General features: G+C 39.3%; 7 protein-coding genes across 10 annotated transcripts; 4 read left to right on the top strand and 3 right to left on the bottom strand.

Moving 5' to 3' along the window:
* Window positions 1–7,876: 7,876 nt before the first annotated feature.
* znf366 (zinc finger protein 366) lies at window positions 7,877–34,047 on the bottom strand. Its single transcript, XM_057833062.1, has 7 exons — window positions 33,937–34,047; window positions 31,473–32,414; window positions 25,448–25,615; window positions 25,105–25,255; window positions 21,886–22,077; window positions 12,040–12,214; window positions 7,877–9,148 (listed from the first exon to the last, which is right to left on the bottom strand). The coding sequence occupies exons 2-7, from the start codon at window positions 32,405–32,407 to the stop codon at window positions 8,694–8,696; spliced, it is 2,076 nt and encodes a 691-aa protein (XP_057689045.1). The 5' UTR covers window positions 32,408–32,414; window positions 33,937–34,047; the 3' UTR covers window positions 7,877–8,693.
* A 5,099-nt stretch (window positions 34,048–39,146) lies between these two features.
* LOC130914019 (isotocin-neurophysin IT 1-like) lies at window positions 39,147–41,039 on the top strand. The gene is made up of 4 exons (XM_057833063.1): window positions 39,147–39,226; window positions 39,321–39,445; window positions 40,025–40,229; window positions 40,755–41,039. Exons 2-4 carry the CDS (start codon window positions 39,326–39,328, stop codon window positions 40,898–40,900), a joined length of 471 nt encoding a protein of 156 aa, XP_057689046.1. The 5' UTR covers window positions 39,147–39,226; window positions 39,321–39,325; the 3' UTR covers window positions 40,901–41,039.
* Window positions 41,040–49,378: 8,339 nt separating this feature from the next.
* LOC130913443 (fatty acid-binding protein, liver-type-like) lies at window positions 49,379–50,406 on the top strand. Its single transcript, XM_057832065.1, has 4 exons — window positions 49,379–49,543; window positions 49,645–49,817; window positions 50,147–50,236; window positions 50,318–50,406. Exons 1-4 carry the CDS (start codon window positions 49,402–49,404, stop codon window positions 50,366–50,368), a joined length of 456 nt encoding a protein of 151 aa, XP_057688048.1. The 5' UTR covers window positions 49,379–49,401; the 3' UTR covers window positions 50,369–50,406.
* A 6,272-nt stretch (window positions 50,407–56,678) lies between these two features.
* Window positions 56,679–76,478, bottom strand: smyd1b (SET and MYND domain containing 1b). Of its 2 annotated transcripts, XM_057832061.1 has the most exons (10): window positions 76,338–76,478; window positions 75,163–75,339; window positions 74,852–75,065; window positions 73,517–73,647; window positions 73,354–73,392; window positions 70,007–70,202; window positions 62,582–62,674; window positions 62,336–62,499; window positions 61,403–61,571; window positions 56,679–57,267 (listed from the first exon to the last, which is right to left on the bottom strand). In XM_057832061.1, the coding sequence occupies exons 1-10, from the start codon at window positions 76,457–76,459 to the stop codon at window positions 57,103–57,105; spliced, it is 1,470 nt and encodes a 489-aa protein (XP_057688044.1). In that variant the 5' UTR covers window positions 76,460–76,478; the 3' UTR covers window positions 56,679–57,102. The 2 variants fall into 2 exon arrangements, with proteins under 2 accessions (XP_057688044.1, XP_057688045.1); XM_057832062.1 differs by lacking the exon at window positions 73,354–73,392 and having other exon boundaries at window positions 57,004–57,267.
* Window positions 76,479–79,175: 2,697 nt separating this feature from the next.
* sprb (sepiapterin reductase b) lies at window positions 79,176–104,562 on the bottom strand. Its single transcript, XM_057832064.1, has 6 exons — window positions 104,056–104,562; window positions 96,570–96,747; window positions 83,696–83,837; window positions 83,403–83,634; window positions 82,367–82,654; window positions 79,176–79,332 (listed from the first exon to the last, which is right to left on the bottom strand). Exons 3-6 carry the CDS (start codon window positions 83,792–83,794, stop codon window positions 79,178–79,180), a joined length of 774 nt encoding a protein of 257 aa, XP_057688047.1. The 5' UTR covers window positions 83,795–83,837; window positions 96,570–96,747; window positions 104,056–104,562; the 3' UTR covers window positions 79,176–79,177.
* On the top strand, window positions 92,124–106,705 carry lzts3b (leucine zipper, putative tumor suppressor family member 3b). 2 transcript variants are annotated; one of them, XM_057832057.1, is made up of 8 exons: window positions 92,124–92,325; window positions 94,283–95,081; window positions 96,069–96,539; window positions 96,613–96,780; window positions 98,368–98,496; window positions 98,785–98,976; window positions 101,094–101,324; window positions 104,077–106,705. In XM_057832057.1, the coding sequence occupies exons 2-8, from the start codon at window positions 94,320–94,322 to the stop codon at window positions 104,995–104,997; spliced, it is 2,874 nt and encodes a 957-aa protein (XP_057688040.1). In that variant the 5' UTR covers window positions 92,124–92,325; window positions 94,283–94,319; the 3' UTR covers window positions 104,998–106,705. The 2 variants fall into 2 exon arrangements, with proteins under 2 accessions (XP_057688040.1, XP_057688039.1); XM_057832056.1 differs by having other exon boundaries at window positions 94,158–95,081; window positions 104,077–106,704.
* Window positions 106,706–110,144: 3,439 nt separating this feature from the next.
* Window positions 110,145–138,138, top strand: ubox5 (U-box domain containing 5). 2 transcript variants are annotated; one of them, XM_057832059.1, is made up of 8 exons: window positions 110,145–110,341; window positions 110,502–110,557; window positions 114,423–114,486; window positions 124,774–124,875; window positions 126,842–127,497; window positions 129,685–130,229; window positions 135,208–135,390; window positions 137,041–138,138. In XM_057832059.1, the coding sequence occupies exons 1-8, from the start codon at window positions 110,339–110,341 to the stop codon at window positions 137,265–137,267; spliced, it is 1,836 nt and encodes a 611-aa protein (XP_057688042.1). In that variant the 5' UTR covers window positions 110,145–110,338; the 3' UTR covers window positions 137,268–138,138. The 2 variants fall into 2 exon arrangements, with proteins under 2 accessions (XP_057688042.1, XP_057688043.1); XM_057832060.1 differs by lacking the exon at window positions 110,502–110,557.
* Window positions 138,139–144,179: the final 6,041 nt, after the last annotated feature.

Raw genomic sequence — 144,179 nt, 5'->3', positions numbered from 1 at the left:
CTCCTCTTCCAGCCGATAACCGATAATATCAAGCTGATTATTCAATTAAAAGATACTGTATATGTAAAATTTTAAAGTATACACAAACATTATTGTGCAAAAATAGAAATTATTGCTCTTCTTTCCAAAGCAAATGTGAACAAATAGTAAATTCCAACATCTAAACAATGACAAATTGTCTGACATTGTGTAATAGTAAACTTTTGGCAATAATTACTTACAGAGTAAATACCTAAGTTGCACAAAAATGCCTTTAAAAGTAAGCCATTCCTCACACATATAACATTACTACACTGCAAAAATACAGCTCCTTAAAACTAGTTAAATTCCCTTGTTTTCAGTGTAAATCTATTGGAAATAAGTGAAATTATCTGCCAGTGCTTCAAGTAAATTTCACTCTTAGATTTCTTGAAATAAGAAAAATAGCTAGCTGAAATAAGCTTAACAGCCTTATTTTAAGCAATAAATTATTAAATTTGATTAAAAAAAAAAACTTTTCAGAAATGACCTTTATTCAAAAATAGATGTGGCTCAAAACATTATTTGAAAACATTTTGTATTTCTTGATTTAGGTGAAAAATGATAGAAACCAATAGTAATATGTACTTCAAGTAAGTGGAATAATCTGGCGCATTCGTCTGTTAACTAGTCTTTAACATTCAAAACAAGAAAAATCTGATTAAGACGTTATAAATATGCAATATACTGAATGCATTACTGACTGACTGAGTTGTAACGGAGCTGCCATGATATCAAGCATTTCGTGTGACGTCGCTCATACATCAGAGGGAGGAGGGGTTTTGGCGGCGGTGCAGAATTGGACAAAATTGCGTCAATCGCGCACATTTGAAGGATTTGATTATCGGGTTGCATTATCGGTTGAATTTTTTAAAGTCTGGATTATCTGTGTGACGTGATAATTGCCATTATCTGCCGATAATTATCAGTAACCGATATTATCGTGCATCTTTAATTATTATTTAATTTATTATTTATTATTGATTTTATTAATATTATTTAACATTGTTTTTATTACTGCTGTTGTTATTATTATCAGTAGTAGTAGTAAGAGTTGTTGTTGTAGTCGTAGTATCATTGTAGTTGTAATTGTATTCGATGGTAGCTCATCACTGTATGTGTTCGGTGACCACAGGTGGGTAAAGTAGCCAAAAATTTTATTCAAATAAGAGTTGCGTTACTTCAAAAAAATATTACCCAAGTAATAGTAAAGGTAGTCTTTCAAAAAATGTATCCAAGTACAAGTAAAAAAAAATATTCAGTGAAAGGAATACTCAAAAATCTTTGATTTATGACAAGAATCTCCAGGGATAAAACATCACCTGTCCAAAGAGTATTAAGTAGTAAGAGTAAAGTGCCCTCTAGTGGAGAAAACATACTTCCCACCATGTAATCAAAATGATCGTATCTCTGGTTTTTCGTGGTCTATCAGTGTCAAATCTCTTACACCCAGTCCTAGGTGTAGTCTGCCTATTGCCTGATGCTGGCTTGTATGAAAACCTGCACCAGGTTTGACTTTAGCCAATAAATGAAATGATGAAAGTGGATGGCTGGAGGGAGGCATATCGGGAGAGGCATTTGTATAACTGCACACTTAGATGAAACGCTTCAATACTTTCCAGGAGAGAGAAGGAAATGTGTGTAGGGAGAACTGCTTATATGAAGAAGAGACTACACTACAAGACGCAGAGTAAAAACTCACTGTTGGGACGTTTTCTTGAATACTTTGAGGACATAAGAATTCTCTGTCCTGTGACTTTCTACCTTCTTTTATCATGTGTCTGTCTTGTTTTTTTCAAGCTTTTTTTGCATTGAGGGGCCGCTAATTTAGTGAGCCATAAAACGCTGAAAGCTGGCTTGTCCCTCGACTCTAAATATACTGTACAATGAAGCAGCTTCTTGGCTGCGTGTCAATGGGGGTGACAGGTTGAATCAGGGGTGGGGACGCTTTAGTCAAACAAAACATGGAAGAATTTTAGCACCCTCTTGCTCGCATGCCAATTGCTGAAAACAGGAAGCTCTTACCTGCACAGGACACAAGTCAAGGAAATCAGTGTTTGGAGGCACACAACTTTGAGGTACACATTTATAGCATTTAGTCAACTTTGTAAATACATTGATAAGATACAGTGCCTTGCAAAAGTATTCAGCCCCCTTGAATCTTGCAACCTTTTGCCACATTTCAGGCTTCAAACATAAAGATATGAAATTTAATTTTTTTGTCAAGAATCAACAACAAGTGGGACACAATCGTGAAGTGGAACAACATTTATTGGATAATTTAAACTTTTTTAACAAATAAAAAACTGAAAAGTGGGGCGTGCAATATTATTCGGCCCCCTTGCGGTAATACTTTGTAGCGCCACCTTTTGCTCCAATTACAGCTGCAAGTCGCTTGGGGTATGTTTCTATCAGTTTTGCACATCGAGAGACTGACATTCTTGCCCGTTCTTCCTTGCAAAACAGCTCGAGCTCAGTGAGGTTGGATGGAGAGTGTTTGTGAACAGCAGTCTTCAGCTCTTTCCACAGATTCTCGATTGATTCAGGTCTGGACTTTGACTTGGCCATTCTAACACCTGGATACGTTTATTTTTGAACCATTCCATTGTAGATTTGGCTTTATGTTTTGGATCATTGTCCTGTTGGAAGATAATTCTCCGTCCCAGTCCCAGGTCTTGTGCAGATACCAACAGGTTTTCTTCCAGAATGTTCCTGTATTTGGCTGCATCCATCTTCCCGTCAATTTTAACGATCTTCCCTGTCCCTGCTGAAGAAAATCAGGCCCAAACCATGATGCTGCCACCACCATGTTTGACAGTGGGGATGGTGTGTTCAGGGTGATGAGCTGTGTTGCTTTTACGCCAAACATATCGTTTTGCATTGTGGCCAAAAAGTTCAATTTTGGTTTCATCTGACCAGAGCACCTTCTTCCACATGTTTAGTGTGTCTCCCAGGTGGCTTGTGGCAAACTTTAAATGAGACTTTTTATGGATATCTTTGAGAAATGGCTTTCTTCTTGCCACTCTTCCATAAAGGCCAGATTTGTGCAGTGTACGACTGATTGTTGTCCTATGGACAGACTCTCCCACCTCAGCTGTAGATCTCTGCAGTTCATCCAGAGTGATCATGGGCCTCTTGGCTGCATCTCTGATCATTTTTCTCCTTGTTTGAGAAGAAAGTTTGGAAGGACGGCCGGGTCTTGGTAGATTTGCAGTGGTCTGATGCTCCTTCCATTTCAATATGATGGCTTGCGCAGTGCTCCTTGAGATGTTTAAAGCTTGGGAAATCTTTTTGTATCCAAATCCGGCTTTGAACTTCTCCACAACAGTATCTCGGACCTGCCTGGTGTGTTCCTTGGTTTTCATAATGCTCTCTGCACTTTAAACAGAACCCTGAGACTATCACAGAGCAGGTGTATTTATACGGAGACTTGATTACACACAGGTGGATTCTATTTATCATCATCGGTCATTTAGGACAACATTGGATCATTCAGAGATCCTCACTGAACTTCTGGAGTGAGTTTGCTGCACTGAAAGTAAAGGGGCCGAATAATATTGCACGCCCCACTTTTCAGTTTTTTATTTGTTAAAAAAGTTTAAATTATCCAATAAATGTTGTTCCACTTCACGATTGTGTCCCACTTGTTGTTGATTCTTGACAAAAAAATTAAATTTCATATCTTTATGTTTGAAGCCTGAAATGTGGCGAAAGGTTGCAAGATTCAAGGGGGCCGAATACTTTTGCAAGGCACTGTATTGCATTGTGCATTGCAAAGTATTAAGGAGCAAAACAATAGAAGAAAATAAAGGTGTTCCACTCTGTGGTTTCTCGCCGAGCCAGCGGTTGGGATTGAAACGCATAGGTAAGGAAAGGAAAGGCGGATGTGAGAACTTCCTTAAACTGTTTGCAGTTTCACCGTGTGAGGCACAGTGGTCGACAGTGTGCGGAAAAGAGAAGCTGCTCTTCTGCATTTCATCTCATGACAAATTACAATTACCTAGAATGTACTGTATGTTGACAGCAGGCGGGATGGAACAATTGGTGACATTATCGTTTGACATTAATAATGAACAGTGCATTTACAAGGCATGTAAATTACTAATTGGTATGATACAATATCAATTCTTTAGACGATTCAAGGACTTTGAGTCGATTCAAGGCGCTTCGATTGATTTAACCCTTTCAGGGACAGTCGTCACTATCGTGGATCAGTGTTGTTAATCTTACTTTTAAACAGTAATTAATTACAGTTGCAAATTACTTCTCTCGGTTACCACAATGTAAGAGTAATTAGTTACTCGGCAAACTAACTGACATTACTTTTACACGTTATTACACAATCCATTCTATAATGTCTTTCACATCAAATAATGTTTATATTAACCGATTCAACTGTCTTTTTCATTTTAAAAAAAACACAGGTCACACTTTTCACATTTTTTAAAATTTTGCTTATGATTTTGCCTATATTAGAGTGTAATGGTATACAAACTTTAACATTCAAATGCTGTTAGGAAAAAAGCCTTTTTGTTTTTCCTGTTGTACTGAGCCTGCACCAAACCGTGACCCCTGTACCGAGGTACGTACTGAACCGTGACTTGTGTGTACCATCACATCCCTAAAATAAATATTTTGAATATGCAGGTGAGGCTCTGAATCTCTTCCCTCTCCAATCTTTGCTCTAGTTGTTTTGATTTTTTAAAAAATTTAAAAATCACAAAAGAAACATTCGGGCAAGTGACTATTTTGGTAATTAAAAAAAACAACTAATTCTTATTAGATTGTGGCATCTACAAGAACAACACCCACTTGGTGGTGATAATGCATACTTAACAGGAAAACAGTCCATTATTTTCGAATAATTGTACCCACCACAACACCACGAACTGTATGTAAAAAAAAAAAAAAAAAAAAAAAAGCTCAGTTGCGAAAGAGTTTAAGATGACACTCGCCACACTAAATGCTACTGCTAGCGAGAAAGCAAATGCTATGCTAACACTTCAAGCAACCTAGTATCGCGTTTGCAACAGCATCACAACCCCTTTCCCTCCTCCCCCCTCCCGCTCTGCTCTCTCCGTGTCTCCCGCGTCATTCGACCAAATTATTCTAACGAGTGGTTTCACATCCTCGGTAATGGAAATGGCGTTGCAAAGATAGGAAAAGTAATTAATTACATTACTCACTACTCACAAAAATAACGCCGTTAGTAATGCCGTTATACTCTATTATTAGTAACACTGCTGTGGACATATATTCATTATTCACTGCAAGCTTAGGTCACAGAATATCTGTTTTGGTATTTAGTAAATAAAGGAAATTTATATTGAAAATACGTACTGACTCTTAAAATAGATTGGATGTTTATTGCCGTCATTGGCAACCAAAGAGTTAAGATATGTGCGGTTACAAACAAAATAAATATAAATTCTTCAACAAAATACCACGGCCACACTTGTTTATTTCTCATGTTTTCTAACATTTATTTTTTCTATTTATTTGTAGCACATTTTTTTTCTTTCTTCTTCTTTTATTCAATGTATTACAGTTTGTTATACTTTATTTTTTATGTTGTTTTAATTTTAGTTGAAATTATATAACACAGACAAGACTGAAAAAGCAGTTTCTGCTCTTGCACCCCTCTTTAAAATAAACTGAAGTAGTTTAAGCTAAAAGAATTGTTGTGTTTGATAGAACAATATGTCTATATGCTGCCATAGCAGATTCATGGGGCACTAAGCACTCAGAAATACTTTTAATTTGTCCGTTTTACCCTGAAAACCACCATTTACAGACGTCGCGCAACCGCTTTTGTTTCAACCTAGCCATAAAAAGAAGGTAAGTAATGATATATTTTATTCAAAATGTCTGTCATTTTTAGCTTTGAATCATTAATTGATGTCTAATATTTAGTTTAAAAAAAAAACGTCTTAAAAAAATTATTCACTCGCATATTTTAAACTTTTAAACGAATTACGTCAGAATGAAAAATTTGGCGTCTGTAAAAAAAGTCACAGATATCTACCTCATAACTATCGCTTAATTGTATTTTTTTGTCACTGTTGTATTTTCCCCGATATGTTAGATGATATATAATTGATCCAAACAAAAAAATTTGAAAAATAACATTTAAAAGGGTAACAATATGGAAAAGAAAATCTCAACCACTCCTTGTTGTGTTGTCTGCGATTTCTGAATCACGACCCTTGTTATATCACCATGTTTCACCCATAAAATAACAAAAAAAATCCTACTGTGGCCATTCACAGCTGTGTCTTGACGCTCAGTTATAGATGCTACATGGAGTTTTTTGGATCGAAACGAGGTAAGTACGCGATAATATCTCGTTAAAATCGTGGCGTCTTTAATTCTGCTCTCGCCTCCAATTAGGGTTTTGCTGTTCTTTTTTTTTCTTTCTCTTTTTTTTTTTCTTTTTTTTTTTAAATGCCCTCCAGTTCAAAATTTTTGTTGCCCCAGAAAATTGAGATTTTAAGCTTTCCAATGATGTATCACACATGTACTGTATTTAGGACAATTTTGAAATTTGGCCAAATTGGGGGTCTCAGAGCGGAACTTCAAGTCACCAGAGTGTTTTCCGCCATACATTATTTTATCATTCACAGCTTTTTAATTTGAGGTTTTTTTTTTATTAGGATTTGATATTAATTGCTATTTAAACCATTTCCCCCAAAAAATATATCCATGAATGAATTCATTAAATTTATTCAGATTTTTAAATTATTATGATTACGATTATGACTTCTTTTTTTTTTTTTGCCCTCTACTACATACATGTGGGAAGCAATAAACATACAATTGGATGTGAAGTGAGGGCTGCAAAATGTCTTTTTTCTGCGAGGGCCGTTTTCAGAAAAATCAAAGGATGCAAGGGCCAAATTGAAATCCATCCACACGGCTCTGTATTGAATATAAAAGATTTTGGTGAGTATGCGCGTGTAGGTGTGTGTGCAGTATTATACTATCTATAAAGTATGTATTCATATTTACACTCGTGAAGCAAATTTTGCAGAACAAAGAGAAAATGTCCAGCGACAGCAAAAAGTCAAGAAAATCACAACTAAAGCAGCTAATTTAATCACATTGGATGATTTTTTAAAATTATATACAATTATACTGAAATTATACACAGTATTGCTACTGCATTTGGGCTTACATATTAATCCACTCGTCATCAGCGGTGGTGGTATTGAGTCGGACGGTAATGCTCCTGCAATTACTACAGTCATTGCTCCATGTAGCCTGGGTTGATCTAGAGGTTTTCTGTTGAGTCTGTCACCAAATGCTTTATCATGTGGGGTAATTTGTGCGTGGGTGGGAGTGTTACAAACCAACAAATATGGGATTCCACCACTATTGTCTTTATTTATTTGCTGAGCACAATGAATGCTTATGTTGTGACTCATGCTCACACATAAGTCTTTGTGTAGGACACCCACTGCTTGTTTGATCATGAGTAAAAAGACTGAAGGGCAAAAAGGTGTTTTCTCTTCCTCTTCCTTTGCTTTGAAAGGGAAGCAGCCAGTGGAGAAAAGGCACAGAACTGAAGTTTATAATACATGTAGATGTATTCAGCCTTCAGGCCTGCTCGTACGCTAATGTCGTCAACTGCATTTCTGATTTTAATTGAAAAAAATCATGCTTGGATCTGCCTGCTCGCTGCCGTCCATTACAAACACTAATCAGCTCTAAAATGACACAATGGGCAAAATGAGATAGAGTGCAAAAATCACAGTTTATTTTACCATGTTTTCAGTAGCTCAAATGCTGCCAAATCACTCACACAAAAATGAATGATTGAAATACCAGTTATCCTTGTGGCAAATGGCATTTATTTACACAAATGCAGAGTCCATTTGCAAAACTTTCTAATTTGTAAAATAAAATATTTTAAAGTTGTATTTAACTAAATAAATATGTGATATATTACGTTATGCCGACCACAACTCACCTTAGGTTAGAGATTCCACAATTTTCTGATGCAATATTCCATACAATATGCAACTCAATACTTTCTTTTCATGTTGAATAACGGCTTTACGAAGCGATGTCTGTTCAACGTGTCATGTGTGTTTTAATAAAGATGATAGTATGACACATGAAGGTAGTATTTATCTGAAAACAAAGTTGTTTATTTTGAAGGAAGTGAAGAAAGTAAGCAATGAAGTGGCTAGCATGTCTACCTTACATTTAAGAGTTCCTAGCGGTTTGGCTTTAAAAAAAACACACACAAAAAACATTTGTTGATGTTAATCAGAGCTAGACCACAATTTGAGGAAATGAGAAAAGGTGATTTTTACCTTTTTTTTTTTTTTTTTTGTCAAAAAGTAATGTACATTTTCTAGTCGAATGTTCTATCATCTATGCTGTAAACAACTGAGAGCTATTCTTACATGTTATGAACAAAATGCATTCTTCACAGCTTTTGCAGTCACCTGAGATAATGCACGATTTCCTACTTCCTCACACAATCTGTATACTACTCAATAAAGTCAAAAATATTGGCCTTTGAGGGGGACTGGACTAGTCAAATAAAACTTTGAGTGTTCCTCCTTTTATTTCACCAGAAAACTGCATATTCCTAACTTTTTGTGTGTAGTTAAATACCCCTGCACATCTTTTAGCTGTCAGATATACGGAAATCCTGCATCCTCTTTTCACTCATACTCTTTTTCTCCTTCGTCTTTTGGCTCAGTTGGTTCTCTGACATTATCTGTCTTTAAGCTGTTTGATACAATGTCAAGCTCCTCATCCTGCTCAGACTCAGCAGCACCGTCCTCCAACTCTCTGTGACTTCTCTCAGCCTCCTCATAACAAGCGCGTGACTCAAGCCGTCCCCATGATGCATTCAAGTGTCCGTCTGTAGCCGGAGTCATTCGCCCTCTTGACTCCTGTTGATATTCGTCAGGGCTGTACTGACTTTGTCTGTACAAACTGTCCTCATCCTCCTCCTGGCAAGAACTACCGGGAACACTTTCGCCGTCAGACTGGGGGAGATGAAGACCCGACGGGCCCGAGGGCTTCTGAGAAAGATCAAACGGCTCTTTTTGGTTGAAACGCCCCAGAATGCTCATCGGAGAGGAGAGGCAGAAGCGTCCCCGCTGATGAAATACTAAAATGACAAAATTAAATCATTGAAATGACTTTTTACAGGAGGTATTTTATGATCATTTACTTCTTAATTGCTTGAGTTGATTCTCTGGGGTGCTGTATCTCAAACTTTTTTTCAACCGACAACTGTCATAAGTGATTTCCATGTGAAAGACAGTTGCTAAAATATACCAATCACAAATTTCTTAGACTTCCAATAAAAATTGACACTGCTTATGAGCTCAGCCATTTTGTGATGTCAGTTATAGCCAAGTACATACAGTGTATCACAAAAGTGAGTACACCCCTCACATTTCTGTAGATATTTACGTAAGTATATCTTTTCATGGGACAATACTGACAAAATGACACCTTGACACAATGAAAAGTAGTCTGTGTGCAGCGTATATAATAGACACAGGAAAGCCCGTCCGTCTCATCAGACCATATGACATGATTCCAGTAATCCATGTGCTTTGTTGACATGTCTTCAGCAAACTGTTTGTGGGCTTTCTTGTGTACCGTCTTCAGAAGAGGCTTCCTCCTGGGGTGACAGCCATGCACACCAATTTGATGTAGAGTGCGGCTGAGCACAAACAGGCTGACCCCCCACCTCTTCAATCTCTGCAGCAATGCTGACAGCACTCCTGTAACGAGTCACATGACATTTTGGAGGGAAAATGACAAGCAGCACTCAATTTGGACATTTAGGGATGCACGTAGTTTCTAAGGGGTGTACTCCCTTTTGTTGCAAGGGTGTTTGATATTAATGGCTATATTTTGAGTTATTTTGTGGGAAAATTTAAATTAACTATTATATAAGCTGCATACAGACTACTTTTCATTGTGTCAAAATGTCATTTTGTCAGTGTTGTCCCATGAAAAGATATACTTACAGTGAGGCAAATAAGTATTTAGTCAACCACTAATTGTGCTAGCTTCCCACTTGAAAATATTAGAGAGGCCTGTAAACGTCAACATAGTTAAACCTCAACCATGAGAGACAGAATGTGGGAAAAAAACAGAAAATCACATTGTTTGATTTTTAAAGAATTTATTTGCAAATCACGGTGAAAAATAAGTATTTGGTCAATACCAAAAGTTAATCTCAATACTTTGTTATACACCCTTTGTCGGCAATAACGGAGGCCAAACGTTTTCTGTAACTCTTCACAAGCTTTTCACACACTGTTGCTGGTATTTTGGCCCATTCCTCCATGCAGATCTCCTCTAGAGCAGTGATGTTTTGGGGCTGTCGTTGGGCAACACGGACTTTCAACTCCCTCTGCAGATTTTCTATGGGGTTGAGATCTGGAGACTGGCTAGGCCACTCCAGGACCTTGAAATGCTTCTTACGAAGCCACTCCTTTGTTACCCTGGCTGTGTGTTTGGGATCATTGTCATGCTGAAAGACCCATCCACGTCTCATCTTCAATGCCCTTGCTGATGGAAAGAGATTTTCACTCAAAATCTCTCGATAATGGCACCATTCATTCTTTCCTTTACACAGATCAGTCGTGTTGGTCCCTTTGCAGAAAAACAGCCCCAAAGCATGATGTTTCCACCCCCATGCTTCACAGTGGGTATGGTGCATTTTAGTATTCGTTTTCCTCCAAACAAGAGAACCTGTGTTTCTACCAAAAAGTTTTATTTTGGTTTCATCTGACCATAACACATTCTCCCAGTCCTCTTCTGGGTCATGCAAATGCTCTCTAGTGAACCGCAGACGGGCCTGGACGTGTACTTTCTTCAGCAGGGGGACACGTCTGGTAGTGCAGGATTTGAGTCCCTGGTGGCGCATTGTGTTACTGATAAGTAGCCTTTGTTACTGTGGTCCCAGCTCTCTGTAGGTCATTCACTAGGTCCCCCCGTGTGGTTCTGGGATTTTTGCTCCCCGTTCTTGTTATCATTTTGACGCCACGGGGTGAGGACGGAGTTGAAAGTCCGTGTTGCCCAACGACAGCCCCAAAACATCACTGCTCTAGAGGAGATCTGCATGGAGTAATGGGCCATAATACCAGCAACAGTGTGTGAAAAGCTTGTGAAGAGTTACAGAAAACGTTTGGCCTCCGTTATTGCCAACAAAGGGTACATAACAAAGTATTGAGATGAACTTTTGGTATAGACCAAATACTTATTTTCCACAATGATTTGCAAATAAATTCTTTAAAAATCAAACAATGTGATGTTCTGTTTTTTTTTTTTTTTCCCCACATTCTGTCTCTCATGGTTGAGGTTTACCCATGTTGACAATTACAGGCCTCTCTAATATTTTCAAGTGGGAGAACTTGCACAATTAGTGGTTGACTAAATACTTATTTGCCCCACTGTAAATATTTGCAGAACAGCGAGGAGTGTACTCACTATTGTGATACACTGTAAAGCTGACAGACTTGAACATGGTACAATGGGTGATTGTGATGTCATCAATATTCATATTTGATTGGTTAAAATAGTATAAGCATTGATAAACATGTATTCCAGCATGGGTGCAGACATTTCCTGGAAATACTGGTTTATTTTTACATTCTTCTCCACTATTTGACATTAGAAAATTTAATTCCTCGAGTTTCAAGCAACACAACAACAACAAAAAATCAATATTTTTGTGTGTGTGTGTGTGTGTGTGTCCATAATTTACCAACTCCATGAAGGCTTGCTTTTATTCCACCCAGTGTTGTAATAGTAACCAAAACATTTATTGACAATGGCACAAGAGCGCGACATGATTTGTCTTATTTAAAATAATGCCTCAAAAACTTTTCTTTTTTTTTTAAGATAGCTCATTCACAGCCATTGAGGGGAATGCAGAGCCAGTCCATTTTGAATAGGACACCGATCCCTGTCAATGGCAGCCAGCAAGTTAAATTTAAATGCACAGAATCTCGCTCTACTAAGCGCATTGGTGCTTACATCTTTCATCCAGTCCTCTGTCCAAGATGCCGTGCTTCACCTTCATGTGTCTGGTGAGGTTTCCCTTCAGTGTGAACTTGCTGGAACAGTAGAGGCACTTGAAGGGTTTACTGTCTGAGTGGAGGTGCATGTGGCCCATGAGGTTGTGCATCCTGTTGAACTCTTTGCCACAGAGCTGAAAGGTAGACCGAAGAAACAATTTCAATTATTCATGCGTTCATTCTTTATTGCGCGTGTCTTCATTTTGTGTCAATCAAACTGTCTGACAGGATGCGGAAAAAGGGATCATGAAGAAGATACAGCAACCGCTAACATATTTCAGTAACATTTTGGCTTAGTACCAAGTAAAGCGATAAAGTGGACTTCCAATTTTTCTGAAAAGGGGTGATATGGTTTTACTCTCTCTAACACGCATGCAAAATGAATAACGTATTATTCAAAGCAAACTTTTTGTTTCTTGTTTGTTTTTTTAAGCTGAGGATCGAGGTGATGTTTTATAATCAGTCAGATGAATCCAAACCAGTGTTGTCCAAACTACGGCCCGCAGGCCATAAGCAAACTTCTGCCTAGGTTTTATTGGCATGCAGCAAATTATGAAAATATATTTAACTAGAAGCTTAAATTCAGCCTAAATTGTTTTCCACTTATCAGCTTTAACACTAGATGAAACAATGAACTCTTAATAGTGCCTCTCTATTAGCTCAGGTGTAAAAACCTAATATGTTGAAACCATATAGGAACCTTGAATTTCTGTATTTTGTTTTACATAAATACAATTGTATAAAATCCAATGTGATAATTAAGCTATCTTGGTTGTAATTTTTTGTTTACTCTTTAACAGTTTTGCTGTCACTGGACATTTTCTCTTATTTCGGTTGTATAAATATATGTACTGTGAGGTATGTGAGCAGTGGCGATTGCTCTAAGACTGCAAGGCAAGTTCAGCTTCCCCCAGAATGTCAAAAATAAGTGTTCGAATGTATACTGTTGTGTGTATATGTCATTGACCAAATATGCGCAACAACGCACTCGACCTTTGTTCAGAATTAGCTTCTTTTCACTGGTTACGATGATAACCAATGCTTTTCATTCCTTCGCGCAGCTTCACAGTCCTTTAAACTGTGTGAATGCTGCACATCTCCAGAATTGAGAGTACATTGTTCCACTACAGCGAAACGAAATGAGTCATTGGCTAAAGCCTGGGTTTATCCTGCCCATCGGAAGCTGTGCGTCTCCGAGGCTCGATGGGCAGTAGGCGGGGCTCGGCTGACCCAGACGCTCTGCATCTCTGCATTATGATTGAATGATCTGTCTGAGGCTGAATCCCTTTTGTATTGACAGCATAATGAGAAAATCAGTGATCTTGTCGTATTAGCACCCACAGGAGGTATTTTTCAATTTTCATTCCATTGTTCTGAGTTGACACAGAGACTTTCCTAATCTCAGTACTTTGTTATGTACCCTTTGTTGGCAATAACGGAGGCCAAATGTTTTCTGCAACTCTTGACAAGCTTTTCACACACTGTTGCTGGTATTTTGGCCCATTCCTCCATGCAGATCTCCTCTAGAGCAATGATGTTTTGGGGCTGTCGTTGGGCAACACGGACTTTCAACTCCCTCCACTTATTTTGTATGGGGTTGAGATCTGGAGACTGGCTAGGCCACTCCAGGACCTTGAAACGCTTCTTACGAAGCCACTCCTTTGATGCCCTGGCTGTGTGTTTGGGATCATTGTCATTCTGAAAGACCCAGCCACGTCTCATCTTCAATGCCCTTGCTGATGGAAGGAGATTTTCACTCAAAATCTCTTGATACATGGCCCCATTCATTCTTTCCTTTACACAGATCAGTCGTCCTGGTCCCTTGGCAGAAAAACAGCCCCAAAGCATGATGTTTCCACCCTCATGCTTCACAGTGGGTATGGTGTTCTTCGGATGCAATCTTTCTCCTCCAAACATGAGAACCTGTGTTTCTACCAAAAAGTTCTATTCCAAATGATCTCTAGCGAACCACAAACAGGCCTGGACGTGTACTTTCTTCAGCAGGAGGACACGTCTGGCAGTGCAGGATTTAAGTCCCTGGCGGCGCATTGTTTTACTGATAGTAGCCTTTGTTACTGTGGTCCCAGCTCTCTGCAGGTCATTCACTAGGTCCCCCCCGTGTGGTTCTGGGATTTTTGCTCACCGTTCTTGTTATCATTTTGACGCCACGAGGTGAGATCTTGCATGGAGCCCCTAGATCGAGGGAGATTATCAGTGGTCTTGTATCTCTTCCATTTTCTAATAATTGCTCCCACAGTTGATTTCTTTACACCAATCGTTTACCTATTGCAGATTCAGTCTTCCCATTCTGGCACAGGTCTACAATTTTGTCTCTGATGTCTTTCGACAGCTCTTTGGTCTTGGCCACAGTGGAGTTTGGAGAGTGACTGACTGAGCTTGTGGACAGGTGTCTTTTATACCGATAATGAGTTAAAACAGGTGCCATTAATACTGGTAACGAGTGGAGCCTCGTTAGACCTCGTTAGAAGAAGTTAGACCTCTTTGACAGCCAGAAATCTTGCTTGTTTGTAGGTGACCAAATACTTATTTTCCACCATGATTTGCTAATAAAATCTTTAAAAATCAAACAATGTGATTTTCAGTTTTTTTTCTTCCACATTTGGTCTCTCATGTTTGATGTTTACCCATGTTGACAATTACAGTCCTCTCAAATATTCTCAAGTAGGAGAACTTGCACAATTGGTGGTTGACTAAATACTTATTTGCCCCACTGTATGTGGTTTTAGTGTGAAAGTGTGCTGTCAAAGATGACACCGAAACCTTTACATAGCGATCAAGTAAATTTTCAGGTGACATTTTCTGGGACCCCTAAAATGGATACAATTAATTGATGATTTTCGGGACATGTTGAGGCCAGGCTGTGCAAAGACAGTGTCCTAATAATAAACATATTGTTTCTTGTTTTGGTTCTAATATTGTCACATATTGTAGGTGTACCTAAGGAACTGTCCATATACAAAGCATTACATTATGACATTTTGCTCTGTCAAATCTCTTTTGAATGACTGCACGTAATCGTGAATGAATGTGCAGGCATTTCCCCTCTGATACCCCAAATGCAACACCCCGCCATCCTTGATTTCCTCGTTTCCTCTGTCTTCTCTCGCTCATCAGCACACGCAGACACACACACAAACAGAAGAAAAACAGAGGGACCGAGCCAGAGGAAGCAACAGAACAGGGAAGGGCAACTCCTCCGTTGTCCTTCCTTTCCATTCTTTTTTATTAGGGTGGTCCTTTCCTTCAGGAGGAGAGAGGGACTCGAGACTGTCCGAGAGGACCGTGAGAAAACAGGAAGCCCCCCCCCCCACTCTGAGCAGCAGAGAAAGCGAGATGAAATCTATTTACGGGCCTCGTTCTCCGGGGAGGCGGGAGGCCATTGTTAGAGAGGCGGTTTTGTGCGCCGATATCCTTCCTATGCGCGAGGAGGCCACCATTGCCAAAAAGCCTCCCTGCTATCTGGTCATGCTCTCATGCAGGCCTTCTTCAAAACACCAAGGTCAAATTGCTGAATGTGAGTTGAGCTCACTGGCTTCACGTAGCACTTATCAGTTGAGTTTACACCAGGGGTGTGCAAACGTTTGGTACTTAAGAAGATGACTATGTTAAAACAGAGAAATGAGTCTGGTATTCAGAATTGAGGTTAAAAGAACAAAGTTACAAAAAGAAGATGGATGTAAACTTGTTTATCTTAATTCATCTCAATTTAAATGATATACATTTTTGATTAACACTTAAGTAACCAATTATTCTAGACAATAAAGTACAATGGCTAAACAATTTTAAAACTGCCATAGACAAAAGATGGATAATGAATGAATAATAACTCATTCTCATTATTGGTATTGTTTATAAATAAGAATTACATGAATGACATGAATTATAGATGCACCGGAAATTTGGTGACAGAACATTTTCGGGCAAAATATGACAAAAAAATGGGGTTTTGGTCTAAAATATTTAATTTTTAATTCACTGTAATAAGATTACTGAAACTGGTAGTTGTTTTGGCACAAGCAAAAAGCTTGGTAGTGCGCACTTCTCCTGCTACGAGAAGCTACACATTTGCAAAACAAATGTGAACAGGGCCCGGGTGCGATGAGCATAAACGGGACCCCCTTAGTGTATCGTCCGATGGGGGGTGGGGTGCTATTATTCGTGGGCGACAACCACCTGTTTTAACACTTAAAGCTAGTGATGCACGATAATAGATTTTTCAACCGATCATTTCCTCCTCATCCCAACCGATAACCGATAATGTCAAGCCGATAATTCTATTAAAAGATTTATGTAAAATTTCAAAGTATAAACAAGAGAAAATATTACTGGGCAAAAATATAATCAGTTGCTCTTTTTTTCAACATGAAATGTGAACAAGTAATAAATTCCAACATCTAAATAATGACAGATTGTCTGACATTGTGTGATGGTAAACTTTCGGCAACAATTACTTAGAGAGTAAATACCTAAGTTGCACAAAAATGCCTTTAAAGTAAGCCATTCCTAACATATAAACATTACTACACTGCAAAAACACACCTCCATAAAACTAACCAGTTTAAGTGTAAATCTATTGGAAATTATCTGCCAGCGCTTCAAGTGTATTTCATTCAGATTTCGTGGAAGAAAAATGGCTAGCTGAAAATAAGCTTAACAGCCTTATTTTAAGCAATAAATTATTATACTTAATCGTAAAAAAACGTGTTTGTCAAAAATGTTCTTTATTCAAGAATAGGTATGGTTCAAAAACATTATTTGAAAGCGATTTTTTCTTGATTTAGGTGAAAAATTACCTTTTTTTTTTTCTTTTTTTTTTTTAATGTATGGGCTTAATAAGAACAAATGGCAATATTTACGTACTTCAAGTAAGTGGAATAATCTGGCGCATTCGTCTGTTAACTCGTCTTTAACACTCAAAAAAGATGCGGAAAATTATTTGACTAGATTTAAGAAGATTATCTGATTAAGAGGTCATAAATTTACAGCATACTGTATCATGTATCCATTGTGCAGCACTTTGTACATTTCCAAAAAAAAAAAAAAAAAAAAAAAGGGAAATGTGAATTTTGAAATGTTTTTTCATCTGTGTTGCCCTATAATGTTTATTACTGGTTATTGCACTTGGAAGAAAGAAGGAAAGATTTTGAATAATATTTGTGGCTACAGAATATTATTGTTATTTCATTACAACAGGAATGTGTATATTTAAATTGAGAAGTGTTAATAAGTGCCAATAAGTTATGATTATCTACTGTGACTGTAACTGAGCAGACAAATAAGTTAAATAATTTGAAAAGTGATTGCTAATGTTGTATGCTTTGTTGCACACTGTGAAAATGATTAACTCAAAAGAGGGAGATGTCATGTGTCCATTGTGCAGCGCTTTGTTTACATTTGCGGCACTCACAACACTTGCTTTACAGCAGCTCAGCTGATACACGGCAGTATTATTAGGCCGGATTTGGAGCTCGCATCCCCGTGCGTGTTGTGCCTGAGTTTTGTTAAACCGAAAATAAAGGCAGCGTTACAAAGTCATCTGACCGCTTGTCCTGACTGGCTGACTTCTTGTGTGGTTTTGTGAATGTTTAAATTATCATGTAACTGCTGTGCCATCATGATAAGCATGCTTACTTGAAATCACTTTTCCAAATGTCCGTGGTGAAACTTATGTGATTGGCATGTTTTTCACGAAGAATGGTGGTCATATAAACTGCATTATTTTTTTATCCGGAGCTTTGGCTGTTGGGGCATTTTGGGAAAAAAAAAACAAAAAAAAACATCTCTCGTCTGGCATTTCCTCCTGTCTGCTCCCTTCAGTCAGTCCGGCCACCAAATTAGCACCTGCGCCAGGCCTCTGTCTGGCCGTGGTGCTCGATGAGTTGAACCGGAGTGACAGCGGTAGCTACGTTCGTACCGGATATCCGCCCGCCCCAGCCGGCTCGCCGCAGCGTATTCAGGGCCTGGCTCTGCTCCGGACGGGGGCGTACGCCTCGCATCCCGCACGCCGTGGGGGAACGCTCGAGAAACCGGAGTGTTCGCCGGAGGTCCCGCCGCCGGGGAACCGGGCTTGGCCTGCCTGCCCGCCCCGCCAACGGAGAGGCGGCAGCGGCCTGCAGGGACCGGCCAAAGCGGCGGGCTCCGTCAGAAGACGGCTACTTGTCGACTATTGTTCTCGTGCCGGTGATTACACTTGCTTTGGGCTGAATGAGGACGCTTTTTTTCTGCCTCGTGGAACTTCTAAAGTGCATGTTTTGCAGATGGCGTGAGTGTCGTTTTTTTTTCACACACGGATAAATCCAGCCGCTGGTAACAGCCGGCATGTTTTCTAACTGCTTCTGTTGTGTAACTCCGCCTTCTCAACCCCTCCTCCGTCAGGGGCTTCAGAGAGAGGAGGGGTTGATGAGGCGGCGGTGCTAAATTGGTTGCGCACATTCCGAGGCTAAATCAAGTATATAATTGTCGGATTGCATTATCGGTTGAAATTTTTTTTATCTGGATTATCTGCGTGACGTCATAATGGCCATCATTGGCCGATAATTATCGGTAACCGATATTATTGTGCATTTTTACTTAAAACACTATATTAAAGCTCCGCGCACCATCTTACCTTTCTATTTCACCCTCCCCTACTCAACCATGCCCACTTTATGCCCACAAACCAGAACTGGTGCGGTCACACCCCCCTAAGTTAATGAGGATTTGCTCGTCAAAACTAGTTGTGCTTATAGTGGAACAGCACGTATTACATGCTCTCACAAGAGAATCCATCACATTTACTTCCCAGCAAAAGCTTTTCTCTCTTCTTGCCCTCTATGAGCAGCTAACTGAGGGCGCTTTCACACAAGACCAACAGGACCAGGGTCTGGTTGGAGAGCTACCTCGTAACAACATATGCAAATGAGTTGTTGAAAAGGTTCAGCGCCAACTTTTCGAGTACAATGACGTGGATGAAAGGCGCACTTACTGATTGGACAAATAGAAAAAGGAAATACTTTCCTCCTGGGAGGGGAGGAAGCGTGGTGCGTCACAGCGTGATGCTGCATGTAATGTTAAACTGGATATAGCTTTTTTCTTTTTTATCACTGTCTTTTATTTTGCAATTATAATATAACTGTGCGTCTCTTTGTGTCTTTTTTTGTCAACTGACTGTTTTGTACAGCAGATGTTTGTTTGCATGTAAGTTCAAATAACCCTAATGTAGAACAGCATAGCAAGTCACCACTTGGCTCGCGGGGGGTCGTTCCCTTCTGACTCGAGTGAACTGGCAAAAAATTGCATTGGAGTAAATTAAACAACGAAAGAACACAATTCACACAGGAGCTTGATCGATCACTCTCACTTGCATGACTTTTTGGACTATCAAATTGTCGCCACTTCTAGGAGAGAGAGACTCAAACAGCTTCGAACAGTTTCTGTCACTCTCGCACAGTACGTTCAGCAACAGCATCGAAAACACATCCGCCACATTAGAACCCGATTATGTGTATCAAATGTACAGTGCGGCAAATAAGTATTTAGTCAACCACTAATTGTGCAAGTTCTCCCACTTGAAAATATTAGAGAGGCCTTTAATTGTCAACATGGGTAAACCTCAACCATGAGAGACAGAATGTGGAAAAAAAACCAAAAAATCACATTGTTTGATTTTTAAAGAATTTATTTGCAAATCATGGTGGAAAATAAGTATTTGGTCAATACCAAAAGTTCATCTTAATACTTTGTTATGTACCCTTTGTTGGCAATAACGGAGGCCAAATGTTTTCTGTAACTCTTCACAAGCTTTTCACACACTGTTGCTGGTATTTTGGCCCATTCGTCCATGCAGATCTCCTCTAGAAAAGTGATGTTTTGGGGCAGTCGTTGGGCAACACAGACTTGGCGTCAAAATGATAACAAGAACGGTGGGCAAAAATCCCAGAACCACACGGGGGGACCTAGCGAATGACCTACAGAGAGCTGGGACCACAGTAACAAATACTACTATCAGTAACACAATGCGCCGCCAGGGACTCAAATCCTGCACTGCCAGACGTGTCCCCCTGCTGAAGAAAGTACACGTCCAGGCCCGTCTGCGGTTCGCTAGAGGGCATTTTTGGTAGAAACAAAGGTTCTCGTGTTTGGAGGAAAAATATTACTGAATTGCACCATACCGACTGCGAAGCATGGGGCTGGAAACATCATGCTTTGGAGCTGTTTTTCTGCAAAGGGACCAGGACGACTGATCTGTGTAAAGGAAAGAATGAATGGGGCCATATATCGAGAGATTTTGAGTGAAAATCTCCTTCCATCAGCAAGGGCATTGAAGATGAGATGTGGCTGGGTCTTTCAGCATGACAATGATCTCAAACACACAGCCAGAGCAACAAAGGAGTGGCTTTGTAAGAAGCTTTTCAAGGTCCTGGAGTGGCCTAGCCAGTCTTCAGATCTCAACCCCATAGAAAATCTGTGGAGGGAGTTGAAAGTCCGTGTTGCCCAACGACAGCCCCAAAACATCACTGCTCTGGAGGAGATCTGCATGGAGGAATGGGCCAAAATACCAGCAACAGTGTGTGAAAAGCTTGTGAAGAGTTACAGAAAACGTTTGGCCTCCGTTATTGCCAACAAAGGGTATATAACGAAGTATTGAGATGAACTTTGGGTATTGACCAAATACTTATTGTCCACCATGATTTGCAAATAAATTCTTTTAAAATCAAACAATGTGATTTTTTTTTTTTTTTCCGCATTGTGTATCTCGTGGTTGTGGTTCACCCATGTTGACAATTGCAGGGCTCTCTAGTATTTTCAAGTGGGAGAACTTGCATAATTAGTGGTTGACTAAATAGTTCTTTGCCCCACTGTAACTGCATAGCGCAGCACAACAACATTTGACTATGGTTCGTCTGTCATCTTGCCATTGTTGATTTTGAATAGCGTGCACGCTGTACTTCTGCTTCCAAGGATGCCCTGCGTGTGCCGTCACAGTTTGGAGCATCACAGTTCCACACTGTAACCCTGCACATAAAGTAGCAAAAGTGTACCCTGCCCCAGTTGCATTCACGATTGAAGCAGTGTCCACTTAAAGCGGACCAAAACCCATGATTTTGAGCGGACCAGAGTTCGTTTTTTTTTTTTGTTTTGTTTTGTTTTGTTTTTTTAAACGATGCAGACTTTTTTTTGTTTGTTTGTTTGTTTTGTTTTTTTAAACGATGCAGACTATCTGAGCGAAAGAACTCTGGTCCATTTAAAACAGGCCAAACAGTGCTAATGTGAAAGCAACCCCAATTCATCTCTAATCACAACACTCACACGTCATCTTCCAAGCAAATAAAATGAGAGGCTATGGATTGAAAACAATTAATACAAAATTATTGGAGTCTTTCAGCGCATGTTTCACCGAGGTCTGCTTTATAACAAATGCTACTTAGATGAAGGAATAAAGAAGCAGCCTTACCATTGAACAGTGCTGCAGTTTGTGTTCTTGATGACAGGAACTAGTTTTCATTAACAACCCCCCTATCATTCTACCTCAAAAGGTAGAATTTACTTTGCTGGCACATTTACATTTACATTATATAATGTACAGTAGGTCAGGTTAAATGTACAGTAGGTCAAGTTAAACGTTCAGTCTTTAATTTTATGTTGTGCATTGTTGAAAAGCCTGTACAAAATCATTGAAGTCTTTTGAGACAACCAGAACAGTTCACTTGTCATCAATTTTAAATGCGTAGGATGGATTAAAGAAAGGAACAGGCTGTTTCTACATGTCTAAACCATCTTTTGCCCATCGCTGGTTTACACTCACCTTGCACTTGTAAGGCTTGATGTCAGAGTGGACGATCATGTGGGCCTTGAGTGTCTGCTTCTGTACAAAGCTTTTGAAGCACTTGTGGCACTGGTAGGCCCTCACGTTGGTGTGGATGAGCACGTGGCGCTTCATGTTTGCCAGCAGCGTGAACTCTCGGCCGCAGATGCGACACTTGTGCTCCTTCACGCCCTGTTAGCAGAGTGAAAACGTTAAAACTCTTCACTCAGCTGGAACTATAGCATTAACAAATACGTAAAAGAAAGAAAGGAGGTTCCACATACGTGTAGTTGTACCTAACAAGTGCTAAATGCTGGCAGTGTACTTCACAGTAACGCTGTCTGAACATTTCTTAAATAAATGATGCTAACAATATTTGCTTCCTTTTCTTTTCCCCAGCATCTTAATACCAGTGCATCATCATCATACAGTAGCGTCTTGACAACCTCAAGTGTCCAACAACTTTGCGGCCATCTGATGACCGTGCCAATCAGAAGAAAGAGCCGTGTGCTGCAGACATGACCAGGAAGTAACTATTTGGTTGAATGTAATGTTGGAGTGTAAAGCAGTTCTTGGAGAACTGCTTTACACTATCAGAAGGCAACCAATCTGGGGAAAGAGGTGGGAGCTGCAAACACTATCTGCTTGAATACTATGGCGGAATACAAAGCGGTTCTTGTAGATTTCCCAAGTTTTGTCTGAAATGCACTTAATTTTGTCATTAAAAGAGGAACAAAGCACGTCACTAAAAGCGTTTTTGATAGAAACGCTGTTTTCGCGAGTGTGACAAGAAAAGCCATTGTCCAATCAGCAGCCTTATATTTTTTGAAGGATACCGTATTTTTCGGACTACAAGTCACACTTGAGTATGAGTCAAACCAGCCATAAAATGCCCAACGAAGAGGAAAAAACATATACAGTAAGTCGCACCGGAGTATAAGTCGCATTTTTGGGGGAAATTTATTTGATAAAATCCAACACATAGAACAGATATGTCATCTTGAAAGGCAATTTAAAATAAAAATACAATAGAGAATAACATGCTAAATAAGTGTACAGTATGTTATGTTACATGATGCATGAACAATGAAAACAAGAACGTGGCCGGTATGTTAACTTAACATAGCTCTTAAGAGTTATTCAGATAACTATAGCATAAAGAACATGAAGTTTACCAAACCATCAGTGTCACTCCAAAACACCAAAATAACGTGTGGAATGATATAATTATGTGTTAATAATTTCACACATAAGTCGCTCCAGAGTATAAGTCGCACCCCCAGCCAAACTATGAAAAAAACTGCGACTTATAGTCCAAAAAATACGGTACTTCCATGAAAAAGCTCTTAATTGGATCTTGCCCCAGATTGATATAAGTAATATATTTGTAGAGGATACAGTATATGGAAAAATCAATCTGGCGTGCCAGATTAGCACAACAATGTACCCAAATTGAAAAAAATACTAAATTTTGTAATTGTACATCCGTTAAAAATAGCAAATACAAACAACTGATCATGAATTGTTACTATACAGTGAAGAAAAAGTATTTGAACACCCTGCTATTTTGCAAGATTTCCCACTAAGAAATCATGGAGGGGTCTGAAATTTTCAACGTAGATGCATTTCCACTGTGAGAGAGATCACCTAAAAAGAAACATCCGGAAATCACAATCTATGATTTTTAACGATTTATGTGTTTGATACAGGTGCAAATAAGTATTTGAACCCCTAAGAAAATCAATGTTAATATTTGGTACAGTAGCCTTTGTTTGCAATTACATAGGTCAAACGTTTCCCATAGTTTTTCACCAGGTTTGCACACACTGCAGGAGAAATCTCGGCCCACCCATCAGTGAGATTTCTGGGCTGTCGCTGAGAAACTCCGAGTTTGAGCTCCCACCAAAGGTTTTCTATCGGGTTCAGGTCTGGAGACCGGCTACGCCATGTTAGAACCTTGTTATGCTTCTTACTCAGCCACTTCATGGGTTTCCTGGCTGTGTGCTTCAGGTCACTGTCATTTTGGAAGACCCAGGCACAACACATCTTCAATGCTCTGACTGAAGGAAGGAGGTTGTTCCCCAAAATCTCACAATACAGGGCCCCAGTCATCCTCTCTTTAATACAGTGCACTCGTTCTGTCCCATGTGCAGAAAAACACCCCTAAAGCATGTGGCTACCACCCCCACGCTTCACAGTAGGGATGGTGTTCTCGTGATAATACTCATCATTCTTCTTCCTCCAAACACGGTTAGTGGAATTATGACCAAAAAGTTCTATTTTACTGTCATCTGAGCACAAACCTTGCTCCCATGACTCCTCTGCATCATCCAAATGGTCATAGGCAAACTTAAGACTTTAAGGCTTTGACATGTGCTGGTTTAAGCAGGGGAATTTCCTCTGCCATGCATTATTTTAAACCACGACGTCTTCGTGTATTACCAACAGTAACCTTGGAAACGTTGGCCCCAGCTCTTTTCAGGTCATTGACCAACTCCTGTCGTGTAGTTCTAAGCTGATTTCTAAGCTGATACCTTACATGGGGCTCCACTTCGATTGAGATTGACTGTCATGTTTAGCTTCTTCCATTTTCTAATGATTGCTCCAACAGTGGACATTTTTTCACCAAGCTGCTTTGCAATTGCTCCATAGCACTTTCCAGCCTTGTGTAGGTGTACAATTTTGTCTCTGGTGTCTTTGGACAGTTCTTTGGTCTTGCACATGTTACAAGTTTGAGTCTTACTGATTGTATGGGGTGGATAGGTGTCTTTATGCAGCTATCGACCTCAAACAGGTGCATCTGATTCAGGATAATATGTGGAAGTGGAGGTGGACCTTTAATAAGCGGACTAACAGGTCAGGGTCAGAATTCTAGCTGATAGACAGGTGTTCAAATACTTATTTGCAGCTGTATTACACAAATAAATTGTTAAAAACATGCATTGTGATTTCTGGATTTTTATTTTTAGATTTTTTCTTTGACATGCAACTAAGTTGAAAATTTCAGACTCCTCTATGATTTCTAAGTGGAAAAACTTGCAAAATAGCAGTGTTTTCAAATACTTTTTTTCTTCACTGTATTATGAGACTACCTATACAGTTTTATTTTACAGCCAAACATTTAACCTAATCTATGAATGACCAGACCATTTACCTGTTTTACCACACATTGGTACGCGTAAGCATTCACTGAACACAGCATATCAACTGTCCACCTACTTTGTGAGTGAGTGTGTGTTGCTTGAGGTGGTGAGATTGGATGAACTCCATCCCACACTCGCTGCAGATGTACGGTCGGATGTCTTTGTGCTTCATCATGTGGTTCTGGAGCTGACTTGGGTATTGGAACGTCTTCTGGCACTCTGAGCACCTACAGGAACAACGGGTGAATCGTCTCTTTGTATGCAATTTAAATGAGTACTCAATATTTTTCTATTGAATTTACAGTATCGTAGAGTAGGTATCATAAGCCAGAAGGACAGGTAATCGCAGCAAGACAAGCTGACGATGGTCAGCTTCTTCAGTCACGTTCGGTGTGAGGCTAGCCTAATCTCTGTCTCACCTGTACAAGGTGGGGCCTCGGTGGGCGGTCAGGTGTCTCTTAAGCTGGGCCAGAGTGGGGAAGTCCAAACCACACTCGACGCACACATTGTCCTGGCCTTTTTCATGCTTCAACTCGTGGGCACGAAGCTCACTGGGATAAGCAAAGCCTCGGCCACATACGCTGCAGCTGGTGGGTGATTAAAGGTAGTTCAGATCTTTTGTTTTTAAACTTTTTTGTACTTAAAAATACTTTGACAACCAAGTAAAATCATCAGAGCATTGAATTTCAGGTGCATAGTAGAAAAGTCTTGATTTGTCAGGGACTACACACATTTCATTCCTAAATAGCGCACCATGGAGTAGCCTCTGTAACATCGTGCGTGCTTTTAACACCAACAGTATAACGTAAAACAAAGTTAAATACAACTAAACTGGAATTTGGCATTGATTTTTATTTTTACTCACCACTTGAGGGAGCCCATGTACCAATAGTTTTTGGCCCACAAATTCCAGACTATATAAGAATCACTTAATATACAGTGCCTTGCAAAAGTATTCGGCCCCCTTGAATCTTGCAACCTTTCGCCACATTTCAGGCTTCAAACATAAATATATGAAATTTAATTTTTTTGTCAAGAATCAACAACAAGTTGGACACAATCGTGAAGTGGAACAACATTTATTGGATAATTTAAACATTTTTAACAAATAAAAAACTGAAAAGTGAGGCGTGCAATATTATTCGGCCCCTTTACTTTCAGTGCAGCAAACTCACTCCAGATGTTCAGTGAGGATCTCTGAATGATCCAATGTTGTCCTAAATGACCGATGATGATAAATAGAATCCACCTGTGTGTAATCAAGTCTCCGTATAAATGCACCTGCTCTGTGATAGTCTCAGGGTTCTGTTTAAAGTGCAGAGAGCATTATGAAAACCAAGGAACACACCAGGCATGTCCGAGATACTGTTGTGGAGAAGTTCAAAGCCGGATTTGGATACAAAAAGATTTCCCAAGCTTTAAACATCTCAAGGAGCACTGTGCAAGCCATCATATTGAAATGGAAGGAGCATCAGACCACTGCAAATCTACCAAGACCCGGCCAACCTTCCAAACTTTCTTCTCAAACAAGGAGAAAACTGATCAGAGATGCAGCCAAGAGGCCCACGATCACTCTGGATGAACTGCAGAGATCTACAGCTGAGGTGGGAGAGTCTGTCCATAGGACAACAATCAGTCGTACACTGCACAAATCTGGCCTTTATGGAAGAGTGGCAAGAAGAAAGCCATTTCTCAAAGATATCCATAAAAAGTCTCGTTTAAAGTTTGCCACAAGCCACCTGGGAGACACACCAAACATGTGGAAGAAGGTGCTCTGGTCAGATGAAACCAAAATTGAACTTTTTGGCCACAATGCAAAACGATATGTTTGGCGTAAAAGCAACACAGCTCATCACCCTGAACACACCATCCCCACTGTCAAACATGGTGGTGGCAGCATCATGGTTTGGGCCTGCTTTTCTTCAGCAGGGACAGGGAAGATGGTTAAAATTGACGGGAAGATGGATGCAGCCAAATACAGGAACATTCTGGAAGAAAACCTGTTGGTATCTGCACAAGACCTGAGACTGGGACGGAGATTTATCTTCCAACAGGACAATGATCCAAAAAATAAAGCCAAATCTACAATGGAATGGTTAAAAAATAAACGTATCCAGGTGTTAGAATGGCCAAGTCAAAGTCCAGACCTGAATCCAATCGAGCATCTGTGGAAAAAGCTGAAGACCTCAACCTCACTGAGCTCGAGCTGTTTTGCAAGGAAGAATGGGCAAGAATGTCAGTCTCTCGATGTGCAAAACTGATAGAAACATACCCCAAGCGACTTGCAGCTGTAATTGGAGCAAAAGGTGGCGCTACAAAGTATTAACGCAAGGGGGCCGAATAATATTGCACGCCCCACTTTTCAGTTTTTTATTTGTTAAAAAAGTTTAAATTATCCAATAAATTTTGTTCCACTTCACGACTGTGTCCCACTTGTTGTTGATTCTTGACAAAAAATTAAAATTTTATATCTTTCATGTTTGAAGCCTGAAATGTGGCGAAAGGTTGCAAGGTTCAAGGGGGCCGAATACTTTTGCAAGGCACTGTATATTATGTTCTTTGTTCTCAATGTATATGTACAGTATTATATTCTCCTCCATTGGAGGATGCCATTTTATCCGATCAGTATCTTATCGTGCTACCTTTTTATGTAATACAGAGTTACAGAATTAACATTATAATTAAAGATGTCCCGATCGATCGGGTCCGATCACGTCATTTTCAAAGTATCGGAATCGGCAAAAAAATATCGGACATGCCTTTTTAAAAAAAAAATTTTTTCTTTTTAATTAAATCGTTTTCTAATTGTATTTAACGTTACAGAGAAAATGTCTTACACTCATCCAGAGTCTTTAGTTTTGGCTTAAAGTAGGGCTATCAAATTTATCGTGTAAATTTTTTTTTTCAATTAATCACGTTAAAATATTTAACGCAATTAACGCATGCGCTGCACGACCCACTCACGCATTGTCACGTTCAATCTATAATGCCACCGATTTATCTATATATAGAGCTAAAAGACAGCGTAAAATGAGTAGAGTGAATTTTGGCAGTCTTTGGAGCCTTTTTTTAATTAGCTAAAGCCTTTAAATCCCTCTCTCAATAATTAGAAATATCGTGGGAAAGCAATGTGGGGAAGAAAGGTAGTAGATGATCTTTTTCTTTACACCCTATGTTATTTCCCAACGCAGAGAAGATATATCAATTGGTGCCACTACGCACAGTCATGGTTGCACTTCCCATCACGCATGTGGGCAGAACAGTTAAATGGCTACAGTATCATTTACTGAAAGTTCAACAAATACACTAGATGGCAATATTTAGTCACAATATACAAAGTCACATTTATCCTTTAAAAATTACAAGTCTTTCTATCCGTGGATCCCTCTCACAGAAAGAATTTTAATAATGTAAATGCCATCTTGAGGATTTCTTGTCATAATAAACAAATACAGTACTTATGTACTGTATGTTGAATGTATATATTCGTCCGAGTTTTATTCATTTTTTTCTTAATGCATTGCCAAAATATATATGATCGGGAAAAATTATCGGGAATGATTGGAATTGAATCGGGAGCAAAAAAAAAAAAGCAATCGGATCGGGAAATATCGGGATCGGCAGATACTCAAACTAAAACGATCGGGATCGGATCAGGAGCAAAAAAACATGATCGGAACAACCCTATTTGTAATAGAAATCTAGAAAAATAAATAATTGCAATATTGCTCTTTGAAATCATTTTCTTACTGTGTGTCTTTATGAGTTCCTGTTCATATAAGATATTGGGGTAGGGTTAGCTAACTTTTGGCCATGTCGTTACTGTCCAATGATAAGCAGATTGAGCAGTTCATATCTGAAAATGTAATATTTGTCATAATTATGTTATATATGTAGCATGAATATGTGCGTAGTCTAGAAAAACAATGAAACTTTTGTTGTTGCTGTTTTTCTGCTGCTCATGCAATATACTGTACATGTGTTTTAAGCGCACTGTTTTGGTGTTTTGGTGCATAAATGAATGGATCTACACCAGTGGTTTCAAATGTACAGCTCGCAAGCCAGAAGTGGGTCACAATGAGGCCCAATTCGGCACGTGGGGTTGTTTTGCCTGACAGGCACCTTGTAGCTCATTCATAATGTATACCGTATTTAAAAAATCACATGCATTTATTTTGACAGTGGCACCATAAAACTAGATTTGTGTAATCAAGTGCAATACTGCACTTGGGTCACCTCACTTTCGCATCCGCAGTTACATTCACTCATTCGCAACCCTCCCAGTCAAAATGGATTGGACGTCTAGCACCGTCAATGGCAGCCAATGAGTTGACAAGGTAGTGGCCCAAAAATGCCCCAAAACCAACAGGAAGTAACCGGGAAATGCACGAAAAATCAACAGAAAATGAATGAATGAAAAAAGTTTACAGGAAGTCATCCGTAAGTATGTTAAAATTACAAGGAAGTGACGTAAAATTAACTATTGCCTCCCACTGAAAACGATAGAATGTCACTGGAAGGGTAGAATGAACAAACAGTTGAGCGTCAAGCAACGTCAATGGCAGCCAGTGAGTTAACTTATTTGGCCAAAAATAAACTGGTCCAGCCCACATGAACTCTAATTGCCATAAATGGGGCCCGTGAACCATAATGAGTTTGGCACCCCAGAACTACATGATTTTATTTTGTATATCAATTCTACATGATATAATCATGTTTTGTTGACGTTCGAACTTTATATTTATTCTAATTTACTTGCATTACGTGATCAAATCATGTTCCCTCAATGTTGTTTTGTCCGCACAACGTAATCAAATTACTGTACATTAATGTGACATATTTTGATATAAGATTTAAATAACAAGTACAGTGCTTTTCCAACGTCAAGGCATCTACATATCGTTTTTTTTTTTCAAGGACAATAAGACAAGTTCATTTGGGTGGTGAACCAAACCCACAACTTCTGGGTTGGAGAATGACTATTCTACCTCTACCGCTGAGCCACGGTAGCGCAGGGAAATAAATGGCAGCTGAGGGAAATAAAGGTTTCAGAAGTCCTTGTACAGCAACATGGTTTGCTCGATTGCTTTTATGTCTGATTTCTTAGCACATTACCATCACCTTCTGATCAGGAGAATGAATGAATGTGGAACAAAAGATTATGCTTGGAACGCATTTTTAATTGTGTGTGTTTTAGCGATTAAATTGCATTCAACTAGAGCAGTGGTTCTTAACCTGGGTTCGATCGGTGAGATTCGGTGAGTCAGTCTAAGGGGTTCGGTGAAGGTTAAGATACGCAGGGCCCAATTGTTGGACGCTGACTAAATCCAGGCAAAGTGGCGTTTTAGACCAGGTTTTGGACTGGTTAGTCCACAATATACAGGCTTTATTCCAGTTCTTTCAACTGCTAGTCCTCAATTTGATGGGAAGAGAAGCTAGTTTGCTCAGTGGAAGGTTGACTCTCATTTTAGTATGAGGAAATACAACAGACTTATGGGTACCGTGCACTGCGTTGACATTAAAAAAGAAACAAAAAAACATTTGCGTCACATTTTACGCCATGAAAATACTATGTGTGGCAAGGATCCGATATAATGAGAATGTTGACATGAAAACTAAAATAGAAACACTGTGAAATTAACTGAGTGCAAATCAAAAGTCAAAATTATTTGTTGTAAATTCACACTGTTTATTGGATTTGTGAGAAGTGTCATGTTAATTTTTTTAACGTAAGACTTAGTGTACAAATTTGGTGATCATTTTGTGCAGGGTTTTTCATGAAATTTGATATAATTTGAGATGTAAACATGACAAACTGCACGGTAAAGGTTAATGCAACCAAGCAGGTTTAATATTGAACAATTGAAGATGTCTTCCTGCAAATTTGCATGAAAAATTCTAAGATATGCACATTGGACCAGTCTTGGTTTAACGGTCTGAAGATGCTGCAGGCATAAAGATAAAAACATACATTTTGGCCTGTTGAAAAACATGCTGTCTAAATGAGAAGAAATTTGAATGGATATTCACTTAAGTTTGAGCTTTCTAGTTTAGATATAACGATTTGGAATTAGAAAAAAAAATGATTTCTCTATTGGATTTGATTTGGAATTTTTAAAAAATGATTTTTCTCATTTCAAAGGGTTAATGCACGTGTGAAACGCATGGGGTTCGGTACCTTTAGCAAGGTTCAGAACCACTGAACTAGAGCATTGAATATTCATTTTCTAAACATTATTTTAGCTCACCTTGAATCCACATAATATAACCATGTTTTCAAGCAAGACATAAATTATTTCACATTGGATTTTTGTACTCAAATGAGTAAACCCTCTGTGGGAACAAGAGGCAGCAAACATGACCTGATATGTTCACTCCCTAAGTTATTGGCAGACCAGTGTAATCTTATAACTAAACAAGAGCAACCAAAAACTGGAAATGTACCTGTAAGGCTTGACGTCACTGTGTTGCATCATATGCCTCTTTAGATGGCTGGTCTGGGTGAAGGCCTTGTGGCACACCTGGCACTTATGAGGCCTCATGCCTCGATGGGTGAGCAGGTGCGTATGCAGATGGCTCAGCTGCTTGAATAACTTCCCACACAGGTGACACCCGTGGGGCTTGATGCCCTTGTGGCCCAGAATATGCGTGACCAGGTTGTATTTGGATGTGTAGGACTTGTCGCACATGCGGCACTTCCACCTCTTCTGATCACCACCCACATCCACATAGTAGCTGTCGTCCACGTGAACGTCAAATCCGGGCTTCTCACCGCCGCTTGGTGCGCCTCTCGTGGGGGCAATGCGAATGTGCTTCGCCGGCCTGACGTCTTCCCTGGGCGGAAAGGGCACGACAGTGCTAGGCATGAAGAAGGGATATGGGATGAGGCTGTGGTGGAGAGGTGGGAAGTATGACGGATGGATGAGGAAAGGAGGCGGGGGCCACATCGGAGGGGGACTTAGATGTTCCCGCTTCACCTGGACAGAAAGGTCAATGTCGGCGGTCCTGTGATGATACTGCAGTCTACTCAACTCGATCATTCCGGGGTGAGCAGGCAAGGGAGCGCTGGGCTCAGACGGAAAGGGCAAGTGGGAGCGATTGATCGCTTTGGGCGTCCAGCTTTCCTCAATACTCTCAAACTCATGGTCACCCATTTTATAAGGAGTCTTTTTGCGCTTTTGGGACCCTTCTCTGTTAGTCTGAGTGGAGCTCAGCATGGGGAAGAAATTAGGTGCAACCTGTTGTGAGGTATCACTGTCCCCAGTGGAGTGTTTAAAATTGATGGGACGTGAGGTCAAATAGAACCTGTGCTGATCTGGTGGACGGGCATCCTCTCTGAAAGGAGGACTTGTTGAATGTGAAAACTGGACTGTTTCCATCTTGATTCTACAGAAAGACAATGAACCAATCATTTACAGCATCTACAATTGGCAATCAAAAAAGAAAAAGTGGAGGAGTGATGAAGCATTTTGTTATATTTTTTCAATTCAACAACAAAAGGTGGAAATGCAGGATTTTTTTAATGCTTTAATTTCATGATGAGAAGATATCAAAGATTTAAACTGGAAACTGGACATGGTTGATTATGTAGCATGCACTTGGCCTAGCATATCCACATGCTGCTTTGTGAATTTTAGTCAATCCAAAATTCAAAAAAAGAGAAAATAAAAATGTTGAAGAGTCATAATATGTGGTCCATTCAGTAAAAAGCACATACTGTAGTTCCAACTCTTAGTTAATTTCGGACACAATCATCAAAGAATCATTCAATGTGGAAAAGAAAATAGGAAGTGTGTCCTACCTTTTGACTCAATATTAAGTGAAAGCTTATCTAATTTAGGGAACTTTTACTACTCCAGACCACAAGCAGTCTTAACTCGTGCCTCTGTGTGTGGGAGGGGTGGGGTGGGGGGGATCTCAACACACAGACCAACATCTTTCACTTCTTAATTTCTCAAAAATATCCTCTCCTGAAATTAGGAACTTTGTCAAATCGTTACCTGTCACCTTTCCACTTCTCCATCACTTTTTTTGCTCATCTCTATTCATTTTTTTTGTTTTAATTTAAGAACTTCCTTTTTTTTCTCTTTTACTCTAGCACTCACCTTGAACATAAACGTGTTGATGATGAAAACCTGGTGGTCTTCATTATTCCCATTTTTGTCCAACTGGGACAGTTTTGAATACCCATGTGCAACAAAATGACATCAACTGATAACAATAATTTTAAATAATTTGATTCATATTATTTGCTAAACCTGCAGAGTCATTCTCAAACTGCAGTATCTAAATTGACCGTTTTTTTTTTAAACATGAAACAATGTGACACATGCAAAGAGCACATTCAGTACTATGCTCAATGATCACTTCATTATTTTCAGGATCGAATTAAACCATGTACAAGATCCAAACCATTTTTGTTTGTTTGGTAAGTGCATAATCATGTATAAATATTGTCAGTAAGCTGCAGTTTGCGTCAGTTACGTTCACTCTTTAACAACCAAAATAATAGAAACACCTCTCATTAAGCATTTATAACACTCATATTGTCAAAAGAATATTGGCAAAGTGAGCATTACTCTCTAGGTAAAGGAAGATGCTGGAATACAGCTCTTGCAATGGATCTCATGGGACCATGCCAGTGTACTTTATTTTGTGACCAGATGTGTGACAGAAACAGAAAAACATCATGAAACCACACATATTTCTTTGAATACCATATTGAATGTTATCCTTCCTAAACAAAATATTACTTTGAATACCATATTGAATGTTATCCTTCCTAAACAAAATATTTGAGTAGTCAAATGTTGTCAAGTATTTTACTGTGTCTCGGGGAAGGTGTCATTACAGATGATGGCAGTCAGTGCCGTGTGAGGGTACCCCGACGCATGTGTGTATGGCATACCTGTGGCAGAGTTGTTTTGATGCTGTGATGCTGTGACTCCTTTGCGGCCGTTCTCCCTCCCGCTCCCTTCTGACAATGCGCGGACCTTCCACAGATGAGCTATTTGGAGGGACTTAAGAAAGAGAACAGGAACAATCACTTTGTTCTCCTTTTTCAGATGAGTACCTTCGGAGAGAAGGAAGGAAGGGAGGGGAGAGGAAGTCAACAAGTCCAGTGCCTTCCTGCAGAAAAATAAGGAAACACTAGATAGACATCTCCGTTTCTGGATGAAATGGGGATTTGCAAAGCTTTCGGAGGAATGCGGGGAGGGCCGGGTAGATTTTTCTTCCACAAACAATGCACTTTGAATGTTGAACAGCATGCAACCATCAAGGATGTAAACACTCATCTCTTTAATTGCATAAAAAGGACCGCATATTTCAATTAAATACTCGGAATTTATTATCACATTAGGTAGACCTGCACAATCTTCTTGAATCAAATACAAGAGCTGTGCTTTGATCTTTCGTTCTCTCACTAAATATGCTAAATATGCTAATATGCTATAATATTGCCAAATATGAACACTGTGGTGCCTAATAGGAGCTAAAATTTGTTCTTTGGAGACTCCACTGACAAAAGAAGAGTCAATGCTGCAGTAATTTTCTTTGTTTGTACGTATGACCAAAAATATATTCCTGTTAATATTGTCAAGTTGTGTGTTTGCATGTGCTGATGCTCCTTCTGTGCCAAAACATAAACTGTGACACTGATGCTATTCCTAAACCTGTCTGTGGCTTCTCTGTGTTAGCATCAAGCTAGTAATTCTCTTAGTTTTATGTTTATTTGACATTAAATGTCTGCTGGTTGTGGCATTAAGGGACAGGCAACATCTAGTATAAATGATCCTTATGTAAAAGAGGGTTGCTCAAATTATTTTTGAAAATATTGAACTTGAAATGACACCGCTTATGAGTACAGCTATTTTGTGTTGTCAGTTGCACCCACGCACACACACACTGATAGACTCAATCACAGGAGCATGTAGTAATGGCTAATAATAACGTTATGAGAAAGGACTTGCAATCTGGGTTACTAGCATTCAATTGGTTACAATAGTATCAGAATTTTTAGATGTTTGCCCCTACTTCCTCGACAGACTGTCTTATATTAAGATTTTCTCCAGTATTTCACATAGAAATGAAAAATTACATTATGTGTTCTTTTTTAATTATTAAACAAGAAACCGCCACACACACACAAATTAGGACAGCCCATTAAATATTCAGTTCTTTATTAAGAAATGTTCACATATCAATGTCTGATCATAGACTGCAAAATCTATATTATGAATTCTGTGGTCTGATCTTGTTTTTCTTTATCTCTGGAAAAGAAAGTGATTTAATTGCAGGTAAACGGCAAAAGTTAACATTGTTTCAGTCATTTAACCAAATATATCAACAAAAATGCATATTCTAACTAAGTAAAAAGTTAGGAGACCCTACCACCCATTAGCCAGTGTTACCTCCTTTGGCTAAAATAACTTGAGTGAGACGCTTTTTGTAGCCATCGACCAGTCTTTGACATCGGTCTGAAGAAAGTTTACCCCACTCATCAACGCAGAATACTTTGAGCAGTGAGATGTTTGAGTGGTTTCTTGCATGTACAGCCTGTTTCAAATCACCCCACAACATCTCATTGAGATTAAGATCTGGGATTTGACTCGGCCATTCCAGGACTCTCCATTTCTTCCTTTTCAGCCAGTCCTTTGTAGATTTACTGGTATGTTTTGGGTCATTGTCATGTTGCAGGGTCCAGTTTTGCTTCTTTCTATAATTTTTTCACAGATGATCTCACATGTTCTTCAAGCACCCTCTGATACATGATAGAATTTATGGTGGATTCTATGATGGTGAGCTGGCCAGGTCCTGCTGTAGCAAAGCATCCCCAAACCATGACACGTCAACCTCAATGCTTCACAGTTGGTATGAGGTTATTTTCGTGGAATGCTGTATTGGGTTTACGCCAAACATGTACTCTATTCTGGTGTCCAAATAATTCAATTTTAGATTCATCTGTCCAAAGAACATTATCCCAGAAGTCCAGGTCTTTGTCTACATTCATTCTGGCAAACGTCTGTCTGGCCGTCACGTTCTTCTTGGAGAGCAAGGTTTCCTCCTTGCACACCTCCCATGAAGGTTAAATTTGTGAACTCTCTTTATGATTGTAGAGGAATGCACTTTCACATCAACAGTAGCAAGAACCTGCTGTAGGTCCTGCAATGACATTTTAGGGTTTTTGAAGACTTCTTTTAGCATCTTATGGTCTGCTCTCGGGGTGAACTTGCTTGGATGGCCAGACCTGGGCATGTTGGCAGTTGTTTTGAATTTCCTCCACTTGCAGACTATTTTCCAGACAGTGGAATAGCTGATTTAATATTCTTTTGAGTTCTTTTGAAATCCCTAACCAGGACTCATAAGTGTCTACAATATTCTTTGTGAAGGCCTCAGGTAGCTCCTTTGATCCCACCAGTTGTTTTCTCTCACTTCAACAGTCAGGGGCACACTAAACTAAATATGATGTTTAAATAAGGCAAGGCTCCTTAAAAACACTGGGTAATGATGTTCTAATCATGTGCACCTGATGTGATACTCCTGTGTGTTATTTTAGCCATTTTAAGTGGGATTGAATGTGGGGGTGTGCTAATTTATTCCTCAAAAGAAATCACATGTATTTAAAATTATATTTTACAGAAAGTTATTTTTTTTTTAATCTTTTTTTCAGTTTTAGTTGTTTAGTTCTATTATTTGTTCAGCCAGCCACTGTTGTTGTTTATTTATTTTATTTTGAATCACTCTCAGTATTTGCCTAATTAATGCTGTATAACTTTATTTTTCTTTAATGTGCAGTCGGAAATAGCCCACATAAAAAAATAAAAGTACTTTGTGTTGGTCCCATCAATTCACCCGGCCACACTTGGATCTTTAAGATTGTTAAAATTGATATTAAATATCCATATGACCAAATATGTTAGAAAACACACAGGCTTCCATAGGGTTTTTTCACATTTTTTCACATAGCTGTATATACTGTGTATTCTGATATGTTCTGAGAATGCGGGTTCATCCTCGTTTCTACCTGGTCTAAAACAACCCTTTTATTATTTTAACCACCACAAGTCAAATGTATCAACACAGCCACCAGGAGGGGTAAATGTCAAACTCACACTCTTCACACTTCACTAAAGTGGTTTAAACTTCAAACCACAAAGCAGCACAAAAACTGCATGTATTTCAGGCACTCGTGAGTTTGAATTGCACATTGCACAAAAAGCAAAGACGTCAACGGCCACACTTGGATCTCTTAAGATTGTTAAAATTGATATTAAATATCCATATGACCAAATGTGTTAGAAAAGACACAGGCTTCCATAGGGTTTTTTCACATTTTTTCACATAGCTGTAGCTATATACTGTGTATTCTGATATGTTCTGTGAATGCGGGTTCATCCTCGTTTCTATCATTTTGCTGTTCCAGGAGAAACAACAAGTGGTTTAAACTTCAAACCATAAAGCAGCACAAAAGCTGCATGTATATCAGGCACTCATGAGTTAGAATTGCACATTTTCCTGCAAAACTAAAGATAGATTTGATATAAATTACATAAGCAATGAAATGGAATATTACATGCAAAGAAATCGAAGACTGATTTAGGTTGTGAAACAACTTAGAAAAAGCCAAGGCGTCAACACCTAACTTAAGTTACCGGTATTAATCAGTGAGGTGGCAAGTGTGTGAGTCAAGCGTGAGTAATTGAACTCATATCATTGAAAGAGGCAAACTGTCCTCTTTGGTTTGTGGTCTGTCATTAGCTGAGTTAATTAGCTCATAAGGCCAATTAACCTAAGGACCTGGACAATGTGGGTTGCAATCCATAAAAGAGATTAGCAAATTGATGCCACATACATGTGTGTGTATGCGTATTAATTGACATGTAAAAAGGTATCGTGTTGGATATGTTTATTTGAATAATAAAATAAAGACAAGCGAGCAAATTTAATAGTTGTTAGGCCTATGTAATATACTGTATCACTTGAAAAGGACAACAATTTGTTATTATTTTTTTCTTCTCCAGTAAATGCATTGCCGAGATATCATATCAGAAAATCATAGACTGGGAATCAGCAGGTGCTCAAAATGAAGCGACTGAGATTACAAAATGTTAAATGTGCAAATAAAATGTAATCAGGACATTCCAATGATAAAATTGCTGATTTTTTTTGTTGGCCAAAAGGCTTGAAATACCTGTTAAATATAAATAAATAAATGCAAATTTGATACAGATTTTTCTGCTTAAATGTAAAGAATATTTCTTAGCAAGAAACACAAATTAGATACAAATTACCTGCTGAAACATAGAATGGTGTGGCCTTTAGTAGTATTTCACAACTGTTTTTGAGCCACCATTTTAGATCTTGGCAATTTCATGTGCATATTTTTCCTTTGGCCGTCTAATGGGTAGGCATTTTTTGTTTTGCTTGTCACTATATGCCACTGACATAAATAGCTGGAAAAATTATATATATATACATATATATATATATATATATATATATATATATATATACACACACATATATACATATATATACATATATACATATATACATATATATATATATATATATATATATACACATATACATATATATATATATATATATACACATATACATATATATATATATATATATATATATATATATATATATATATATATATATATATATATATATATATATAATGTCATATAGAAATAATTCACACACCACTTGAGTGTTATTAGGATCATTTCCAATGGCACCCCTGATGATTTTTTCATTTTTGGGGATTCAGTGGTGAAGTATGATGAACCCTAAAGAAGTGGTTTAATGTAATTAAAGGCATTAGAAGACAGAACTCTTCTTTCAATGCTTTTGATTATTAAGAAGATTTCGCAGTTATACTGGCACCACGTGCTTTCCCGCTTCCTTATAATTTGACCTTGCTCCCCTTACTGACTGCTGGTCATGTCGAGCATGCAAAGTCACGGACTGGAATGATTCATGAGACAAACGCTACTACAGACCTGTCTGACCGTTGACCTGCCCGCCGGTCAGTGCCGCCAACCACCCTTAAGCGATTAATTAAGGGGTACTAAGTGGCTTTTGTCTTTCTGTGACAGTCTTAAAAAGAGGTCTGGGGAGCATTTATAAGACATTTGCGAAGTGGACCAGCAAGTAGAAGCTTCGGAACCAGATTTCGACAAGCTGTAAGGAAAAAAAACAAGCAAAACAACTCATACTTTTGGCTTTGTGCATTAGTTATTACAATTTCATACTAATCAGTTGTTCCTCCTGTTTCAGCAAAGATGAGCGGAGCAGCCGTGTCCCTGTGCCTGTTTTTCCTCCTGTCTGTATGCTCAGCGTGCTACATCTCTAACTGTCCCATTGGCGGGAAACGGTCCATCATGGATGCCCCACTACGGAAGGTGAGTTGTTTTTCATTGTTTGAGCTGATAGATTTGGAAGGGCAGATATCCACCACCACTGAAAACCAGAACATGTTAACTCCAATGTGTTGTTTGAAATGATCATTTTGATGTAAAACAAAGAAACAAATAGAGAAAAGAAAAAAAAAAATTTGCGACATGAAAACCGGATTACTTTTCATCATTCTTGACATAAAATCTGTTATTGCACTGACACCTTTTCCTTTTCTTACCATGCACCTGAAAAATTACAAAAATGGAGTTGACCCATTCTAGTTCTCAGTTGATTGCCTATTAGAGAAAGTCTTTTGCACGATGTCATTTGTCAAATTTTCCATTTCCATTATTTGAGATGAGATGACATTCCGATGAAACTGCTGTACTCTGCATCATTTGTGATATGGTAGACGAATGTTTAGTTCATCAGCTTTCTTGTTCTGTGGTGTATACCGGTTTTGCATTACGATACAAATGTATTCATTTTTATTTACAGTATTATTTTATATTAATTATATTTTTTAATATTATATTATTTATTACTTTTATATTAAATGTACTATAATTTGCATTTGCTCTCAGTGCATGTCATGCGGTCCCGGAGATAGGGGCCGTTGCTTTGGTCCCAACATCTGTTGTGGGGACACCTTCGGTTGCCTGCTGGGCTCCCCAGAAACTGCACACTGCCTGGAAGAGAGCTACCTGCTCACCCCTTGTCAGGCTGGGGTCAAGTCCTGCGGCTCTGAGGGAGGACGCTGTGCGGCTTCTGGTCTCTGCTGTGACGCCGGTACGTCATTTCTTGCAAAAGATGTGTGGGGGCTCAAAATATGTATTTTAAACCAAAACACAATGATTATTTTTTTAATAATACTTTGATTTGATGTAATTCTCTGAAGTTAAAGCAAATATGAAATTTCAAAAATAAAATCTAAAATTTTATATTAATAAATATTTATAAAATACTGAGATGTTTTAACCCTCCCGTTATGTTTGTGTAGTGGTGTGCAACTGTATGTTAATAGTATTTGGTTTATTGCTTGATCTTGTTCTTTACAAAAGCAGAATTGTTGATGCAGCTCTTGCATTTAATGTGTGTAAGTGTACCTAGTTTTTTATGCATTGTATGCAGATGCTTGATATAGTAATTATACAGTCACTTTATCGTCCCTTACTATAAGACGCATATTCTTGTATGGAGAAGGTTCAGTCATTTCGTGACCTCCATTTGTCAGCATAAAAGCCAGGCCAAAAAAGCTGATAAGAGCCCAGAGCGATTGCACTTAAAGACCTTTCTCCTCTCCACCATTCAAAGAGAGCTGCGCCGCAGACCAGTCGTGTCTTATGGATCAGGAGGCGGATGATCAACTGGGCCAATACGACGGCGGCGACCCAAGTGACATCATCGTAAGGCTGCTCCATCTGGCTGCTCACGCCTCTCCTCAACGACTCGGTCAGTGAGTTGACACCAAGGGGCGCCCTGTAGATCTTTAGTGCACATTATTAGTTGCCCATTTGAGCCTCAAGTCTATCTATTTTTATGTAATAAAATGAAATGGATGCTGACAATCATCCGGCTATCTTAGATGTTGAAAATAAAGTTTTGAGGAAGTCTAAAAAGTTGTGTCTCCTTCATCATATTCAAAAATTCTCCAACAATTTATTGTGTACTTGCACTTATCCTCAATGAAGGGGTTGTGTGTAAGCTGGAGCCTTTCCCAGTTGACAATGAGCTAATGATGCACTTCACCCTGGTCTTATCACCAACCAGTCATCATGCATAAAATCTCTATGGCCTCATTCAGACTAACAGCCAAAATCATATTTTTAACCCATCCAGATTGAAACTGAATGGCTCTTTTGTAGTCTGAGCAGTCAAGAAGCACAGAAATCTGAATTTTGCGAGATGGATTGAAACCACATACGGGCGGTAGTTTCATATCGGATATGGATTTGGATCAGGAGTCGGGAACCTATGGCTCGCGAGCCAGATATGGCTCTTTTGACGGCTGCATTTGGCTCGCAGTCAAATCTTCGATTAGAAAAAAAATGTTTCATTATGTAATGGGAAGGACCTCGGGGAAAACCTGGCGGGCGTAAGGGCCGCAGGGGAAGCGTTAAAAGAGCAACCAGTAAGGGGCACTCCACTCACATTTTTTCCCTTGGCAAGCGATCAGGCGACATTCAGGACTGATGCGGCAGTGGAGAACGCAAAAGTCTGATGATGCGTGTTGAAATAATAGCTATGCATCTGTAGCGTGGTGCAGACAGAGATTAAATGCTTCAGTCTGTTGCTACACAATTAATTTTGTTTTATTTTCATTTTTCTTGTACAGCTGAAACAAGAAAAAAACAGCAACATCCGTCCCGCATTGCTGCACAGACGGCTCATTTTTTATTCTCTCTAGAATGAGAATTCTTATATAATTACATAAATAAACAAATTACTGGTGCACGATAATTATTGGTCCGATAATTATCGCTCCGATAATAGGAATTATGACGTCATCCCAATAAATCCAATAACATAATTAATAGGACCGATAATACAGTATGAACTGTGCTCGCTGGCTGGGAAATCAGTTGACCATTTGCGGGGCATATCTGCCACCTGCCGGTCAGAATAATTTGCTGCATCTATAATTTGGCCCACAAACTCATTCATTTTGCACAGTGCTGTGTCTAGCGTTGGCATTGACAATCGTGAATGCGTTCTGTTACTTACGTTTCTGCCTCGGAAATATATGTCTGTAAGTATTTATGTTTACTATAACATATGGATATGCAATATATATTTACTTCGGTGGTGAAGGGTTATATGTACAGAACTTCATAAGTCGTTGTGTTATAGAAGCCAGACAATGCTTAAGGCTAGTAGCTCAAGCTAGTGTGCTATGCTATACATACATATAATAGTTGTCGTGTAATGTTAGTCCTGTCAGCATGCTTGGTAGGATTTTATACTATGCAGAGAATAAACCTCATACTTTATTGAATATGGGTTCACTCACTGCCGTTTATATTGATTATTATAAGGCAAGCCATTAATCCTTTTTGTTCTACCATATTTTTGTTATGAGGAATGAGTGATAAACCTTACTATATAATGTTTACAGTGTTAGCTATAAGTTAGTAAGTTATTGAGAGGCCTTTTGGTTATTGATAGGCTTGCCGTCCTAACCTGTGGCCCAGGTTAGGAATGTTGTTTCATGGACCAAGACCACAACAGTCTCCTGTAGCACCAAATATTTTTATCTGATGACAAAGCACAATACCTGTTGGGTTTATGTTTTAGTTCAGTGCTCATTGTTCAGGAAACACATCTTCAATTATATTGTCTAATTGATTGTGATTGACTCAAATTCAGTGACGTGCGGTCAGGGCCTCACCTGTCATCATGACAAAAAAATAATTATAGCATCAAATTTATATTAATATTTGTCCATTGCTCTTTATGTATGACTCATTTCAAACATTTTCTATAGTCAAAATCGCTGAATTTGCCCATTTCCTGTTCAAATAAAGAAATGAAACGAGAGGTGCGGCAGCAACGAGTAAAGCCTCACCTCTGATTGCGCAATCCTTAACAAACTGGGTTGATACATGGAATTGGAGCGTGCTGGTTGCCGTACATCTGCATGTCGCCATTATAATGTTTCCAGATACGTTTATTTGACCTGATTTTCCTCAGTCTGGCTAATGTCTTTAACCCTTAAAGTTTAATGTTTGTTAGCGACATATTTAGTTTTGCTGATGGGAAATAAAACCGCAGTGAAAAGGCGCAAGTTGCGGTAGATAGTACTCTGCCGCACTGCAAGGCGGCGTACGTGAAACTGGACTTTCCGTTAAAAGTGGACGCGGTTAACACAACGCCGGAGCTAAAAGGTTTGCTTCAAACTACGGGACAGAGGATAACTCGCGCTTTTCAAACGGACTGGTACACCCGAAAAGACTGGCTATGTGGCTGTCCTTCGAAAAATCGCCTTTGCTGCTTTCCCTGCCTCTTCTCCTCAACTTGTGCCAATGTCTGGACTAACACGAGATATTGTGACATTAAAAAACTACCACGAAGCCTCAGCAAACATGAGAGCTCGACCACTCACATTCAGAGCCTGTTTGCTTTAAAAACTTTTGGAAGCTCAAGGATCGATTTGGCTTTGACGAACAGCGGAAGCTCAACGGTAGCATCCAGAATGCTAAGGTAAAGAGTTTGAAATACCTCATTAATGCAACCTGCATCCTAGCTAAACAGGAGTTAACATTTCGTGGTAACGATGAGCGTGTAGCTCTTCTAAACATGGCATATATGTAGAACGATTACATGGTTTTGCTGAGAAAACCATTTGGACTAGACATTTGGACACATCCACTGTGTTTTCTGGCTTGTCAAATAGAACACAGAACGATTTAATTGAAGCAATCCTCTCCATTGAGGCGGAGAGATTTTTTTTAAAGTAAAGGAAAATAAGGAGGACTTTTACTAAAAGGGCGTAGGTTTGCATAGGGACGGTAGAGACATAACACTACCAACTTTTCAGCATGCTAAAATTGTCCCTACCAACTTTTAAGCAACCTTACCTTTTTTGCATGATACAATGTTCAGTTATAAAAAGAATTTAGATCTTTCAATAGTTCCAAATGTTGTAAGGATAGAATTGACCCTACCATTATTAAGTGAATTATTTTCACTATGTTTATGTTTGCTAATAAAAACCAGACATTTATTCAGGAAGTTTTCAAAATGTTTCTTTAGTATTTTTTTAAAACAAAGGTTTGAATCGAACAGTGTATCATCAGAACCAATGCACGTAAAAGTTATTATCAGTAGTTAAGGATTTATTTTGCATTGATCATTTTGCCTATTAATTAATTAGGTTCATATACATGAGAAATGTGGCCCTTTGCCCCCTTCATCCAATCTGTTTGGTCGAATTAATGTCCCGTCCCCAGCAAAAAGTGTACCTACATGCAGGTTATGCTGTTATATCGTCCCTACGAATGTTGAGACCAAACCTATGCCCTTCCAAAGTAACGCCGGTTTTTGTGGTGAAGGACAGGCGCAAGACCACAAACAGTTTTCATTTCAATCTTATTTAAAAAAAAAAAAAAAAAAAAAAAAAAAAAAAAAAAAAAGAGCTTAGACCAAGAAAAATACAATAGAATATTTAAAAACTAATTCTAATTCTTTGTTTTTCTTTTCACACTTTTTGTTTAGCAATATGTAAGAAATTGATTAAAGTTTCAGAATTAAAAGTTTTAAAAACAACTGAATATTTCACTAAAGGTCAGAATTGAATTCTGTGGTTTGGTACACCAGGGTGTAGAGCAAATGCATGTTATTTTCTTACTTTTACGTATCGATAATATGTACCGTGTGTGCGTGTTTTGTGAAGAATGCTGATGAGATATGAAATAACCAGTAGCCAATTGAATAAGCTACCCTTTTTGGTTTATATATTTGGAAATCTGACACTAAAGGAGTCAGTGCCTCACCAACCATGAACCTCACCGCACGTCACTGCTCAAATTATATTTATTTGAAAAAAATAAATATTGGCATTTTATTTGAAGTCAAGACTGTTCTTGTCTTTGTTTTGTTCATTATAATAATGTTTATGTCATTATGAAAATTCTGGTGAGATCAAAAATAATCTATGTTGAATCCACCATTATTATTTTTTTAAACCTCCAGGTGTTCAAAAACTCGGGTGAATATACGTTTTAAAAATTATATATTTATTATCGGTTATCGATATCGGTATCGGCTTTGAGGAGCAGGAAGTTATCGATATTGGTATCGGTTTCAAAAAATGGATATCGCGCAACCCTAAGACAAATACAAGTTTTTTGTGACAAAACATTTAACTTCTGCATTTTAGACACTACTAGCACTCGTCGTCTGCTCGCCATTACGAAGACATCTACCGTCATACATAAACATACTTAACAATTAACATATTTCTGAACTATATTAACACACAGTACACATCACATTCATCCTAAAATAAAGCAATCCGCTAATATACAAAGTCAAATTATACTCCTTTTCTCACCCGAAACAAGAAAAAAAATACTTTTAACAACAACGTCTGTCTCGCATTGCTGCACAGAAAGCTCATTTCTTATTCGTTCTAAAATGCGAACACTTATTGCCTATGCACGCCAAGAAGCGAACGCCGCCCCCCTGCTGGTTTGAAACCGCAAGTACAACAGTCTTTTCAGGCTGAAACTTGTGTGTATATTTTCCACAAACACAAGGAAACAAGATGAAACATTTTAGACATAGGGTGAATCTATCTGTGAACACAACAAAAAAATAATTGACTATTTTAATATCATTTAATTATTATTTAATTGGATTATTAGTATTTATATAAGTTATTAAAAAAGAATTCAGAGACTAATTGCACTTTAAAAGTGTTGAAATGACATAAAATGACATATTACTTGTATTTTTAGTTTTAAACATGTTGTATGGCTCTCACAGAATTACATTTAAAAATATGTGGAATTCATGGCTCTCTCAGCCAAAAAGGTTCCCGACCCCTGGACTAGATTCTTTTAAGGCCATGTCTACACGTAGCAGGGTATTTCGCAAAAAGAACTTTTTCTACAGTTTGGCCTGTCATCCACACTCACACGCACATTCTGGGCATTGAAAACGAGGGTTCTTAAAAACTCCGATCAAAGTGAAGATGTGCGATATCTGCGTTTGTAGCGCCATCATATGGACACTGATAACTGAAGATTTAACTGCGGAAAAGTCACTGTCTGCGACAAACTTTGTTCCTACGTCACACATTAGACCAATGTTTTCATTTGGAGTCAACATGGATACCTTCACAGTGGGTGGTGTCAATATCAGTGATTTTAAACAACCCAATTTCAAAATTTGACAAATTTTTGTGGATAAAATGTACCAATTTTCTTCAAATAGAACTTCAATTATGCATTTTTTTTTTTTTTTTTTTTTTTTTTAAATGTTGGAATCATGATAGCCAAGTACTTTAAATTTCCCATTTTACCAAAGGCAAAGGGCGTTCATTATCAAATTGTTGATAGAGTGTACCCCTCTTCAGAATTCTTAAGGCCCCATTTTTATTTGGACCACAACAACAGTATTTTTTGTAATGAAGACATTGAAACGACTGACCTTTTTTTTTTTCTTTTTTCTTTTTTTTTTTTTTTTTTACTATCCTTCTACTTACATTTCCTGTGCGATTGTAATTCCAGATCTATGATTCATGGTTATTCTTTAGGCTTGTTGGTTATGTTTAAATTTAGACAACAATGTACCATACTACTTCTGTTGTACAGTGTATCACAAAAGTGAGGACACCCCTCGCATTTCTGCAGATATTTAAGTATAACTTTTCATAGGACAACACTGACAAAATGACATTTTGACACAGTGAAAAGTAGTCTGTGTGCAGCTTATATAATAGAGTTAATTTATTTTCCCCTCAAAATAACTCAAAATGTAGCCATTAATATCTAAAACTCCCTGGCAACAAAAGTAAGTACACATGAAAGCCCACAAACAGTTTGCTGAAGACATGTCAACAAAGCACATGGATTACTGGAACCATGTTCTATGCTCTGATGAGACGAAGATTAATTTCTTTGGTTCCAATGGTCTCAAGCATGTGTGGCGGCGACCAGGTGAGGAGTACAAAAATAAGTGTGTCATGCCTACAGTCAAGCATGGTGGTGGGAATGATCCCCCCACCTCTTCGATCTCTGCAGCAATGCTGACAGCACTCCTGTAACCAGGCACATTTTGGAGGGAAAATGACAAGCAGTACTCAATTTGGACATTTAGGGATGTACGTAGTTCCCATGCGGTGTACTCACTTCTGTTGCCAGGGCTTTAGATAATAATGGCTATATTTTGAATTATTTAAAGGGAAAAATAAATTAACTCTATTTTATAAGCTGCATAATGACTACTTTTCATTGTGTCAAAGTGTCATTTTGTCATTGTTGTCACATGAAAAGATATACTTAAATATTTGCAGAAATGCGAGGGGTGTACTCACTTTTGTGATAAACTGTATATGTGAATGTATAATAAAATAAAATAAAATAAACAAAAATTAAAAATAAAAATTAAAAATTTTAAAAAACCTTTGCATTGAGTTTAGCCCTAATTATTAGACAGGTGATTTTTACTTCCATTTATTTACAAACTCTTGCATTGCTTCATAATGAGGAACACATGCGGACAATTATTTTTTTCTCATGGCTATGAATGTACTTAAAAACGAACGCCGTTGACTGTGGATGCTTTTTTTCCACAAATGTGGTGGTAATTTTTTTCCCTGGCATATGAGGGCAGGATCCTTGGTTTTAAAAATACCTGCTAGGTGTAGACATGACCTCAGTCTGAACAGCTCAGATGGGTTTTGACTGTCCGTGATGTCACTCTACGCTTGCCTGGCACCGCCAGACTATTCTCCCTGTATTTTTCAAACACTGTGAGAAATAGTCTGGGACAGAGCCCATTAACGACCTCTCGAAAAAGTACAAAATCAACCGTCCAAGCAGATTCGTTTATTTGCGTGACGTGTTCTTAACGAGTAACGTCACTCTTGCACGCCGAAAGTCATCTCTACAACAACACAGGTGGTGAACGGGATAGCCGAGAATATTTTCCAATCCGAGGTAAAACCAGTTTTAAATTACCAAAAACACAGCGACTCAAGTCATTGATAACAGTCAACATGGCTCACGCTAGCCATGTTGAATAAACGTCTCCGTTCTCCGCTCAGCCTAATTACTTGTCGCTTTAACAACATCACGTCTGCCCGTCGCTGATTGGTCCACTCCGCTGTCTGTTTGCTGTGGCTTGCTCCGCCCTCGGAATTTGATCCGCCGGACAGTCGCCAGACTCAATCGCTGGAAAAGTGGTGAGTCTGGTATACTAGGCAAACTCTGGACAAACGCTGAATGACGCCTTCGTTGCCAGAGCAACCTGTCAGATGGGTCAACAACATGGTTCAGTCTGAACAGGCCCAGATCAGATTTGGACACTTGCTAAAAATAGTGTGAACAGTCAGCCTGAAAACTCAAATTTGAGTAGGAATCCAAATGGAATAAGATATGCTTGCAGTCTGAACACAGCCTATATACAATGTAGAGCCCGAGATATGCATAGCATGCATTTTGGGGAATTTCTGAGGAAAACCGGTGCAATTGGAGAAAACTCACACAATCATGGGGGGAACATTCAAATTCCACACATGAGGGTCCAAGTCAAACCCACCTGGCCCTTCAAAAGTCATGTTTCCTCCAAAGATAACACAGCAAACGCCTTATCACACTGGACTAGTCCACCAAACTCACATTCATTTTTATCTACCAACCATCTTGTTTGTCTGTGTGGTTGATTGGTAACAATATCAGTGATTATCTCCTGTGAGATGTCACCTTTGATCCATTTGTCTCTGCTTTAACACCACAAATTAGTTCAATTTTAAATACTACACTTGACTGCAAATACACCAGTGCTCCAACATTACAGCAGCAAAACACACCAATAGAAGAGTGCATGACTAAATCTTGCTGTGAACAGTGATACATTTTCACACAGCTTATCTCCTTTAGTTGACCTCATCACCTGAGTAAAGTTCACGCGCACAAGGAGTCGCAGTCATTATCTTGTGTACACCTCATCAATGACTCTTATTGGGGCATGTGGAAATCTACGCCAATCTATGCAAGTCATAGATTGTAGCGTATTTTCATGTTCATTTCAGTCAAGAGTCAAGGTTTTGGCACAGCCCGCATAATCCAACGAGTTGTTTCATGGTTGCAGTTGATGTTTGAACCACAACTCTGGAGAAGGACAGAATATTAGGAATACCTTGCCTCTTTGTGCTTAATCATCCGCGAGTGGCCTGCAGCCTCTGTAATTGGAGACAGCTGAAGTTAATGATTGTAGTGTCCCGCAGTGTGTATGCATGTGTGTGAGTGTGCGTGTATATATAAGACAATGTGATAGCTTATTGTCACTTCATCTTCACTTGCCTGACACCATGTCCTTCTCTGGAAAATACCAACTGGAGTCTCAAGAGAACTTTGAGCCTTTCATGAAGGCCATTGGTAAGATTGTTTTTTTTTGTTTTGCTTTTTTTTTCATCACTACTCCAGTTTTAAATGCTGTCAGGCGCAGGTCACGTGGATGTCATTGAATTTTATTTTAGGTCTTCCTGATGACCTCATCCAGAAGGGCAAAGATGTTAAGAGCATCTCTGAGATTGAGGAGAATGGCAACAACTTTAAGGTGACTGTCACAACTGGATCCAAGGTCCTCGTCAACTCTTTCACCATTGGGCAGGAGGCTGAGCTTGAGACCATCACGGGCGAGAAGGTCAAGGTGAGGCTTAAAATGAGAAATGTGGCATTTTAGTGTGCGGTAGAAAATTGCAATTGCCAACTTTTGTGCTCAGGCTCAATTTTTAATTCTAAATGGATTGTTGAGCTATGCTTTTTTTTGTGTGTGTCCAGGAAATTTTTAATGATATTGTAAAATTCTATTAATCATAAACAAAGATTAAAACTTTAGTACAGTGTGCTCAAACCCCCTTTTGCACCCCCCCCCCCCCCCCCACACACACACACACACACACACACACACACACACACAAACACTTTTTGACTGGCAAGTGAGTTGTATGTAATTGTTCATTGTCTGGCTTGAATAAGGCGGTGGTTCAGCGTGAAGGCAACACATTGAAGGTTTCCCTGAAGGGAATTGAGTCTGTCACCCGCCTCGATGGGGACACAATTGTCAATGTAAGTATTGTACGACCTTTGAAATGCCGTAGTTTCAAATGTCAGCACACTTGAACATTAACATTTTGGCCTCCTTTTCAGACTATGACACTCGGTGACATTGTATACAAGAGGATGAGCAAACGTATTTAAGTCTGCACCTGGGAAGAATAAAATTGTGAAAAGGCAAATGTGTCAATTGTCCAGTTATACAGTGTGGCTCCTAATTTAGATATCTTGGATATAATCACATTGTTAAAGGTGCCAGTGACTTGCACAGAAGTGGGTGGAGTAGCCAAAAATTGTATGCAAGAGTTGCTTTTATTTAAAATTGCTAAAGTACAGATAATCTATATATGCAAGTGTTGAGTAACTGTTTATCTGAACTTCAAATTGATCATTTCCAAATTTATAAACTCATAAAGGAACATATTGTTTCGGCGGGCACAGATGAATGTATCCTTCTGGTAGAGCTGCTGTCTGCATATCTGGTTAAAGCATAGAGGTTGCTGTATTTACTTGAGAAAATGTCATTACCCCTCTGGTTGACCACCCAGCTCTTACAGTAAGTGGACTTGAAGCAAACCTAAATACTGCTACGTGACCTAAAAATTATGGCACACTAGATTTTAGAAAAATCTCTATCCAAAAAGTGAGAAGGCCTAATGAAATTGGATCCCAATTGATCCTTTCTCAGCTGCCTTGGCCCCGCCCACAAAAATGGCTGAGCAGATTTTATTTGTCTGCTAGCATGCTATCAAGAAGCTTTCTATTCTCTCATTGCCATGTGACTATTTTGTCATTTGGTCAATGTGTACTTGCTAGCGCAGCACCAGAGAAGCTAGACATCAAGCGTTGTGTCACAACTAAAATTGATGAAAGTGGGCATTCTCTTATTTTGGTTGGAATGACTAAAATGATAAAACTGCCAGATTGAAGAGCCAATTTTATGCTACATGCAAAATTTTTTTTTTTTTTTTTTTTCCCCTCACGTCACGATTTAATAGCACTTAAGTTCTAAATTGTTGTAGAAATGGTCATTCAGACATGCAGTATTTGGTCTCTGTAAAAAAAAAAATACCGCAACTTGGAGTCTGAAAGTTCTCTACAAGACAACCACTATTGCACACTGCTGGTATTTCTCTGATGGCCAATTTCAGAAAAATTAAAAGGTGATGGGGCCATGGTAATCCTTTTGTCAAACAGGATCCAAATAAGGGAATGCGCAGTGTTTTTTTACAAACCACATTGGCTGCCTTTGACAGCTATTATCAAATTGTAGGTCATGTTATTGCTATGAGTTCCTGTAGGTTGAAACACTGTTGCAAATTGTAATCAACATTTTTTGACATTGACTTTTATCGTACTTTTGACTTACGGTTTTACAAGAAACGGGACTTTCCATTTCCTTTCCAAAAGTGTTGGATCGGTGAGGTCAATGAGTCATTTGGGTTTCAAATGGTGCTTATGAGGTGTTAATTGTATGTGTACAGGTGTATTAAAGAACTACGGGCAGAGCAGACAGAAGCATGAGATCAGTGACTGTCAAGCTCCTCTTTTGGGCGAAACTATATACAAACTTTACCACAAGATGCATACTGCTTATCAGCAACAACAAAAACATTTCCTCACCAAATGCAGTATATTTGAACTATGGCTCACTGTTGGCTCAGTGCATTTTATCGAAATTAAATACTGTATGAAGTCGTATTAACTCATATTGATTTTAAATAAGCATTTCTGCTTTAACAAGGGGAACAATTTAGTGGACCTTAATTCCATTTACATTAAGTTGCTGCAACTCGACTTTCAAATTTCCAATACATTTGCATATTAATAGACACGGTGAATCTCAATTTTGAGATTCACTGTATGCTTGAATGGTCATTAAGCATACAGTACAAGCAAAACATTTGGACACACCTTCTCATTCGTGGATTTTCTTTGTTTTCATGACTACAATGTAAATTCTCACTGAAGGTAATAAAAATATGAACATGTTTGGAATTATGTACATAGCAAAAAAATCATTTGCCCTGATTACTTTTTTTTGCACACTCTTGATAATTCTCTTGATGAGCTTCAAGAGGGAGTCACCTAAAATGGTTTTTGACTTCACAGCAATGTCAGGTACAGCAACGTATGCCTATTCATGGTTGATTAATGGGACTTATTGCATTATCAATGGGGTTGGGACCTTCATTTGTGTTGCAGTGAATGAGGTGTGTCCAAACCTTTGGCCTGCACTGTACCTGCTGTGCTAAACTGTGATCAGCCTGTTCACAAAGGTAGAAGACTTTGAAGGCAACATGAATATTGGCCCAAAAGCGATAATGAAAAGCCAATGTAGATATTATCCGATGACTGATATCATTTATTCTTTATTTTTACTCAAACCCCCACCACATCACCCCTATCCTCAGTCAACTCCACTGGCTCCCAATGAAACAATTATGTACAAGATTCTCATCACTTTCAAAGCACTTCACGGCCTGACCCCATCCTATTTATCTAACCTCCTTTCTATTAACACCCCCCCCCCCCCCCCCCCCATTCCTCTTCTTCACTCCACATTTCTGTCCCTCGTGCCTGTCTCACCACCAGTCTTCGGTTCGAGAGCCTGTGGTCACTCGGGCCCCCACCTCTGGAACTCCCTACCCCTTAACTTCGCAACATATCTATCCTCTCACTTTTCAAATCCCAAATCAAAACACATCTGTTCAGTCTTTCTTACCTATCTTGATCCTTATTATTTTATCTCGACCTCTTAATTTTCTATTATTTTTATCCTGCTTTTCATTTATATTTGTTCATTTTTAATCCCTCTTATACAGTGTCCCTGAGTGTTTTAAAAGGTGCTTAAACTAAAATGTATTACTATTTCGAAGTGCTTTTGTAGGTAAATATTATTGGCTACTCAATAACATTGTACAACTTTAGTTTTGCTGTATTTTGCTGAGTGTAATCATATATTTTGCACTCATATATTTTGCATGAATAAATATTTTGACAAGGAAACTGGAATTGTATATATAATTCTGATATCAGTTACTAATACTCAATAAAATTGAGGTAACATTTTGCATCAACTTTTTTGGGTAGAAAGAAATTAAAGTTATAGCAACTTATATGAATTAATTTGACCACTTATTAATGCTAAAACTTTGACATAGAAAATTGAGTTGGTTCAACTTAATTAAGCTTGTGGAGGACAAATATGTTGGTTGTACTATACTAATCGAGTTAGTCCAGCTATAAAAAAGCTCGTGGTAAGTACTTAATATTGGCTTATTTGGAAATATTTAAAAAGATGAACGCAAATTGTTACGATTTTTTTTAAGTTGAGCCAGATTTTTTAATTTTTTTATAGTGCAGTATCACAAGGCACCTCAGTGTCCAGGATTGTGGCCTTGGATGGCGGATGTTTTGAGGAATTTCAAAGATAATTCTTCCCAAAATTGAATAAGACAAATAATAATAATCTACTTGAACACACAGGCTTCAGTGCTTTGTTGTATCTCGCATTCTTTCATCAGCTAAATGTAGCTGTTTTGTCATGTCAAATGTCAAATTGTGTTTTTAGAATAACAGATGGGAGCAAAAGATCCTTGGTTACTTTGTATTACACATTTACTGGTAAACTGCAAGGAATTGAGGGGAATTCATGAAATATGACCTAGCCATGACCCCTGAGGCCGAGGCTGTCCATTGTGAAATCGGTTTGAGATGAGACCCATTTTAATGTGCTGCTATGAGCCAGTATAACAAAAATCCCTGTATGGCGCACTGGTATAGGACACCAGCAGGCTCTGTGTCAGGTGGTTGTTCGTCTGCAGCCTTCAGAAGTAGAGTAGGACCCTCAAGGTCTTTTTGTAGGGGATGTTTTGCTAAGCAAAGCTCCCTGCACATTTCAAATGGGAAAAAAAAACAATATCAATAAAAAGTGTCCTGAAAAGTCCCAAAGTTTGAGGAAGTGACTCAGAACCTGTAAAATGTAAAGTATCAATAATAATATTGTGAAAACAGTGGGGATAGGGGGGATAATGCTAAAAAAAGGAAAACTGCAAAACTACGTGGAAAATTTCAAATCGGAAATGTAAACAAAAACACGCAGACAAAAAAAAACAAAAAAACTGGAAAAACCCACCAAAGATTGTGAAAACTCGAAAAACCAAAGTTTTAGTCTTTATAGGGCAATCATTGGGTGCCATTGATGGGAATGGATGGCAAAGCCATTTTGACTGGGAGGGGCGAATGAACGTTCATTCGTTAACAAGGAAGTGACCCCGAAATGCCAAAAAATTAAAAGCAAGCGATCAGAAATGTACAGTATGTGAGAGCAAAGCAGCTTAATGCAATGTTCCCAAAAGTTCCATTGTCAAGTTGTTTCAAGCGATCCAGCACAGACGGTTTAACCCAGTGGTCTCCAAACTATCCTTCATAGGGCCGCAGTGGGTGCAGGATTTTGTTCCGACAAAACAAGACAACACCTTTGCACCAATCTGGTGTCGTACAAGTGTAATCACTTGATTGCAATCAGATGCTGCTTGCTTTAGCAGAGACCTCATTGGTTAAACTGTTTGTGCTCGATCGGTACGAATAAAAACCAAGACCCACAGCGACCCTTGAGGACAGGTTTGGAGACCCTGGTTTTAACCAATGAGCTTTCAATCAAATCAAATAACCACATTGGTGAATAGGTGTCCTCTGTTGGCTTGGAATGTTTGAGTCACTGTTTGGCCTGGCAGATTGAAACACTGTTGCAAACTTTAACGAAATGGATCTGATATCCCAAATATGCCAAGATGTCAACATGTTACATCAAGCCAAATTTCCCCCACCCCTCTATGAATTGTTAGGTGAAAACGAAACTCACCCGAGGCCCTATATAAGACTGCAATGGGCTGCAGTTTACAGACACGAGCCATACTGTCCAGCTCCAACTTCAAACTCTCGCCGAGCACAGAACAGCCAACAAGCAAGCGTCAAGATGAAATTTGACAAGAAGATGATCGTCATGATGATCGTGATGATTGCCATTTTCAAGGTGGATGCCTATCCCAAACGGGATTATGATTGTAAGTACTACACAGAATTGCCTAATCAAGATTTATTATGTCCATTCCTTGTTTTTGACTGTTTTTCTTATTATTATTATTTTTTTTTTAATATTTTTTTTTGTGATGCAGACTGGCAGGCCTGGACTACTGATGCACCTACAACCGCCTCAGGTACAATTTACATTGATATGCCTACGCCAAGATTCATCCATTTTCTGTTGTATGTTGTAGCTGACTGTTTTTTTTATTACTCTTATTTACTTTGCAGTCACTGAGAAACCCTATGTCATCCGGGAGCCAGCTCAGTTCGTCAATATCATCGAGTGGCTTGGTCTGACAATCAAGACTATGCTGGGGGGGACCTCCGAGATCTACGACTAATCGACCAATTGTGGGCCTACGAAGCAGTTCGTGATTGATGCTGTCTTCCATTAAGTTCATTTTGTCTACACTTATAGATTAGTTGAATTTTTCTTTTATCACAATTGTTTTAAGTTGTTTTAATTACTTGACGTTTCGGCGACGACTTCCGCCTTCATCTGAGACTCTCTGATGAAGGCGGAAATAGTCGCCGAACCATGTCAGGTAAAACAACCTAAAACAATTGTCTGATTAAAGAAAAACTCGACTAATGTCTTCCATGTATTTTTGTAGTCATTTTTGTAATCAGTATAAAAAGTAGTTAGAAATAAAGCATGCAGGCATAAGAAAATGAGATGGTTGTCAAATGTTTTCATTGCCACAAAACACATTATTTCCGAGAGTATGTGAAATATTGCTATTTGTGATTTTAATATACAAAGCAAATATCATGAAAGGGTAATGAAAACAAGGTCATCAAAAACAATTTTTCAACACTTAAAAAAATACACAATACGTATGAATAAAATAATTGCCACAGTTATATTAACTTCTAAAAATGTATCATGTAAATATGTTTGTTATGATGAGAATCAAATATATTTCATATGCCACAATACTTCCAAAATATGCGGTCATGTGTATTTTTCAAAATGCTACATCATATTCATATTAGGGGGGGAATATATGGCAACAACATAATTATATGGAATTAAAAAGAATGAAATTGGTTTTTGTCCTGAAGTAAATAAACTATTCATAGTTGTGAATTTAATATACAAAGCAAAAATATTCAAACTTAATTAAAACAAAGTCATTAAAAATGGTTTTCTTAAACAAAACACGCACACAAATATATGTGCATGAGTAAAATAACTTGCTAGTTATTATATTAACTTCTAAAAATATTCAAACTTCTAGTCTTTGATTCATTATGAAAAATATGTAATAAGTGATGTTATGATTACTTAATTTCATATACCAAAATACTGTCTCCCAAAAATGTTGTCACGTGTATTTTAAAAAGCAAAAGGTATTTTTGTTTTGTTTAATTAAAAAAAAATAATAATAATAAACATACGGATAAGGCAACAACATAATTAGCCGGAATTAAATAGAATGAAGCGGTTTTTGTCGCACATTAAGATATGCAAATTCAATATCCTTCAGGCGTGGTAGCGTTTGGCCGCCAAGGGGCGACAAAAGCCAATCCAGGGTAGAGCACGAAAACGGCTCTGATCATCCCCAACCTCCTTTTAACACTATGAATGAGTAGTTCAGGCCAATTTTCTCTCGGGTTAAAATGTTGATTGCATGAAATCAATCACTTGCTGTCATACAATTGAAGAGTGAAATCTGGAAATGACGCGCTTCATTTGGGGAATGTGCTTGTCAAGGCATTTTTAATGTGAAACGAGGTGAGCATGTGGTAATAAAAATGACATTTTGATTTTTTTTTTTTCCCTTTTATTTCCTTTTGTGGAAGAGATTTTTGATTCCTTCCTCTACGGACTTGGGTTCATGCATCATGGTCATGGGTCTGTTCTTGAGGGCTGCCTCTCTCATACTGTGGTAGACGTACTCATTCTGCTTGAACATCCTCAACTCCATCTCTGTCTGCACGCGCATTGACTGCAAGGGGGAGAGTGAAGGGGAGAGGTTACATGGGGTTACAAGGGCATAGGTTTGATCTCAACATTGGTAGGGATGATAAAACAGCATAACCTGCATGTACACTTTTTGCTGGGGACGGAACATTAATTAAAGACCAAACAGACTGAGTGAAAGGGACTCAGTGCTACATTTCTTACAAATATGAACCTAATTAATTGATAGGCTAAATGATCAATGCAAAATAAATCTGTATTGACTTATACTAACTTTCACATGTATTGCTTCAGATGATACACCATCTGAATCAAACCTTTGTTTTCAAAAACTACTGAAATAAACATTTTTGAAAACTTCCAGAATAAAATGTTTGGATTTTATTAGCAAATTTAAATTGCAATATTTGAACATAATCTATACTAACATACACAATAAATATACTTTTTCATAATTTCTTAACTACCCAGGGTTGCAATTCAAAAACCACACATTTGTCCTAAGCAGGTGTGAAAGTGGTTAGAATTTCTTGCCGGAACTCCCCGACGTGAAGGTCGCCACGGAGCCATTTTTATTTATTGGGGGGGGGCGCAAACTACTGAAATGCAAACAAAACTGTTTTGGTCAGTTATTTCTTTAACACATACAAAAACTGATTTTCATTCAAAATTCTATTTTTTCAATGATTTGCAAAATAAAAGTTAACAAAAACAGCTATAACCCCAACCTCCATCTCCTAATTTTTATTTTCCCTCATTTCCTCACATACTAAATGCTAAATCTCACTTTTAACTACTTTAGAACATAGGATGTATATTAAAATTGAAGTTAATGTATACATTTACTTTTGCTTTCTATTTCCTAACAATAAAGATATAGGTAACATACATTCAGAAAAATAAGTACAAATGACTCATACTATGCAGAGTGAAATGGAATATATTTTGAATATTGCGCAAACATTGACATTTTTAAATCATAAGGAAATGAATAAGTAGCCTAACATAAATGAACAAATATACAGTAAATCCAAAGTGCAAATTGACAGCTAAGATGTTCTGGACCTCCCGATCAGAGCAAATAAAACTAAATATGATAAATAAGCCACCATAACTCTTTCCTTGCTCTTAAAGATTTGATCCATTTTCTGTTGCATTGCCATTTTTTTATTTTATTTATTTTTTATTTTTTGCTGTTTCAGAAAACATGCACATTAGAACCAATCAGAGCTAACTATCTCTGGTGATCACCTGTAAGTATGTCAGCCAATTGAACCGATAAATGAGTCCGTGGAATAAAATTAATAATAAATATCGGTGGGAAAGGATTACGCTACACAAGCACTTTATTGTGCTTGTTGTTAACACTTGTGTATGTAAAGCTGATGTTGGTAGATTGTTTTCTTCTTGGAGATGAAATGCATGTGTGGCAGCTTAGCATTTTTTTTTTTTTTTTTTTAATAAGCCAATCAAACGTGCGTCTGATGGGGAAAAATGGACCGGCGCCAGTGTTGTCAGTAACGCATTACTAAGTTCAGCGTTACTGTAATCTGATTACTTTCTTTCAGTAACGAGCAATCTAACGCGTTCATTTTTCCAAACCACTAATGTGATTAAAGTCAGTTTCCTTAGTGCCTATGAGTTACTATTATTTTGTTGTTGCCTATAATGTATATAGAATGAAGAATACTGTAGTCATTTCCAAAGAGCATTTGAATAGAAAATATTGCTCTTGAGTTTGGGAGTGACATCACATCTCATGTTTTTTAATCGGAAAAAAAAAAGGGAAAAAAAACGGTCACGTATATTACCATGCTGTGTAAGCGCTGTCTGCCACGGCGGCCTGCAACATAGCCTAGCTACCTTGTCAGGATGCTAACAGTGAAAGGCAGGCGAGATACCACGAATGGCTGCATTTGCATACTGGAAATAGAGCCATTACTTCAAATCTGTTTTGACCTTGTTTTGTTGGCAAAAGGGGGTTGTACAAAGTATCAACACCAGGGGTGCTAATAACTGTGACACACATTATTTGATGTCAAATAATATTTCTTTATGTGGGATTTTTCCCCACTGAATGAATGCACTTGTATAGAAGGTTGGATTTTTCTCCTTTTTTTCCATTAAGGTCCCATATTATTTGAATAAAAAAATATATATTAAAAGCTAAAAAAACATCTTTTTCAGGGGTGCCAATAATTATGGAGGGCACTGTATGTATGTATATATATACAGTGGTACCTCTACATACGAAGTTAATCCGTTCCAGGAGTTTGTTTGTAAGTCGAAATGGTCGTATGTCGAGCAGGATTTTCCCATAGGAATACATTATAATTCCATTAATTCGTTCCACAGCCCAAAAACCTGCACTAAATCCTTAAAAAATACTGCTGGTACTATTACAAATGGCAATTACATATAGCAAAACAAAAAAATAATAACTAAAAATCGGATTAATAATATAATAATAATAATAATAATGATTCCTGTAATAGTGTAACGAAACGGGTTCTAATAAGGCGGACGTTTTTTTCTGTACCTGAAGGCACCGCGGCGCTGACGTGACAAAGAGGGAGGGGAGCGGGTGAAAGTTTACTTTCGCTTTCAATGCTTTCTTGAGAACATCGTCAATTGCGGCAGACAGCAGGCGTTTTGTGTTGAATAAGTTGTGAAAGAAATGATGAAAACGTGGCAAAGCTGGCGATTTCTCTGGAGATGTTACCACAATAAGAATTGTCAGCTTAACTTATAAAGACTGGCGAACGATGGTCGGAGGAGGAAAGTGGAGATGTATTGTTGAGCCATTTCACGGATGCCCACCCTACGCTCATATTTTTCTGTCATTTGCATCTTCATTTAGAAGGTAAGCTTCAACTTTTTCCTTGTTTCACCACCTGTACCAACCTTTTCTGAAACATGTGTTGATTTGTCACACAAGAAAATCCGCCGTGCATTCGTTTGCGGTGCTGCCATTGTCGTCGTATTTCGAGCATGTCGTCGGATGTAGAAGCAAATGGCGAGTCAAATTTTACGTCGGATGTCGAAAAGTTCGTGTGTCGAAGCGATCGTATGTAGAGGTACCACTGTATATATATATATATATATAAGGAAAGCAAAGGACAGTCTCTAAAGTGCTAGTCACATGATGTGTTCGAAAACTGATTTCCACCCATTATTAAATACTTTGTAGGATTGTTGTTCATTTTTGTTGTTTGCGTCACAGCTTTTATATACAACATTTTAACAGCTGTCTTTATTTTAAAGGGAAAGTTCAGACTTTTTTACATTAGGCTTAATCTTGAAGTTAGTGGGCGTTTAATTAGTTGTTCGAGTTGAGTTGAACAAATTCGGTGCAGCTTGTCAGTTATTTGTTAGCTTCAGGGCTCCAGAATGGCTAAGCTAGCGCGAGTCAATGGTGGTTGAAATCAACTCTATCGACTAATTAAACCCCCGCTAAATCAAAGATTATGTGAAAAATTCAATTACATGCGATGATATTTTTCTGTTGTCATTTTTATGTTGAGGCAGCAAAAGGGAAAAAATTGGTAGGAAGTAAGTGATAAGTTACCTAAAGTAACTTAGTTAATTTGATAATAAAGTAATCAGTAAGGTAACTAGATTACTTTTTTGAGGTGTAATCAGTAATTATATTACTTTTTCAAGTAATCTGTGACAACACTGACCGGCACATTCAGTAAGTAAGAAGGGGTTAATGTAAGTCCGAACATAATGAAAAAGATTCACTGAACAATGGTAGGGTCAATTCTATCCTTACAACATATGGCAAGACAATCTTAATTACCTATATAACAGAACTCACTACATAATGCAAATAAGGTTGCTTAAAAGTTGGTGGGGACAATTTGAGCATCCTGAACAGTTGCTAGTGTTATGTCCCTAACGTCCCTATCCAAACCTATTGTGGGGTTATCAGTGGACATTTTCAGTGGATTTACTTTGCAAGAATTAAGGGCAAAAGCATTTTTTTTTTTTTTTTTTTTTTGGGTACAGACACCGAATTTTAATTGTGAAAGCATGACATATGCGGTGTGGTATCAATGAATATGTACAATATGCTGCTAATTAAAGAAGGTTCAGTAATAATTTCTGCTTTCTTAAATCGACAACAATCAAATTATAACTGCATGCAGTCTTTGTACCTCCAAGTCCTTGGTTATGGGATGGGTGGGGCCGTGCGTGATCATGAGAATGGCATAGGCCTTGCAGATCATCCCATGGCCGACCTCGATCAGGCCGGCTTGCCAGTGCGTGACTCCGGCTCGCATGGCCGCCATCCCCAAAGTGGGGTTGTTGGGGTTGTACAGCTTCCTGTCCGCCAGCACAAAATTGCATTTAACCATTTAAACTCTTCAAATGTTTCAATAATCTAAATCGTCTTTACTGGTCAAGAATGTAAGAAATTTTAGTACTGTTGCTCGAATTATAATTTTTTTTTTAAAATTATTATTTTGTTTAAAACATAACTTTTTTTTTTTTTTTTTAAAGAAATTCTCTTGATCAACTTTTTATGTTAACTTGTAGACTTTTTAGAAGCTTTACCATTTTTGTGTGTATTTGATTTAGGGTTTTCCCCGTCAAATTTTACATTTCTTCATGATCATTTTTCCCTTTTACGCATATGACCCGATAACTTTATTCTTGCATTATATAAGTATGAAAATAATGTCACTGCTTTGTAACCATTTTTTCTTGTAAATTAAAAATAAAATAGAAGAAATATATTGTACACACATATATATATATATATATATATATATATACATATATATACATACATATGTAATATTACTGTTCATTAAAACCCCCCTCCCACACACACACACACACACACACACACCCCTATATATACTATCATGTATTATTGATTCTTAAAAAATATAGTTTTTTTGTTGTAACACTATAACAGTGGTGTTCACATGTTTGCCTCATAAATGGGCAACTTCTCCTGAAAACTATTATTCTCTCAAATGCTTTTTTATCAATGATAAAATTCCTGGTATTTTAATCGGGCTAACACAGCTGTCTCAAACTCAGTGGTAGAAACACAAATTAAGTGAGTCTTTTGTACGTACATGTAGCCCTCCACCATTTTGCGGGCATATTCGGCAGCATCTTCAAAGTACTGCAGGTAAGCCTGAACCTCGCTCATAGTGCTCCACATCCTCAGGAGGTAAATGTGAGTGTCAGCCAACACGGGCTCTGTTTTCTCTATGCATTCCCTGCAAATCTTCACCACCTGAGGCGGTACACAATACAGGATCAAGTACTGCGCCTTAAGCGGCCTTCATCTTACAAGAAGTCATGAGGTTTTCAGTCACCTCATGGTAGTCGCCCTTTAATCTGGCCTGTTCCATTTTGTCCAGCTCCTGAAAACAGTAATCTGTTGATTCTTTCACTTGCTCCTTTGTCGGCTAAAAGAAAGCAGAAAGGGGAAAAAATGTTGAGTCAACATTTTCTTCCGATTAAAAGATTTTCTGTACTATTCATCGTTTCCACTTATCCTCACAAGTGTCGCAGGATACGGACAATGCATATGTAAAATTCCGAAAACACTGCTGTTTCTTATACAGTGGTACATCAAGATACGAAATGCATTCATTCCAGATTGACTTTTGTGTAAAGATTTTTTCATATAATGAATTGTGTTTTACATGTAATTTTTTAAATGTTCCAATCTCTATTTAAACACCTCAAAAAATGCTTTAATGTCCTCTGATTGCCTGCCTTTATTTGTAATTTGTTGTCACCCTTAGTGGTGCTTAAGTGTAATTAGTTAGGTTCCTGTTTATTCAAGACGTTATTACATGACTACTCAAGCTCATAGCAAACACAGAGTGCTAAAAGACAAGCCAACTCCAGCAGCCACTGCTTGTTATTTCATCTTGCTATATGTGCCTTGACAAAGCATTGCTTGTAAGTTGTTTTTTGTTTGTTTGTCTCATATACATGAGCACTGTGTACCACATTGTTGTGTGAATATTTCATTTGTTTACATTTGTTGTGTGAAATTGATATGAAACTTATTAAAACATTCATAGTGAAATACTACTCCCCATAATCCATATTTTCAATAAATCTTTTGAGAATTGCGAAAGTTGGCCCAATTTTCAAAGGCGGGAACTCACATGAGTTCAACAACTACAGACCCATCTCTATCCTGCCTCAACTATCTAAAATCCTCGAAAAACTCTTCAACAACAGACTGGACAAATTCATAACAAAACATCATTTATTACATGATAGCCAATACGGGTTTAGAAAAAAACACTCCACTGCGCAGGCCCTAGCAGAGTCTGTAGAAATCATCACAGATGCTATTGACCAAAAACAATACTCAGTGGGAATTTTCCTGGACCTAAAAAAAGCTTTTGATACTGTTAACCACGATATCTTACTGGACAAACTAGAGAGAATTCGAGGCGTCGTTCTAAATTGGGTACGTAGCTACCTACATAACCAATCCCAATATGTAACATTTGATGGGTGCAAATCAGCTACACATCAAGTCACATGCGGCGTGCCCCAAGGCTCCGTCCTGGGACCGAAACTATTCATCCTATACATAAATGACTTATACAAAGCATCTGAACTACTAAAAATGGTACTTTTTGCAGACGACACCAGTATCTTTTGTTCAGGGAAGGACCTGACAAGTCTCTCTAAGCAAATAAATGCGGAACTAGCAAAATTGCAACAATGGTTCGACGCAAATCAATTATCTCTGAATCTTGAAAAAACTAAATACATGCTATTCGGCAGGAAAGGTCTCAAGGAGCACCTAAACATACAAATAAACAATGTTATGACACAAAGAGTACGGCAGCACAAAGTCTTAGGTGTAGTACTAGACGACTTACTAACATGGAAGGCCCATGTGGAGCGGCTGCGCAATAAGCTTGCTAGGAGCATCTCCTTTCTTTTTAAAGCCCAAAATATGCTAGATGAGAGGGCTCTCCAAACTCTTTACAGCGCACTTGTCTTGCCGCACCTCAGTTACTGTTCGGAAATTTGGGGACACACACACACAATTCACCTTTATCCTCTTTTTATCCTACAAAAAAAAGCAATTCGGATCATTCACAACGCGCCGTTCAGAGCACACACAAATGAGCTCTACATCAAATCCAAGCTATTAAAATTTTATGACTTGATTAACTTCAAAACCGTTCAAATGATGTACAAGGCCCACGCAAACTGTCTCCCACCTAACCTACAAGCTCGATTCCAACTGAGGGGGTCAAATTACGACGTAAGAGGAATCAGATTGTTTTCCTATCGGACAATTAGGACAACCTTAAAATCTTTCTCGATTACGAACATTGGGACTCGCCTATGGAATACATGTGATGCAGCGCTTACGAGTATAGAATCATTTAGTTACCTCAAAAAGATGTACAAGGAATCCATTCTAAATCGCTACTCGAACCAAAATGACACAGAACTCAGCTGCACACACACTCCGCAACAAAATGTTCCCACAACAAAAAGACAACAAAAGGATGATTAAATGTCAGGGACAGAGACTTAGACATATTGTAACATTGTACGCCCTGAAATTATGCCCTACAGCAAACTTAGATCACTAATCTGCAAGTGCAACGTGCGCGCTGTGTGCTTCTAACATTCGCTGAAATGGAGCTGCTTGACTGGACGCTAAGCTCATTGGACAGAATCTTCTCTACAATGCGACCTACCGGCCAACACCTTCACGTGACAATATGTCATTGTGCCATGGCAATCAATGACTTTTTGGAAGATATATAAGTGAAAAAATGAACAAAAGCAAAAAAACAAAAACAAAAACGGAAAATAAAAGCTCATGTAATTTGATTATGCAACTCTACTATGCTAGACTGTTCGTCCCGGGCTGTAGGGGGACGGGTATTGATAAGCATATGCTTTTTCCCATCTGCCTTTGTCTGTCATCGGTCTTTTCGGGCAAATTATTCCATGTTTTTGTGACTGTCAATGATTCTCTTTCTTTGGCCAAACTATCCCACATTTTGTAACTGTCAATGATACCAATGATGATGACAACAAACATTTCATTCATTCAAACGTAGTTATACGTATTATTGCATTGCTGCAAGCAGGAATGATCTATTACAGTACGTGTTATCTTTTTTATTATAGTGAAAAATCTTTAGTAATATGAAGTGGACAAAGCTTCGAAAAACCATAGACTTCATCATGATATTGACGGGACATGGGGCGCGGGGCTGATTAATAGGGTGCCTGCATTGTTGGCGTGGCCGTCAAAGCTGACCGAGTGGAATCACAGACAAAGAGCTTTTTTCATTGAAAATTCTTGTGAAAAAATGCTTAAATCCCTGAATTCTTTATAGATATGGACGTAAAACAGTCTCGATTCTTGGTTAAAAGCAAAAAAAATGTGCAGTTAGCATTTATTTTACGTGAATATGTCGAAGTACGATGCTAGTCTGTCAGTCAATGTGGCGGCCGGCATATGTAAACAGAGCTTTCCCAGTGAAAATTCTTGTGAATAAATGCTTAAATCTCTGAATTCTTTATAGATACGGATGTAAAACAGTCTCGATTCTTGCTTAAAAGCAAAAAAATGTGCAGTAAGCATTTATTTTACGTGAACTTTTTGCGTTGAAAATTCTTGTGAAAAAACGAAAAATATAAAAACTACCTCAAATCCTCGAACAAATCAGTCCTGATTGTATACGGTACAGCTTTCGTACTTTTTCGACATAAATCTGGCGTCGGATCGCTGCATGTGTTGCTGCGACCGACTGCGAATAACTGAAGCGGATTGTGGGATGGCCCCCTATTTGAAGGCGTGGCGCAGTGAAGGTTAAATCTAAACCGTCAATATCATTATGAAGTCTATGCGAAAAACCTTTTGTAAAATGAACTTTTCGTGTACAGAAGCAAGGTACCACTATACTACTAATAGATGTGTTAGACTGTGATTTCTTCTCATAATTGTATTCCTTTGTTTAAAAAAAATATATATATATATATATACAGGGGTGCACATAAGTGGTCCGCATGCGCGCATGCGTACTGGAGGCAGACAAACGCACTGGCCCTCAACGGCTTCCATACGCTTTTGCGTACCGATGGCTGACCACTGTATTTGCGGCGGATACGAGAAAATCACTTCTCAAAATGTCAAAGAGGCAGGCCCCACTGAGTAATTATTTCCGTGTTCCCCCGTCAAAAGACAGACGGACGACAGAGACGTCACCGGAGCTACCGGAAAAAAGGACTTTTGCTAAAAAGTGGCTGCAGGAGGTACCATAGCTAGAAGCAAATGATGCTCGCATGGAAATGTGGTGCAACATTTGCCGTGAGAATCCGAATGTCGTTAATAAGAGCAGCGCATTTTATGTAGGGTCAAAGAATTTTAGCCATCCAAACTTTGAAAAGCACGAAAAAAACAGCATGTGGCAATTAAGAAAATTATCGATGTCAGACAGGACCCCACTCGCCCTATGGACAAGTGGCGGAAAAAAGTTATTGAAGAATAGCGCCATGCACTGACAAACGTGTTTTTGCTCGCATTTCAAAAAGCTATACATGCACGTTCAATGAGCTCTTATGAGGAGGACATCCCACTTTTACAAAGGCTTGGAGTTAATGTGGGAGCTGCATATGAATGCCCTTTATTTTGAATTAGTGCTTTTATGTTTATTTCTTTACATTTCACTTCAAAGTAATGGCAATTTTGTTGTGCCAGTTGATGATAAACAAGCGTAATTGTTTATATAATTAATTAAAGGTAATTGGCTCTAAGTAAAGCTTGTCATAATTTTTTCGCATCTGGCGGGTCAGCTCTCAAGCTCAATGAGGACCAAGTCACATGTCCAGGTCCTCCTCTGAGAACCTGGACAAAAAAAATATGTGCACTCCTGTATATACACACACATAAATATATATATTAGGGCTGTCAAAATTATCGCGTTAACGGGCGTTAATTAATTTTTTAAATTAATCACGTTAAAATATTTGACGCAATTAACGCACTAGGCCCGCTCAGACAGATTTAAATGTCAGTACATTGAAAGGCCAACTTGTTTATTAAGCTCGAGCGTTTACGTCACAGCAGCACGGGATCGTGCGAGATTTGCGACAACACAGCCATTGCGGAAGCACGTCTGCATCACGGGACATTTAAACTTAACGGCAAATACAATTCAACTACCGAGTGCCAAAGATGGAAAAATGTAGGGAAAACTTGCCAGTTCGAAACAGAGACAAACTTGTTACCACGGCGAAGGACAGATATGTGAGCAATTTTAAGGATGTGAACAATGTTGACCCTCACGAGCAAGCCGAACACAAATGGAATAAAGATGTCGACAAGCTTCCACCACTACGCGAAATGGACATCATGCTGTATTTAGTGTTTGGTATATGTTACAACACTCATCAGCAATTCCGAAACTACAAATCGCTACAAAGCTACGAACAGTTTTGCTGCGGATGGGTGCAGGATCTTCACTTTATGACCATAGCAAACGGCAACACCATCTTTCTAGCAAAGGTAGGCAATGTGTGTTTACATTAGTCTGTGACCACGGATGTACAAATCTTTTGCTGCATAAAATGTAGCCTGTGTACAAATTCTTTGCCACTCTCTCACGTCAAAATATTACAGCTTTTTCATTTAGCAACGACAGGAATTATGTCTTATGAAGACAATGCACATGTATGCATGCTAGTTGTTTAGCTGTAGCAATAGCTAACAACAGGCCGACTTAGGGCGTAAAGTTACTGAAATTTGCGTAAACAAACGAAATTAACTTACCGGAGTGGAAGTGCATAGAGCAAACTCAGTGTGTAACTGGAGAATCAAACGTTATGCCCTTCCTTCTGATCGAGGCCACCCATGCCATTCTTCGACGTTTGGTAAGTTCAGATATGAGCTTTCCCTCGCCTTTTCTCCATGTAGGGATCCGGAAGAAACTCAATGGTGTTCCGTCGAGCTGTACATTCTCCTTTCTATTCGATCGGTTGTTGCAATTCTTTACCGCACAATAATTTCCAACCATTTTTAAAGAGTGACTTGTGTTGAAATGCCTCAGTTTATGTTTCTCGCTTCCACAATGGCGATAGCGGCGGAAACCTCGCGAGTGCCACGTCATACGCTCGAGCCTAATTGTGTTTTATGGAGTTTTTCCGCCCTCTGCTGGCGCTTGGGTGTGACTTGCATATGTTATGTGGCGTAATGTCGCCCTCTGCCGGCGATTCAGTGCAGCTGATTATTTGGGTTTCGGCGCGCTTTTCTGACGTTATTATATGTCGACGCGAACTCACACTAATAGACAATGCTATTCAGACCAGCTAACATCCGCATCCGGTATTCAGTGGCAGTTCTCATAGCCCCATCACACTGTTTGTGTCTAATACATGCATCGCTTGTGAGTTATATTCCTCCTTTGTTTATATTCATGAGGATTAGATAGTTATTGAAGATGTGTATTTGAATTTGTTCACATATATGGTGAAATGCAGTTACATTGTTAGATGCTTGTGAGCTAATTGGCTAGTGCTACTGCTCAAATGGACACGTGTGTGTACATTTTATGTTATTTTGTGATTTATGCAAGTTATTGACACATTGCCTTGTTATTTTCAGTTTTACAAAAATACAAGAAACGTGCTCCTGTCAAAAAGAGACGACTTCAGTAAAGCCCATGCAACTTTGCCACACCGTCTGATTTCTTTTTGGAACTTATGTTCGCTATCTGTCAATTTGTGTACTCACACACATTGAGGACAGAATAGGGCTACTAGTTTATTTTTTGATTGAAAATTTTACAAATTTTATTAAAACGAAAACATTAAGAGGCGTTTTAATATAACATTTCTATAACTTGTACTAATATTCATCTTTTAAGAACTACAAGTCTTTCTATCCATGGATCACTTTAACAGAATGTTAATAATGTTAATGCCATCTTGTTGATTTATTGTTATAATAAACAAATACAGTCCTTATGTACCGTATGTTGTATGTATATATCCATCTTGTCTTATCTTTCCATTCCAACAATAATTTACAGAAAAATATGGCATATTTTATAGATGGTTTGAATTGCGATTAATTGCGATTAATTACGATTAATTAATTTTTAAGCTGTAATTAACTGGATTAAAAATTTTAATCGTTTGACAGCCCTAATATATATATATATATATATATATATTGTTTATGTTTTTTTTTTGTTTAATAGCACATCAGTTTCTTGCAATATTATGACTTTCCTGATGTAGATTTTTTTTTAATCTCCTTTTAAAGCGCTTTGTTTCATTTTCATTTTTTCAAACAGGGCTGATTGTTGACTTATTGGTGACTGTTGCCTGTGGAGTTAACTAGTAGAGGGAAAACTCATGCTCATGTAGTCTTGCCAAAATTACCGTTTTGTTTTTTTTTGTTTTTTTTCCTCAGTATTACGTATATTTTACTTGTAATATTTACTAAAATTTATGTAATATTTCTGTATTCAAAATAGAAACGCTACTGAGTGATTTATACAACCAAATATTTGTAGTGTGATGAATTGTATGAAACTATATTTGTACACAGACAGATAAAAAGCTTAACCCATCTGGAAATATCTTTGCTTTAAATAGCCTCTTTAACAATCCACTTCTCATGTTTCCCTTATCAGCCGAGACTGCGCTCCCACTAAACATGTGCAACTGTTCAAGCCAGGCTAACCACCTAGAGGGTAACATTCTCAGAGGAGACAAAACAAGAGGCCAACCTTGACGCCATCCTGTTCCCTGCCTCCCATCTTCAGGTCATCCTTGATGTGCTCCTTGCAGTGTTGGCATGTACAATCAAAAAAGTACTGGGTTTTCAGCAACCTCCGTCTCTCCTCTGACACATTGAGGAAGTCCACGTAGGAGACAGTCAGCTCCTCGCCCTCTGTGATCTTACCCAAAGAACGCAGCTCGATCCTAAGGAGCAATGAAAAAGCTCTGTTACTTCGCTCTCTGGGTGAATTTTGGGGTTTTATCCAGATGATTGTTTTAGGAGATGATTTCATTATTTGTGCAATGATGAACCCTAATTCATGCTGTGGTTTTTAGTCCAATCAAATGAAAGAAAAAGAGGAAAGGAAAATCTTTGTTAATGTTATCTATAATGCAAATCTTTATCCTCATAAAATTTGATGGAAAATGTGTAACTGATGAACTACATGAGGACACTGGAATTGTGTCGTGTTGTGACGTGTGGGTGATCAGCTTGTTTGAAAATCATTTATTTACAAAAAAATAAAGTATCAAAAAATAATGTATTTTTATTGTAGGCGGCCTCACAAGCAAGAGTGGTGCCTTGAATTGCGCTGAGTACTAATTTGTCAGGTGAACATGCTCGTAGGTCAAAAAAATTGTCTCTCAAATTATCTTTTCCCATTGGAATGAATGGAAACAGCATTAATTCCAGCCCAGTTCACATAAATTGGGAATGTGGGGGGGGTTTGTAATTAGCAAAACAGCAATCTGTAATATTATACAATGTATATCATAAAAACATATAGCAATAACATTACACAGAACTACACATTGTTTTAAATGGTAAATGGTGTTATACTTATATAAGCCTTTCCCCTTCATTCAATTAACATTATTCCATAGACTCCACCATCAGTTGACAAGACAGCTCCCACAGACATTGCGCCATGCCTTCCCGTAGGGGGCCGACCCAGAAAGAAAGTTGAGTTGGCTTTCATGATAAACTCAAACACACGCTGCGTTTTAACGCCGGATTTAGGTGGAAATAGGACAAAGGTTTTACTCCGTACAAGCAGGTGTTTCAAGAGTGATTTGGTCGTGGATTCAAGTTAATTATTATATTAAATAGCACCATGCATGCACTTTGAAACGTGAAAAAAAAAAAAATCAATGGATAAAATTAGTGTAACTTTGCCTTGAAATATTTACGTAAAATGAATGATAACTACTCATTTTTGCTTTTAACCAAGAATGTAGACTGTTTTACTTTCATATCTATAGGAATTCAGCGATTTAAGCATTTATTTACAAGAATTTTCAATTTAAAAAGCTCTTAGTTTCTTGACAACCACCATTTTGGATTACACAATACCCTAACTTTGGCTTGAAAACTTTACGTAAAATAAACAATAACTGCCCGTTTTTTTCTTTTAACCAAGAATCAAGACTGTTTTAGCTCTTTGCTCTTTGTTTTGTGACAGTTGGATTTTCTACACAATAGCGGAATTCAACCTAAATAAGTTGTGATTGTATAGAAAAATGCAGATTTTGCTTTTATTGAGTAAAATTAAAATGATTCTGCATGCTTCTCTCATGTATTAAGTTTGTGATGTGAAAATTTAGCGATTTATTAGCTGTTGAAAATTTGCACTAAATAAAAAAAAATTTAAGTTGCTATTTTGGGCAAAAACTTATATGATATGTTAAATATTGCTATTGATCTTGAAAATATAGGTGATTATCCAAGCATTTGGTTATTTTTGTGCATCTAGAATAAAAATGAGAATTTTATAACCATTTTAAGTTTTGTTATATTTGTATAAAAAAAAAAAAAAAATCAGGATTTTATTAGGGAATGACTTTGAATTTTTTTATGTCCCTGCTCATGGAGACTCATATATGCCTAAGGGAGGTGCCTGTTTTGGTTTTAGGTCGCTAGCGGCTTTGGTTTTGAAAATATTTGAATTTTAAGTTTTTGAAAAAAGGCTCCCAACAGATCGGCTCCGAGACCCGTGCCCTAGCCTGGTGCACCAGACTCACCGCTGTTCCAGCTATTGAGTCTGGCCACCATCAAGCGGATAAAATTTCCAGGGCGGAGCAAGCCACAGCAAACAGACAGCGGAGTGGACCAATCAGCAATGGGCGGGACGAGGGACTTAAGCGCGGAAGTAAACATTACGAGGAGAGCGGAGTTTATTCAATATGGCTAGCGCGAGACAGACTGTTGTCAATGACTTGTGTCGATGTGTTTTTGGTAATTTAAAACTGATTTTACCGTGGATTGGAACATATTCTCGGCTCTCCCGTTGGCCATCTGTGTTGTTGTGGAGAAGACTTCCGACGCGGAAGAGTGACGTTGCTCGTTAAGAATACGTCACGCAAATAAACGAATCTGATTTGTCGATTGATTTTGTACTTGCTCGAGAGGCCGTTAATGGGCTGGGTCCCAGACTATACTCTCAGTGTTTGAAAAACACAGGGAGAACAGTCTGGCCGTGCCAGGCAACCGTGCCCCGTCAACTCATGGCGAAGTCTATGGTTATACTGCTCTTTCTGCTGTGCAGCCTGAGTGACAACATAGGGATAGTAAAAAGCAGAAATATGCTGTATACATAGATTACACAAAAGGTCTCCTTACGCCTCAGTTTTCCTCACTAATATTAACCATCCTTAACAGAGATAAATCGTAAAGGACTGTCTATTGTTAATTTGTCCACGTGTTGATTCATCATTTATGTTGAAATATCCACATCTTAACAGCTAATAACACATATGTGACATGCTACTTGTTAGCCCAACATTATCTGTTTGCATTACGTACTGTATGTGACCCTATGTAGTTATTTTGTATACATAAAGTGTAATTCTCTTTTTTTTTTTAATGTTTTGTTTAATGGTGAACTTAAGTAGGATGTGCCACTTAGCAGGTGTGAGGCTCTGTTTGGAAGAGGAGTTCACTAATACTATCTGCCAAACTGCTTGTTACGCAGTAGATGAGTCACTGCCACTACACTAAACTAAAACAACTTAAGATTTATTACTGTGACACTCATTAATAAACCTCTTTGGCGTTAAAGCCCAACACAAAAAGTAATACTACACTGCATTCACACTGTGCACACAAATTAAGAAAAGGCTGCTTTTGTGTGGATGATTAAACGTCTTACACGCAATGTGGAGATAAATGCTAAGACAACCAGATCAAGTGAGATGATATATCTGTAAGGAGATATATAGAAACAGGTTAGCATATTTACAAAGTGTGTTAGCTAGAGATAGGTGACCTCAGAACAGCATACAGGTAGGCTGTGATGGGAGGGGAGGCATTGAGCACATTTTTCATAGGTACACACATACAAGGCTTACAACGCACCTCCGTTGAGAATGATACAAAGTATTCACAGCTGACTGACTGAAAGACAAACAGGGAGCAGTTTTACGCACACGCACACACCAACCCACACACTCACACTCAAAACGCAAGGTAACATCTAAATGCTCTCAGTCCCATTAGATGTTGAGCCTGAATGACCTACTTTCCATGGTTGAGGATGACAGTGCAGTTGGGCCAGCAATCGTGATTGACCAGACACAGATTAGGGAACAGACCCACCCCAACTGCCTGCAGACCCCGCTGGTCGCTCACAGTGAAGCCATTACAGTTAATCTGGGAGGTACAAGAGAGAGTAAATCAGTTTTGAAGGGGATTTACATTTCATGGAAATTTGCCTTTTGTAATGGCTTGTGCTTATGGACAGTGGAGCCGACACATCAAGTGTGAGTTCAAAACACCATAGTAAATATTCTATTCTGAAAATATCAGCAGCATCCGATAGGGCCCTTTTAAGGTCCGAAGAAATTGTGACCATGTGTTGCACATTTATGCCATAAGGTGACAAGTTCGTTTTACATCTTTGGGATGTGTTGTAAGTCCGACTGAGTGTAAAGTTCTTAGTTGCCGCCACATTTTGTGACCAAATTGACCGCGTGTGTGTACGGCATACTTCCGGGTTGTGCGTGCACATCCGCGCCCGCCGTCACCTTTGTGTTTATTGCACTGTGCAATTCATATGTGTGTTGTTGATTATTTGCAGTCAATTTGCATTGTTTTACATTGGAACTAATATGCTGTTAACCCTAAACCCTAACCTGAAGTTCAGAATTTTTTATTTTAGGCTTAATCTTCGAGTTAGCGTCGGTTTAATTAGTCGGTGGAGTTTATTTCATCAAATTCCATGCAGTTTATCAGTGAGTTGTTAGTTTCAGGGCTGCGGAGTGGCTAAGCTAGCGCGAGTCAATAGTGGTTGAAATCAACTCCATTGACTAATTAAACCTCGAAGATTAAGCTTTTAAGTAAAAAATTCTGATCTCCCACTTTAAATTCAATTACCGGTAAGTCAATGCCATGCGATGATATTTTTCTGTTGTCATTCTTATTTTGAGGCGGCAAAGGGAGAAAAATTAGTCAAAAGAAACAATAAATTACTTTTAAAGTAACTTAGTTACTTTGATAACTAAGTAATCAGTAAAATAACTACATTACTTTTTTGAGGCGTAATCAGTAATCAGTAAATACTTTTTCAAGTAATCTGTGACAACACTGTGTGTTAGCTAGTACCTGTTGACAGAATGACAGAACGGTCACATCGCAACAAGAGAATAGAAAGTCTATGTATCGCTTCCCCTCACATTGATGGTTATGATCCTCATAAATTTAAATCAGGACAACAGGAAAATACATTGTTATTACAATTCTTTACAACTTCTACTCAGTTACCACCTTATCATACCGCACTACACCGTCACCATGGAAATGTTATCTTTGAATTTTTGATTGTAGTATAGTACAGAAAACAACAAAAATCACGCACCAGTCCAAATATGTGCGAGATGACCTCGCTGGTATGCTGTTTGCTGTTGCGAGGCCAGTAGTCCAAGAAGTTGTGGATGTCCACTTTGAACTCCTTCAACTCTTCCTCTTGCATGTCTTCAATGTGGTCCTCTAGCTGGTCCAGCGTTGTCAGCTGCGTGTCAGACACTACGCCACCCTCCTTGTCCAGACGCCACATAATGCGAGCCACCAAGCTACACCAAGAGGACAATGGTATTGGATAGGGACCATAGCAAGACAAAACTGAAACGTGTTTATTAAGAACTAATGCATGCAGCATGACGAACACACCGAATGCTCTCATTGGGTACTTTGCCATAGTTTTTGATGGCAGCACATTCTTGCTTGTGTTCAGCCCAGCCGGCCCGTTGGCAAGTGCGGTCACAGTAGTGAGAAAATTTGCACTGGCCACATCGCTGCAGCTTGTCTTGTCTGCGGAAACAGCTGTGGCAGATGCGCTCTGCAAGACTGCAAAATACAGATGACACATACAAGCAGGATACATTCATCTTTGTAAGATTGTTCTTGATCAGTTTTTCTTTTCGGTATGCTAATTCCAGAGAAATTTGACCAAAGACTCCATATTTGAGACATTAGAAATAAATGCCTGATTGTTTTCATAGGAGCTAAACCTTGAGTTGTTTCAAGCAGTTGCATTCATGTCTATAAAGCAAGGAACCATATTTGATTACTTGTAATCAGTTGGACACAATGCATCAAACTACAAGTTAGCAGAAAGATGATCAGTCCATGCTGTTATGAGTAGTATTATAAAAAAATATATATATACCTGTATATATAAATATATTATATAATAGATTATTCATGTTCACTATCCTCACAAGGGTTGCGGGAGTTTTGTAAGTAAATAAAAGACATTTAGGCCTACTATAGTAATTTTCTGGTTACGGAATTTGTGAAAGAACTTTAAGAAAATAATATTATGTACCAATCCATTAACTCTGCTCAAAATTTGGCTTAGATGTGTGCTGGTGGCTAAGGAAGATCCCATTTGATTTTGGGATGAATTTGGCTCTGCAGATGCGACATATGAGAATCCACAATTATTTTTCGTTTGCCTTTATATTACGAGCCAGTATAGAAAACAAAAATGACCTTTTGTGAAGTGTCCAATTCTGCACAATCAGACTAGTTGAACTGTCAAGAAGCAATTCAGCATTCAGTGGACGTTTCATTATGTTACCTACAATGTTAACCGAACCTGCACGTACATCGCCGTATTACGTATGGTGTTAATACTTTGATCTTATTTTATAACAGCAGGGAGGCAAATAGTATGTTGAAGAATATTAAATAAATTCCTTAGTTCCAATGACTGCATTCTCTTACTCTCATGTCTTTGAGTTATTAAAAAAATGATAATAAATAAATAATAACTTTTGTGAAATTTAAGAACAAACTTAAGGAGCATTAGATATTTATGACCCTTCCCCCAAAATTCATACCTGTCAAATACAACAGCTGCGAAGCTGGACTCTGAAAAGATGACATCACCAGCCCAAAATTCCTTACTGGCCTTCAGACCCCTCCCCTTTCCAGGTGAGTCGAATATTGTAACGTTCTCCATGGCTGTGGTACAGCTTACTAGGATGCTAGAGAACTAAAGGTGTATCCAGTGGAAGGGGAAAAGAGGAGGGTCTCGCTGGTGGCAGATAACTAAGTGCTTAGTTGGGGGCTGGTCTGCTTCTGAATCCCAAACACCAATCCCCTTGCCCGAGAGAGAGACAACTGCACATTGCATAGCAAAAGTACTAAAATAGCCAGCAACTTGTTGAGCTGGACCACCAACATACAGAACATGGGTTGGGGTTCTTTTTGTCTTACAGTTTGCAACCTTTTTGGAGGACACTTTTTTGTTAATTTCTATGAATCGGATTAGACCTCTATGTAACCTAACCTCACCCTGTGGGCCACTCATTTTTGTAGATGTGTGCATGTGTCAACTTATCCAACAGGACGACCCCCACAGTTCCAGCGAGTTGGTTGGTGCCATGTTCCACAGAGTTATTTTTGTCTCACACTTGTTTCTGTCTGTCAGGAATCTGGGGGGATATTGGACAGCTGTGAGAAGATTGACACACACAACCTATAGAGTAGCTCCACCCACAAATTCTCTACCTCCACCTTCTAATACACACAGACAAAGACATGCACAAAATCTAAGCAATAAATGTTGCGATAACAACTCCCAATCTTCAGACACATGCCCTGTTATCAAAATAGCACCCAAAAAAGGCCCATACCTCTAGCTATTGTTTACAGTGTAAACAACGGTGTAAACTTAACACCATTCCCAACCAGTGTGCTCTAAGTGATAATGACATGGTAAATTATCCAATGTCACTTATTTGGACTTTTGGATTTACAACCTCGACAAAACAGTTCTGTTCATCTACTTATTCTAAACAATAATAGGCCGAACATAAATAATAGAAGGAATAAGGTACAAATTTAAACTCTTGATTAATGTTATTTGACATTTTTGTTAAGTTGTGTGCTGTGAGGTTTCTTTGAATGGCAACTATGTATGTTGGGTCAGTAAAAAATTGGGGAGCACTGGCTTACATATTTTATTGCGCATAATTTAAGTGACGATAATACTGTATCGACTAGCAACGAATTCAGGCTGTATCCTGCCCATAGTTGGCTGGGATAAGCTCCAGCATCCCACGTGACCCTTGTGAGGATCAGCTGAATGAATGAATGAGCAACACTGTACAATGAAATTGAGCAAGAACAAAAAAGATGTGTCGTTACTTCACACCATCAAAAAAAAAAAACTGAATTCAAATATACTATAGACCAGTCTCAAGTTAAAAATGAACTACACCGCCTGGCTCCCTCTACCAGCTAACTACAGGCAAATAAGTCCGCAAGTCATTAATGTCATTAATTATCCCTGAGACAAAAATTTAAAAGTGGGTTCTGTATAAACCCTGCTAGAATATACCTATTAAATTTCATTCTGTGCCACACTTAGACAAAATGGAGCGGACACAGTTGCAAAATTCAGTTCTTTTAATAACGTAAATGGTCAGAGGCAGGAACAAACTGAGGGCGCACCAGATGGAGGAACTAACGGGCTATGAAACAAAATGATGCAATCGAGAAATGAAGTGTAGTTGGAGTAGTAGACTAAAACAAAGGACTCAGCATAAGGCAGTAAATAACAACAAACTGAAGCAAAACACTATGAACAAACTTACGACTACGATAGAACCGGTTCCCATCGATGCTTGATGCCCAACCCTACTTACGACGTAAAATTACTGTGAAAATGGAGTCGAGCTACAATGGCAACAAAGGGCGAAGACACTTTCCCAAGAGACTAGGGAGTGACAAACAATTTAAGCTCACCAGGAGCAGGGCACAGGTAGGAACAATAGGTAATCACAATCAGAGACAGGTGAGGCATCACTTCAAAATAAAATAGGAAGAGACACGACATACCTAGACCGGACAGAACCCTCAGCCAGGCGAGTAAAGTTGGAGCAGCAGTTTTAGTATTGCAATTAATTTATTTAATTAATCATCCATGAGGGAAAAAAATAGAATAAAAATTTGGGCTCTGAGGATCATGCATATACATTCTTAGAATATACTACCATACTTTTATTCTGATCTGTCCATGGACAACAGAGATGTATCAATTCCATTTGCACGCATTCCAAAAAGAACTTGTACCCTCCCTCCGGGCAGTCGGGAAAAAAAAATACAATGGAAAATGGGTTGCTAGCTGATACAGTTCAATGTTTTAGTTTGTCGTAAGGATGCATTAAAAAAACACAAAAACATGATTCAAGGTTTAAAAATGAAGAAATGTAATAATTAGACATCTGGTCACAGCAAATAATCGTGGCATGACTACCAAACAAACAAAAATTAACAACAACAACAAAAAGACTACGTATACTAACCGTGACTCTCAACACATGGAAAAACACAATACAATCTGACAAAGGACAGGGGTAGAGACATACTTATTTATAACTGGGACACAGGAGGAGAATTCATCAAAATGAGGAGGCATGATGGCAGGAAGTAAAGTTTCTAAAATGAAACAATAACAAATTACAAGCAGATACGACAACATGAAACACCATAAAAATGTTTGATGATCTATCTATCCATCCATCTATCACCTCTGCCACTGAATATTTTTGACCTACAAGGATCACCTTACCCTGTGTTCTGAAATGCAGAAGTGAGCCAAAATACCGTATGTCATTTTACCCATAAACCCATAATACATGGCGTATGAAGACAGAAAATTCATTCACAGAAATCACAACTCAAAGAAATCAAGATGAGATCCTGTGGCAAAGTCATTGTCTAAAAGAACCCTCATCAGCTTGGTTGCAGATTCCCTGCATGGGTGAAGGTGATACTGGATGCCTGTCAGTCTCTGAATATCCCTCTGCATCTCTGTGTCCATTGGCCCTGAGGAAATGAGAAGAGAGCATATCTATACTTTATAACAGGGGTGTCCAAACTTTTTGCAAAGCAGGCCAGATTTGGTGTGGTAAAAATGTGGGGGGCCGACCTTGGCTGACGTCCTTTACATAGAACAATATATTTAAGTAAATTTTAGCCAGCCATTCTGTATGTCATTCTGTTTGTCATTTGCTTTATTATTTTTTTTAATTAATAATTTCAACAATCTCACAACTAAAGCCTTTGTGGCGTTCTCTTTCGACTCTTGGGCTCTTGCAAAATACCGCTGCAGTGAAATTAAAGTAGCTTCAAGTTGCTTCAATTTCTCGCTGCGTATCTTCCCTGTAATCTTGTCATACATGTCAGCGTGTCTTGTTTGGTAATATCGCCTCACATTGAACTCTTTAAAAACAGCAGCTGTCTCTTTGCAAATGAGGTAGACACAGTTGTTGCGTATTTTAGTGAAGAAATAGTCCAATTTCCACCTATCCTTGAAGCGTCGGCCGTCGCAGTCAACTTTTTTTTGTTGATTGTCGACATTTTAGAAAATTGGAAGTATAAGGTCACACGGGGTAATGTTGCTTAGAGTGCTGCTGCCTTTTAGTGGTAAATGAGGAGCAGCATTTAGTGTGTAAGCTACTTCATATGCTGGTAGCAGTACTGCTGACCAATTTATTAAGTCTGTGTGCAGGCCAGACGTTATTGATTTTATGACGGGGGCTGGGGGCCGGATGAAATTTGACAACGGGCCGCATTTGGCCCCCGGGCCAAACTTTGGACATGGCTGATTTATAAAATATAAAGTTTAGAACACTGTTTTTCATTTATTTTTATACCCTCTCCGTAAGAGGAGGAAACCTTCGAACACATGCGCACACACTCCCCACCGCAAGTATAAATGCAATCATTTGTCCAAAGACTTCACTATCAGTTGACGGGACACGTGGATCGGATCAATAGGGGGGCTATTTTCAAAAACTTAAAATTCAAATATTTTCAAAATCAAAGTCGCTAGCGACCTAAAACCAAAACAGGCCCCTCCCTTAGGCATATATGAGTCACCATGAGCAGCGTCACCATGAGCAGCGACATAAAAAAATTCAAAGTCGTTCCTTAATAAAATCCTGATTAAGTATTTTTTATATAAGTATAACAAAACTTAAAATGGCTATAAATTTCTCAAATTTTACATTAGATGCAAAAAAAATCACCAAATGTAGAGATAACCACCTATATTTTCAAGATCAATAGCAATCTTTAACATACCGTATTTTTCGGACTGTAAGTCGCACTTCAGTATAAGTCGCACCAGCCCAAAAATGCGCAATGAAGAGGGAAAAAAAATGTATAAGTCGCACCGGAGTATAAGTCACATTTTCGGGGGAAATTTACTTGATAAAATCCAACACATAGAACAGATATGTCATCTTGAAAGGCAACTTAAAATAAAAATACAATAGAGAACAACATGCTGTTTAAGTGTACAGTATGATAATGTTACATGATGCATGAACTACGAGATGCGACCTTGGCCAAAATGTTAATGTAACATAGCTATTAGGAGTTGTTCAGATAACGAAAGCATTAAGAACATGCTAACAAGTTTACCAAACCATCAGTCTCACTCCAACACACCAAAATAACATGTGAAATGATATACATGTAATAATGTGTTAATAATTTCACACATAACTCGCTCAAGAGTATAAGTCACACCCCCAACCAAACTGTGAAAAAAACTGCAATTTACAATCTGAAGAATACGGTATCATAAACGTTTTTGCCTAAAATAGCAACTTTTTTTTTTTTTTTTTTGTGCCGTTTTCAACAGCTAATAAATCACCCAATTCTCACATCAGAAACTTAATACTTGAAGAAAGCATGTAGAATCATCTTAATTTTACTCAACAAAAGGAAATTTGCATTTTCTACATACAATCACAACCTATTTAGGTTGAATTCTGATGTTACTATTGCCTCAGCACGGAGGCACGTCTTGCCGGCTATTTGGCCCTCGTCGCTTTTAGACTGAAATGTTACATAAAATCAAACACGTAAAAGGCGACTTTTTTTTTTAATGGACCCAGAAATGTCGAAGTTACTACTTTTTTGCCAAAAAATGGGCAGTTGGCCAAAAATTACCTGATCATTTGAATGTAAAACTTACCCTACTGTGTAAGGCTACAACGTGGCGGCCATCAGAAAACAAAGAGCTTTTTAAGTCGAAAAGTCTTGAAAATAAATGTGTACGTCCCACAATTTCTAATGATTTGAACATAGAACAGTCTAGATTCTTGGTTAAGAGCAAAAAAACGGGCAGTTATCATTCATGTTACGTAAATATTTCGAGCTAAAGTTATGCTAATGTTTTCCACGTGCACTCATGGGGCTATTTTATATAATAATTACCTTAAATCCTCAACAAAATCACTCTTGAGACACTCCTGCCTTCTTGTATACAGTAAGACTTTCATCCTTTTTCCACCTAAATCCGGCATTTGAACGCAGCGTGTGTTTGAGTTTATACAGTGAAAGTCAAATGCTCTGCCTGGGTCGGCCCCCAATGGGAAGGCGTGGCGCAATGTTTGTGGGAGCTGTCTTGTCAACTGATGGTGAAGTCTATTATTTGTCTATTAAATTGTTATTAGTGCAGTATGATTGTTGGCAATATTCAGTATGTCAATGCTGAAACCGCTTAAGAGTGTATTTGGGGTGGATTTTTTTTAAAACCTAAATTTATCTGGTTTCATGCTGTCTGGAACATATTTAATCACAATAAACGCACCGGTCTTTCTTTGTCGCCCACTGTTGTGACAGGGAAGCCACATGTGATATTCTCAATAGGCAATGTGGTGCATTGTGGGTCAGAACAATTTTTATTTTTAAAAAACTGTGAGTATGATGGGACCATGAATGCAGTGCAACGGTAGTGAAAGTTGCATTCTTGGACACTAGATTTTTAGATGTTACAATTTTGGTCTTTTTTGGATAATATAAGTTTAGTTTAAATATAAGTTGCAAAATATAAGTTTGCACATACCTGGTGAGTAGCTGAGCACTTTGACTTTGGGATTTTCAACTGCCAGTACCCTGAACATCATCTCCCTGGCTGCTTTGGCAGTGCAGTAGAGCACCCAAGAGGGCCGCGCCTGAAGCGCAAATGTTGAGGAGCAGTTTACCACACTCCAGCGCAATCTGGCTCGTGGCGGAAAGGCCTGCAACACTCCGGCGGTCAGCGCCAACACAGAGCTGATGTTAAGAGCAAGGTAGGCGTTGACCCGGTTGAGCTCGGTGAAGCTCTCAAATGGGGAGATGTCCCCCAATGAGGCTGGTGGTGAAAATTAAAGATGTTAAAAAAGTATTCTTTCTAAAATCTCCTTGCAAGAATATTACCGACCAAAATTTCATCACATTTAAATTGCGTTTTTCTATGCATTTGTAAGCTAAACTCGAGCAGAAAACGATAGCTCTTTGCAGGATTGGCTTTTTTCAGCTACTGAGCTGACTGTTTGCATTGTTGTTATCAAATGTTGACATGCTCATATACAGAACATTCTCAATAGGATTCACTAGACAATGACACATGTTAAAAATTCTGCAAGTTGTGGTAGCTTGCAGTAAAAAAAAAAAAAAGGATTTAGGTGAAATAATTTCATTTTAGAATCAATTTTTGATTTTGAAAGGTCACTTTCATTCTTGGTAAATAAATACTATTTGAAACAAATATCATAGATACAAATTTCAACGTTTACCTAAAAGCTTATTTCTTTGAAAATTCCACACAAATGTTTCTACTTTGATTTTAAGATCTTTTTCACATATATATATATATATATATATATATATATATACATATATAATTATGGAACAAATCTTAAATTCAAGTCTTTTTTAAACATTATTTTATCCAAGCAAATTGGTCACATGAGAAATGATGATTATGGCGCATTTTGGACAAATTCGTAACACATTAGGACTCAAGAAAAGGTTGAAGCTAATTTTCACTTTATAAAGCAAATATGCATTGGCATAAAATGAATTTTGGTCTTCTACAACCTTATACTGCAAAGTCTCACCAGCATTATTAACAAGCAGCACATGGTCTAATTCTTTAAGACTCATCTGTTTTGCCATGTCCACGATGTTCTCCACGCCCTCTTTGGTGCTGAGATCTACCGCTGTATAGTCAATAGTGAGGTTCTGCATGCCCTCAAGGCTTTGCAGCAGTTCTTCTTTCAGCTCCTGGAGCAAAGGTCTGGAGCGTGCCACCAGCAGGAGCCCTGAGCCCGGCTTGAGATTGTATAACACCTGGAAGAACACGTGACATTGTTTCTCCACTTTTGTTTTCTTGCCCAAGATGACTACTTACGAGGTGTGCAAGTGCACGTCCGAAACCCTTTGATGCTCCTGTGATGATGCACATGCACCGTCCCAAAGTTTGTTCACTTGTATGAAGAATTCCAGACATGTCTTCTAACTGCTACCTTGCTGGTTGATTGAAGAACGAGAAGCTGAAATGAAAGTGTGGTGGCAGGTCAGGAGGCTTTAACTCATGAGATCAGTGTGAGAGCTGCAGTAATTTCATAGGCCTAAGTAAAGAAGCAGCACGAAGGGATTTTATGCTCTACATTTCACACTGAAAAGACTTATGTTATGTCTTGGCTAGTTTTTAAATAGAAATATAATTGTTCACATTATGTGAAAAGCAAGGAAGCAGCATTATATTTGCATGTCTCAGCTAAACTTCAAAAGTTCACACATTACTTTATCCAAATAGCTAACCCATATCTGACCTTTATTTTTAAATATGAGAGAATTCTCCAGACTGCCGGAGAATAAACAGCAGAAATTGAAACATACAGCAAGTAATCAGTCTTAAAAGTTTATATTCCCGCCTCCACACATTCTCTAAATAAAGGAAAAGACAAAACTATGGTTTGTTTACTGCCAGTTTGTACCAGTTTACTAGTACCAGTTTGCATGACTGACTGACCTAAGATTGGGTACAAGGTCTGTATATGAAACCCACTGGTGATAGATGGTTACTTGTGTCTTCTTCCACCATAACTTTCAACCTTTGAATGGCTTTCCACATGAGTGATTGTGTGGCCGCAATGGTCATTTTTGGCCTGCTACACTATCATATGGTAATAGAACTGTGAAATTCACCATGGAAAATTAATAAAAGCGAGGAAACCCCTGTTAAACACATGATACTTTATAAAACAGCGTTTTGTTGATGTTGCATGGAAAAGGTTAAAAATGAGCTAGATTTTAAAGATTGTGGCGACCTCTTGCGGCTAGTCAATAAAGCCTCTGTGTGGAGCGGTTTTCTATGGCACGTACTATGACGTCATACTGATCAGATTTTAGCACGAGTACAGCTCAAAATATGTTTGTGTGTCAGTCATTATTTAGACCGATCATGTAAAAAAAATTCAAATGAAGTTGTTCACTATTGCTCAACCACCTACCAGACCCTTTCTGTTTTTCCCACTTCATTTACCTGGCACACTCATTTAATGCGGGGAATACAGCAGCAACATAGCTACAACATAAAAATATCGTGAACGTCCAGTAAAAAACGAATATATAAAATTAAATACATTCCAAGAGATTTATTTTGTATTGCTCAAAATGTGTTTAGGACATCTGAGTTTCTTTAAAATTTCATATTTGCATTGTGCCTCTTCTGTTGAGCACACCACAGGAACTTGATAGTGATAATGGCCCACTGCCCAAAGTATTAAAATTAACAACGTTCCTTATTTTGGTTGTATTTTGCAATGGTGTAAACCTGTGGTGAATCACTAGTACACCACACAGCTAAAGTACAGTAGTTGTATTTTGTCCCTACTGCCTTCTTACACTGTAACAAATAACCTAGAATTTACTCAATAAAACTGAGGTAACAATTTACACTCAGTTTGATAGTGTAAAATTTAACTAATTTTACTTAGTAAATATTACCTAAATGCGTCAACAATAATATACTCAAATAATTTGGGTAAGGTTTACTTAACCTTTTGAAACAGATTATAACATTTAATACCTATTAAAGTTGAGTATTATTTATACATGATTGTAGCGTATTTGTATAGCATATTTTACTGAATATTTTAAAATAAATATTCATTAAAATATCAACTTAATTATTACTACTGTAGGTAAGGTTTGTTTTACCCTAATGCCCAAAGTCGTTGCACACAAGACAATCATTTGATTGGCAACTTTATTTTATTGACAATTTGCTCATTAAACATTTAACAAATTGTGTGCCCGATATAAATTGCATGCAAACATTTTTTCGTCATAGTATTAGTTCAAGTACAGTATGGTATTAATTAATGAATGAAGAACACAAAGGCATCAGTCCAAAATAAGTAATATGCAAACAATGTGAGTTCAAGAACAGTTTTAACTGAACAGTCAACAGCACAAGTGCATCTTTCAATTTGAGATACAAATAAGGTAAAAATGCTGTACCATAGATGTTTGAACCCCACAGGAGTGTTATGTTGTAGCATGATGAACTACAGTTCAAAATAATTTCATTAAATTAGTGTGCAAATTTAATAAAAAGATGTACATGACATACATTATTAGCAGCAGAAAACACTTCGTAGAGCAGGGGTCACCAATTCCATTCTTCGAGGGCAGCCTGCATTGCACGTCTCCCTTCTCCAACACACCTGAATCAAATAATCAGGATCATTATCAGGCTTTTGGATAGCTTGCCGATGAGTTCTTCCTTAATACATATTGATTGATCAGAGTTGTGGTTGTCTCTAGTATGGGCCGCCATTACTGGGTTTACATGCCTCAGTAGCAGCCAAGCGTCGCTTAATGTAAACAGCAACGTTAGCTGCTGCTGGTGTGGCTGTGGGTGGCACACCTCAGCAGATGGCGGACGGGGTACTTCCAGTCGGAGACTGGGGGGGACGCGCCACTCAATTACACCAAAGGCAAGGCAAGGCAAGGCAAATTTATTTATATAGCACAATTCAACACGCTTTACATCACATGAAGACCATAAAAATCACACTTAAATCAACACAACGTAAAAACCAAGACAAAAGATCGCATTTAATCACAGAATAAAAATAAATAAATAAAAATAAAACAAAAATAAAAATAAAGCAAAAACTACTACTAATAATAATCATTGAAATCAGCAATGGAGATAAGCACAAGAGGAATAGAAGGCAGGTAGATTGAAATATATAGACAGTTATGGATATGCAGTGCTAAACAAAAGCGTTTTTAGCCCTGATTTAAAGGAGCTAACAGTTTGAGCATACTTCAGACGTTCGGGTAACTTGTTCCAGAGGTGAGGAGCATAATAACTAAATGCTGCCTCACCCTGCTTGGTTCTTGTTCTTGGAGCATGCAGAAGACCCGTTCCAGACGACCTTAGGGGTCTTGATGTCTCGTAGGAATCTAACAAGTCAAGCATGTATTTTGGTCCAAGGCCATTAAGTGTTTTGTAGACGAGCAGTAGTATTTTATAGTCTATCCTTTGACTCACTGGAAGCCAGTGTAGCGATTTCAAAACCGGTGTAATGTGGTCCAGCTTCCTTGTATTTGTGAGGACTCTGGCTGCAGCATTCTGTACTAGCTGCAGCTTCCTGACTGATTTTTTATCAAGACCTGTAAATATACCGTTGCAGTAGTCCAATCTGCTGAAAAAGAATGCATGCATAAGTTTTTCCATGTCTTGTTGAGTCAGAAGCCCCTTAATTCTGGTTATATTTTTTAGGTGGTAATAAGCGGATTTAGTGACTGACTTTAGATGGCTATCAAATTTTAGGTCTGAGTCAATAATTACGCCGAGGTTTCTGACTTGATTTGTAGCTGTAAGTGACATTGTGCTAAGTTGGCTGCTTATCTTTGTCCTTTCCTTTTTTGGCCCAAAAATGATCACCTCTGTCTTCTCCACATTTAACTGGAGAAAATTCTGGCACATCCATTCATTGATTTTATGAATGCATTTACTCAGGGAGACTAAGGGACTATAATCATGTGGGGACACAGAAATGTACAGTTGTGTGTCATCTGCATAGGCGTGATAGGAGATGTCATACTGTTCCATTATCTGAGCTAACGGAAGCATATAGATGTTAAATAAGAGTGGTCCAAGAATTGACCCTTGAGGGACTCCACACGTGAATTTGGTTCGTTCTGACTAATAGTTTCCGATTGACACAAAGAAATCCCTATCATGTAAATAGGATGTGAACCACTGAAGAATAGTGTCAGCAAGCCCTACCCACTGTTCCAATCTGCTGAGTAGTATGTTGTGATCAACCGTGTCAAATGCGGCGCTGAGATCCAATAGTAGCAGAACAGATGATTTGCCTGCATCGGTATTCCGACGAATATCATTTAGGACTTTGATAAGCACGGTCTCGGTGCTGTGTTGTGGCCGAAATCCAGACTGAAATGAGTTAAAAAGATTGTTTTGCATCATAAAAGTCTGGATCTGTTCAAACACAACCCTTTCGATAATTTTCCCCAGTAATGTCAGATTTGATATTGGCCTGTAATTACTAATGGTTGAGGCATCCAGTTTAGGTTTTTTTAGGAGAGGTTTTATTACTGCAGTTTTTAAAGTCTGAGGAAACTCTCCTGTTTGGAGGGAAGTATTTATAATCTGAAGTATGTCTGGGGCTATGCAATGAAAAATAGTTTTGAAAAAGTTTGAAGGAAGGATGTCAAGGCAGCATGTTGTGGGCTTTAATTTCGACACAATTTCTGTTAAAGTGGCATAGTCCAAGAGGCTAAACTGTCTAAGATTGACGTGGGGGACATTTGGGGAGGCATTTAGTGTAACATTTGTTAATCTGGAGTTGCCCACAGTCTGTCTAATCTTTAGTACTTTGTGTGTAAAGAATGCTGCGAAATTATTACAGGACACCTCAGATGCCAATTCCTGAGGTACTGATGCTTGTGGGTTTGTCAGTTTGTCAACAACAGAAAATAGTGTGCGAGTATTGTTGGTGTTTCTACTAATGATCTCTGAAAAATATGATTGTCTAGCATTTTTCAGTTCCTGGTTGTATTTGCGAAGACTCTCTTTGTAGATATCATAAAAAACTAGGAGTTTGTTTTTTCGCCATCTGCGTTCTGCTCGTCTACAAACTTGCTTTTGTTTTATAGCTAGTATGGCATTTCTCCAGGGTGACCTCTTCTTTCTTGACAAAGTTTTTGTCTTAATCGGGGCAATAGTGTCAATTACGGTCATCACACTGGAACTGAAACTATTTACAAGTTCTTCCACTGGAGCTATTGTAGGGGTTAATGATGAGGCATAGGCCTGTGTGAATAACGCACATGTGTTATCACTTATGTAACGCTTCCTAATCACCTCTGTTTCCCTTTTCAGAGGATGGACGGGGTGGTCATTTTAAACATAATGCAGTAGTGATCAGACAGAGCAACATCATTCACTGTGACCTCAGAGATGTTAAGACCTTTGGATATTATTAAGTCCAGTATGTGCCCTCTGTTATGTGTTGGAACTGTGACATGCTGAGATAAACCAAATGTATCCAAAATATTTAAAAGCTCTCTAGCACATCCTTCTTCAGGATTATCAACATGAATGTTAAAGTCACCCACTAAAACAACACAAAGTCCATGCAGACGGAAGACAGTATTTTGGTAAACTCATCAAAAAACATTGTGTTATACTTCGGTGGTCTGTAAATTGTTACCAAAGGGTGAAACATTTGACAATATTGTACGCTGTAATTGAAAAGTTGATTAGAAAATAAGCAACTCATGTTGCTATGCTCTGAAGAACATTGTTAGCGAGGTATCAGGAATGGCTGCCAAAAGCCAGGAATAAAATATACAAATATTTTTTTACTATTGGGGCTTTTAAATTTAACACAGAGCATACCAGGCTAGTTAATATTTTACATTGTCAATTTTAAAAGAAACAGTAAGTTCAAACTTCTACCATACGATGCCATCCAAGTTGGAGTGTCCCGTCAAATGAAATGGTCCTCCTTTCAGTTTTATAGAAGACTTGTTTGCGCATGCGCAACCTTGAGCACACACGTAATCTTTTTGGGGAAATATTGTTTGTTCAAGATTGAATTTTTACTGATTAAAATTAGGTAATGACAGTTAATTTTAACCAATTTCTTACAGTTCACTTGCTTACCTAAATACTTTTAGTATAATTTAAGCAATTTATATGGATCATAATTACCACCCACCAGGGGCGTTACCCGGGGGGCAGGGGTGGGCAGTGCCCACCCACGGACATGCTCTGCCCACCCAATGAAAACTGGATGTAGTACTAACGGCAGTCTGGGCACCGCGTATAGTGTCCCATTCATACAGTACTGATGTGTTCTAAGTTTTAACCTTTGCGTTGTTACCTCCTTTTTCACCTTAAAAAAAAATTAAATGAAAAGAAATGTTGGTTTTGTACCGAGGGGGCGCTACATACATTTACGCATATTTGGATTTTTTTTTTTCTTTTTTTCTTTACATTTTATCACAGTTTTCACCAGAGTTCACCTGGCTGTTGAGTTTCGTGAGTTTTTAAGCATTCTGAGGGGGTCAAAGTCTGGCTCAAAGCCTCAGCGGGTCAATGAATGACTGCTAGGCGGCGCTCGTCGCTACATCGTGTATTTGGAATTTGCCTTTACACATTATCAAAGATTGCACCTGTCTTGACCTGCCTGCCGATTTTGGTGCATTTTGAAGCATTCTAAAGGGGTCAAATTGTGCTCAAAGGGGCTGCGGAACAAAGAATAACTATAATAATAAAAATGAGGGACCGCAATAGGTTACCTAAAAAAACATTGTCACCTGCATGTCCATACTGTTCAGTTATCAATGTGTTCTAAGTCAAATAAAATCAAATCAATTTTTATTTGTTTAGACCAAATTACAACAAGTTATCTCAAGGAGAAAAACAAAACGTTTTAAGGTGCAGTAGCCCTACGCTGGATTTTGACCTACAGTGGGGCAAATAAGTATTTAGTCACCCACTAATTGTGCAAGTTCTCCCACTTGAAAATATTACAGAGGCCTGTAATTGTCAACATGGGTAAACCTCAAACATGAGAGACAGAATGTGAAAAAAAAAAAAAAAGAAAATCACATTGTTTGATTTTTCAAAAATGTATCTCTAAATCATGGTGGAAAATAAGTATTTGGTCAATACCAAAAGTTCATCTCAATACTTTGTTATGTACCCTTTGTTGGCAATAATGGAGGCCAAACGTTTTCTGTAACTCTTCACAAGCTTTTCACACACTGTTGCTGGTATTTTGGCCCATTCCTCCATGCAGATCTCCTCTAGAGCAGTGATGTTTTGGGGCTGTCGTTGGGCAACACAGACTTTCAACTCCCTCCACAGATTTTCTATGGGGTTGAGATCTGGAGACTGGCTAAGCCACTCCAGGACCTTGAAATGCTTCTTACGAAGCCACTCCTTTGTTGCCCTGGTTGTGTGTTTGGGATCATTGTGATGCTGAAAGACCCAGCCACGTCTCATCTTCAATGCCCTTGCTGATGGAAGGAGATTTTCACTCAAAATCTCTCGATACATTGCCCCATTCATTCTTTCCTTTACACAGATCAGTCGTCCTGGTCCCTTTGCAGAAAAACAGCCCCAAAGCATGATGTTTCCACCTCCATGCTTCACAGTGGGTATGGATGCAATTGAGTATTCTTTCTCCTCCAAACACGAGAACTTGTGTTTCTACCAAAAAGTTCTATTCTGGGTTTATCTGACCATAACACATTCTCCCAGTCCTCTTCTGGATCATCCAAATGCTCTCTAGCGAACCACAGACAGGCCTGGACGTCTACTGTCTTCAGCAGGGGGACACGTCTGGCAGTGCAGGATTTTAATCCCTGGCGGCGCATTGTGTTACTGATAGTAACCTTTGTTACTGTGGTCCCAGCTCTCTAGAGGTCATTCACTAGGTCCCCCCGTGAGGTTCTGGGATTTTTTCTCACCATTCTTGTTATCATTTTGACGCCACGGGGTGAGATCTCGCATGGAGCCCCAGATCGAGGAAGATTATCAGTGGTCTTTTATGTCTTCCATTTTCTAATAATTGCTCCCACAGTTGATTTCTTTACACCAAGCGTTTTACCTATTGCAGATTCAGTCTTCCCAGCCTGGTGCAGGTCTACAATTTTGTCTCTGGTGTCCTTCGACAGCTCTTTGGTCTTGGCCATAATGGAGTATGGAGTGTGACTGACAGAGATTGTGGACAGGTGTCTTTTATACCAATAATGAGTTAAAACAGGTGCCATTAATACAGGTAACGTGTGGAGCCTCGTTAGACCTTGTTAGACCTCGTTTGAAGACGTTAGACCTCTTTGACAGCCAGAAATCTTGCTTGTTTGTAGGTGACCAAATACCTATTTTCCACTTTAATTTGGAAATAAATACTTTAAAAATCAAACAATGTGATTTTCTGTTTTTTTCCACATTCTGTTTCTCATGGTTGAGGTTTACCCATGTTGACAATTACAGGCCTCTCTAATCTTTTCAAGTAGGGGAACTTCCACAATTGGTGGTTGACCAAACACTTATTTGCCCCACTGTACCTGAGCATTGTAGCTTTTTTTCCCTCTCTTTTTCTTAGATTTCATAGTATGTTGTTGTCACCACTGCAACTAGAGCCTGTGCTGCCTATTCATTTGGCCATCCAATTTTCTATCTCCATCCTCCATCCAAACCAATCTCCCAAGGGAGAGCACCGACTAGAATGATGCCAAATGGGGGCGTTTACATCATGCAGCCGGAGGGGCGGGTCCAGAGGTGGGTGTGTGTCTCTCAGCTGATGCCCGTATCAACCGAGCGACTCCATCAACAGCATCCGACGCTGACAGCGGTCGAGGACGGCATCCCGAGCAGCAGCGACGCAAGGCGGCATCGCACGATGATCGGGCCCCGGGGGAAGCAGGACTGACAGCGGAATAACAACACGGAGCCCGCCCTCCAGCACACTGCAAAAAATAGTGAGTATCGCTTTTGACGATGGAACGCCTCGCTAGGGTTGTTGTGCACGGTCGCTAGGTGGTGGGGAGGGGGCAAATAATAAGAATAATCAAGAGGTAGTATGTTTGAACTTCCGTCAATGTCAACGATTTGATTCGGATGGGATGAGAGGGGGTTGGAATGGCGGAGAACATGCACGCGTGGGGCTGCAGCTACGGGGCCTAGTGAGTGCGTGGAAGCGCGGTGCAATGAGAGCTCGATGCGGATGCTGCTATATAGCCGCCCTTGCCGCCCAGGGATGCAGAGAAAAGAGGGAGCGAGAGAGAGGGGAGAGTCGTGAGGGGAGGGGAAAGAACCATAGAGGCAACTGGATACGGTAGAGACACACTATTTGGCTACTACGACTACGCACTCCATTACTACAATAGTCACCCAAGAGGGAGTAATGATGCTGTAGCTATCATTCATACTTGTTGTGGGATCGTGCATGTATGTGTGACAATATTAATTTCACATGACATTGAAGGCACCTGCATCTCAACATTTTGTGTATGTACGTAAATAGCATGTTTCTGAGAAATGTTATTGGCCGCGCAACTCAGGATGATGAATTGCACTTCTACACCATTTACAGCATCAATAATAAGCATATTGTTCAAAAACTGAGCATTCCCTCTGGCATAGCTTGTGGTAAATAAGATTGCACAGGTAGATGTTTTTACATTGATTGTGTAGCATTATTGTTTTAATGAAAAGAGGCTTATAAAAATAGAGGCTGCACTTTGTGGCACATACACACTCACATTACAGTTACGGTACTGCGCCTGACATCATCACATAGTGCAACTTGGGTCATTTGGTAAACAAGGGCATGTTAATGGACGCCCATGTATAGTGGAAACCAATGATTCTCAGCTGGTGGGTCAGCATCCATAAGTAGTGACGGATTTAAAGCTGAGTGGAAGCCAGGTAATAAAAAAATTACAGGGAGTCTTAGACTCATGATGGTGTTGACGTACGATTTGTGTTTTTGATTTGATTGTTTTATTTTCACACTTTTTCATGAATATACTGTGTTTTCTGTTGTTGTGAATTTACTACTGCGTTAGTGTCGGTTATTGATGGAGCTTTGGATTTATGTACAAATTAATGGGAATGGAACTATATCATAAACTGAGAAGGCCATGTGCAGTGAAATGCTTAACATGCATCAGGTCGAACTTGCCTTCATTTGAAAATGACATTATTTTAATAGGCATGCCGCATGCATCAAATGTTATTAAAAAAAAAAGTGTTGATGTTATGGTATTCTTAGATTCTTTTAATAAGGTGCTGTTTTGAGCATGCCACCTTAATACTGTGTATTGTATTTAAAATTCTGATAAACGTGGTTTTCCATTCAGGTTTACCCCCCCCCCCCAACCCCAAACAATACAGTGTCTTTATCATTCTAAACATCAATAATTGGTCACTAATTTGAAGATGAATTGAATTTTGTGTTTAATACTTTGTTCAAGATAATACACAGACAACCCAATGTTCATCATAATGGAGCATTTTAGCATGCTACTACTAGGGAGCATGTGGTCATGACTCTTCCAGCTTGTGCTTTCTTTCCAAAGTTTGCAGGATTGCTTACGCGAAAGTGGCAAAACACGTCTTAAAGAATTTATATATATGTCGCATCATAATACAAGGCCTGAAAAATTCCAGTTCATCCAAAAACAATACCGTTTCATGTCATTCAGTCAACAAAGAGCGAATTGCATCTGCTCTCTGTTTGATCATTTGCATCTAATCCTATCAATGCAACAGTATGTATAACACCTCTCATTTCTCTGTGTTCCTCTAGTGTGTGTGCCCCCACTACCTGCATTAGGTTGTGATGACCCACACTGCATCCAAATGTTTCTGTGACCCCCCAAACCTGACTCCTAACCTCTAACCCCTGACCTTTGACCCCCTCACTATGGGCAGTGTTGGCAGTGGGGTGGCAGGCGAGCAGGAATTTGCCATGAAGTCTGTAGGCACGAGGACCACGCTGCCACGCGCCCCTCCTCTCTCACGCCGTTGCCCTGGTGACCGCAGCTGCAGCGCAGAGCGTCTGCCCCGTCCCCCTGCGACTATATCCGACGGCACGGCATCTAGCGACGAACGAGGGAGCGTTAGTATCGGCACCGGGACCTGTACCGACCGGCCCACTGAAACAGCCTCCACCACCAACACGGAATGTACCATGGCGCCGCCCAACAACAACAGTCAGCTGGAGTGTGGCAATGCTGCGCTCAGGAGGGAGTGGGAAAGGGAGAGACAACGTGAACGGGGGCGAGACAGGGACCGGGACCGAGACTGGGACCGGGAGAGGTTGGACAGGGAGCGAGAACGGGAGAGGAACAGAGAGCGAGAGAGGGAACGTGTGGAGCGAGAGAGGCTGGAGCGTGAGAGGGAAAGGGAACGGGAAAGGGCCCGGGAGAGGGAAAGGGAGCGAATCGAGAGGGAGAAGATTGAGAGAGAGCGGGAGAGAGAACGGGAAAGAGAGCGGGAAAGGGAACGGGAGAGACTGGAGGGGGAACGACTGGAACGGGAAAGAGAGTTGCAGGCTGCAGGTCTGGACGTTTGCGGTAACGTCGTGGGTCGAGGAGCAAACGAGAAGAACAGTGTTGGGGTGAATCAGCATCAGCACAGAGAGATGGTGGCCACCAGACCGGACGGCGAAAATAACCCAGCCGGACACAACCCACCCAAAATCATGGCGGTGTCAGGAAAATTGGAACAGGTACTTTTGGAAATCCTGTTGTCATACTTATTTCAGCTGGAGCTTCTTTGAGCCATTCCTCTTCTACGCAACAAAAACTGGTCCAGAAATATATCATTACATTTAAGTAACATGCAGTGGCAGTGGAACAAAAACTTCACTTGCAAGATTAATTCATAAGCAAACTATATATAAAGTGAAAAAAAAATCTATATTAAAATTAGTGTATTTATACTATCCAGAAACACAGAAGTATGAGTATCTTTAAACTCATAACCAGTAATAAAATCTCAGAGATAACACCCATTTAATATTTTGGGAAAAAAAACACTAGAAGGAAGAAAAATGCTCAAATCATGCTCGCTTCAGAACCTTGCAAGAAAAAGATCAAGTGTGTTTGATCATATTGATTTAAGATATTGAATCGTGTTCAGATTTTAGTTTGTAAAGTTCAGAGAAACTCCAGCAGATAACCAAGCTAAGTGAGGAAGGGTAAATCCCAGGTGGCTAACCTTTTAGTCACAGTACAAACAATCAGACAATTTCAAACTTCCTGTCTTGAATCTTGGTTTTGGATTATGGAATGGATTTACCAGGATGAGGGCTAGGCAAAAAAAAAATCCTCGAAACTTCTTGTCTAGAAGCACCACTCAAGCACTCAAATTAATACATTAGTGGCTGAAAACAAAGGTACCGGTAATCCAGTTTCCTCCTCCAGTCAAAAAATAAAATATTTTCAACGGATATTTGGCTTTCTAGTAAATTGAACTAAAAAAACGAGACTGTTCAAGAGGATTTTTTAAAAAACAGTTCTTACAAAAGGAGAGATTTTATATTTCCATTCATGGATATCCATATTTGCATACCTATCTCTGTTTGACAGTCCAGTGATTGATGGTGATAAGGTTTGCAGGGATAGGCTCCAGCTTTCACTTGAGTGTAACAGAAAAATTATGGTTGAATGCAGTTTATGCTGTAGTTTTGCACTCATAACGACCTATTTTCTAGGCAATGCAGAGAGACACCGGCCTAGTTCGTCCCTCTGCCTTCAAACCGGTGGTCCCGAAGAGTTTCCACTCCATGCAGAACCTCGTGGGCCAAGCAGGCGGGGCTGGAACCGAGGGCAAGAGTGAAGGGAGAGGAGAAGGCTACAGTGAGGGGAGAGGTGGCAGGAGAGGCAGGGAAGGTGGCGGGGGAGAGTCAGGAGAAGTTCCAGAGGCCCTCCTACTGGACCAGGAGAGCCCGGTGAGGGTCAGCAGAGGTGAGGGAGTGGTAAATCCTAATGAAGTGGTTCAGGGGGGGATGTCAGACTCAGGCAGGAACTCTCTGACCAGCCTGCCCACCTACACTGGTTCGGGCTCTGGTTGTGGACCACCGGCTGTACTGGGGCCATTAAGTGCTTCCACAAGCCAAATCAACAGGTTGGGTATGGCTGGGGTGGCAGCGGGATTAGACAAACTGGAAAAGCCTGGCTACCAGGTAGGCACATATACATTTACGTATACGTACCTTCATAGCTATCATAAGAAAGCTTCTATTTTTTTCACTTCAGAATGGCCTTTGTGCCTCGGACAGCGGTCGATCCTCATCAGGAAAGAGTTCCTCATCCTATCAAAGGTTGAGTCACATGAGCGACGCACCAGGACCCTTACGCCCCTCCCCTTCCTCTGATGACATCATTCAGGACCTGGAAGACCGTTTGTGGGAGAAAGAGCAAGAGGTTAGTATTGCAGATGTTGGTCAATGTAGGTTCATTCAAATAAGTAATGCAGTGTAGTTTCAACTGATACATATTTGTTACATTGTTAATGCACTTAATTCCGTATATTAATGCACTTAATTCCGTATAATCATCATTTATGGACTCAAACTTTAACTCTAATGAGAAAGCAGGTGACGCGTTCAATATTTATTTTCCCCATTGTATATATACAGTGGAGCAAATATGTATTTAGTCAACCACCAATTGTGCAAGTTCTCCAACTTGAAAAGATTAGAGAGGCCTGTAATTGTCAACATGGGTAAACCTCAACCATGAGAAAAAGAATGTGAAAAAAAAACAGAAAATCACATTGTTTGAGTTTTAAAGAATATTTTCCAAATTAGAGTGGAAAATAAGTATTTGGTCACCTACAAAAAAGCAAGATTTCTGGCTGTCAAAGAGGTCTAACTTCTTCTAATGAGGTCTAACGAGGCTCCACTCGTTACCCGTATTAATGGCACCTGTTTTAACTCATTATCGGTATAAAAGACACCTGTGCACAAGCTCAGTCAGTCACACTCCAAACCCCTCTATGGCCAAGACCAAAGAACTGTTGAAGGACACCAGAGACAAAATTGTAGACCTGCACCAGGCTGGGAAGACTGAATCTGCAATAGGTAAAACACTTAGTGTAAAGAAATCAACTGTGGGAGCAATTATTAGAAAATGGAAGACATACAAGACCACTGATAATCTCCCTCGATCTGGGGCTCCATGCAAGATCTCACCCCGTGGCGTCAAAATGATAACAAGAACTGTGAGCAAAAATCCCAGAACCACACGGGGGACCTAGTGAATGACCTATAGAGAGCTGGGACCACAGTAACAAAGGCAACTATCAGTAAAACAATGCGCTGCCAGGGACTCAAATCCTGCACTGCCAGACGTGTCCCCCTGCTGAGGCCAGTACACGTCCAGGCCCGTCTGCGGTTCGCTAGAGAGCATTTGGATGATCCAGAAGAGGACTGGGAGAATGTGTTATGGTCAAATGAAACCAAAATAGAACTTTTTGGTAAAAACACAGGTTCTCGTGTTTGGAGGAGAAAGAATACTGAATTGCATCCGAAGAACACCATACCCACTGTGAAGCATGGGGGTGGAAACATCATGCTTTGGGGCTGTTTTTCTGCAAAGGGACCAGGACGACTGATCTGTGTAAAGGAAAGAATGAATGGGGCCATGTATCGAGAGTTTTTTTTAGTAAAATCTCCTTCCATCAGCAAGGGCATTGAAGATGAGACGTGGCTGGGTCTTTCAGCATCACAATGATCCCAAACACACAGCCAGGGCAACAAAGGAGTGGCTTCGTAAGAAGCATTTCAAGGCCTCCACATTCTGTCTCTCATGGTTGAGGTTTACCCATGTTGACAATTACAGGCCTCTCTAATATTTTCAAATGGGAGAATTTGCACAATTAGTGGTTGACTAAATACTTATTTGCCCCACTGTGTGTATAAATATATATACACATATATATACATATTCATATAATATCTCAGCTGATCTGCCATTTTAACACTTCCGAATGTCTTACTCATCCACTAGGTGCAGCACATGCGCCGCAACTTGGACCAAAGCGAAGCTGCCATTATTCAGGTGTTTGAGGAGAAGCAGCGCGTGTGGGAGCGACAGATGGATGAGCTGAGACAGAACTATGCTTCACGCTTGCAGCAGGTGACTTCACCATATAACCCGACTCCAATCGCTCTACTTGAAATGTCACTTAGCATTTTCCATGTATTCTGGCTTCAAGGTCATGCGCAAATTATTGAACACGTTGCCTTACGTAAAGAGAAGAATGCTTGGCATATGCCGTACATATGAGTTGCAACTGCTAGCTAATGCTATGATAACTCAGCCTTTAGCCTGCAACATGTCATTTGAAGGCACCAACAGCAGATATGGAACTCATCAAATCTGGCCAAAAATGTGCAAAAAACTTAACAGTGTATTCATCTGTAGGTTACACGGCGCGCACAACGCTCACAGACTGCTCTGCAGGCACAGATAACCCGTTTGTCACAAGACAAGAGGAGGCTCCAAGAGGAGATGGCAGCCCTGCTTGCCCAGCGAGAGGAGCTGGAAAGAAAGTGTCTGGATTACAGGAAGGAGCAGGCTGACATTTTGCCACGTCTGGAAGAGACAAAGTGGGAGGTAAGATATGAAAAAAAAATACTATGTAATTAATGCTTATTTATTTTTGTTTCAGTTGCACATGCAAATGCAGTACAGTACAGTTTGCAGTAGCCTACTACAGTACATATAAAGTAGTCGCAAAATGCAATGGCGATCGCCTGTCATTTCACATTTTGCGGATTGCAGGCTGTGAAAGTAGTTATCTAGAGCTAGTGAAATACTTTCCCCCCCAAAAAATCTTTCAAGCCAAACACTGTGGGAAAGCTATTATTTAGAAATTAATAACAAGCTCAAATGATCCTTATAGCACTTTTTTCCTTATGTTCATATCATATCATTTTCTTAAACAAATAGCCATAGAATTCTTAACACTGTTGGCCTCTTGGGCTTCAAGTCCACTTGATAGCGCCATAGAGCAAATGAACAACCATGAAGCTTTGAACCAATTGGCTGCAAGGCTTCATTGCTTCAACCTCTGCTCCCCCCAGCTGTTAACACTGTTGCCATAGAACATATTGCTACCATGCCTCATGCCTCCCAGAATGCAATGCAATGCATCTAAGTGAAATTCAAAGTTCATTAACTCTGCTAATTATTTCTTCTGTTACTGTTCCAGTTGTTTACTGTTTCAGTTAATTGCCATTGATAAGTTATGCAGTGTTGTTTTGGGAAGCCGCTTTATTTTTGTTTTAGTCTTAATCTTTTGGACCATCATACTTATTAGCTTTTGTCATATTTTAGTCATTTGCAAAACGTGTAAGTCTTTGTCTACTTTTTGTTGACAACAACTCAGACTAATTTTGTCTAGTTTTAGTCAACTCAATGTTTTGTCTGTAAAATTCAAAAGTTTTACTACAAAAATAAATAAAGGTTTCCAACACTATCGAATGAACATTAACAGATGAGTACATATTGTATCATCTACAAATATATCACCAACTTGGTGATAATACACACTCAGCAGGAAAACAGTACATTATTTTCAATTAGTTATAGCCACCTAGGCGTCATGAACTGTATTAAAAAAAAAAAAAAAAAAAGTTAGCATTAGCCTAATGCTAACGCAAATGTAAATGCTCTGCTAACACTACAAGTTACATTTAGTGTGTGATGATCACTCAGACCTTTTAAGGCTAACGTAACATTGCATTTTCTCTCTTGCCAAGATAAGAAAACAAATCTTACCGTGTGTGTGTGTGTTTCAAAACAAGCAATGAGGAGATTGGAGAGGACATTGGTGAGTTGGGTGGCGGGGCGCAGCACGTCACATGAGTGATACGAGACACTGCTACGATGCAGGCTAACTACACATAAAATGTCACACAATGTGAACATGTAACGGAAACCATGACGCATTTTCGTCTCGTTCTCGTCTCGTCAGACGAAAACTGGCATTCGTCTCGTTATGTTTAATCTCCCAAGAAACGTTTTTAGCTCGTTATCGTCTAAATATCGTCATGAAAAAACTGTTAGTCGACTAAATATTTCCGTTATGGTCAGCGTTGATGAAAACAGCACTGTTGTTATGTGATCATTTTAGTTTCGTTTTGAAACCGTGAGTTTGAATGATCTTAATTTAATGAGATGCTATTACTTGTTATTGTTTGTAAAAGGAGGGGAAGCCTGTTCTTCTACTTAGACATAGTGAGTAGAATTTGTTCCTCTCTGCTTATGAGTGCTACAGAATGACTAGTGGCTACTCATGGTAAAGCTGCTCAGACGGTTCAGTGAATCGATTAAAATATTCATGTACTATCTTGATCAAATCATGTGGCAATGCATCTAGTTTATATATCGCAAAATCCATTTTGACCCAAATCTAATGCATGTACAGTTCATGTAAATGTGCTGCAACAATAAGTCAGTGACAATAATTCGGTAATTCAATGGTGATAGGATTAATGTCAAGTGGTCAGAAAAAAAATGTTTTAATTATGAAAAATAAAACACCCATCTTTATGAGCATCCAATTAGTCGATTACAATACATTAAATTTGTGACAACATACTGTAGTAAGAATGAAGTGTGAAAATGCTTCTATCTGCAAATTGACAGATAAATTAAGCCCTGCTATGTGTTCATACAAATGGAATAAGACAGATAAAAATCATGCTATCCTTATCCCAATATGGCAGGTGTGTCAGAAGGCCGGTGAGATCTCTCTGCTAAAGCAGCAGCTGAGAGAAAGCCAAGCCGAGGTGACACAGCGGGCAGGAGAGATGGTGGCTCTGAGAGGCCAGCTCAAGGAACTCAATGCCCAGCTGAGGGAGCAGGAGGAGGCCATGCTTGGACTGAAGGAGTCCTACGGCGCCAAGAGTCTGGAGCTGGAGAAGTGTGAGGCAGACCTGAGGAGAACTCTGTCGGAGGCAAGTTCCATTTTCATTTCTGGTTTTATGATGATAAAAAGCCTTTATCAACTCCACCAGGAAACATTTTAGTAAATTATGCTCAGATACAGAGCTAACAATCAATGTAAAACAAACAAAACGAGGTTGCGTTTGTTTTCCCAAGACATTTACCTTGAATTTGTTGTTGAAATTTATCCAATTTGAAGGGACCCAGAAAAGAAGAGTGTAGAGAACTAAATACAGAATCTAATTTCCAATAAGTGCAACTGCTGGATCTAGAAGGTTCCCAGTAAATCCAAATAATTGAAATTCTAATCCTCAAAATCCTTGCTGGAAAAGAGTAACAGAAGCATGTCGAAGTGGGGATTGAACAACATTCAGGCAAAGCCAAAACAATTTGATCTTTTGTGCTGGATGAGCTTATAAGAAGCTTACAAAGATTTTTTTCCCTTTAAATTTAGACTTGCACTTTAGGCAGGAGCTCAAGGATCATCCAATTTAAGAATGATTGCCTTAAAATGTTGATGCATTCGTCAGGTTTTTTTGTATAGTTTTTTTTTAATAGTAACTTCAAATAGTTAAATACATTTTCCAAAAACGTTTAAGTCATGAAGTTCATCTATTGACATTTAGAGACAGTATTAAATGTTAGAGGAGTACAGGTTAAATCATAGATCGACTACGCGGGATATTAGTAGCTGAAATGAGATGACATATCTGTTCTATGTGTTGGATTTTATCAAGTAAATTTCGCTCCAAAATGCGACTTATACTCCGGTGTGACTTACAGTGGGGAGAGCAAGTATTTGATACACTGCCAATGGGAAAACCCATTGACGGTGTATCAAATACTTGTTCTCCCCACTGTATATGTTTTTTTGCTCTTCGTTGGGGATTTTATGGCTAGTGCGACTTATACTCAGGCGCCACTTGTAGTCCAAAAAATACGGTATATGTGACACAAATTTATAAAAATGTAATACACCAATACAGATTCCACAAGATGGCGACAAAGCAAGAATTTTATTGTTTTGGCTTGAGCACCAAAACAGCAAATGCGAGTTTTTCGATGATTATCAACGATCGGTCCCTCCTAAAAATTCTGGATATATGCTAGGTTTCACTGTGGTCATCATTACATGTAATGTAAAAATATGTATATATACATATTTTTTTTAAACAGTAAACTGGTTATGCAAAGCTCTATCAACACGTTGAAAAACCTAAACACGCTTATTTCTGGCCGTATGAGCACGCTATCGAAATGAAGTTTCTGCGCATGCTCCTATTGTGAGGAAACTTAAGTAGTTGTTACTGTCCTATAGACCCTACCCACCGACGTCACAAAATCACGTGCTCGCTGTATGGTTCCGCCCACTTGTCCGTCATTTTCTGTCTGTATTATCAATGGTCTCAATTGATCGAGCAATTCATAATGCATTTCATGGAAGACCCGGTGCTTTCGGATGCCGTAAACTCACTTGATGCGTTGCATAAAAGGCGTTATGTGGAAAAGCTTCAGTATATCCATTCGCCAGATCCATATTTGATGCCTAAATCGATGTTTTTCGACCCGCTGTCTCCGCCGTATTTGCCTGACATCTGCTAGCTACCCTGAACTGTACAACTATCTTGTCCACACAAAATCAGCCTATTCTCACGAAAGTTTGAAAAACTTTAAGAGCTTGGAGGCTTATAAATACTTCGTTGCTGGTTGGGTGAAACAGGTCCTCGTCCACGAAAATTCGGCAGGAATCTATCTTGTGCTTGGAAAGGTGAGTTACGAAATTTTCAATTCAAAATCTTTTGTTATTGCTAACATCCACTGTCAAGTCTAATGGATTTCATGTCATTTGTCAATGGAGTTAGGGCTTTTAATGTTTATATGGTTTAGCGATAGCACTCTCACTACATACATACGTGTATGTTGTCGGCGATTAGCCTAGCAATGATCTTAATTGTGGTTGTCAGCCCAAAACCCTCTAAATATATATTAAATGCATCTTACCAGATATAAAATGACTACTACATAATCTGTGGTAATCGTTTGGAGCCCAGTTTTCTCGTCGAATTGCAGCAGCCCATCTCGCTCTCTTCTCTCCGGGTCTCTCGGAATCCGGTAGAACTTCAAGTCTCTCCGTCTTCTCCGTCTATCTTCTCTGTTATTGCAACCGACCGCCACACACGCCTTCACCATTTTGATTATTAATGTTAACGAGCAGAAAAACACGTCGTAAATAGGAGGAATGTACGTAGCCGTAACAGGGAAACATGATGTGTTGACGGACAATTGGGCGGCACCAGTCAGGAGGAAGGAGTTGTGACGTCACGTGGGTAGGGTCTATACATGGTGAAAGACAACATGAAACACTATTACAGTTAGGAGGAAACTCATTGCTTCATGTGTGTAGTTAACGTCATTATTAATAACTCTTTTGCTGCCTGTAGGAAGTACCTAAATAGCAAATTTGACAAAAAAATTCTGTTGGGTTTGGGGGAATGTGGAAATAATTTGATACTTTTGTCATTAATTCCCTGTGCATGATGACATTGCCGAGGAGGAATATGTCGATGGATTGTAAACTATACTATTGCGAAATGAACGAATACTTCCAAATGAATGAAATGGCCTGTAATGATATGCTGAGGTAATTACACATTTATCTAGGTTTCACAATCTCAAGGGCCCTCAAGAAGAACAGATACTGTAAGTGCAGTGAGTTTGAGACCCTTGAATTAAGAGTAGTACCATGTTCTTTGCTTCCTCCAGGTGTCCATCCTGCGAGAGAAGCTGGGTGTTTTTGAGGCAGAGGTGCTGAGTCTGAAACGAGCTTTGAATGAAGTCAGCAGAGGAGCTGAGGTTGTCATGAGCCCGAACTTGGCCGCTGCAGGCCTATTGCCACCCTGGGGAATGGTTCACTGCCCGCGAACCCCCGCCGAATCCTCCACCAACTCACTGCCCCCAACGGCAGACACCCTGCTGAGTCTTCAGAGCGACGAAGCCAAAGCCCAGAGGCAGGAGGCTCAAAGGCAGCAGCGTGAGGAGGCGCAGTGGCATCAGCAGCAGCGTCAAGACGCTCACATGCAACAGGAAGCTCACTTCCGCCACGAAGCCCAACTCCGTCAGGACGCACACCTCCGCCACGAGGCCCAGCTGCGCCACGAGGCCCAGCTCTGTCAGGAAGCCCAGCAGCGACAGCAGGACGCTCACTGGGACGAGGCGGGTGAGCTGCGCAGACAGCTGGAGCAGCTACAGGCCGCCCTGCGCCTTGAGCGGCAGCAACGCGAGCGCCAGGCGCTCAACTTCGACCAGGAGCGACACACCTGGCAGGATGAGAAAGAGCGGGTGTTGAAGTACCAGGCCCAGTTACAACTGAGCTACGTGGAGACCCTGCAGAAGAACCAAGCTTTGGAGAAACGTATGAGTCAGCTGGGAACCAAACCCAGCACCGCCCCGACTGCCCCCACCACCACTGTCACTAACAGCCCCCCTTCCTCCTCCTCTGGTTCTCCACCTCCGCAATCTCTCATAGCGCTATCTCCTCAGCCACCACCATCTCTCCCTGGCCCAATCACCCTCACCCTTTCCCCACCATGTGAAGACCAGAAGGGGCCACCCTCTCTCCACCAGCTTGCCCCTCCTTGGGCGGGACCTTCACGCCTGGAGAGGATAGAGTCCACCGAAATTTAAGAAGAAAACATGCAGGAAAACGCTCCCAAAAATGCGCAGTAAACACACTGACACAACACCACATCACATCGTACTGTACACCATCAGAAAAAAGTGTGCCACACTGCAGAACCACAAACTGACAATGTTTAGTTGACGCCAACAACGGTCGTTTAATTCATGCCCGTGCCAGGAAAAAAACACCAAGACAATCAGGGATATTGTCAGAAATTACAACAATAGTATTCTATTCTCATTAATTATTATTATTATGCGCTATTTATTATTCATCGTAAGTCTGTGTCAGTCGTATAACGTACAAGTAGAACTAGTGGTCAAGAGTGTGTGACGTTAACCTGCATTTGTGGCCAGAGAGCGCCTTACTCCATCATTTCCAGCATGTGCAAGACAACAAATATTGCTGGTATTTAAAAAAATCAAGTGTGAATATCATTTTCAGTGCTTTGATTAAATATAAATATATATCTATATAGGTCAACAACTTATTCCACATTAGGAGAAATCACACTGACATTCACGTTTAAGTCGGTTTTCATGACATTCCATGCACAATGTCCAAGATGCATGACTCAAAGATATCCTCAAATCCAACAGAGCTTATATTTTCTAAATATGAATTAGAATAATGAATTAAATATATGTTGATAATCAACTCAATCCAAATATTAGGAGCAGTTCTAAGTTTACCTTCACCTGCGGTGACTAAAAATGAACCCCAGAGGTCAGTGTTGATTCTATCATGGTGCTCCAAAATGACTTTCTTTCTCAACTGTGAAACAGTGGAAACAAATGAATGGAAGCACACCATCTTAGTTTACTTAATGTCAGGAAATAGATCCCAAAGTGAAAAAAAAGAATAGAGAATGTATGCTATACAAGAAATAAATACTTATAGTTATAGATTGTACGTGTGTGAGTGAGTGAGTGAGAGCGAGTGTGCGCGTGCCAGTTTATAAAGACTGATAATAGAGGGACTAGTGGCAATATTCCAAGTAAATATATATTCAAAAAGAATTATTTGATTTTTGTCAAGTAGACCAAAATGAACACAAAGGGAAGCGGGTGTAAAATCTCGGGCATCCGTCTATTTGCATAGTTTATGTAGACTGAACAGTGGGAGCATTCAGCCTAACTGCACTACATCATGTCCGGTCAACATGTACATTGGACTCCAGTGTGAATATCATGGCTTTTATATGTGTTGTTCATGCCAGCACACAAACTTGTTGCTCAAGAATATTAACGTATCGCTAGGCTTATCACATAGTATTAGCATCTTTATTACTGTTATTATAAATATGGTAAAATTACAAAGAAATGTGCCATTGAGTTTTCCTTTATGTGTTTTTTTTTTGTTTGTTTGTTTGTTTCTTTTTCAACTGTGGAGACAGACTATCAGTCTATCATGGAGGTTTAAGGTGTAACAATACCAAATTAGTTTAAAAAAAAAAAAAGAAAAGAGCCTCCTTTTGATGTAGGTGATTAATGTAGTTACAGTATTGCATTGTTTAGAGAGCAAAATTCTATCGGTTTTATACATGTTTCAGGTTTATTGTTTACAGTTACCTTATGAGTATTGTTCTTGCTCGATTAAAAATCACATCTTTGTTATGATCAGCTGACTGAATAAATGTGAATAATTTAGCCATTCTTGTTGAGCGATTCCATTTTCTGTACTATATATTTCAATTCTGAGATCTACTTCATTTAAAGGACCACAATTAAACACTTGAATTAAAACCAAGGGCGTAGGTTTGCATAGGGACGGTAGGGACATAACACTACCAACTTTTCAGGATGCTCAAATGGTCCTCATCAACTTTTAACCAACCTTATTTGCATTTTATAATGACTTCAGTTATATTGGTAATTTAGATTGTCTTCCCATATGCAGTAAGGATAGAACAGAACCTACCATTACTAAGTGAATTACAGTACTTTCATTATGTTCAGACTTTCATCATTTGTCCCTTTTCACTTGCTGAATGTGTTGTTCCATTTTTAATCCCCTCAAACGCACGTTTGATTGGCTGATGAGTTGACAACCCCCCACCCCGCCACATAGAAGTACACTCACACAGCCCTGACAGATTCATGTCGACAACATGCCGCCTCCGCCGTCCCTTTCGAAGAGGAGGGATATTAGAAGGTTTATTTGGCCAGCAGCAGCCACTGCCACAGAAACACCACAATCAACCACCACAAAGGACTTGCACTTCAAAATGTTTCTTTAGTCGTTTTTGAAAACAAAGGTTGGAATCGAACATTGTATCACCTGAACCAATACACACAAAAGTTAGTTCAGTATATATCAATACAGATTTATTTTGCATTGATCATTAAGCCTATCAATTAATTAGATTCATATTCAAGAGAAATGTAGCCCTGACCCTCGTTCAATAATCTGTTTGGTCTTATAAATGTCCCATCCCCAACAAAAAGTGTACATGCAGGTTATGCTGTTATATCGTCCCTACCAATTTTGAGACCAAGCCTATGCCCTTGACCAGTGTTTTTCAACCGGTGTTCTGCGGCACACTAGTGTGCCGTAGGAGATCGTCAGGTGTGCCGCGAAAAATTATCCAATATCGCATTTTTTTTTTTTTTAAACAACTTCAGGCGGAGTTCCATTAGGAAGGAAGAAGTAGGTAGAGTTCTCGGTCATGTGCAGATGAGCGAGGTATTGCTCGTGTCATGTTCAAGAACTGCTCGGATTTCTAGCCATCAGCCACCTTGCTGTCCGCGACAATGTGGACCCCATCACGTCTACTGTACATTATTGGATTAGACTTGTCAAGTGTCGATTTCACGAAAGTGTCCTTGCCATTTTACCCATACTGTATGTGACGAACGTCAATCCTCCCCAGCTCTCCAACAGCGCCATGGTGCCAAGCAAGCTTAAATGTCATCTCCAAACAAAACACCCGTCACTTCAAAAGAAGTCGATGGACTATTTCTTTCGCCTTAGTGAAAGCACAGGGAAAAAGGCAACTTTTTTGAGGAAATACAACAAAGGTAAATCAGAAAGCCCTCAAAGCCAGTTAGCTTGTCGCTGACTTTGTTTCTAAATCCAAAATGTTCCACACTTTGGCAGAGAAATTAATACTACCTGCCTGCAAAGCCACTGTCAGCGAGATGCTCGGCCCTGATGCGGTTAAAGACATTGCTAAAGGCCCGCTGTCTGATCATTCTGAGCTTTTCAAGCCTAACTGTTATAAAAAAAATTAACAACAGAGAGACACTGAGCTTTTGAAGATTCCTGCCAGGATATCTGGTTTGTGTTCATCTAAACAGGCTCAAGTTTCACAATGAGTAAGTATAAATACTGAGAAATTCTTTGATCATTAAATATACTGTACAGAAAACAATTTTGGAACATTTTTGGTTTGTGGTGAGTCGTGAGATTTTTTCCAATGTAAAAAGGTGCCGTGACTCAGAAAAGGTTAAAAACAAAAACCAAAAAAAAAACCACTGATTTAGACTATAAATTTGGACCACAGTAAATGAGAAAATATTGTGTGACATAAAATATGTATATTTTATATCAAAATACCCTACATTTGTTTTGCCATTTTTCTTTTCACATGTACATACACACAAGCAAAGTGTGACAAAATCATAGTGATTGATATTTTTTCTGATCTTAAAAAACAGTAAATGCCAACTTGAGACCTTTCAGAACTATTACATAATCAATACATCTTTTGACTACAAATCTTTATTTTTTAGATTGCAGACTATTTGAACGATTGATCATATTTTGTTTAAGTGGGAACGGCTATTGTTTCCTGCACGATACTAAGAATATTATTGCGGTGCCTTTAGTGTGTCTTTTAAATTTACAAACAAAATTGACTTATATTTTTATTGCATTCCAAACACTCCCACTTTATACTGTACCTCTACGGTCTGCAAAGGTAAAATGTTTATATGAGACCCAATTAAATACTTTTATCTATTTGAAACCTTCAGTCAGTGGCGCCATCGGGGGGTGGCCAGGGGTGGCCACGGCCACCCCTATAAATTGGTTGGCCACCCAACTGGCCACCCCACTTGCCAGTATATCATAAGATAGTTGTAGCATCAGTTATGCATTTCATCCCAAATGAATGCATTTATTTTGTTGTGTTAAATGCAGGGCTATGAAATGTATCACATTAATGGGCGGTGATTTTTTTTTTTCAATTAATCACATGAAAATATTTATCGCAATTAACGCATTCGCTGTTCGACTCATTCACCCATTGCCGCAAACAGCCTACAATGGCGCCGTTTTACTTATATACAGAGATAAGAGGCAGAGATGGCAATATTTAGTCACAATATACAAACTCACATTCATCTTTAAGAATTAAAAGTCTTTCTATCCGTGGATCCCTTTCACAGAAAGAATGTTAATAAAGTTAATGCCATCTTGTGGATTTATTGTTATAATAAACAAATACAGTACTTATGTACAGTATGTTGAATGTATATATCCGTCTTGTGTCTTATCTTTCCATTCCAACAATAATTTACTGAAAAATATGGCATATTTTAGAGATGGTTTGAATTGCGATTAATTACTATTAATTATTTTTAAGCTGTGATTAACTCAAATAAAAATTTTAATCATTTGACAGCCCTAGTTAAATGTACACCTTATGCCTAATATATACATAACACAATAAAACAGAATTGTTGTGGAACTCAAAATGTTGACTGGACAGTAATGGACTATGCACATTAAATCATTAGTAACATCAAATATTACACAATACACCAAAGTATATCAGTAGTCGTGTCCTTAAGTCTTACTGATAGCTTTCCCCTGACCTTTTTACTGCAATAATATAATGAAAAGCTGAAATTATGACTTTTAGTTTTGGCCACCCCAAGATTTTAAGTGGCCCCATCGGGCCACCCCTATGAAAAATTTCTGGAGGCGCCACTGCCTTCAGTGAGTCCTTTTGAGCCTATGACAAATTGTCCAGAACATAAAAAGAAAAATAAACATGCCTAAAGCTGGTAGCCAAGTAAAAAAGTAATAACAATTAAATTATGTTTACAAAGGTGGGAAGGAAGATAAGTATGAACGTATAAGAAATAAAAACTCCTTTCGCCTAGTTTGTTCTTTCCTTTATTCCGTAGTTGTTAACAACAAACCGGCCATTTAAATGCTTTAAATACACGTATTGTCTTTTTTTCCCCTACCGTTATACACTAAAATGTGTCGTTCTTTAAATAACTAGGACTCTGTTCATTCCCCTTAAAGGGTCCGAATACGCTGTTTTAAACTCTCTCTTTTGCCAAGTTGTGCCTTCTCGTTTTCCGTAGTTATTCGCAGTCAAGCTAGTTTGCAATGGTAAGTCAATTTAAATGCATCATTTAGAATATAACTATACCTGAGTGCTACGGAGTAGTTTTACCTTCCCCGGGACAACACCTCCTTATTGCGCCTTCTCTGACTTCCACTTCAAAATTTGCATATAAACGCGACTTTATCGACACAATCGCTCTTCTAGTTGGCTGGACATCCTTGTAGGGACTTGTTCATTTCGACCTGCTGTGCTAAATTAAGGTAAGTCAGTAACAGAAGTCAAACTCTCCTACCTGAGTCCAGATTGAGTTGCTGCATTCTTTAACTGTTTGTAGGGCATTCATTCAGTTCATTGGATGCTAATGACGGCGCACAACGTCCAATTGACTGAGGCCATGTCTATACGTAGGACGGTATTTTGTAAAAAGAATAACTTTCCCTACGGTTTTGCCTATCATCCACACGCACATTTTGGGTATTGGAAATGAGGGTTCTTAAAAACTAACAAAGTGAAGATGTGCGAATTCTGAGTTTGAATGAAGGTACATTTGTCTCTTTATTATTCACCATAAAAAAGTTGCTTCAATAAAAAAAAGTCACTTCAAAAAGTGTTTGAATGCAAAAATTAATTTAAGACTTAAAAAAAAGACTTTTTCTTTGAATTTTTTTGATTGAAGTTAAGTGTTGTTGTTTTTTTCAATTGAAACAACTTTTTCAATTCAACTCAATTTTATTTGTATAGCCCTAAATCAAAACAAGGTTGTCTCAAAGGGCTTTTCAAAGGCTATATGATACACAGTCAGAAACAGCAAATGAAGTAAACAAAGATGAATAAATAAAGTTCAAGTCCTGGGCATCCCCCATCCTTGGACCCTCCATGTCGGCAAGGAAAAACTCCCAAAAACCCCAAGCTCTTTGGGAGAAAATGAGAAACCTTGGGGAGTACCACAGTCAGGGGAGATCCACTCCCAGGACGGATAGACAGGATGCACCAGGACTGCTAATGGGAATTAGCAGACGGGGTTACAGTCTGTAAAGATGCAGTAGAGCAGACATGTCCAAAGTGCGGCCCGGGGGCCAAATGTGGCCCGTGGTCAAATTTCATCCGGCCCCCAGCCTCTGTCATAAGATCAATAACGTCTGGCCCGCACATGGACTTAATAAATTGGTTAGCAGCACTGCTACCATCATATGAAGTAGCTTACACATTAAATGCTGCTCCTCATTTACCCACTAAAAGGAAGCAGCACTCTAAGCAATGTTACCCCGTGTGACGCTTGACTTCCAATTTTCTAAAATGGCAACAACCAACAACAAAAAAAGTTGACTGCGACAGCCGATGCTTCAAGGATAGGTGGAAATTGGGCTATTTCTTCACTAAAATACCCACAACTGTGTCTGCCTCATTTACAAAGAGACAGTCGTTATTTTTAAAGAGTTCAATGTGAGGCGGTATTACCAAACAAGACACGCTGACATGTACGACAAGATTACAAGGAAGATACGCAGCGAGAAATTGAAGCAACTTGAAGCTAGTTTAATTTCACAGCAGCAAGATACCGAGAGTCGAACGCCACAAATGCTAGTTGCGAGATTGTTGAAATTATTAATTAAAAATAATAATAATAAAGCAAATGTGACACACAGAATGGCTTGCAAAAATTTGCTTAAATATATTGTTCTACGTAAAGGACGTCAGCCAAGGTCGCCCCCCCACATTTTTACCACACCAAATCTGGCCCCCTTTGCAAAAAGTTTGGACACCCCTGCAGTAGAGTAAAGGAACAAGAAGAGGTCCATCTAGCCAGATGAGACGGGGGTGGCAACGAGGACGTCCATTTAGCCAGGGGTCCGGATAGTCAGGAGGCTGCAGCTGAAAAAATAGCCCCTCCCCAGAGGGGAAAGGGGACACCGGGTGACTGGTGATGAAGAGACTAGTTAACTAGATACAGTGGTACCTCTACATACGAAGTTAATCCGTTCCAGGACCTTGTTTGTAAGTCGAAATGGTCGTATGTCGAGCAGGATTTTCCCATAGGAATACATTATAATTCCATTAATTCGTTCCACAGCCCAAAAACCTGCACTAAATCCTTAAAAAATACTGCTGGTGCTATTACAAATAGCAATTACACGTAGCAAAACAAATAAATTATAAATCAAAATTGGAATAATATAATAAAAAGAATAATAATAATTCCTGTAATAGTGTAACGAATCGGGTTCTAATAAGACGGACGTTTTTTTGTGTACCTGAACGCACTGCGGTGCTGACGTGCCTGGACCGGTGAGCTTGAGTTTCACTTTCACTTTGAATGTTCTCTTGAGAACACCGTCAGTTGCGGCAGACAGCAGGCGTTTTGTGTTGAATAAGTTGTGAAAGAAATGATGAAAACGTGGCGAAGCTGGCGATTTCTTTGGAGATGTTACCACAATAAGAATTGTCAGCTTAACTTATAAAGACTGGCGAACGATGGTCGGAGGAGGACCGTGGAGATGTAATGTTGAGCCATTTCACGGATGCCCACCCCACGCTCATATTTTTCTGTCATTTGCATCTTCATTTAGAAGGTAAGCATCAACTTTTTCCTTGTTTCACCACCTGTACCAACCTTTTCTGAAACCTGTGTTGATTTGTCACACAAGAAAATCCGCCGTGCATTCGTCTGCGGTGCTGCCATTGTCGTCGTATTTCGAGCATGTCGTCGGATGTAGAAACAAATGGCGAGTTAAATTTTACGTCGGATGTCGAAAAGTTCGTGTGTCGAAGCGATCGTATGTAGAGGTACCACTGTATTAACATTGCAAAATAGAAATAAAGAAAGACAAGTGGTAGGTAGAGTGAGAAAAAGGAGATAGAACTTAGTGGCTGTAGCTTCTAGTTTAACTTAGACTGAACTGTGAGTCTAATCCGTCTTCAACTAGCCTTTTTTGAATGATGTTATGTTGTTTTGCATTTGAGCCACATTTTGGCTAGGACATTTGTGTCTTTTATTCAATCAAAAAATACGTTGCATCAAACAAACAAAAATATTTTCAAAATAAAAATCACTTTATTCAAAAAAAAAAAAAAAAACATTTAAATCATAGAAAAATACTTTTGAATGCACAAAAATATTTGAGACTCAAAAAATTGCATTTGAATGTTTTTGTTTGAACCAATTATATAATGGGTAGGACATTTGTGTCCAAGTCATTCAATCCCAAGAAAGCAGTTGACAGCGTCAATGCGACCGACAGGCTGTGTTCTGTGAAAGTGAATAAGCATGTGTTTAAAAGTGCGTCACATGATGAATGCAGTGAATCATTATGACCACAAGATGGCAGTAACCTACTGTAAAATGCCAACTGGCTGTAAACACTGGCGACTCTTGCCAGCACAATTTTTTATTTTTTTCATTAAAAACCCGATCTTTTTCACCCTATTCCGATTCTCTGAAAAATGGCCTGATCGGCCCAATCGATCACTTGATCGGATTGGACAACCCTAGTTAATATTGTGGCCTACATGACCCAAAATGTGAAATTCACGTATGTGGAAGCGAGGTCATGTGAAAAATGGCTGCTCAAAGAATCTAAATATGCAAATCACAAATTCTATAGCACTATGATAATAGAGAGAATAATATGAAAACCCGTAAAATGACGCCACTTACAAGCGCAGCCATTGCGTGACAAATGTGAAAACGGTCACGTCTCGTGCGTACAGCACATGAACGCTGATAAACTCTAAACAGCTAAAAAGTGGTTAAGAAAATAGGTATACTAGTACATTATTAATAGTTGCTGTACATTTGCAATGTGTTTCTGTCTTCTTTCTCTGTCTGAGACTCAGGCAAAGCTTGATTCAATCTGAGATCCTTGCATTTGAAAGGCTAAAATAGCACTGGCATTTAAAATGTCTATTTTACCTTCCCAGAAATAATTGCTATCATATACGTTTTTTAATTGAATTCTGTTTGTTGTATTTTGTTTGTTTTTTAAACAAAATTATTTATGGTTAGATACGTTTTTTAAATGACCAAAAGCCGTCACTTGCTCTATAAAGGGTTAATGCTTCTTCCCTCACTGATAAGTTGCTTATGTAGCTTCTAAATTGAATTTGTTTCCGTGTACTTTGTTTCAGGTTGAAGAACATGGTCGTGAATCTCTGCCTACCACACTTCAACACAAACATAAGCTGCAACAAGGTATTCATCTGCTATTTTTTTCAAAAGGCGAGATTAGTTCATACAACGAATGAGGCGGGTGCACTATCTATGTGATCATAGATAAATGGATTGTTTTTTTTGTTTGTTTGTTTGTTTGTTTGTTTTTTAGCCAGTTAAACTGAAAAACTAAACGATCACTCTCCATGTTACAATTGTATGAGTAAGTACAGGGTGATTCGTGGTGATTTCCACCACTTTCAGCAAATATCAATGACATGAATGTTCGAATAACTGCCCCAATCAACACAGTGGACCACATTTTGTGGCGCATGCAAGATTTATTGTTCCATATATCCTCTACAAATAGTGTATATTCCACATATCAATCTAAAAAAAAATCCAGTCGAGACCTGTTTCATGGGAGGAACATTAAAAAAATATACGGCTGCTGATTGGATGATGGCTGTTCTCGTCATACTCGCGAAAACGTTGTTTCCCGTCAAAAAAAAAAAAAAAAGAAGCTTTTAGTGACTTTCTTTGTTCTTCTTTTAATGAAAAATATGAAAATTCCGCCATATTATTCCAGCAGAATAAGCTCCTGCCTCTTGCCCTTGATTGGCTCATCATCAGAAGGTGACCAATTCACATTAAGCCACAGTAGGGCTGCAACTAACCATTTTTATAATCGATTAATCGGACGATTAATTAAACGATTAATCGGTTTAATTGGATAAATGGCCTTTTTTTTTTCAATTACCTTCAAAATTTGACTTGTTTTTAGGAAAATAACTATTTCTTTCAAAAATAATATTTCATTACCGCTTCCTGAATTAACTGTACTGTACGAGTCAACTGTACTGTTTTAAGTACACACAAGTATACATGTTCATTCAAATAAAAAAAAAGTGCTGCTTATTGACATTTTTTTTCTTGTGGGCAAAGCGCTGACATAAATTTATTCAATGACTCATTTTCTTTATACAAACTAAACAAGGAGGAGGCAGCTTTTAATGAATCAGTTTGCTGTATTGAACACTTGTTCATAAATACAATTCATTTTCAAAGCGCACTCTCTTGTATGACAATTTACAGTTTGAATTTGTGTTGAAAGGAAACTCTAAGCTGTTGTATAAATGGTTTTATGTGTTTTATGTGTTTCTTTATAAAAACAAATGAGATAACTTCACTATCTAACAACAACTCAAGCACTAATTTGCTTCTCCAAAACACAAAACAAATGGAAACTTAAGACACTAATTAGCATAATCGCTAACTATTTTAGCGCTCCGTGCTAAGTAGCAATGACGTACAAAGTGACAAAAAGAAAATGAAGTATCTACAGTGTATCACAAAAGTGAGTGCACCCCTCGCAGATATTTAAGTATATCTTTTCATGGGCCAACACTGACAAAATGACACTTTGACACAATGAAAGTAGTCTGTGTGCAGCTTATATAATAGAGTTAATTTATTTTCCGCTCAAAATAACTCAAAATATAGCCATTGATATCTAACCCATGGCAACAAAAGTGAGTTCACCCCTTAGAAACTACATCCCTAAATGTCCAAATTGAGTACTGCTTGTCATTTTCCCTCCAAAATGTCATGTGACTCGTTAGTGTCACTATGTCCAGGTGTGCATAGGGAGCAAGTGCGTTCAAATTTGTAGTGCAGCTCTCACACTCTCTCATACTGGTCACTGAAAGGTCCAACATGGCACCACATGGCAAAGAACTCTCTGAGGATCTTAAAAGACAGTATTGGTGCGCTACATGAAGATGGCCAAGGCTACAAGAAGATTGCGAACACCCTGAAACTGAGCTGCAGCACACTGGCTAAGATAATCCAGCATTTTGAAAAAGCAGGTTCCACTCAGAACAGGCCTCGGGTTGGTCGTCCAAAGAAGCTGAGCGCACGTGCTCAGCGTCACATCAGAATGCTTTCTTTGAAAGATCGTCGCAGGAGTTCTGTCAGCATTGCTGCAGGGATTCAGGAGGTGGGGGGTCAGCCTGTTAGTGCTCAGACCATACGCCACACTCTACAGCAAATTGGTGTGCACGGCTGTCACCCCAGGAGTAAGCCTCTTCTGAAGACGGTACACAAAAAAGCCCGTAAACAGTTTTCTGAAGACATGTCAACAAAGCACATGGCTTACTGGAAGCATGTCCTATGATCTGATGAGACGAAGATTAATTTGTTTGATTCCGATGGTCTCAAGCATGTGTGACAGCGACCAGGTGAGGAGTACAATGATAAGTGTGTCACACCCACAGTCAAACATGGTGGTGAGAATGTCATGGTCTGGGGCTGCATGAGTGCTGCAGGTGTTGGAGAGTTACATTCCATTGATGGAAACATGAACTCCAACATGTACTGCGGCAGAGAATGATCCCCTCCCTCCAGAAACTGGGTCGCAGGGCAGTGTTCCAGCATGACAATGACCCCAAACACACCTCCGAGATGACCACTGCTTTACTGAAGAGGCTGAGGGTAAAGGTGATGGTCTGGCCAAGCATGTCTCCAGACTTGAACCCAATAGAACATCTCATGGGGCTCCTCAAGCGGAAGGTGGAGGTGCGCCAAGTCTCAAATATCCGGCAGCTCCACAACGTCGTCATGGAGGAGTGGAAGAGCATTCGAGTGGCAACCTGTGAAGCTCTGGTCAACTCCATGCCCAGGAGAGTAAAGGCAGTTCTGGATAATATTGGTGGCCACACAAAATATTGACAGTTGACATGTTGTATGTATGTTAAATATTGACAACTTTCACTAAGGGGTGTACTCACTTTTGTTTCCAGGGGTTTAGATATTGTTGGCTATATTTTGAGTTATTTTGAGGGGGAAATAAATTAACTGTATTATATAAGCTGCACACAGACTACTTTCCATTGTGTCAAAGTGTCATTTTGTCAGTGTTGTCCCATGAAAAGATATACTTAAATATCTGCAAAAATGCGAGGGATGTACCGTACTCACTTTTGTGATACACTGTACATCTGTGGTCACCAACCTTTTTTGCACCACGTACCAGTCTGGTGTGTGGCAGAAACTTACAGTAAATATCAAATAATACGACGTGGCTAAAAAAAATATTATATGCAGGGAAAATGTAACTCACCATACGATGAATTAACCTTTTTTTAACAGCTGCCTCTCCTTAAACTATCTAAACTAAACGGCAAATATCCTTGATCGCAGGCATAATGAGTTCTTCTCCAAACATTAACTCATTCACTCCCAGCCATTTTCACAGGAGCAACCCCCTTCACTCCTGGCCGTATTACTGGATTTTGACTGATTTTGCAAGGCCCACAGAAAATTCTGTTCTATTGTTATATAAACATGGAACCCACCAAAAGGGTTAAAAGATTAGACTCTCTTCTTTCAGCCGGAAAAAAAACGTTAAAGCATACATTTCAAACATAACTTTTGACTTTAACACAGCTATTTTTTGCTTTTGTGACATTTCCTTCCACAAAATAACATAAACAACAAGATAAATAGAGCTTTTGATGGCCAAGTTATTTACACATAACTATTGAACTGAGAGATGACGCTGTTGTGGCCACGGCTGTATCGGCAGAAGGGGTAAATTTTTCCCTCATCACCGTCTGTCTGTCTCATCAAGATAGATTTTTTTTTATCTTTCTTTTATAGTGACCACTACCTCATAACAGAATTCACATAGGGAACTTGTGAGGGGCACGTGCCTTGTGTTTTACACCGTTCTCCACATTTTTGTCACGCTTCTTACTTCTTCCAACTTCCGTTTCCTGATTATTTGTCTTCATTCATTTCCTTTTATGGTCCGATATGAGTTCTTACCAAATGCGCTACTGCCCTCCAGTGGCCAGTTTTATTGCTTTAAAATGGATTTTGAGCATTGTGCCTTGGAGCCAACTTGCATCAGAACCTAGAGATGTCTCTTGTGAAAAAAAAAATGTAAAAGACGTATTAATACGTTTTTTTGGACACTGAAACAATTAAAAATAGAACATATTTATACGTTTTTGGGAGCCAATGAGTTAAAGGTTTCTTGGCTTTAGCAATATGGTTCGCCACAAGCTATAATGCTCATAGTGCATTTGCTTTTGTTGCCTCCTTTGCTAGCTTTTAGCCACATTTTATGCAGAATGACCTTGGTTGTAGGCTCCTCGACTGGCTAAGCAGGTGGCCTTTTCCCAATAAGAAAACTGTCCAAAGATGTGCAGCACAAAGCCAACAGCAGCTGACATTACTGTTTACATTGACTGACGCTGGGCTGCTATTAGTGTGCAAATACCCCAGTAATGGCGTTCAACCACGAGAGGCGACGTACACAAATTTCTACTCAGATTAGTCAATAGAGTAGACAGGTATAGACCCTACTCACCTACGTCACAAAATGGGCGTGTCGCTGTTTCCGGCCGCCATATTGTACCTATTTTTTAGACCTATTCTCATTGTTTTCAATTAGTCAAGCAAGTTATAGAGCAATTCATGGAAGCCCCGGTGTTATCTGACGCTGTAAACTCATTGGATGCATTGCATTAAAGGCGTTACGTGGAAAAGCTTCAGTTTATCCATTCGCCAGATCCGTATTTGATGCCTAAATCGATGTTTTTCGACCTGCTGGCTTCCCCGTCTTTGCCTGACATCTGCTATCCTGATATTTACAACTATCTTGTCCACACAAAATCAGCCTATTCTCACGAAAATTTGAAAAACTTTAAGAGCTTGGAGGCTTATAAATGCTACATTGCTGGTTGGGTGAAACAGGTCCTCGTACACGAAAATTCGGCAGGAATCTTGTGCTCGGAAGGTGAGTTAGGAAATTTTCAATTCAAAATCTTTTGTTCTTGCTAACATCCACTGTCAAGTCTAATGTATTTCATGTCATTTGTCAATGGAGCTAGGGCTTTTAATGTTTATATGGTTTAGCGATAGCACTCTCACTACATACATATATAATATGTAATAAATATGAAGTGCAATAGCACTACTCCAGATTATCCCTAGTTGAATTTATTTTTTGGCTTTTGACCTCAATAGTGAAATTGTAAATTAATTGTATGACAACTGTCTGATTATCCCCTTATAATTATATATTTTCAGGTAGTTCATTCACAACGTCTGAGTGTATGTTGTCGGCGATTAGCCTAGCAATGATCTTAATTGTGGTTGTCAGCCCAAAACCCTGTAAATATATATTAAATGCATTTTACCAGATATAAAATGACTACTACATAATCTGTGGTAGTCGTTTGGAGCCCAGTTTTCTCGTCGAATTGCAGCAGTCAATCTCTGTCTCCTCTTCGGGTCTCTCGGAATACGGTAAAACTTCAAATCTCTCCGTCTATCTTCTCTGTTTTTGCAACCGACCGCCACACACGACTTCACCATTTTGATTATTAATGTTAACGAGCAGAAAAACGCGCCATAATAGGAGGAATTTACGAAGCGCTAATGCATTAACATGACGAGTATACGGACAACATGGCGCGGGGGCGTGGCTCTGACGTCACGTGAGTAGGGTCTATATTGATGTGTCAAGAGGCACAGGCCAGATTGCGGTCATTACCAAATTATTTATTACTTCTTCTCTCCGGCCCGGTAGCAAATGGGCCACAGACCGGTACTGGTCCCCGGCCCAGTGGTTGGGGATCACTTAGAAAAATTCAAGGCCCCTTTTTAAAGTTGTTTGTTGCTACTCAGGCACGCAAATGAACAATGTTTATACTCCTATTAGGTAGTAGGGGTGCAATGGTTCAGTTGGCCCACAGTTCGGTTTGAACCTCGGTTTTGGAATCACGGTTTCGGTTCGGTTTCGGTTTGCGTTTTGCTTTTTTTTTTTTTATTTTTTTTTTTAACTGCCTTTATTTTGCTTTTTTAAAAAATGAAATAAACACTTAAAATGTAAACATTTTCGACTGTTAAAATGCCTCTTAGATCTTTGGCTAGTGAAGTGACTGACTGCTGAAATACACACACAGTAGTAAAAAAGTTACTTGGCAAAGTAACTGGTGATACCTTTCATGTTTTGTTTTGTTTTTTTTTTATTGAAAAAAAAAAAAACATAGTAACCTTTGCTATGTTTGGAGGTCATTTAATGTTGTGAATCAACCGTTAAGTTGATAAAATTGCTCCCGTTTTTGCATTAGTTCCCTTCTGTCTACTTTCGACGTGAAAATGTTAAAACTGTTTCATCCTTTAAAGATAGACTCGAGTCAAGATTTTCCAGATTTAGGAGTATTTTAGATAAAAAGTTGCTTAGGTTCGCTCGTAAGGTTTACTACAACAGAGCCTTTCTGAGAAGTTTACTGCTCTAAAATGGCGGCTGTTTACTAACGCTACCGAGTGTCATTTCGCATGTAGTTCTATATGCATGAGGTATCTAGGCGTAGATTGTATGTTGTCGGCTAAGTCAGGTAATATTGGAGCCACCTAGCCTAGTATCGCATTTGCTACAGCGTCTCAACAAACACTCTTCCCTCTCCGAGTCTCTAACTTTTCTCGTGTCATTCAACCAACGCATTGTCTCGTTGCAGAAACGGTGACCAAATCCAAACGGATGAAAAAAAAAAAAACGTAATGCACAAAAAAACGTGCAGATTTTGAACTTAATGTACGGCGTACACATTTAAAAATGAGTGCTCACTTGTACGAATTACGACGAGACCGTACAATTTGACAGGTATGATCTATAGTGGACCGTCACAGTTAGTAGCACTCTGTAGCACGGGACGTCCAACTTCCAACTATCAGTGGTCAGGGCGAAACTATGTGCTTTAGCGAAATCATCTTCGATGGCTTTGCGTGCCATTTCATAAATGTTGGGGATTACGTTGTTGGAGAAATATGTCCGCGAGGGAACAATGTAACGCAGGTCAAGCGTTGCAAATAAATTAACCAAGCCCGCCGTGTGTTTTCACTGGTGTCGTCTTCGGGGTTGTCCTACCCTGAGGAAGTGATATCTGTGGGTGATGCTGGCTGAGGTGCCGGAGTCATGTTATAAAAGTGTTGCCATTAGCATGGGGAACAAGCGCTGAGCAATGCTTGCAATTTTTTTTTCTTCAATATTTTCTCTCCCTTCGCATTGTAATCCACGGGGAAACCAAAATGTTGGCACACCGCAGATTTGAAAGAAGCCGGTGCTTCCTCAAAATTCGGTCTCTTCACTCCTCCGCTCGCCATAGCTATTTGTTTTCTTTCTTGTTTCACTTTCACTTCGCTCGTAAGCGAGAGAGGGCGTTTCTCTGCTTCTATTACTCAGGTGCTTGACAGAGATTTACTTGCGGGGCAGGAATTTCTCCACAGCGGTGCTTCATGTCACACAGAGGCACACAGAGCTCGATCAATTCATTCCACAAACCTTCGGAATACATTAATTGTAAAACCGAAAAGGTGCGGTTCATAAAGGCGTATTGAACCGTACAGGGCGAACCGAACGGTTCGGCTTTGAACAGCAAACCGTTGCACCGCTATTAGGTAGTAGGTACACACAGTCCCAACTGGGTCACAATATCTGCTACAAGCCACTCGCCATGATGTTAATGCTCATGCAGAAGCCTCGTGAACGACAGCCCCTGAATAACAAATCTAGTGAACAGAGTTACAGTCAATGCTTAAGGTACTTGAATTATAGCAATGAATATATTTTCCCTAACAATGAATGGCCTTGCTTGCATTTTCTAATGGCCGTTTGTGGGTCGCTGACACAATCAAAATGCAGAACGAATGAAATGAGGTCTTGATTGGGTCATCCACGGGATAAAAAATAAAAACAGACTCCAGTAACTAGAAATGGCGTAATAATGAAAAATGTTTAATTAAAAATTTTGGTTTGAAGTTAGGTGGTCTCTGCAGAGTTCTACACACAAGGCTTGTCTTATAAGACCAACTGAGCCATGTTTTATCTAACAATTTGTCGCCCTCTGGACTCTTTAAGTCCGGTAGTGATCGACAACAGAAAAAGAAAGTTTGTGGGGAAAAAAGTGAAAGACCAGAGTGTTCCCTAATACACCTGGTTTTTAAAACTGCAATTTGAATTTTTATCTTTTAAACAACAATTTAGCCTTATAGTTCCAATTTGTACCTACTGTCATCTAAACATATAAAAGTGTCATAAATGTATCTCAATGTATCTGTTCTCAAAAAGTATTTGTCTAAATTTATGATGCCTTTTAGGACATCTCCGACACCTGCGCTGCACAGCAGGCACCAACAACATTCATACACGGCTTCACATATACATTTAATTGGCTGCTTAAATGCTGAGAATGCGCAATCTCCTATGGTCTTTTTCTCCAAGTCAACACATGCTGATTAATGAAGGCATAGTATCTAGAGTGGACTCTTCTGTTTGCTGGAAATAAGACATTAACAGAGCCTTTTAAAAACCAAAGGTGTGGAAATGGTTGCCATTTTTAGCATCCATTGTAAGTAAGCCTCTAGTGTATGTAAGCGCTGTCTCTACTCTTCATTTAATGAAATTAGGCTCTTAAAAAGTGTCACGTGACATATTTGTGAACCAACACAGTGAGTCATATTGACCCATTTTTCAAAACTGAGGTTTTGATATAATCAAAAAGCTGTAGCAACCATTTTGCTAAGGAATTTCATCACTGAGAAATTATGACTTGAGGTTAGTTGGTCTGTGCAGGTGGATTATCAAAATTATAAGAAATCAAACTTGGAAAATGGCACTTCTATTTTTACAACAAGCTTCACTTTTTCTCTTAGCAACCAAGGTGTGAGTGAGGCCGTACAACAACCAAATTTGGCACAAATGCTTAAGACATACAGTTCAGAAGAACAATTTAGTGTATGTTTCAGTCATGACACTTCAATTTAACGTATTTCATTTTACGTTTGAAATTAATTCTTAAATGGTGTCACTGAATCTGATTAACTTCTTGATCGATTGATAGTCTAAACCTAAAGCAGTAGTATAAACCATCACCAGCATTATTTTCAAATTCACCAGAGCTACCGTCACTCACTGATTCCTCCCAATCGCTACCTTCACATTCAGTATCGTCAGAGAAGTGCGGATACCAATTCAGTCTTCAACCATTCTTTTGCAGCAGCATACAAATTGTAAGCTAAAAAGTGATTCAGAAAGTCATTAACTTCTTACTTCTACCACACATAGCCATTCAATGTTCTCAATCTGTTTTTTTTTTTTTTTTTGCTTTGTTTTTTTTCTTTGCCTTGTGGTGCTGAAAAAAAGTCCATCTTTATTAAATTTGTCACACATCGTGCTTTTAGACCATAGACTCAGTATCCCACAATGCACTGGAGCATGATAATAAACTAATGAGAGGACTGCATATTTGGCAGTAGACTAAAATACACCAAACCTGCTAGAATTAAAAGGAACATTATGGAAATTGTTCATGAATTCCTTGGCAAATTTCGCTCAGAATGAAATAGAATTATTAAAATAAACAAAAGGCAATCTTCAACTTTATACTGATGCCCTTTAGTTGTGGATACGCCATGTGGATATTGATGAAAATACTAGGGAAATTAGCAATTGCTTTTGCTATATTTTGCGATGAAGTCTGACATCTTGGTTGAGTACCTTTTACGAAAAACGTTTTTAACACTTTGCAATGTTTATCTGTTGAAATAGAACTTAGAATCAATAAAATACTGTAAAAGTGGTGTTCATTGGACCTTTAATGAGGAAGTGTAATTTTTCAACATTTTGACCTAATGAAACTTTATGGCCTTTTGGCTTGGACTCTATCTGTGCAACTTCCAATTCATTTTGCTATGCTGGGCCACAATTGTTGTTTTCCCTCCATTTTCCAGTTACAGTAATGGTCAAGTGCTCTCTATGTAACGATAGAAAAATTCTTGTAGACTTGGGAAAAGAATAACAAAGCTCAGGGTGAAGGTAAGGAACAAAGGGCCTGAAAATAAAGATGTTGAACGCCACTATGGTGTGTGGGAGATTGAATCATCGCTGGCCTTAGGCTTTTTTCTGTTTTGTCCTCCAGTGCACACCAATTCTCTTGTGCACCTTCTACTTCGATTCATTCATTTCTTCAATAGATTTATCACCTCATCCTTGGATGTTCTTCTCAAATTTGAGGGTTTTTAATGTTTAGCATTGTGTGCACAGCATCTTCTCTGACCAACTAGTTTGTCAAAGGACAACAGGCACATGGATTGCCACGTGGTGCACGACTACATTTTTAATGCCTTTAGTCCAAACAAACTGGTCCTCCTTGAAAATGCATTGTTGCATACAGTATATTTTGGTCTCAATTTAATCACTGGCTTGCTATAATTGTGGTGTAATTCCTGATTGTTTGTTTCTTTCATGTCCGACTTCAGTTGTGTGCAGATGGATACGATGTCACAAACCTTCTATCAGCGGACCCTGCTCACCGGAGACGGGGCTTCAAGCTGGAGTACTTTTTACGTCCTCCGGTGCAGGTGAAGTGTTGTTGTTAATAGAGTTAATACGGATGGTTGGTTCTTCAGTAAATTGGTTTAGATGTCATGTTCATAATCTGTTTGATCACTATAAATAATTTATAAAGCTACATATATTGTACTTCAACTGAACTTTCCAAGACACGCGAACTCATTCGTCTAGCTTCAGAATCAGTTTCTCATAGAAATAATCTCATTCAGGGTTCAATTGTCACCATTATGAAACATTTATTAACCCCTGGTGTGCATTACTGCATATTTCGGCAATGATCCGGAACGAAGTAAATAATGGCCATAAAAAAGAAAAGGTCGGTTTTCTCTTTTTACAGGTTCTTTTATTCTCTTAACGAACAGGAGATGACAACACACAATTCAGGAACAAAGAGAAAGCAATAATCCCACCTAACAATATATACATTTATTAATGAAAGAGTGCACCGAGAGCACCACAAAAGCGCTCCTATGTAGATCTGACCCGATCCCTTGAGATGTTACACTTTATACATAGACTTCACGATCAGTTGACGGGACACGGGGCTCTGGGCCGATGTGTGGGGGACCTAAAAACTTAAAATTCAAATATTTCAAAACCAAAGCGACTCAGCACAGGGGCACGTCTTGCCGGCTATTTGGCCCCCGTCGATTTTGGATTGAACTGTTAAAAGGCGAGTTTTTTTTGTATGGAGGCAGAAATGTCTAAATTACGATTTCGAGCAGTTGGCCGAAAATTACCTGATCATTTGAATGTAAACTTACACTACAGTGTATGGATGCAACATTGTGACCATCACAAAACAAAGAGCTTTTTAAGTTGAATTCTTGTAAATAAAATGCATACATTACCACAATTTCTACAGATATGAACACAGAGCAGTCTTGATTCTTGGTCGAAAGCCGTTATCATTCATTTTACGTAAATATTTTGCGCTAAAATTACGCTATTATGTAATCCAATGTGGCAGCCATCACAAAACAAAGAGCTTTTTAAGTTGAAAGCTCATGCATGGGGCTCTTTTAAAAATTAATTACCTTGAATCCTTGACCAAATCACTCTTGAAACAATCCTGCCTGCTTGTATGGAGTAAAACATTCGTCCTGTTTCTACGTAAATCCGCCGTTTGAACGCAGCTTGTGTTTGAGTTTATCACAATGAAAGCCAACTCGGCTCTGTCTGGGTCAGCCCCCCAGGTTACAAACGAGTTCCGTTCCTCAGCTGGCGATGTAAGCCGAATGACCGCGTAAATCGGAATTAACCTTTTAAGTACCCCCCGAATGTCATAATACCTGTCACAAAAAATGTATTATATGTCATATTAATATAAATATAAGGTATAAAAAAAATACTGTGAGGTACGTTGTGTCAAATGCCGTTATAGTCAATGACTATTTGGGATTTTAAAAAACAAAAACAAACTTTGGGCTTTACTCACGAGTGAGCCGCCTTGCTGAGTGAAAAGGGCACTGTGGAAAGATTAGGGAGGCGAGGAAAGGGGCACCCCCTCTCTTAACGCGAGCCCGCCATCCAAACTCTAAAAAAAAAACGGACCGAGGCTGGATGCCCTAATCTCTTGTTGCTCAGCATTAACAACAACAAGTACAGCAGCATGAGAACAAGGAAGTGGCAGCTGTTGCCGTCAGGAACTGAAGGACGGTGGCGTCGCTACTGGAGGACGAGGGGATCCTGACATAGCAAAAACTAAGTACTGTTTAGGCAAAACAAAAAGGATTCAAGACAGAACGGCAGACGAGACTCAGGCATCGTAAAGTCTAAATTGCGTAAATTGGCTACGTCGTAAACTTGTAAATCTGTACTAGTATATTTAATGATGAGTGACAGTGTTAGTGAGTGCTGATTGTTAGGGGAGTTTTTTCTTTTGATGCTCATTGAACTGAGGGAGATGTTTTTTGGGGAATTCTGGACTGAGTTCCAGTTCCTTGTTGTTAACAAGCCATCTTTGTTCACCAGGTGACGTTAAGGTTCGACTTTAAGGTGGAGCTTTGCAGAGTGGATGTGGAGCTCTGGCCCTGGGGAATGGATCGGGGACAGTGCAGCAAGAGACTAGAGATCAGCACCAGTTCTGAGCCACCACCTCTACAGAATTTTGGTAAGGATCAAGTTCAAGATGGACTCCAGACGCAGGTACATCTGGATGGGAAGTGGAGTCTCCAGGCTCAAAGACGAAGGGAGGAGAATTTGAATGTGCCTCAGCAAGGGGCTCATACTCTACCCGGATGTTCTGAGCATGCCTTTAAACTTGTGGGCCGTTGTGATCTCAGGGAGGAAACCAAAGTTACTTTTTCTCGTTGTCGTTTTCATCCACGGCCCCCCTTCACTTCACCTCCTCCTGCTCAACCCGAGGACGCTCACAGAGAGGAGTTGCAGAGCCGAGGACACCTTTCTCTGACCTCCGTCACACAGCTCCGCGTGACGCTACCTTTTGGCGGCGCTGCGTCCGCTATGGGTCTCAAGGCTTTAGCGGTGTGGGGGCAACCAGCCCGTTGCTGCCCCCTGGAGGAAGTTGAGAAAATTGAGCACGCCCACAAGGCCAATCAAAAACCGCTACCCAGACCTGTCCCTGCTGTCAATCAAATTAAAGATACCTCTCAGGACACACCTCCATGGTAAATACTGTTCACTTTATGTAGATTATTTTGGTTTAAAACAATTTGCAAGTTTATTGATTGATTGTCCATGATATTTTTGTCACACTAGCCCAGACATGTCCAAAGTCCGGCCCGGGGGCCAAATGCGGCCCGTGGTCAAATTTCATCCGGCCCCCAGCCTCTGTCATAAAATCAATAACATCTGGCCCGCACACAGACTTAATAAATTGGTCAGCAGTACTGCAACCAGCATATGAAGTAGCTTACACACGAAATGCTGCTCCTCATTTACCCACTAAAAGGCAGCAGCACTTTAACCCTTTATTGCCAAATGTATCACATTTGATACACCTAAAATTTCATGATTTTCAGACTAACTTAGAATTGTGACATTTGTTTTTGAAAAAAAAAAAGATGGATACAAGTCGAGACATGCATCTGCAGGTTCCATGAGAAAACAAAACATGATTTAGCATGGGTTATACGTAGATATTAGAGCGCTTATTACACATATTCATTTTAACTTTTCACAAATTTGAAAAAAAGGTTTCATTAGGACCTTATTTTTCAAATTTTGTGATTCTCTGATAATTGCTTCATGTTGCAGGTATTTAAGGGCTAAGCAACATTACTCAGTGTGACCTTCTACTTCCAATTTTCTATAATGGCGACAATCAACAAAAAAAAGTTGACTGTGACGGCCGACGCTTCAAGGATAGGTGGAAATTGGACTATTTTTTTCACTAAAATACGCAACAACTGTGTCTTGCCTCATTTGCAAAGAGACAGTCGCTGTTTTTAAAAGATTTCAATGTGAGGCGATATTACCAAACAAGACACGCTGACATGTACGACAAGATTACAGGGAAGATGCGCAGCGAGAAATTGAAGCAACTTGAAGCTAGTTTAATTTCACAGCAGTAGTATTTCGCAAGAGCCCGAGAGTCGAAAGAGAACGCCGCAAAGGCTAGTTGCGAGATTGTTGAAATTATTAATAAAAAAAAATAATAAAGCAAATGTGACACACTGAATGGCTTGCTAAATTTTGCTTAAATATATTGTTCTACGTAAAGAACGTCAGCCAAGGTCGGCCACCCACATTTTTACCACTCCAAATCTGGCCCCCTTTGCAAAAAGTTTGGACACCCCTGCACTAGCCTAAGGATCAAGAATTAGCCACACATGCAAATTAAAGAACCCAAACCCATATACTGCAGGGACAAACTATTTGCATATCATTGAAATTTTTTAGAAATGAAAAAAAGTATGGAAATATTGTTTTTATTTCCATAAAATTCCATATTTTAGACAGTCAGGAATAATCACCCTCTGTTTAATCTTTAAATGAATAACGTGTTTGATTAAAAACAAAAAAATCATATCTAGCATATAAATGACTCATAGGTCGCAATAAAATAAATCTTGGATATCCGTTAAAGAAACACTTGGTAGCTTTTCAGTTTTGGTGGATTTTAGCGGCGCCAGTGGACAAAAGGGGTAGTGTTTTGCTTTAAGGAAGACTGCGTTTCCCATGAGGACCAGCGCACACCGGCAGTGTTGTAAAATCATCAATCAATCAAAAATCAATCTCCGTCGCCTGCACAGGGATTAAACAACATTTCTGTTTCCAGCGGCTGTGTGAAGGATTAATAGTAATAAGGTAATGAATCCAGTTGTGGCTAAACAATAGCATATGACGGTTAGCAACCGTGTGGCTAATAGCCCCCACCCAACTGAATTCGTCAGCGCTGACGTGTTTGGTTAGGGTGGGAGGGGGCGTCACGCTAGCGCTTGAAAGCCGGGCCAATGTTTATTCTGTATATCTTGGTAGCCTGTTTTTTTTTCCCTCCTCAGACAGAACTTTTTGTCTCTTGTTGCTCTACCATCTTTACAGAATTTGCACGAAAACATTTGCATCGACTTCAGTCTTTATTTAAAAAAAAAAAAAATGGGGAAAGGGCGAAGTGACGTATGCCCTAAAGCAGTCAGCACATTTGTAGTTTTTTTGTGTGTGGCAGAGTTCTGCCACCCTCCTCAAAGTTAATCAGTGCCGTGAAAGCGTTACAGACCCCCTCTAGATATAAAAGAGGTGTCATTCAAGTTTTCAGTTGACATCAAAATGTTATGAAAATATTTTATAAAGGTTGAAAAGTTACATGTTGCTTTAAATGGACTAAATTTATGTGTGTTTCCTTTTGATTCTAGTGTTCAATCCCGCACTTCAATCCCAGAGGAGTTCCTTGATCCTATTACGCAGGAAGTAATGGCGCTTCCGATGTTGCTTCCGAGTGGCATGTCTGTGGACAGCAGCACCCTGGAGGAGTACCAGAAGAGGGAAGCCTCCTGGGGGAGACCTGGAAGCGACCCATTCACCGGCGTTCCCTTCACAGCCAGCTCTCAGCCTCTCCCTAATCCCCAACTAAAAAGACGAATTGACCTTTTCCTCTTGCATAGTGGCTGCTCACGGGACGGGACGACTGGGAGACAAGGGCTGAGCGAAAAGCCGCAAGCTTCAAGGCTGATAAACTCTTTGGCGACAAACCCAAACCACTCTTTAGTGGCTGCCGCAGAAGAGAAGCCCACATTGGGACAGTTGTCAGATTACAGAAAAGTTTCACTGGACTGTAAGCGTCATGAAAAAAGCACGACTCTGGAGCTTGATGAAGGGAAGAAACGACACCTGAGCGGATCAGGAGCTAACATGCAGCAATTACTTCCTCAGAATAAGCGACCAAGAAGTGACACCTCAGGTAATTGTATTGTACTTCCTAAGGATACAGAAGATACTTAGGCAATGTATTAAGGAATCCAAATATAAAATACTGCTGGGGGTGCAGCTGGGCCTCTTAGGGGCCAAGTTTTCGGGCGTAAAGGGGGCGTGGTTGGGAGGGAAGTGGGGTTAAACAAATTTAAGATGATGCACGGAGGCATAATATAGTCTTTAAGTGTTCAAATCTCTCTGCCAGCACCCCCCATCCGCTAATCTGTCTCAAGGGGACGGCAAATAATCAAGCCGTGTCACCACTCGGCACAAGGGGCCCGTCGATACTCATCGCACCAGAGCCCTGTTCACATTTGTTCTGCCACTCCTGCAAACATCAATATGGATGTCTCGATCGCATAATTATGCGCCCAAGTCCGAGTCGCCTGATTGTGAGAATCTGCCCATACAGAGTCCCGATCCGATACCAAAAAAAGTTTTTTTTTTTTTTTTTTTTTAACAAAAGTTCCAAACATGTTAACGTACTGTACTTTTTACAATACTTCCTTTTTTGCTTTTTCCGGGAGTGTTGCAGAGTATAAAACATGTATTTTTGTATCTCTTGGTAATGCCATTGTATTTCTGGATTATTTTGTTACTTTTTAGCCCTTAAAAAGTAAAAAAATACACATAAATTAGACCTGAACGATATACTCCACCCTCAGGCTAGGTTCATACTACAGGTCTTAATGCACAAATCCGATTTTTTGCCATATCTGTTTTTTGGCGTGCCCGTTCAGACTGCCATTGGGACCGTTCAAGTATCACGCATGCGCACCAATTCCCAGTCCGAGATGCGCTCAGCAAAGAGATCCGCATGCGCAGAAGCATCAAAACAAATTACACCTTCTAGCTGTATGTCATTCCAGAGTGAATGTATTTTGATTTCCAAAAAGAGGACACAAATAACAGACATTAATAACCCCCGTTTAGTCTTATATTCAAAGTTTATATGGACTGATAGAACGCATACACGCACACACGAGCCTTGACGTGTGTGCGTGAAATGACGTGGGTGCGTCAGTTTGCCACGACTCGGCCATGTGTGCAATCATGAAATATTGCTCATTCGGCGCATAGAATGAAAATCGAAAATTATAAGGCTCATTCTTTTCTTCATTTTATTTTTTTATGACTGGTCAAGCCCGCTTCAAGGCGCTAATGCCGACACGGCTGCCATCCTCCGTGCCTCTTGCTCTTTGCTGATGTAATTGCTGCATGAATTCTGATTCGGGAGTCTTGACAGTTCAGACCGCCAGTCACGTTCTGAAAAAATGTGGCCCAGATCGGATTTGAACCACATACGAAAGTGACTCAGATCGGATTTGAAATGGTCCACTTCTATGCGACTGGAAAAACACAAAAAAAATCGGATTTGTGCATTAAGACCTGTAGTATGAATCTAGCCTTACTTATTGCATTGGTTGCACTGGTGCGGCTAACTTTTATCTTAAGGTGCACCAGCACAAATTGTAGGCACACCCACATTTTTCATTGCATCACCTTTAATGCCATACTTTAAATCACTCTCGATAACATTAATTCATCTTCTGAACCACTTATGCTTACGAGGGTAGCAGGGGTGCTTGAGCCTATCACAGTTAACTCCGGGCAGAAGGCGGGTACACCCTAAACAGGTTGCCAGCCATTCGCAGAGCACGTATACACAATCATTTACACACACACTCACACCTTGGACAATTTGTAGTGTTCAATCAGCATACCATGTATGGATTTTTGGGATGTAGCAGGAACCCTGAGAAAACCCACGGAGGCAAGGGAAGAACATGCTAACTCCACACAGGAAAGCAGGAGCCGGGATTGAACACAAGATCCCAGAAATGCTTGTCTTTATTAAATGCTTCATTGAGTCCACTCAAATCCACTCACGCTTTCCAAGAGCCTCTCACTATGACTTGGCTGCAAGTTTAACAATGATCAACACATTTGTGCCTTCGTAGAGCTCCCGAGGCTTCTCTGGCAAGATCAAAGTTACAAACCTGTCAATCATTGTTAACTTTAGGGCTGCAACTAACGATTCTTTTCATAATCGATTAACCAGACAATTAAACGATTAATCAGATAAATGTCACTTCTTTTAATTACCTTCACAATTTACTTTGAAGTTGTTTTCGACAATTTGTAAGTAGCAATGAAAAAAACTGGATGAATATTTCTTTCAAAAACAATGTTTTATGACAGCTTCCTGACTTAACTGTAGTCTACAACTTTATCGATTATCAAATTCGTTGGCAACTAATTTATTCATCGATTAGTTGTAGCAGCCTTATTAAGAAGCTAGCTTTAGATAGTAAGATGTCCAAAAATGGCAAAAAATGTGAATTGTTCAATTCCAAAGTAAAAGCAGATTTTTGTTCATGTCCTACTTTGGCTTAACAAAAATATAATTAATAAATCTGATAATATTTACAACTGAGAAGTTAAATATATGTTATAATTCCCAAAATTTTAGACAAGTTTAAGGTGTAGACGGTCCTAAATGATTAATCGGTTATCAAAATAGTTATTGATTAATTTGCTGATCAATTAGTTGCCGATTAATGGATTAATTGTGTCACCTCTAGTTAACTTTAAGTGCAAAACATCAGCTGCACTGGACAGTTTGGTCTCACTGCTTAGCAGGTGGGAGAGTGTGGCGCTGTACGAGCATAAAACAGAAGAACATACATATTTTATTTAATTAAAAACCCAATCCTTTTCACCCGATTCTGGTCCTCTGAAAAATGACGCGATCCGCCCGATTTTCGATCACGTGATCTCATTGGACCATCCCTGATTATTAATCTTGCAAGATGTTAGCTGACCGTTAACTTCCATTCACAAAACCTTCTAAGACACAGGTGTCAAACCGATTCCACAAAGGGCCTAGTGGGTGCAGGTTTTCCTTCCAACCACTGAAGAGGACACCTTTTCATCAATCTTTTCTCTTACAAGTGGAATAAGTTGATTGCAGTTAGGTGTGGCTTGTTTCAGCAACAACCTCATTGGTCAAACTGTCTGTGCGTTTTCATTTGGAACAAAAACCAGGACCCACTTGGCCCTTTTTACATGGGCAAGTGGGGTGACGTGTCTTGCCAAAAGACACAACGACAATGTGCTCAAGTGGGTGCCGGATTCGAATCCCCCAATCCTCCGATCGATGAATGAACTGCTCAACCACCTGCAGTACTGCCAACTGTATTCTGCTGTTTCCAGCTGAATACCAATATTTCATAGTTTAAACATATGGCGGAAAACCCTAAGGTGACTTGAAGTTCCGCTCTGAGACCCCCAATTTGGCCAAATTTTAAAAAATTGTCCAATATGCATGTGTGATACATCATTGGAAAGATAAAAATCTCAATTTTCTGGGGAAAGAAAAATTTTGAACACTTGGCCATTTTAAAAGACATGTTTATTTTTTTAAACAGCAAAACCCTAACTGGAGGCGAGAGCACGCGAGAGCAAAATTTAAGACGCCGCGATTTTAACAAGATATTATCACTTACTTACGTTGTTTCGATCCAAAAACTCCATGTAGCATGTATCACCGAGTGTCAAGACACAGCTGTGAATGGCCACAGCTGGATATTTTGGGGATTTTATGGGTGGAACAATATAACAAGGGTAGCGATGCTGAAATCGCAGACAACAAGGAGTGGTTGAGATTTTCTTTTTCATATAGTTACCCTTTTAAACGTTATTTTTCAATTGTTCTTTGTTTGGATCGATTATCATCTAATATATCGGGGAAAATGCGACAGTAACAAAAAAAATTAGGGCTGTCAAACGATTGAAATTTTTAATCGAGTTAATCACAGCTTAAAAATGAATTAATCATAATTAATCACAATTCAAACCATCTATAAAATATGCCATATTTTCTGTAAATTATTGTTGGAGTGGAAAAAAGATAAATGGTAGTACAAGTTATAGAAAATTTATATTAAAACCTTCTTATTTTCGTTTTAATAAAATTTGTAAAATTTTCAATCAAAAAATAAACTAGTAGCTCGCCATTGTTGATGTCAATAATTACACAATGCTCATGCCCATGAAATCAGTCTCACCCAAGCGCCAGCAGAGGGCAACAAAACTCCAAAAAACACAAGTAACAAGCCATGACTTGTGCTGTCATTTTAATCTGTTTGTGTGGGGCATGTGCGTTGATTGCATCAAATATTTTAACGTGATTAATTAAAAAAATTCATTACCACCCGTTAACGCAATAATTTTGACAGCCCTAAAAAAAATACAATTAAGCGGTAGTTATGAGGTAGATATCCGTGACTTTTTTAGACGCTTTTTTTTTTCATTGTGACGTCATTTGTTTAAAAGTTTAAAATATGCAAGTGAATAATTTTTTTAAGTCGTTTTTTTTTTTTTAACTAAATATTAGATATCAGTTAATGATTCTAAGCTAAAAATGACAGACATTTCGAATAATAAATACGATTACTTACCTTCTTTTTATACTTTCTTTTTATGGCTAGGTTGAAACAAAAGCGGTTGCGCGACGTCTGTAAACAGGGGTTTCCAGAGTAAAACGGACAAATTAAAAATAGTTCCGAGGCTTAGTGTGCCATGAATCTGCTATGGCAGCATACTGACATATTGTTCTATCAAACACAACAGTTGTTTTTGCTTAAAATACAGCAGTTTATTTTCATGACAGGTGCAAGTGCAGAAACTGCTTTTTCAGCCTTGTCTGTGTTTTCCGCCATATATATTTTTGTTTCTTTTGGCAATATCCTTGTTCACCTGCAATGGTTTGTTGTTTTTAGCCCTTAAAGTAAAAATACAGCACATCTAGAAAACACGTCATTTTTCATCCAATTCCGATCTCCAGTCTCGAACAGAATGATGTGATTGGACCCGATTTCCGAACACATGGTCAGATCGGGAACATCCGTAGTACCAATTATTATGTGTTTCTACCTTTATTCTCTGTAAATTCTAATTTACAGGGCCAAGCAGCAGCAGTTCGCATGAAACACGTCTGACAGCCAGCCTGGATGATGCCCTCTTCTCCGTCTTAAAGGGGCGGCCCTCCTTCACGTCTAACTTACCTGTACAGGGGTCTTCCTTCCAAGGCACTCAGTCAGTGGCAGCCTCAACCCAATGTCAGACCACTGCTCCTAGGGCGACAGGTGAGATCTGGAAAACTAATGAAACATCAATTCATCATAACTTGATAGCTTGAGTTTTACAACAGAATACTATTGTAACTACAGTGGGGCAAATAAGTATTTAGTCAACCACTAATTGTGCAAGTTCTCCCACTTAAAAATATAAGAGAGGCCTGTAATTGTCAACATTGGTAAACTTCAACCATGAGAGACAGACTGTGGAAAAAAAAAAAAAAGAAAATCACATTGTTTGATTTTTAAATCATTTATATGCAAATCATGGTGGAAAATAAGTATTTGGTCTATACAAAAAGTTCATCTCACTACTTTGTTATGTACCCTTTGTTGGCAATAACGGAGGCCAAACGTTTTCTGTAACTCTTCACAAGCTTTTCACACTCTGTTGCCGGTATTTTAGCCCATTCCTCCATGCAGATCTCCTCTAGAGCAGTGATGTTTTGGGGCTGTCGTTGGGCAACATGGACTTTCAACTCCCTCCTCACCCCGTGGCGTCAAAATGATAACAAGAACGGGGAGCAAAAATCCCAGACCCACACGGGGGGACCTAATGAATGACCTACAGAGAGCTGGGACCACAGTAACAAAGGCTGCTGTCAGTAACACAATGCGCCGCCAGGGACTCAAATCCTGCACTGCCAGACGTGTCCCCCTGCTGAACAAAGTACACATCCAGGCCCATCTGCGGTTTGCCAGAGAGTATTTGGATGATCCAGAAGAGGACTGGGGGAGAATGTGTTATGGTCAGATGAAACCAAAATAGAATTTTTTGGTAGAAATACAGGTTCTCTTGTTTGGAGGAAAAAGAATACTAAGTTGCACCATACCCTCTGTGAAGCATGGGGGTGGAAACATCATGCTTTGGGGCGTTTTTTTTTCTGCAAAGGGACCAGGACGAGTGATCTGTGTAAAGGAAAGAATGAATCGGGCCATGTATCGAGAGATTTTGAGTGAAAATCTCCTTCCATCAGCAAGGTCATTGAAGATGAGACGTGGCTGGGTCTTTCAGCATGACAATGATCCCAAACACACAGCCAGGGCAACAAAGGAGTGGCTTCGTAAGAAGCATTTCAAGGTCCTGGAGTGGCCTAGCCAGTCTCCAGGTCTCAACCCCATATAAAATCTGCGGAGGGAGTTGAAAGTTGCCCAACAACAGTCCCAAAACATCACTACTCTAGAGGAGATCTGCATAGAGGAATGGGCCAAAATACCAGCAACAGTGTGTGAAAAGCTTGTGAAGAGTTACCGAAAACGTTGGGCCTCCGTTATTGCCAACAAAGGGTACATAACTAAGTATTGAGATGAACTTTTGGTATTGACCAAATACTTATTTTCCACCATGATTTGCAAATAAATTCTTTAAAGATCAAACAATGTGATTTTCTGGGGGGGTTTTCCACATTCTGTCTCTCATGGTTGAGGTTTTCCATGTTGACAAATACAGGCCTCTCTAATATTTTCAAGTGGGAGAACTTGCACAATTAGTGGTTGACTAAATACTTATTTGCCCCACTGTACGTGATAATTGGCACCACTACAAAAATGATTTAGTAGCTATTGTTTAAAATATGATTAGATCCCAAAGCAACTCACTGGAAAACCTCTAAACTCCAAGATCTTTTTCCTAACTCTGCTACACGTTGTCATTTCCAGACGAGACGACATGCTCTTCCTGTGCTTGCACCCTTTCCTTGTACTCGAAGGCACCATCAGCCGTTTACCAGCTGCTTTGCGGTCACTTGCTGTGCCGCTCTTGCCTGCAAAATAATTTGGCACCCTTGCCAAACTCTGTCACCACGACGACAGCCTCCGCCCACATCCTGTGCTCTGCCTGCAGAAGCCCCACGTCTCGCGCCGACATTATACGTGTGCATCACTAGCCTTCCCAGAGACAGTGCGAAGAATAAATCTGCTCTCAAGGCTGAAGTAAAGAAAATGTTTTTGTCCTTGTTCGTCACAACATTCCAGGTGCAGAGAGGACGTCAGGATGTACTGCGTAAAATAGTTTTGAAAAAAAAAAAAAAAACGTATAGAAATACAAATACTGCCCTCTCACTTTTCTTGTCTTCACTGAGTGTTGCAGCCTTGGTTCAGCGGCTTGTGGTTGTACAAAGACGCCTGAGGACAGTGTGCGGAAATAGCCAAAGGGTAAATGCAGAAAAAGTGAAGAATGGGGACTAAGGTTTTCATGATCACCTGAACATCTTGTGCCACACACATTCCTTCTTCTCTTATGGATGTTTGCTGGGGAAAAAATCAAGATATAAAAGTCTTCTATATCAAGAAATGTGAAAAGTTAGTGTGTCCCCCTTTTTTTTTTTTTTTTTTTTTTTTTTTTAAATTTACTGCAGTGATCCCACGTTTTTCACGGTTAACGGGGAACAGAACCCGCCACGATAAGTGAAATACCACGAAGTAGCGCCCCCTATGTATTATTCAGATTTAGCATTGAAAAGAGATATATATATGGCGGAAAAAACAGACTAGACTGAAAAAGCAGTTTCTGCTCTTGCACTCTTCTTTAAAAGAAACTGCTGTATATTCAGCCAAAACAACTGTTGTGTTTGATAGAACAATATGTCTATATGCTGCCATAGCAGATTCATAGCGCATTAAGCCCCCGAACTATTTTTAATTTGTCCGTTTTACCCTGGAAGCCCCCGTTTACAGACGTCGCGCAACCGCTTCTGTTTCAACCCACCCATAAAACAAAGGTAATTAATGATATTTATTATACAAAATGTCATTTTTAGCTTAGAATCATTAATTGATGTCTAATATTTTGTTGAAAAAAAAAACAACTTTAAAAATGTACGGTATTCACTCGCATATTTTTAACTTTTAAACAAATGACGTCACAATAAAAAATGGTGTCTGTAAAAAAGTCGTGGATATCTACCTCATAACTATCGCTTAATTGTTGTTGGGGTTTTTTTGTTGTTGTTACTGTTGCATTTTCTCCGATATGTTAGATCAGGGGTCCCCAAACTTCGGCCCGCCTCCACATTTGGTCCGGCCCCTGAACATTTTTTTTTTTTTTTTTACATGTGTTGTTTATTTCCTGGCTTTTTCTGTGAAGAACCCAGAGAGGGTTATTTGGTTATTATCTATTTAATTAATAGTGTTATTATTTTATTATATTATATTCTATTATATTATATATATTTTTTTTTTTTTAATTTACCTTTGTTCCGTGAAGAATCCAGAAAGGGTTATTTGATTGTGGCTTTCTGAAAAACAATACATTTTTACATTTAGGCACTCCTGCAATCGTCACACTTTTTCTGTAACAAACTGACCCCGGCCCCTCATCAGAGAAGGGAAAAGTTATGTGGCCCTCACAGGAAAAAGTTTGGGGACCCCTGTGTTAGATGATGAATAATTGATCCAAACAAAGAAAAATTGGAAGAAAAAATTTTTTTTAAAAGGTAAATAAATGAAAAAGAAAATCTCGACCACTCCCTGATGTCTGCGATTTCTGCATCGCGACCCTAATTATACAGGGTGACCCCAAAAAAAGTTTACACCGCCATAATACAACTTAAATGCCATGTTTATTCATTTTAGAATTAGAATTGAATCACAAATTATACATTATTGTAAAGAACATGTACAGTACACTCTATTTTTCAATGTGTCCTCCCTTAAGTGTCACAACAGCCTCCAGGCGCCTGCGGAACGCTTCTTTATGTAGGATGCTGTCATCTTTTCCCAAGATCTAACGATGGACCTCTCCAAGGCTGCCACAGAAGTTTGTGGCTTCTTACAGGCACTGTCCTCCACAGTTGCCCATATGCTATAATCCAGGGGATTGAGATCTGGACTTTGGGGTGGCCACATATCACCTTGTCAATCAACTTTTTGGTCCGCACAGATCTTCACTTCCAGACCCAGGTTTTCGTGAGGCTGTTCCAGTATCTTTCAGCTTCTTTTTAACTTTGTAGACTGCACATCTGGATATTCTCAGATTTGCTGCAATCTCAGTAGGTGTCAGACCGGCACGCAGCAATTCAGGTACAGCTAAAGTTTTCTTCATTTTCAGCAGAAGCACAGGAATTGTAGAGACGAGCGATTACCAGCTGCATCGAGTGACCTTAATGTATCACTTAAGCATGACAACCTATTTAGATATGTTTCAATGGCTTTTAAACAAGCAGTCAACTGAGTGTAAACTTTTTTTGGGTCACCCTGTATTACCATGTTTCACCCATAAAATCCCCCCAAAAAATCCAGCTGTGGCCATTCACAGCTGTGTCTTGACACTCAGTGATACATGCTACATGGCGTTTTTGGATCAAAACAAGGTAAGTACGCAATAATATCTTGTTAAAGTCATGGCGTCTGTAATCCTGCTCTCGCGGGTTCTCACCTCCAGATAGGGTTTTGCTGTTTAAAAAACTTTTTTTTTTTTTTTTTTTTCAAAAAAATGCCCTCCTGTTCAAAATTATGCTTTCCCCAGAAAATTGAGATTTTTAGCTTTCCAATGATGTATCACACATGCATATCGGACAATTTTGAAATTTGGCCAAATTGGGGGTCTCAGAGCGGAACTTCAAGTCAACTGAGTGTTTTCCACCATATATATATGTATATATATATAATATATATATATACATATATATATCAGTGTGTGTGTGTGTGTGTATATAAAACATGTTTTTTCACTTTTTTCCCAAAGTATAATTTTATATATATATATATATATGTATATATATATATAATGTTAATAAATGGTTTTTAAGCACTTCAAATGTAATAATTATGATAAGTTTTAAACATGTTACTGTGCCACCGAATTATTTTTAAACAAGAATAAAGTAGAAAAATGCTTGGCTTTATTAAATGCCTCATTGAGTGAGTCTACTCAAATCCACTCAAGGTTCTCACTTACACACAGTGAGGTGCCACAGCAACTGTTTAACAAATTAAACGATGATTGACCCATGCGGTGCTTCTCTGGAAAGTTCAAACATTAAACGTCTCAATCATCGTTAATTTTAATAAGCAACTCCAGTGCACTCAGTGCACCCTGAGAAAGGGAGTGAGACTACGCAGTCGGCTCGGGACAGCTCATCTGTATTTTGTTTTGTTTTTTTAATTGGAAAAACAATCCGCAATGGACTGAGGGAGCGAAGTAGCGAGGGATCACCGTATTTTAGAATAAGATTTTTTTGTTTGTTTTTTTTTAATTCTCACAGCACACTTTTGGTAACGTCACAAAAAGTAAATGCACAGATGCGAAAGATGATTAATGAACACTGCAGATTATGTTTTACATTGTAGACCTTGGGGCTACCACTAAGTGTGTAAAAAAATGTAAAGTGACACCCAGACTTTTACATTGCATGAAAAATGACAACCACATTGACAAGCATGTTGTTTCCTTGGCAACATAAAGTGTAATTAAGGTCATGAACCTGCATCCGCTCTGTAAGAGCTACATGCAAAATAGTGTCAGATAAATATATCAGTGCTTTTTTTGTTGTTGTTGAATGCAGTACAAAGGTGCTTATTTTGGGAATTGTGCTTGTACCCATTCAGAATTCAATCCACCTGAGGAAACCTGGCCAAGCACAGAAAACATGCATTTTGGACAATGCTTCATAAAGCAAACGAACAATGACCCAAAGCCTACTGCAAAAACTTTTTGGTGGAATGTTACACAATAGCCAATTATCACCTTTAACACCTGAGCCCATATTGTCTGATTTTGCATGCCTTTTATGTTGCGTTTATATTTCCAAAGAAAAAAATGCTCACAATGGCCTGGTTGGGTCCCGTTTTTTCAGGACACCATAAACTTCGTGTCCAAACTGTTGTTTTCTTCACTGACCAATTATCATTAACATTTTGGACCCAAAAAGCCCTAAATCATTTGTCCAAATTTCTAATATTGATGTCCCATTGACAGTCAAACATGCTCAACGAACCATTTTGAGGCTTGATAATATTTATTCAACTTGTCATGGTCGTTTTTGGCCTTTAGAAAGAAAATCAAATATAACATTGAAAAAGTCTTTTCAAAAATATTGACAATAACAAAGTATTGAGATGAACTTTTGGTATTGACCAAATACTTATTTTCAACCATGATTTGCAAATAAATTCTTTAAAAAATCAAACAATGAGATTTTCTGGTGGGGGGGTTCCAAATTCTGTCTCTCATGGTTGAGGTTTGCCCAGGGCCGGCCCAGGCCATTTGGGGGTGCTAAGCAAAATAATGCAAAGGGGCCCATATTTTTGGCCCACCATTTCATCACAGCGTACTGTGAAACCCATACATGCAATCCAACCCATACGTCCATATTTTGTATATTAATCAGATTTTGTTGCACTGCATACTTCAAACTTCTCAACCCAAATGATTGTCAGAACTTACAGTAGATAGCGCCAAACCTTTTTCTAAAAGAGGAAATAAAGGAAGGACTTTTTTTAAGCTTGTAATCAAGTATCAAAACTCACAAAAGTCAAATAAAGCAAACTAGTAAACAAAATAGAATATAAATTAAACAATTGCCAAATTGGGGGGCCCCTAGTGGTCAGGGGCCCTAAGCAGCTGCATAGTCTGCGTATAGGCTGGGCCGGCCCTGGGTTTACCCATGTTGACAATTACAGGCCTCGCTAATATTTTCAAGTGGGAGAACTTGCACAGTTAGTGGTTGACTAAATACTTATTTGCCCCACTGTTTTTGCCCAAAATACCAACTTTCTTTTTTTTTTTTTTTTATTTACATGTTTTCAACAGCTAACAAATCACTCAATGTTCACAACAGAAATTTAATACTAGTGGAAAGCATGCAGAATCACTTGTAATATATAAATTGATTACTAATGAATTCTATATACAATCTTTTTATAGAATAGAATAGTCCTTTACTGTCATTATACAGTTGTACAATGAAATTGAGGAGCATTTTGTTACGGCAAACTTGGAAAAGTCGATGCGGACCAAAGTGCGACCAGGAAACGGAAGTTGAGTGAAGGGTTTTTATTGAACAATGGCTATGGCTTTGGCTGCGGCTGTGGCTGCGAGGGCTTGGAGGGTGGGTGTCCTGATGGCAAAAAACAAGATTAGTCAAGAGTTCAATGAATGATCATCAAAAACTACAGGCTAGTTGGCCGATGTACCAATGGTGACTGGCGGAATCATCTGGCACCTGCTTGCTGCCCAGGCCGCGGCTTATAAGCAGTGTTGATTGCGATGAGCCGCAGGTGCACTCCCAGGTCTGCCACACCCAGCCTGCCAAGGTTGAACTCATGCCACATAACAGGAAGTGTAAAAACAATAAAAGCCAGTAGAGGGGAGTGTGGGCTAGGACCACTACAGTACCCCCCCCTCAACGGACGCCACCGGGCGGCCTACCCGGCTTCCCAGGGTTAGCAGCATAGAAGTCCCTCAAGAGGGACGGGTCTAAAATAAGACTACGGGAGATCCACGACCTCTCTTCGGGTCCATAGCCCACCCAGTCCACCAGAAACCGGAATCCACGGCCGCGAGGCCGAACATCCAGGATCTTCGAGACTGCAAACGCGGGATGGCCGTCGATGAGAAGGGGTGGGGGAGGGGCAACAGCCGGAGGGGAGAGGTCACTGGAAGAAACAGGTTTGAGCAGGGAAACATGAAAGGTGGGGTGCATGTTCATGGATGCCGGGAGGTCTAACCGAACAGCGTAAGGGTTAATGATTTTCGTGATCTTGTAAGGGCCTACAAACCGGGGGGCTAATTTGCGCGACTCTACCTGCAGGGGAAGGTCCCGGGCAGACAACCAGACCTCCTGTCCCACCTTGTATTCAGGGGCTGGTAAACGGAGATCGGCTAGCCTCTTGTTTTTCTCGGCGGTGCGAGTGAGGGCAGCCCTTACAGTCCTCCAGATGTTCCTAATCCTGCTGACGTGGTCCTTCACAGCAGGGACAGCTACTTCATTTTCCTGCTCTGGTAACAAAGGGGGCTGAAAACCATTACAGGCCATGAAAGGTGACATACCGGTGGCTGAGCAGATGAGTGAATTATGAGCATACTCCACCCAGGGAAGGAAAGTGCTCCAGGAGACTGGATGGTGGGCGGTGACACAGCGCAGGGCGGCCTCCAGGTCTTGGTTGGCCCTCTCGGTCTGACCGTTGGTCTGAGGATGGTATCCCGAGGAAAGACTGGCTGCCGCGCCCACCACCTTGCAGAACTCTTTCCACACCAGTGAAGAGAACTGAGGACCACGGTCTGAAACAATATCTACGGGGAGGCCGTGAAGCCGGAACACGTGCTTAACTAAGAGGTTGGCGGTCTCAAGAGCAGATGGTAGTTTGGGAAGGGGAACATAATGAACAGACTTTGAAAAACGATCGATGACTGTAAGGATAACCGTGTTACCTTCAGAGGGAGGCAGACCGGTTACGAAATCAACTGCAATGTGTGACCAGGGTCGACTGGGAATAGGAAGGGGACATAACAAACCAGCAGGAGGCTGATGGGAGGCCTTGCCTCGAGCACAGATTGCGCAGGCTTTGACAAAGTCACGGGCATCTTTGGCCATGCCTGGCCACCAGAATGATTGGCGGAGGAAACCTAGGGTCCTATGAATACCGGGGTGGCAGGTTAATTTGGACGAGTGGCTCCATTCCAGGACTCGAGATCGTGCAACAGATGGGACAAATAGGCGATTCGGTGGACCGTTTCCCGGATCTGGATCAGCTTTTTGAGCTTCCCTGACCATTGATGTAATCTCCCATCTGGCAGCGCCGACCACGCAGGACGAGGGAAGAATAGTTCCTGGGTCTACAGAGCTTGGACATGGTGA

This window comes from Corythoichthys intestinalis, chromosome 3 (genome assembly GCF_030265065.1).
Source record: "Corythoichthys intestinalis isolate RoL2023-P3 chromosome 3, ASM3026506v1, whole genome shotgun sequence".
NCBI classification, from domain to species: domain Eukaryota; kingdom Metazoa; phylum Chordata; class Actinopteri; order Syngnathiformes; family Syngnathidae; genus Corythoichthys; species Corythoichthys intestinalis.
Note: the sequence above shows the minus strand (reverse complement) of the source record. Positions and strands in the feature narration are given on the sequence as shown.

Excerpts from the sequence above, each read along its gene's own strand:
- znf366 (XM_057833062.1), bottom strand. The coding sequence starts at position 32,407 with ATGGAAACAGTCCAGTTTTCACATTCAACAAGTCCTCCTTTCAGAGAG. Across the intron at positions 12,215-21,885 it reads TCAAGCCTTACAAGTGCAAG|CTCTGTGGCAAAGAGTTCAA; the intron begins GTGAGTGTAAAC and ends TCTACCTTTCAG. Across the intron at positions 9,149-12,039 it reads CAGAGGACTGGATGAAAGAT|TATTTCATCAGCGGGGACGC; the intron begins GTAAGCACCAAT and ends TTGTCATTTTAG.
- LOC130914019 (XM_057833063.1), top strand. The coding sequence starts at position 39,326 with ATGAGCGGAGCAGCCGTGTCCCTGTGCCTGTTTTTCCTCCTGTCTGTA. Across the intron at positions 39,446-40,024 it reads TGGATGCCCCACTACGGAAG|TGCATGTCATGCGGTCCCGG; the intron begins GTGAGTTGTTTT and ends ATTTGCTCTCAG. Across the intron at positions 40,230-40,754 it reads TGGTCTCTGCTGTGACGCCG|AGAGCTGCGCCGCAGACCAG; the intron begins GTACGTCATTTC and ends CACCATTCAAAG.
- smyd1b (XM_057832061.1), bottom strand. The coding sequence starts at position 76,459 with ATGGAGAACGTTACAATATTCGACTCACCTGGAAAGGGGAGGGGTCTG. Across the intron at positions 75,340-76,337 it reads GCAGCTGTTGTATTTGACAG|TCTTGCAGAGCGCATCTGCC; the intron begins GTATGAATTTTG and ends TGTATTTTGCAG. Across the intron at positions 73,648-74,851 it reads TCTCGCACATATTTGGACTG|ATTAACTGTAATGGCTTCAC; the intron begins GTGCGTGATTTT and ends TGTACCTCCCAG.
- sprb (XM_057832064.1), bottom strand. The coding sequence starts at position 83,794 with ATGTCTGGAATTCTTCATACAAGTGAACAAACTTTGGGACGGTGCATG. Across the intron at positions 83,635-83,695 it reads GACGTGCACTTGCACACCTC|GTGTTATACAATCTCAAGCC; the intron begins GTAAGTAGTCAT and ends GTGTTCTTCCAG. Across the intron at positions 82,655-83,402 it reads GCTGCTTGTTAATAATGCTG|CCTCATTGGGGGACATCTCC; the intron begins GTGAGACTTTGC and ends TTTCACCACCAG.
- LOC130913443 (XM_057832065.1), top strand. The coding sequence starts at position 49,402 with ATGTGTGTGAGTGTGCGTGTATATATAAGACAATGTGATAGCTTATTG. Across the intron at positions 49,544-49,644 it reads GCCTTTCATGAAGGCCATTG|GTCTTCCTGATGACCTCATC; the intron begins GTAAGATTGTTT and ends ATTTTATTTTAG. Across the intron at positions 50,237-50,317 it reads ATGGGGACACAATTGTCAAT|ACTATGACACTCGGTGACAT; the intron begins GTAAGTATTGTA and ends CCTCCTTTTCAG.
- lzts3b (XM_057832056.1), top strand. The coding sequence starts at position 94,275 with ATGGGCAGTGTTGGCAGTGGGGTGGCAGGCGAGCAGGAATTTGCCATG. Across the intron at positions 98,497-98,784 it reads ATGCTTCACGCTTGCAGCAG|GTTACACGGCGCGCACAACG; the intron begins GTGACTTCACCA and ends ATTCATCTGTAG. Across the intron at positions 98,977-101,093 it reads TGGAAGAGACAAAGTGGGAG|GTGTGTCAGAAGGCCGGTGA; the intron begins GTAAGATATGAA and ends CCAATATGGCAG.
- ubox5 (XM_057832059.1), top strand. Across the intron at positions 124,876-126,841 it reads TTTTACGTCCTCCGGTGCAG|GTGACGTTAAGGTTCGACTT; the intron begins GTGAAGTGTTGT and ends TTTGTTCACCAG. Across the intron at positions 135,391-137,040 it reads CACTGCTCCTAGGGCGACAG|ACGAGACGACATGCTCTTCC; the intron begins GTGAGATCTGGA and ends TGTCATTTCCAG.